At 40.6% G+C, this 126,616-nt stretch overlaps 1 protein-coding gene across 3 annotated transcripts; it reads left to right on the top strand.

The window, feature by feature from the left end:
* Positions 1-21,885: 21,885 nt before the first annotated feature.
* LOC124605417 lies at positions 21,886-125,098 on the top strand. Of its 3 annotated transcripts, none has more exons than XM_047137072.1 (8): positions 21,886-22,048; positions 48,786-48,913; positions 73,006-73,171; positions 84,018-84,235; positions 95,459-95,696; positions 119,296-119,404; positions 123,118-123,258; positions 124,869-125,098. In XM_047137072.1, the coding sequence occupies exons 2-7, from the start codon at positions 48,804-48,806 to the stop codon at positions 123,255-123,257; spliced, it is 981 nt and encodes a 326-aa protein (XP_046993028.1). In that variant the 5' UTR covers positions 21,886-22,048; positions 48,786-48,803; the 3' UTR covers position 123,258; positions 124,869-125,098. The 3 variants fall into 3 exon arrangements, with proteins under 3 accessions (XP_046993028.1, XP_046993027.1, XP_046993025.1); XM_047137071.1 differs by having other exon boundaries at positions 123,118-123,303; XM_047137069.1 differs by having other exon boundaries at positions 123,118-125,098.
* Positions 125,099-126,616: the final 1,518 nt, after the last annotated feature.

The following is a 126,616-nucleotide window of genomic DNA, read 5'->3' as shown; positions in this document are numbered from 1 at the left end:
ACTATTTCATACAGATATCCATATTGCACCCACAATTAAACATTGCAAAGTGCCCTACATATCGTCAAAAATGGAAGCATTCTTACTCAATTCACTGCTATCCGACAGAGGGCAGGGACTTGAATATGAGAGCGTGAAACTGATCTCAAAACCAGCAATACATCACGGCATACCATGTCGATGTAGTAAACATATCCTGCACCATACAAAAGTTGCCCCTTTTACATCATTCGTATAGCTATCGACCACCAGACACTCTTACATATACCACGAAGACAGACAGCACCATATATACTCCTTTATACTCCTTGCAGCACTAGATATTTTCCCGCAGCTGATCCCTAGTGCTACACTTTCAGTAGAAATGATGTCTACGGTTTGGCATCAAGTCTTTCGATTCAACCACATACCTGCATTGGATCCTATGGAGAAGTTCTTTAACGATAACAGCCACTAGTGAATCATATTTCAGGCACTCTCATATCTCTAAACGAGCCATCTTTCTCGAACCTATCTGCTACAGTAAAATTCCAACATGGGTTTAGGTAGCCCCTACACATCGTGCATCTACCCCTCAGACTCAGCGCTACCACCCCTGCAGCTTTGCGCATGTGATTGTTCCAATGGAATTCAGAACTGAGTAGAAGTCATAGAAAGCTATATCTACCACCTTCAGCAACCCGTGTAGAAACAAGTGAAGCTGAGTTACTACAACAGAACTGTGTTTTGACCATACAACAGAAACGAAGCCTGCTCCTGCGATATGAGGTATTGTTAAAGACAGTACAGTAACTGGGGGAAGTACATGGATTTTGCTACTGCATTATGGTCCTTCTCCAAACTCCCAGCATACAGGTTTAAATCGCTCGTCACATTGTACCTAAGTCATGTTATGAACAGCTTTCTGTGTGCATATTCCTGACGTTCTTATATGAATAAAGGTAAATTATAATATGTAGTTTTCTAAGGCGCTAATGCATAATGTCTGTGCCACAGATGCTTTTACTTTGTAATTGACATACTTTATAGTGATTGTAGTATGTCCAGGAAATGTATGCACAAATGTGGGCTTTGCATGGGTATGTGACAAGCAGTTATAGTAAAGTTGTGTTTTAGTAGTAATGAGTGGTTACACCATGGGACTGTGTATGCGCTGCTTGGACAGCGCTCTCTGGTGGCCGGTTGTGAACCGCTAGAATCACAGCAGGTAAGCCTGTGCAGAATAGGGCAGTGCTGATGCTGACCGTCGTTAGGCGAGCAGTGGTAGTTTCACCTGGTAACTTAAGTTTTATATTTTATGGAAAGAACGACCATGAGAGCAGTTTATTATTATTTTTTATTGTTTGTGACAATTATTTTATCAGATGGTCTGCCTCATATGCCATGATGTCCATATGGTTTTATAAATGTTACTCCATGTTTCAGGTATGTATAGTTAACTCATTTAAGCCCTCCCTCAATCGTGTTATGTTATACCTTCACAGATCTGATGATGGCACCTTGAGAGTGCCGAAAGTGGTTATCTAATAAACGGTTGAAGCGATCATGGCTTTTCAATTATATTATAATCAACATGATGTTAGCGGTGCAATAGTTAAGGGGAGGGTGTGTGTGAGTGGGTGACATGGAGCAGAACAGCAGGTTAATTGCAGAACACTAGTTTAATTTGCATAATCTTTGTGTAACACCAGAACAATAGGTTAAGGGGTGGGTGACAAAGAAGATTGCACCAGAAATGACGTTCAAAAGCATGTGAATTTCGAAACGTGTACCAGAAGATGGTGGGAGGATGTAACTAATTAATTTGGTATCAAAGGCGCTACAATAGTTTATGGAAATGGGGGTGGCATGGAAAACCACTTAACAGAACAGTAGGTAAAGTGCCCACAATGGGCCAAACATCAGGTTAAGACACCCAGAGTACAGTGCCGCACATTAGGTTATGCAACATGTTTGCTCCATGTAATTACTTCTTACAAGACCTACATGTTCCCAAACAGCAGAGAATGATGAGCAGGAGAAATCCAACCTCCACAAACTGATTTTTTTATAAATAAACAATATACCCTTGAATTTCCTGTTATGAAGTCCTTACTCTCCACCACCTGACCGCTATCTTGAATTACGTCATGAAAGGAACGGGAGCTACCTCTGGTGGCGGTACTGTGTACTAAGCCCGAACCTCATGTCGAAACACTGTTTTCCACCATTTTCCCCCACACCAAACCGCCATTTTTGATTAGGTCACAGAAGGAATGGCAGCGCCCTCTGATGGCAGTACTGTGTACTAGGTCAGTTGCACTCCAGACCTCATGGTGAACACAATAGATGGTGGTACTGCTTCAAATTGTTCAAATAAAGACTGAATGCAAAATATAGACTTATGTCCAGCACAGGCCCAGTCCTCTTCCCACCCTTTCCTAGGAAGAGGCGGCGGTTAAATGACTTAGATTAGTGGAGGTAACCCAATTGACCTATTTTCCCGCCATTTTCTTAAGTTAGTAGAGGTGGCCATGGTGTGTTGCATTGTGTGATGTAATTTGTACTTCCCACCATTTTCTCATTTTCTGGGGGAGGTAGGGGGATTGGGTTTGGTGGAGGTAGACTAATTGACCTATCTTCCCGCCAAAATCCGCCATCTTGGATGATGTCACGGCCGCCATCTCGGATGACGTCATGTGCTGTTGCCAAGTCTACAGGTTGCCATCTTTGTAGGTGTAATTGCCGTCATTTTGGATAGATCTGGCAAGAAAGGAAAGTGGGGTTATGCCTGCCTTGGTGATGCCCACCTTGTCCCAATACTTCTGCTCCATATAAGACTACAGGTTATATTATTGTCTTGTAATCTTGGTCTTAAAGGATCTCCATAGAAACTGGGACTTTAACAACTTTCCCAGAGCAAACCTTGACCTGGTTCCTTCTTGTATTTGTGCGTTAATTTCCTGGTCTATCTCGTTCCTTTCATTGAGTATAGCCTCTAGATATTTAGTCTTTTTCCCCTTCAGAGACTTTGTCCTCCAACTTCAGGGGTCTGTTATCATTTTCTTTGCTAACTACAAAGTATTTTATCTTATCCATATTCAACTTCAGGCCTGCTCTCATTGCCTGCTCCATTGACGTTCTTGTGGTCTGAACCAGGTCTTGCTCTTTCTCTGCTATTAAAACTACATCTGCATAGACCAGGGTGTTGATCCTTCTTCCCAGGTGTATTCCTGTCTCTAGGCTTGCTACCTTTGTCAGGGCTGTCTTCAGTACCAGGTTAAACAGAGGAGGGGAGAGGCAGTCTCCTTGCTGCACCCCAGTCCTCACGCGGAACTTCATTGATATGTTCCACTTATTTTCACCATACATGTTGTCTCCTGGGTGCATATCCGTGACAGTTTTCTGGGTTTCCTGGGAACTTGAGTCCTTTCGCGTATTCTCTGTCTCTTCACACAATTATGTGCTATTTGGAAGTCCACAAAACGGCGGTGAACATTTTTGCGGAATTCCCAGCTCTTTGCTAGCACTTGCCATATTGTATGTAAATGGTCTACAGTTGACTTTCCCTTTCTGAAACCTGCTTGTTGGAATACCAGTACTTTCTCAACATGTGGTGTTAGCCGCTTCAGTAACAACATGTCAAGATCTTATAAGCTGTACATAGTAGTGTGATTCCTCCATAGTTGCTACATCTCACTGGGTCTCCTTTCTTTAGTATAGGGCAGATGACAGACTCCTTCCATTCTTCTGGGAACTTTTCCTTCTTCCAAATTAAGCAGATTAAGTGATATAGTCTCGCTTGTAGAGTAATTCTTCCCTCCTTCAGTATCTCTGCAGGTATTCCATCTATTCCCGGTGCCTTCCGCCTCTAAAGCAGTTTTATGGTCTCTCTTACCTCTTCCATACTTGGTAGTTAATACTCCCCCAATTGGTACAGTATCTCAGTTTTCTCTGTATGATTCTTCTCCATTTTTGGTTGTAGCACTCATGGTGTTTACATCCACATTCAGGAGGTTTTCGAAGTAGTTTTTCCATTCCTCCATAGCTTTCATTTCATCTGTGATTATCTGTCCTTCTTGACCTCTGATCACATGAATCCTTGGATTGTATCCTTTCTTGAAGAACTTGATTGTCCTGTAAAAGTCTCTTGTATTTCCTACTGTCTGGTCTTCATCTGCCCATTTTATTTTACTATTTATGAACTCTCGCTTTTCTGTTCGAAGGACTTCTCTTGCTCCTCTTGCTGCTTCCATGTATCCCAAACTTGTTCTTTCATTGTGTTCGTTTGTCAGCCATAACAGTTTCGTTGCTTTTCTCTTGGTGACTGCATCTTTACACCTATCATTAAACCATCCTTTGCTCCTCCTCCTTTCCTCCATTGGTTTCAACACCTCATTTTGCAGCATCTTTTAAACCTGTCTTCATTTTCGACCAAATTTTTCGATTTCATCTTCGTCGTCTTCTTCTATGGAAGCAAATGTGTTTACAATTTTCAAGTGCATATCTTTCCTTAATGTGGTACTCTTTCAGTAGTCTGCATTTATTTTCTGGTCTACTTCTCTTCTCCTGCTGTTATGGCTTTCTATCCTCTCCTGTATCATTGTCACTACAAGGTAATGCTCTGATCCTATTTGTGCACTTTTTTTGAGATTTTACATTCTGGATTGCACTACTGTGTCTAGTATCCACAAGTGTGGGGTCTAATTGGTTCTGAGTCTCTTGGTCAGGTGACTTCCATGTTATCTTATGGATGTTTTTGCGAGGAAAGTAGATACTCATAATTCTCAAGTTTTTGAAGGTGCCAGATTGCCTAATATCATTCCATTGTTGTTACAGGAATCATGCAGACTGTGAAGGCCAGCGTAAGGTCTCAAAATATCTTCTCCGCCTACTTTAGCATTGGCATCACCAAGAAAAACCTTCACATCATATGATGGTTCATCTTCATACTCTGACTCTAGGTCTTCATATAAACTGTCTTTTTCACTGACATCTTTATCTTCTGTAAGTGCATGGAATGAAACCAGAGTTACGTTGTAGAATTTTCCTTTTATTCTTATCCAGCATATTCTTTCATTAACAGCTTTGAAGCGCATGATTTTCCCCTTACTCTGTTGGCTACTGCAACGCCCATTCCAAACTGATGTTTACCTTCTTTATTTCCACTGTAGAGGTAGCAAACCACTTTTCTTTATGCATTCCATCTCCAGTCCATCTCATTTCTTGCAGTGCCTCTATGTTTAGCCTATTCCTATCCAGTTCTTCATCAAGGGACTTCACCTTTCCAGATGAGAAGAGTGTTTTTATGTACCAAGCGCCACACTTTACTCTGTTTGATCCGTGATCTCCTGGCATTAACCTTGGACTTGCTGGGGTCGTTTCAATTCTTTCATACCTAATTCGAGACTATTTCTTGGTGTTTCGTAACAATCATCGTTTTTACGGTGTGACGGTTTTGGCAACATGTCCAACCCCAAATCTGGAGGACCAAGGTCCCATTTAGTTTTGATCATCGCCTTTTACCTACCTGGTATGGGGGAGACCCTACTAGTACCAAAGCCACCCCCAGCCTAGCTCTCAGGATCATTTGACCACTCAAGCCCCACCACCACAACAAGGTAATGACACCATGGGGACAGGAATTTACCCTTTAAAATATTAAGAATGTTTTTGTAAGACATAAGTTTACTCCATTAACGAGTCTTTCTTAGATATTTTTAAAAATACTTTCTTAGCCCATCTTGTCTATTATTAAAATGGTTCTGGACCAAAAATTTCTCATCTGAGTCGTTATTGTGCTCCAAGTGACCAAAACTTAACGACAACAGCCTGTTTAAATTGATCATACATTTCACAATGCTCCCTGTGTATATATCCCATTGCACAAAGAATATCTTTGGGATTGGAATTATTATATTCTTGTTGAAGTCTGATGGTATTTCACCTTTCTCATACATCTTGCTCACTAGATGGTAGAGATTTGTTAGGCCTGGCTCTCCCAACGTCATCAGTAGTTCTAATGGGATGTTTTCTACTTCAGGGGCCTTGTTTCGAGTTGGATCTTTCAGTGCTCTGTCAAACTCATCACGCAGTGTCGTATCTCCTATTTCATCTTCATCTACATTCTCTTCCATTTCTATAATATTGTCCTCAAGAACATCGCCCTTGTATAGACCCTCTATATACTCCTTCCACCTTTCTGCTTTCCCTTCTTTGTTTAGAACTGGGTTTCCATCTGAGCTCTTGATATTCATGCAAGTGGTTCTCTTTTCTCCAAAGGTCTCTTTAATTTTCCTGTAGACAGTATCTATCTTACCCCTAGTGAGATAAGCCTCTACATCCTTACATTTGTCCTCTAGCCGTACCTGCTTAGCCATTTTGCATTTCCTGTCGATCTCATTTTTGTGACGCTTGTATTCCTTTTTGCCTGCTTCATTCACTGCATTTTTATATTTTCTACTTTCATCAGTTAAATTCAATATATCTTCTGTTACCCAAGGATTACTATTAGCCCTCGTCTTTTTACCTACTTGATCCTCTGCTACCTTCACTATTTCATCTCTCATAGCTACCCATTCTTGTTTTACTGTATTTCTTTCCCCCATTCTTGTCAATCGTTCCCCAATGCTCTCCCTGAAGCTCTCTACAACCTCTGGTTCTTTCAGCTTATCCAGGTCCCATCTCCTCAAATTCCCATCTTTTTGAAGTTTCTTCAGCTTTAATCTATAGTTCATAACCAATAGATTATGGTCAGAGTCCACATCTGCCCTGTAAATGTCTTACAATTTAAAATTTGGTTCCTGAATTTCTGTCGTACTATTATATAATCTATCTGAGACCTTCCAGTCCCTCCATGCTTCTTCCATGTATACAACCTTCTTTTATGATTCTTGAACCAAGTGTTAGCTATGATTAAGTTATGCTCTATGCAAAATTCTACCAGGCAGCTTCCTCTTTCATTCCTTACTCCCATTCCATATTCACCTACTACGTTTCCTTCTCTTTCTTTTCCAGCTATCGAGTTTCAGTCACCCATGACTATTAAATTTTCGTCTCTCTCCACTATCTGAATAATTGCTTTTATCTCATCATACATTTCATCAATCTCTTCGTCATCTTTGGAGCTAGTTGGCATATAAACTTGTACTACTGTGGTAGGCATGGGCTTCGTATTTATCTTGACCACAATAATGCGTTCACTGTGCTGTTTGTAGTAGCTTACCCGCATTCCTATTTTCCTATTCATTATTAAACCTACTCCTGCATTACCCCTATTTGATTTTGTATTTATAACCCTGTATTCACCTGACCAAAAGTCTTGTTCCTCCTGCCACCGAACTTCACTAATTCCCACTATATCTAACTTTAACCTATCCATTTCCCTTTTTAAATTTTCTAACTGCCTGCCCGATTAAGTGATCTGACATTCCACGTTTTGATCCCTAGAACGCCAGTTTTCTGTCTCCTGATAAAACGTCCTCCTGAGTAGTCCCCACCCGGAAATCCGAATGGGGGACTATTTTACCTCTGGAATATTTTACCCAAGAGGACACCATCATCATTTAACCATACAGTAAAGCTGTATACCCTCGGGAAACATTACGGTTTTAGTTTCCCCTTGCTTTCAGCCATTCGCAGTACCAGCACAGCATGGCTGTTTTGGTTAGTGTTACAAGGCTATATCAGTCAATTATCCAGACTGTTGACCCTGTGACTACTGAGAAGGCTGCTGCCCGTCTTCAGGAACCACACATTTGTCTGGCCTCTCAACAGATACCCCTCCGCTGTGGTTGCACCTATGGTACAACTGTGTGTATCACTGAGGCATGCATGCCTCCCCACCAACGACAAGGTCCATGGTTCATGGGGGGGATTCTTGTGATATAAAATTTTTCCTAAGTGAAATACAAAATGAGTTCAAGATTGCTCTTGAGCCAGTATTATATTTCTTAAATATTAATATTTTATTCTTGTGATATAAAATATTAATATTTAAGAAATATAATACTGGCTCAAGAGTAATCTTGAACTCATTTTGAATTTCACGTAGGAAAACTTGAATGTCCTTCTTCTTTTTTGCAGATTTTAATTCACCAATTTCTCATTGCAGTTTTCTTTACAGAACAGACATGGATCTGCCTTACTTTCCACAAGCCCAAGATTCGCTAGAAAGTCCTTGAATCGTTGGTTCAAGCACCTTGGAGATTTAGTCCAGATAAACTTCTATGAAGCTTGGACACCCAATCAGTCCCATCGCCATCACTGTATCCATCACACTGCTCTACATATGTATATCTCTTCTTTTAAGAAGTAATTCAAGAAAGCAGGTTTTACATTGTACTGTGCCAGCTGTGATGTTCACAAGCAGCAACAATCAAAATTGCTCAAATTGTATCATATCTAAAAACAGGACTAAGCATTTCTCTGTTGACATTCTCTTCTTGTTGACTAAATCCATGAACAACTAGTCTTGCAATATAGCGGTCAATTTTACCATCAGCTTTACATTTAACTCTTTAAAACAAATGGTTTGTAATGGACATATGACCAACGATCAGGTTCCAGTGCCTAAGTAACATTTTCCTTCAATGAAGCCTTTTCTTCCTCCATTGCTCTTCTTCATTGCTCATGGTCTACAAAATTAATAGCCTTTGAATAGTTCTTAGGCTCATTTATATCAAATAGCGTCGTTTCAGTGAGATGTTCTTGTTTCTTCATTTGTTGACAGTTTTTCAACTTCCTTTCGCTAGAAGTTTCTTCTGCACGTTCTTGAAATATACTTGTATCATCTTCATATGACTCTTCGAAAGCCATCAATATCATTAGATAAATGAACAAAGATTCCTGGTTTTCCTTAAGGATTCTATTTCTTTCGCTTTTCCATCGGAATATGAACGAAACACTTTGTCTTAAACAGATGAAGTTTATTTAGTTGTGTCGTCTTTCCAGTGAATACCTCATAAGGTGGTTTGGTATTCATATGATTTTTATCAGTTCTATTTAACATATAAACAGCCGTATTTACCGCTTCAGCCCACAAAACCATAGGCAGGCACTATTTACATGTTTCGAGCAAGTTCCAGAGTAGTTCTGTTGGTATACTCAGCACATCAGTTCTGCTCTGTATTGTAATAATTTGTAATGATGAGTTGTATACCATTTAGTTTCATCAAATATTTTACTTCAATATTATTAAATTAGCATCTGGCAGCACACTGAAATATTTTTGGTAGTTGACCACAAAAAGTCTTCACAATTCACACCATTTCTGCATTATTCTCCGTAGTGTCAGACTTCTGCTTGAAAAAATATGCCATGAATGGCTGAAAAATCCCAAATAAATGAAAGAGAATATTAAGCCCTCCCTGCGATTTACACTCCAAAGAACAACACAGATCAGCATACATCATTTCTCTAGGTTGTGTGGCATGTTGCTGTTATGACTGAAAACTGATCTGATGCTGCTTCTAGTTTAAAAGTGCCTCACAACATTCTTCATCGAATTCTTCAACTTCGGCACCATATTGCTTCAAGAATTGTTGGATATGATGTCTGTTCTAATGACCCAAGCGTTTGTGCTAAGTTTGCAGAGATCCTTAGATTGCAAGATTCACCTCAGGATTATAAGGATGAATTTGTTTTGTCACTCGGATCAACATCATCTTTAAGTTGCCACTGTGTATTTCTACATCTACGTTGTTGTTGTTGTGGTCTTCAGTCCTTAGACTGGTTAGATGCAGCTCTCCATGCTACTCTATCCTGTGCAAGCTTTTTCATCTCCCAGTACCTACTGCAACCTACATCCTTCTGAATCTGCTTAGTGTATTCATCTCTTGGTCTCCCTCTACGATTTTTACCCTCCACGCTGTCCTCCAATACTAAATTTGTGATCCCTTGATGCCTCAGAACATGTCCTACCATCCGATCCCTTCTTCTGGTCAAGTTGTGCCACAAACTTCTCTTCTCCCCAATCCTATTCAATACTTCCTCATTAGTTATGTGATCTACCCATCTAATCTTCAGCATTCTTCTGTAGCACCACATTTCGAAAGCTTCTATTCTCTTCTTGTCCAAACTATTTATCGTCCATGTTTCACTTCCATACATGGCTACACTCCATACGAATACTTTCAGAAATGACTTCCTGACACTTAAATCAATACTGGATGTTAACAAATTTCTCTTGTTCAGAAACGCTTTCCTTGCCATTGCCAGTCTACATTTTATATCCTCTCTACTTCGACCATCATCAGTTATTAAGCTCCCCAAAAGCAAAACTCCTTTACTACCTTAAGTGCCTCAGTTCCTAATCTAATTTCCTCAGCATCACCCGACTTAATTAGACTACATTCCATTATCCTTGTTTTGCTTTTGTTGATGTTCATCTTATATCCTCCTTTCAAGACACTGTCCATTCCATTCAACTGCTCTTCCAAGTCCTTTGCTGTCTCTGACAGAATTACAATGTCATCGGCGAACCTCAAAGTTTTTATTTCTTCTCCATGAATTTTAATACCTACCGCTAATTTTTCTTTTGTTTCCTTTACTGCTTGCTCAATATACAGATTGAATAACATCGGGGCGAGGCTACAACCCTGTCTCACTCCCTTCCCAACCACTGCTTCCCTTTCATGTCCCTCGACTCTTATAACTGCCATCTGGTTTCTGTACAAATTGTAAATAGCCTTTCGCTCCCTGTATTTTACCCCTGCCACCTTTAGAATTTGAAAGAGAGTATTCCAGTCAACATTGTCAGAAGCTTTCTCTAAGTCTACAAATGCTAGAAACGTAGGTTTGCCTTTCCTTAATCTTTCTTCTAAGATAAGTCGTAAGGTCAGTATTGCCTCACGTGTTCCAGTATTTCTACGAAATCCAAACTGATCTTCCCCGAGGTCGGCTTCTACTAGTTTTTCCATTCGTCTGTAAAGAATTCATGTTAGTATTTTGCAGCTGTGGCTTATTAAACTGATTGTTCGGTAATTTTCACATCTGTCAACACCTCCTTTCTTTGGGATTGGAATTATTATATTCTTCTTGAAGTCTGAGGGTATTTCGCCTGTTTCATACATCTTGCTCACCAGATGGTAGAGTTTTGTCAGGACTGGCTCTCCCACGGCTGTCAGTAGTTCCAATGGAATATTGTCTACTCCGGGGGCCTTGTTTCGACTCAGGTCTTTCAGTGCTCTGTCAAACTCTTCACGCAGTATCATATCTCCTATTTCATCTTCATCTACATCCTCTTCCATTTCCATAATATTGTCCTCAAACACATCGCCCTTGTATGGACCCTCTATATACTCCTTCCACCTTTCTGCTTTCCCTTCTTTGCTTAGAACTGGGTTTCCATCTGAGCTCTTGATATTCATACAAGTCGTTCTCTTATCTCCAAAGGTCTCTTTAATTTTCCTGTAGGCCGTATCTATCTTACCCCTAGTGAGATAGGCCTCTACATCCTTACATTTGTCCTCTAGCCATCCCTGCTTAGCCATTTTGCACTTCCTGTCGATCTCATTTTTGAGACGTTTGTATTCCTTTTTGCCTGTTTCACTTACTGCATTTTTATATTTTCTCCTTTCATCAATTAAATTCAGTATTTCTTCTGTTACCCAAGGATTTCTACTAGCCCTCGTCTTTTTACCTACTTGATCCTCTGCTGCCTTCACTACTTCATCCCTCAAAGCTACCCATTCTTCTTCTACTGTATTTATTTCCCCCATTCCTGTCAATTGCTCCCTTATGCTCTCCCTGAATCTCTGTACAACCTCTGGTTCTTTTAGTTTATCCAGGTCCCATCTCCTTAAATTCCCACCTTTTTGCAGTTTCTTCAGTTTTAATCTACAGTTCATAACCAATAGATTGTGGTCAGAGTCCACATCTGCCCCTGGAAATGTCTTACAATTTAAAACCTGGTTCCTAAATCTCTGTCTTACCATTATATAATTTATCTGATACCTTTGAGTATCTCCAGGGTTCTTCCATGTATACAACGTTCTTTCATGATTCTTAAACCAAGTGTTAGTTATGATTATGTTGTTCTCTGTGCAAAATTCTACAAGGCGGCTTCCTCTTTCATTTCTGTCCCCCAATCCATATTCACCTACTATGTTTCCTTCTCTCCCTTTTCCTACACTCGAATTCCAGTCACCCATGACTATTAAATTTTCGTCTCCCTTCACAATCTGAATAATTTCTTTTATTTCATCATACATTTCTTCAATTTCTTCGTCATCTGCAGAGCTAGTTGACATATAAACTTGTACTACTGTAGTAGGTGTGGGCTTCGTATCTATCTTGGCCACAATAATGCGTTCACTATGCTGTTTGTAGTAGCTTACCCGCATTCCTATTTTCCTATTCACTATTAAACCTACTCCTGCAGTACCCCTATTTGATTTTGTGTTTATAACCCTGTAGTCACCTGACCAGAAGTCTTGTTCCTCCTGCCACCGAACTTCACTAATTCCCACTATATCTAACTTCAAGCTATCCATTTCCCTTTTTAAATTTTCTAACCTACCTGCCCGATTATGGGATCTGACATTCCACGCTCCGATCCGTAGAACGCCAGTTTTCTTTCTCCTGATAACGACATCCTCTTGAGTAGTCCCCGCCCGGAGATCCGAATGGGGGACTATTTTACCTCCGGAATATTTTACCCAAGAGGACGCCATCATCATGTAATCATACAGTAAAGCTGCATGCCCTCGGGAAAAATTACGGCTGTAGTTTCCCCTTGCTTTCAGCCGTTCGCAGTACCAGCACAGCAAGGCCGTTTTGGTTATTGTTACAAGGCCAGATCAGTCAATCATCCAGACTGTTGCCCTTGCAACTACTGAAAAGGCTGCCGCCCCTCTTCAGGAACCACACGTTTGTCTGGCCTCTCAACAGATACCCCTCCGTTGTGGTTGCACCTACGGTACGGCTGTCTGTATCGCTGAGGCACGCAAGCCTCCCCACCAACGGCAAGGTCCATGGTTCATGGGGGGGTCTACATCTACATCTACATTGATACTCCGCAAGCCACCCAACGGTGTGTGGCGGAGGGCACTTTACGTACCACTGTTATTACCTCCCTTTCCTGTTCCAGTCGCGTATGGTTCGCGGGAAGAACGAGTGTCTGAAAGCCTCCGTGCGCGCTCTAATCTCTCTAATTTTACATTCGTGATCTCCTCGGGAGGTATAAGTAGGGGGAAGCAATATATTCGATACCTCATCCAGAAACGCACCCTCTCGAAACCTGGCGAGCAAGCTACACCGCGATGCAGAGCGCCCCTCTTGCAGAGTCTGCCACTTGAGTTTATTAAACATCTCCGTAACGCTATCACGGTTACCAAATAACCCTGTGACGAAACGCGCCGCTCTTCTTTGGATCTTCTCTATCTCCTCCGTCAGACCGATCTGGTACGGATCCCACACTGATGAGCAATACTCAAGTATGGGTCGAACGAGTGTTTTGTAAGCCACCTCCTTTGTTGATGGACCACATTTTCTAAGCACTCTCCCAATGAATCTCAACCTGGTACCCGCCTTACCAACAATTAATTTTATATGATCATTCCACTTCAAATCGTTCCGCTTGCATACTCCCAGATATTTTACAGAAGTAACTGCTACCAGTGTTTGTTCCGCTATCATATAATCATACAATAAAGGATCCTTCTTTCTATATATTCGCAATACATTACATTTGTCTATGTTAAGGGTCAGTTGCCACTCCCTGCACCAAGTGCCTATCCGCCTCAGATCTTCCTGCATTTCGCTACAATTTTCTAATGCTGCAACTCCTCTGTATACTACAGCATCATCTGCGAAAAGCTGCATGGAACTTCCGACACTATCTACTAGGTCATTTATATATATTGTGAAAAGCAATGGTCCCATAACACTCCCCTGTGGCACACCAGAGGTTACTTTAACGTCTGTAGACGTCTCTCCATTGATAACCACATGCTGTGTTCTGTTTGCTAAAAACTCTTCAATCCAGCCACACAGCTGGTCTGATATTCCGTAGGCTCTTACTTTGTTTATCAGGCGACAGTGCGGAACTGTATCGAACGCCTTCCGGAAGTCAATGCTTTTACAACACTATAGCCTCGGAACTCACACATTTCTTTGGATCAATATAAGGGTTAAAGTATCTCGTGAAAGTAAATGGGAACTGATCTGTTGGCAAGAAAAAGTGCTTCTATATCTACATACATACTCCAAAAGCCATACTACAGTGTGTAGTGAAGATTTCCTGTACCACCTTTAGTCATTTCCTGTTCTGTTCTACACGAAAATACAGTGAGAGAAACACCACTGTCTATATGCCTCTGTACGAACCCAAATTTCTCTCATCTTATCTTTGTGTTCCTCATGTGAAAGGTATGTTGTTGGCAGTAAACTCGTTCTACAGTTAGTTTCAAATGTCAGTTCTGTAAATTTTATCAGTAGTTTTCCACGAGAAATCCCCAGTTGAGTTCGTGAAGCTTCTCCATAGCACTTAGGTGCTTATCGAACCTACTGGTAACAAGTATAGCATCCCACCTCCGAATTACTTCGATGTTTTTCTTTAAGCCGACCTGGTCTGGATCCCAGACACTCGAGCAATACTCAAGAATGAGCCAAAACAGCGTCCTATATGCCCTTTCCTATACTAGAGATGAACCATACTTTCCAAAAATTCTCCCAAGAAACCTAAGTCTACCATTCGACCTCCATACTTCAATCCTTACATTCTTGTTGCATTTCATATAGCTTTGCAAGGTTACACTTAGATATTTAATCAACATCACTGTATCAAGCAGCACACTACTAATGCTATATTCGAGTATTATGGGTTTGTTTCTCCTACTCATTTGCATTAACTTACATTTTTCTACATTAAGAGCTAGCTGCCATTCATCACACCAGCCAGAAATTTTGTATCCTTGTACAGTCACTCAGCGACTACATCTTCCCATACACCACAGTTTCATCAGGAAACAGCCACAGATTGCTGCTCACACTGGCAGCCAGATCATTTATGTATGCTCTAAGAAAGACAACGATGCGCCATGAAGGAATTATCTGAATGGAACGCAAAATGGTAGATGTGATATATATATATATGTATATATATATATATATATATATATATATATATTCACGGTGTTCTTATTTCAATTTCCAGGAGTATATATATATATATATATATATATATATATATATATATATATATATGTACACACTCCTGGAAATTGAAATAAGAACACCGTGAATTCATTGTCCCAGGAGGGGGAAACTATATTGACACATTCCAGGGGTCAGATACATCACATGATCACACTGACAGAGCCACAGGCACATAGACACAGGCAACAGAGCATGCACAATGTCGGCACTAGTACAGTGTATATCCACCTTTCGCAGCAATGCAGGCTGCTATTCTCCCATGGAGACGATCGTAGAGATGCTGGATGTAGTCCTGTGGAACGGCTTGCCATGCCATTTCCACCTGACGCCTCAGTTGGACCAGCGTTCGTGCTGGACGTGCAGACCGCGTGAGACGACGCTTCATCCAGTCCCAAACATGCTCAATGGGGGACAGATCCGGAGATCTTGCTGGCCAGGGTAGTTGACTTACACCTTCTAGAGCACGTTGGGTGGCACGGGATACATGCGGACGTGCATTGTCCTGTTGGAACAGCAAGTTCCCTTGCCGGTCTAGGAATGGTAGAACGATGGGTTCGATAACGGTTCGGATGTACCGTGCACTATTCAGTGTCCCATCGACGATCACCAGTGGTGTACGGCCAGTGTAGGAGATCGCTCCCCACACCATGATGCCGGGTGTTGGCCCTGTGTGCCTCGGTCGTATGCAGTCCTGATTGTGGCGCTCACCTGCACGGCGCCAAACACGCATACGACCATCATTGGCACCAAGGCAGAAGCGACTCTCATCGCTGAAGACGACATGTCTCCATTCGTCCCTCCATTCACGCCTGTCGCGACACCACTGGAGGCGGGCTGCACGATGTTGGGGCGTGAGCGGAAGACGGCCTAACGGTGTGCTGGACCGTAGCCCAGCTTCATGGAGACGGTTGCGAATGGTCCTCGCCGATACCCCAGGAGCAACAGTGTCCCTAATTTGCTGGGAAGTGGCGGTGCGGTCCCCTACGGCACTGCGTAGGATCCTACGGTCTTGGCGTGCATCCGTGCGTCGCTGCGGTCCGGTCCCAGGTCGACGGGCACGTGCACCTTCCGCCGACCACTGGCGACAACATCGATGTACTGTGGAGACCTCACGCCCCACGTGTTGAGCAATTCGGCGGTACGTCCACCCGGCCTCCCGCACGCCCACTATACGCCCTCGCTCAAAGTCCGTCAACTGCACATACGGTTCACGTCCACGCTGTCGCGGCATGCTACCAGTGTTAAAGACTGCGATGGAGCTCCGTATGCCATGGCAAACTGGCTGACACTGACGGCGGCGGTGCACAAATGCTGCGCAGCTAGCACCATTCGACGGCCAACACCGCGGCTCCTGGTGTGTCCGCTGTGCCGTGCGTGTGATCATTGCTTGTACAGCCCTCTCGCAGTGTCCGGAGCAAGTATGGTGGGTCTGACACACCGGTGTCAATGTGTTCTTTTTTCCATTTCCAGGAGTGTATATATATATATATATATATATATATATATATATATATATATATATATATATATATATATATATATATATGCACAGACAAACAGCTGATTACAGTGTCATAAAAATTGTATAATTTATTCAAGGGAAAGACTTTCAAAAATTGAGCAAGTTATTAACGCGCTACTCCACCTGTTGCCCTCATGCAAGCATTCATTCAGCTTGGTACTAACTGACACAGTTGTTGGATGTTTTTGTGAGGGATATTATGCCAAATTCTGTCGAATTGATGCCTTAGATCATCAAAATCCCGAGCTGGTTTAGGAGCCCCCCCCCATAATGTTCCAAACAATCTCAACTGGGGAGAGATCTGGCGACCATACTGGTCAAGGTAGGATTTATCAAGCACGAAGACATGCCACAGAAACTCTCGCCATTTGTGGATGAGCATTATCTTGTTGAAAGTGGCCCCTGGATGGCTTCGCATGAAGGCTACAAAACGGGGTGTAGAATATCGTCGACGCACCACTATGCTGTAAGAGTGTCGCGAATGACGTCCAAATGGGTCCTGCTATGAAAAGAAAGGACACCCCAGAGCATCACTCCTGGCTGTCGTGCCGAATGGAGGGCGACAGTCCGGTTGGTATTCCAACGATATCTGTGGCGTATACAGACACATCTTCGGCCTGGAATCTCATGGACGATTAGAATTGTCTCCAGTGATGAGTCACGTTTCGAAATGAGGATCGATGCCCATCGAATATCGTGTCCATATGCAACAATCTGTCTGAGATGACCACCTCAGCACCAAACGGCTAGAGGTTACGAGATCCATGACACAAAAATTCGGAGTATTGGAATTAAGGAACTAACAACGATACAGTTGATCAATGCCCAAAGCTAACTAAATGACGGATATGCTTGATGAGTTTTGTGTGGTAAAGGCTAATCCACAAGCAATGATCTGTGTGCACATATACCTGGGCAAATGTCTGTGCATGCAATAGGTCGCTACAAATGTAGTATTTTCATACGACTCAAGCTCCAATCTACTACCCGCCCGCCATCTGTTGGTGTAGAAAAGAAATTTCAATTGCAAGCGACTACACTCTCGTACAGTAAGCTCAAAATTTATTTAACTTATTCGGAAACAGAGGTATTTCTATTACGGTCAGTGTTCGCAATTTGTGTTGTTGAAAAAATGCAAACAAAATGTGAGATGAAAATGGTCTACACAATGGCTGCTTAAGTGAAGACGTTTTCGCAAACAAATTTAGCTCACGAGTTGCAGGGCGATCTCGACGAGTTGTCTAATTATTTGGGGATGGATTTAGAGGCGTTTAATTATTTTTTGACTTACATATGTAAAACTTGTATGAGGAGAGCAGTTTCACCACATGAGCGACTGGCGGTGACATTAAGATTTCCGCCAATAGTAGCTACAAGGATCTAGAATTTGCTACTTCAGTATAGAAACAAGCATTGAGTGGAATCATACCTTCCACACATCAAGTAATGCACTGTACCTCAATTCTGCTAAGTTACAGAAAAGATTTTCACAGTTTTACAGGCGTCTGAGACACAGAATGTTCTTAGACGATATTTACATGGCCAGTGAGCTACACTTCAGTTTGTTTCTAAGTAAGATTTCCAGTTACCTTCCTTAAGTCTACCAGCAACTTATTCACTCGACTATAAAATTCCCTTCTGTATATCTGGAATGGTTACTCTTTTTATGAACCACATATTGTATTAAGAAGTAAAAGAAATGTAATAATAATTGTATACCTGAAGGCGCTCTTCCGAGATCTTCCATTATCAGCTTAATACAACATTCTGAAAGCTATCTTCTTCAGAACTAATGGGGCCTACTTTTTTTTTGCTACACTGCCATAACTCACATTAAATTATAGCATATGACAGTACTGAGTGAATGTATGCTAGCATTCCCTCCAGCACCCGATTGAAAATATTTCCTTACTTTGCTAGCACTTCGCAGTAAGAATTGATTTTTAAATTTTTTTAATGGATAGTTTTCCTTCTTGCCATCTGGTCAACCAGTCGTAATTTCGCTGTTAAAGAGTTATAAGTAGCTGCCTAATTATCCGTATCGCTGTATTTCCTGCTTTTAATTTTTCACAAACATTTATGGCTCATAAGCATTTCGACAAATTCGGTAATGCACTCTTGAGAACGCTGACATGTATCTGGCATTTTAAAATTTACTATGCACACGTAGACGAGAAACATTTAACTGAACAAACAGCTGATTCAGACAAATTTTACCACTAGTTTTCCAGCGATCTCCTGTCCACATGCTCCAGCTTGTCTGTGCAGATGTAATTTGAACCTACAGATTTAAGTTCTACCCTGTGATGCAGTGCTATACACTGATGACGTAACACTCATCACATGTTGTATCAACCTTGAAAATGTGCAACACACCATGGCAGTCGCAGTGAAGAGATGTGCTACTTGGTTTGAGGCACATATACTACAGAAGTATGATAGTAAAACTGAAGCTATTGTATTCAATCTGAATGCTCCCAGTCATGATAACAAAACAGTAAAATTATTAGGATTTCATATAGATGAAAAGTTCCACTAGGATACCCACACAGAGAAGTTATGTGGCAAATTGGCACGTGGCATCTATCTGCTGTACAAGCTGAGGAGCAGTGTCAGTGAAGAACTTCCGTTATATGCATATTTTGCATTCTTCAGTTACCACTGAGTTATGGAATACTATTATTGAGCAATTCTGTAGGCTCAAAATTAGTGTTTAAATGGCAAAAGAAAGCCATTAGCGGTGCAAAACAGGACTTAGCACACATGAATCATGTCGAGATTATTTCAAGAAACTAAATATAATGACAGTGCCTGGCCTGCATTTTTACAACTGCCTTGTCTTCGTCAAAGAGAATCTGAGCAAATTCGACTTAAGGAGGACAGTTCATGACCGTAACATAAGAAGTGGACATACAATTAATATGCAATATGCGAATCTTGCAAAGAAGCATCTCAGTTACAAATTTCTTGGTCCTGTCTACTTCAACAAATTACCTAAAAATGCCTACACAGTGCCAGTAAATAAATTTAAAACTAGTCTTTCATGATGGACTAAAAGTAAAGTAATTTACTCTGCTCAAGAGTTCCTTGAGTATGTGACAAATGACTCACTTTCCTTATGAGAATGAACAATAAATTAACTGCAAACTATACATATACCACACTGTGCAACTATTTTATTACTGTTTCATTTACTTATTGTTAATTGTCTGTTTGATTACTTATTTGATATTCACTGAACAATGGAGTTCATCTCACTTGTAATTGATCTGTTACGAAACTTTTTGGTTTTATTGACATTTGCATAAATGTTTATTGTATCCATCTTTAATTATTGTATTGTAGATAATTATATTTGTCCAAGTTTATATCATTAATAATGTTATTGTTAGTGTGTATGCTCAAGGGTGCAATAAAACATTTGTATTTGTAAAAAAATTGTATTTGTAAGCAATTTCGCTCAAACCTCGAACTTGACTTTCAGTTTTGCGTACATCTCATATCTGCGCAAATCGTCTGTTCAGAATATCGATCTGTCTGCCTAGTTTTGATGTGTGCAGACGTTTGCTGAAACAGACTATTTCGTGTGGACGGGCTTCAAAGATACTTAGAGTGAAGCATTTCAGAACATCGACTTTTATTTGCTGGAGAAAATACATACACATAAACACATCAGAGCAGCGTGGTTTGAGGCGCCATATCACGGATTGAGCGGCCCCTCACACACATTTGAACATTTTGAAAACATCAAACAATATTTATAAGGGAATAAATACTACCTTTTTACTTAATCAATGTTTTTACATAGTAAATAACGTCATAAACAACTGTACTTTTCTCTTTCAATAGATCTGACTTTTTCACATATTTCCTGAAAATTGCTTCATCAACTTATGTTCTTACTTGTGTATAGTATACATGTCAGCTGTGTTCTGTTACTGTAATACGTGTATGATTTTTGTTCTAAGATATCTAGCCTGGCTTATGGGAGAACATTCGATGGAAAAAAATATGGAAGTTGACGTAGAGCTTTCCCCAAGTTGCCACAAAATAATAGAAAATAATTAATTACAGATTAAGATGATCTTAAAGCTCAAAACCACTATTGGAAATGAGTGAGGGCTGTGAAACCTCGACGTGACTCTGACGGCTTGTGTTACGCCCTCCTTGAAATGCAATGAAGAATGTTTTGACGACGTGTTGCGTCAGGTGCGAATTGGCCATAAGGTGATTAAGATGAACTGAAAGTTAATTGGCACCTGTTTAGTGGCACCAACAGTGTTCACCCAGACAGATCGTTGCGTGTGGACAGAAGATTTGCACCAACCTCAGGTGTGTGCAAACCTGGAAGTTGGAGGTTTGAGCGAAACCTCTCAAATCTGTGGGTTCAAACCACATCTGCGCAGACAAGTTGGAGCGTGTGGACAGGAGATCGCCGCAAATCTGGCGCGAAACAACTGTTTGCTCAGTCTAGTGTTTGTATTTGTGCGCACAGGGCATTAAAATGGCTGATACTCGTCAGTCTTCTCGGGAGTTTGTAAGTGAATTCATTGAAATATATAGAAACCACCCATGTCTGTGGAAGATTAAAGTAAAGAATATAGTGACTGAGACAAAAAGACAGCAGCATACAATGCTCTAATTGAAAAATTGCGGGTCTTATTTCACTGAACTCTTGTTTCGATATTGCAGTTGAAAATTCCAAATCCTTGTAGCTTCTTCCTGTTGCTAGGAATCTTAATGTTACCGCCAGGCGTTCATGAGGAGAAATTGCCCTTCTCTATACAAGTATTTTTTCTCATAAGCAAATAATTTCGTCAGTCGTTAGGATCGCCCTGCAACTCTCGCAGTAAATTTACGTGAGAAAACTGCTTTCGCTTTAGCAGCCACTGTCTATACCTTTTGACCACTTTCTCTGTTTCCTGCGGTTGGTCTGAATGTTTTTTGCAACACAAGTTGCGAACACAGACCACGACAGAACTTCCTCCATTTCTATATTTCAAAATAACGGAATTAAATTTTTTACGTTTACTGGGAGCGTAGTCGCTTGCCACTGATATTTCTTTTTTACACCGACAGATGGCGGGCGAATAATAGATTGGGGTTTGTGTCGTGTGAGCACATCACATTTGCAGCGATCTTTTGCATGTACAGACATCTGCGCCGCTTTCTGCGCAGACAGATCGTTGCGTGTGGACCGGGCTTAAGAAACACACAGCCATTTGCATTCGATGTATCGAATCATTTGGTGTTTGTTTATATGTGAAGCTGATGAAAGAGGTTAGAAGTGTGACCGTAGGAGAAATTAAGTAAATTGCTTTGTGCTTTGGAAGGATTGGCGTATATTTCCACCTTATGCTTTAATATTGTGTTCAAGATAGACGGGAGGTAAATAATACATTACAATTCTAGCGTATGTAGAACTAACTGCTCTCTGAACGAAAATCAAATTATACGGATGCAACAGCTACTCAACAAACTAAAGAAAAAAAAAAAGACATTACTCTTCATTTTAGATAGTTTAAGAACGTTTGCATTACGTGTTATTAGTGACCTTTTCGTGATAATTACCATTTTACAGGAATGTACTCTTGAACCCGATGTATTGAGTTATATCTTGTACGCCCCACAAAAATAGGAATAATAAACAATTTATATCGTGTGTTGCGACCCTCAAAGTACACAGGAACAGGCCGCAAGAAAATCATACTCCTTTGTTTATATTCAACACCTTTTATTTTCCGGCTGATGAATAAACAGCATCAAATCCAGAAACGTGCTACTTACAGAATAAAGTTACTTGTGCAGGGTGTTTTATTTAGGGATTGAAACACCTGAGTACTTACTAATGTGCGTTGAATTTTGGCTAGCCTAGTTTGGATCTCGAAGTTCTGTCTTACATTAATCTTGACGTCCAAAAATTGTATCACAATTTTGCACAGCAATGCTCGAAATTATTCCGTTCTTATACAATTTTTCTATGCATTAAATTTGATTTGGGACTTTGGAATCGTAATTGATATTGTATGTAACTATACATAACTAGATAAAGAAGAGCTTGTTACCTACGATTTCTGGATATAGTCTTAGTAAATATTACGGTAGAAGTAATCATGACTGTGAAGAACAGGTATTTTTGTGGATTGTTTCCTATAATTTGTCGCAAAAGCAAAGTGTCAAAACCTGACTAGAGACAAAGGCTTTGAACTGTGTAGATGATTGATTAGATTTTAGTTTCTCGGTTGGAACACTCGGCAATATGTAAGTGTCGGATTCACGTGTATGTTTTGAACCGTGGATTCGTCAAGATGGCGAACACCCCTATTCCGAGTGTGTACAATATGGCAATCATGAAGTCACTAAATAGACCGACGAACAAAGATATTTAACCATGCAAAATATTTCACTTCAGCAATAAAATGAAACTAATGGCGCACAAAGTAGAAGGTCTTGGGCGGAGACAAGTAAGACTGTCATCATTCTAAAACAGACTATACCGAAAAATAACAAACAGGAAATCCTCGAGAATGAACCGACCAAAAAAAAAAAAAAAAAAAAAAAAAAAAAATATTGAGTCAAATCTTTCTTTTGCCCTCAAAGGAAAGCAACGATACCAGGCACTTCCCTCTGCCCTTCCCCCACCCGTACCCCCCTCTCTCTCTCTCTCTCTCTCTCTCTCTCTCTCTCTCTCTCTCTCTCTCTCTCTCTCTCTCTAAAGAAAAACGGAAACACCAGTACTGAAACCCACTTAAAACATTGCTTGCTATACAAGGAGAGACATGGCTCAGTTTCATAACTTTTGCGAACGCATACGGCTTACACTTTGCAAATTCTGCGAAGTGACCATATAACTGGAGAACTCTATTTTATACACCATCTTGTCACCCGTAGCAGCAACCAACAAATGACTAGTAAACTTCGTTGTAACATACATAGATAGTACCAAACAAAACGGGTCTAGTGTAGCAGGGGATACAACCCGTCGGCTTTGGACAATGACGTCACAAGTCGCCATTTTCGTTTTTGCTGTTATGTTTCAGTTTCGTTTTTTTACTGATTGCTTAATTAAGTGGATCTGTTTATTCTATCTCGAGATTTTTTTTAAAAAAAGCCAAAAAACACTTATCAGCTACTGAAGGGAGCTACAACACTAAGATGAATCGCTTCTCGTTTGGCGACTTGTGACGTCATTGTCCAAAGCCGACGGGTTGTATCCCCTGCTACACTAGTCCCAACAAAACTCCAAAAGAATAGCTTTAAAACCCTTAATAACATGATCAACTAACAATTTCAAAACTGAATATAAATGGGTGGCCAGTAACTAATGAGACAGAAACAACATTCTGCCTAGGCAGTAAAATACAAATTCTCACAGCATCGAATAACACACAGCACTAAGTTCAATATCTCACTAACATCGGCGTAAAATAATTTAGGAACAAATACCACACACTAGAGTGTGCCACTGCTTATTCCAACATGCCCTTCACAAACATAATCCATTTCTAATATGTTGCGCCTCAGTGATGTCACACAACACAGTTAGGCCTACATCACGTGTCAGAGCAGACAGGTAGAACTGGGCCCTTCCATTCCTGAATGCTCTATGTGGAAACTGAAAAGTATTTCTCGCAAATTTTGCTGAGTTGCTTCTTGTTGTTGTATTCAATCTGAAGATTAGTTAGATGCAGCTCACCACACCATTCTTATAATGTGCAAACCATGTCATCTCTACATTCATTTGAACCTGCTTACTGTATTTTTGCCTAGGTCTCCCCATACATTCCTCTATTACAAAACTGAAAATTCGTTTATGCCTCAGGGTATGTCCTATCAACAAGTCCCTTAGAGGCAACTTGTGCTGTAAATTTCTTCTTTCCTCATTTTGGGTAAGTACTTCCTTATTAATCAGTTCAGCAATCAGATCTTCGGCATCCTACTTTAGCACCACATTTCAAAAACAACTAGGGTGAAGGCTCTAGTTTTGGTCACTATCCCATTTATGGCCACCTTGATGTCAAAGGTTAATTTTTAAGCTTCTCTGGAATACCAGCCAGTTCTAACATAGATTATTATAAACTTTGTGAAAGGCTCTATTCATTTGTCTGCATAATCATTATTTCGTCTGTTTTTGTTTGGATCAGTGTTTAAGAAGCTGGGTTTTGCAGAAGTTTTATTTAAGCAACACAAGATCTGTTTTTTTGTATTTTACATGTTTAAATAAAACATCAGAAGAAACTTAATCTGTTCAGAGGTAAGATAAGACATTATATTTTCATTTCTTTTAAGTTTTATATAGCTCAGCCTAAAAACATGTTATCGAAAGTATGTGGCCATTAACAGATCCATATTTAGCCCTGGTTCCGTGTTATGGCCATGCATGTGGCCATAAGTGGAGGCACATAAGTATCCTGTTTTGGCCACTTCTAAAAACTGATACAAAAACATCAATATTGGTGTTCTGTCCTACATTACACTAGGCTAATTTTATTTAGATAGGCTTATTAAAATATTTTTGGTATTTTTATATCTATATATACCTCATTGTTAGTATTGTCTTGGCATATCATACTAATTTACCTATGCTTGTAAGATACAAAATATGCAATAGGCACTATTCAAATATGCAACATTCTTTAACTCCATCTTCGTGCATTATTTATAGGAAAAATGAGTCAGCCAAAGAATAAGAGGTTTCAGTATTCTCCCAGCAAAGTTAAAGATGCTCTAAAGGCTGTTGATGAGGGAATGAAGGTTGCTGCTGCAAGCAAGTTGTACAAAGTTCCAAGGACAACAAGAATCTACAGGGCACTGTGGTCCACATTCTGTCCTGGGGGGGGGGGAGGGAATATTGGTGGACTGGGTTTTGGACTGTTCTAGCATGGGATTTTCAGTTACTAAAGAAAATCTCTGTGTGTCTGTGCACTTATTGAGAGTGCAGATATGGGAAGTTGTAAGGCTACATTTACTAACAATCGACCTGGAAAAAAGTGGTATTATGGATTTCTTAAGAGACGCAAGGTTCTGTCACAAAAACAAGCAGAATATGTCAATATGGCTAGACGTTTTGTTACAGAGGAGAAAATAAGAAACTGGGTTTCACGAATTATACATCACTTTAAATGATATGGATGTGTTAAATGACCCAAATAGAATTTTTAATATGGATGAAACTTCTTTTTTCTGGCTCCTAAAGGGGAATTAATCATAGGTCCTCGTGGCCGTCATGTTTATGATGAGTCATGTAACTCTGACAAAGATAACGTTACTACATTGTTTGCAGTGAATGCTGCTGGAAAATTTGCTCCTCCCTTAACACTGTTCAAATATGCAAGGATTCCAGCATCATTGGTGAAAGCTGCTCCTCCTAACTGGGGCATTGGAAAAACAGAAAATGGGTGGATGACAGGTGAAAGTTTTTTCGAGTATGTAACAAATGTATTTGATCTGTTCTTGAAAGAAGCTGAAATTCCTCGGCCTGTAGTAATATTTTTAGATGGGCACTGCTCTCATTTGACACTTCATTTGAGCAGATATTGTAGGGAAAATCAGATCATTCTAGTTGCTCTCCATCCCAATTCTACACACATCTTGCAACCATTAGATGTAGCTCTCTTTGGAACTATGAAAAAAATGTGGATGAAGATTGTTCAGAAATGGTGTTTTGAAAATAATGGCACTGAAATTTCAAAATCTGATGTACCTTCTGTTCTGTCACAAATTATCACAGGACCTAAATTGGTGCAAATATTCGTGCTGGTTTCAGGGCAACTGGTCTGTTCCCATTTAATGTGAACAATGTAGATTACAGCAAGATAGTTGTTCGTAGTATACCAGCCTCAACCACAGTTCAGACAAATGAGAAGCTTCAGAGACATTTCTCATATATAGAAAAGCAAATTGGTCTTGTCCTTCTAGATGAGTTCAGAGCAACCGAGAGAAGGAATCATGAGTGGGAAGGAAATCAAGAAGCATTATTATTTTTCAAGTTCTGGAGAAAAATAGCTGATGAGGTTGAAATGCATGGTGCTAGTGGTAACACTGATGACATTCTGACAGATAGCATAGTGCCTCCCTCTGAAGATAATCCAACAGAGAATCTTTCACAAAACACAGACAGACTTAATCCTTCATCCATTCAAAATGTTGATAATCGTGACATATCTTCAACACACAGCAGCATTTTACAAAATTCAGATATTCCTTCAACACCCACCAACAGTCTTATTCCTGCAGATATATCAACAACCCCCAATAGTATTTCACATAATTCAGGCACTCTTAACATCCAACCATAGTCCATCTTCAGTGCGTATCCAAGTGACACCACCAAAATCATTAGCAACAGTTTTTGAAAGTGTCATCACTTGGCCAGAACCCAGACAACAAGGCACAAAGAGAAAGAAAGAACACACACCCACTGTTGTGACTAGTGACAAGTGGGTGGAATATCATGAACTGAAGGAAAAAGAGAAGCAGGAGAAGGAGCAGGAAAAAAGGAAGAGAAAAGCTGTGAAGGAGTTAAAATCCAAAGAGCAGCACTTGCCATTATCTCATGTAAAAAAAGGGGAAAACAAGAAACAGACAAGAGTTAACAAGTTCTTCCATGGAAGAAGAATGGACGGACAGTGGAAGCAGTTTAGATGATTATGTAGGAGAAATACCAGAAAATGTGAAACTATCTTCGAATGAGAATTTGAAAGTAGGGGACTTTATTTTGGTAAAATTTAGTTTAACAGGAAATAGAACAAGACCTGCAATTTTTAAGTACGTATGTATAATTTTGAAAGTGCTTTCTGATTCTGAATATGAAATTCAGTGCCTAAAAGTTCTAATGTTCAGAAAACTTGTTTCGAATACACTGAAAATGATGTTTTGACTATAGCGGGTGAAGATATTATAGGGAAACTGCCACATCCAGTCTTGATGCAAGGAGGACATTCATTAAAAACAAAGTTTCCTGGTTCCATTGATACTCATGAGAAATAAACTTGTCTGGAAGTTATTTAAGTAATTACTGGGACAATACTTTACCTAATGACTTTTTTTCTGTTCATTCAGCTGCTGTTCCTTTTACCTATTTGATGTATGTTTGTTGTCTATTGTCTTATATACTTGTATAAAGCACAAATTATTTTCTGGCACATGGATTGACAGTTATTTTAGCCATAGTTTTATTATAATATGAAGTGGCCATAAGTGGGGAAACAACTGGCCATAGGTAGGGTTAGCATGGCCAAAACCGGGGAAATACGCCATTTATTTTTCAATATTTTTTTCTGCCTTTGTTATACAACTTAGAATATTTGTTTTTACATGGTTGTAATGTGTAGACTTTGAAGCAATAGATATGATTTTTTGAAGTAATTTGTATGCTTTCTTCCTATACTAAAAATGTGATGTATCTCAAATTGCCCTTAATGTGGCCATAACTGGGGCCTCGACCCTATTCCCTTTTTGTTGGAACTGCTTATTGGCCATGTTTCACTTCTGTACTGGGCCACATACCATACAGAAACCTTCAGAAAATAATTCATAACATATAAATTAATTTGCTGAGTCCATGTTTTCCTTTATTCAGAAATGCTTTTCTTGCTGCTGTCTATCTGAATTTTATATTATCTCTACTTTAACTAGTAGCAGTTATTTAGCTGTCCAAATGGCAAAGCTCTGTTGCTACTTTTAGTGTCTTATTTCCTGAACTAGTTCATCCAACATTTCCTGATTTAATTCCGCAACATCCTATTACCATTTTTTTCCCCTTTTGTTGACGTTTGTTGTCTAAAATATTTTCAAGACACTTTCCATTCCATTCAATTTACCTTTCTGAGATTAATTGAGAGAATCTTAAGGAAATGCAGATCAATTACAGAAAAAGGAACTTACAAAAGCTTTTCTGATTCTTGATTCTCGTTTGTCAGTCTGGATCCTGTACGGGGTGGAATAAAAGAAGAGATGCAATGAAGAACCATGTGTTTTGTCACTTATTAATTTTGTCAGAGGATGAGTGTTACAGAGATACTCAACAAACTCCAATGGCTGATTTGTGCATCATGGAGTGATTTTGTTAATGTTTTGAGAGTTTATGTTCCAGGAAGAGTTGGGCAACTTATTACTTCCTCCCATATCTCGCAAAATGTCCATGGCAAAGTAGAGCTCATATGGAGGTTTATTGACAGTCTTTCTGCCTACAGGCCTTTCAGGAATGAAATTAAGAATGGGGAAGAAGTGATACTATATATACTCTTCACCACAGACTGTAAAGTGTTTTGGAAGGAGATGTAGATGTGTTTTATGGGATGAGTGGAAGGCTTGAACCAGAGGCTTTGATGGTTCTTGATTAGCTAGACTGCAACTTCCTAGAATTGTCCCATAGGGATGAGAACTGTAGGATTCCCCCCCCTCCCCCCCCCCCCCCCCCTCCCCCAAATGAGTCAGATGTGCTCTACACATCAGAGGAGGCAGTTATTAAGTACCTGACCATGTGTTGGATGCAGACAAGAGGTTTTAAAGGTTACTCTCCATCTAGTTCAGATGACATTGGCAAGAGATCCAAAATTATCAGTGTAAGAGCCAAAGGAATGCCCCCTACAGGCGAAAGTATTAAAATCCCACTGATTAACTGCTAAAGCATTTGCAATAAAATGCCAGAGTTTGGAGTGCTCCTAAAGAATCAATGGAAATCACCTAATACAAGGTACAGTAAGCTGATTAAAACTCAAAATGGATAGCAGTGAGATTTTGACATAAATTTAAGTCTGTGTTGAAAGCATAAGCTAATTTGAAATGGAGGTAGTGCATTTATTGCAGTAGACACGAAACTCAAATGCATCAAGATATAACTTGAAACTGCATGTGAGAGTGTTTGTGAAAGATGCAGTATGAAGTGTAAGCATAAACTTATTTGGATCCTTCTATGAACACCAGATCGTACCTAAATGTAACTGAAAACTTTAGAGAAAACTTCATATAATGGTACCTAAATTCCACAATCCTACCATCATCACTTGTGGAGACTAATCATCTAACACTTAGTTGGGAAAATTACAATTTTGTAAGTGGTGGGCATAAAAAGATGTCCTGTTAAACTTTAATAAATGGCTTCTCTGAAAACTACCTAGAACAGATTGTTCAGAAGCCCACTCTTGATGGAAATATGTTAGATCGAGTGACAACAAAGGGAGGTGACCTCTTTGAGAACATTCACATTGAAACTGGTATCAGTGACTATAAAGCAGTTGCAGCAACAATTATTTTTTTGTGTTTTGATGCTTCTGATTAGTTTGGTGTGGCCTGCTAGGTTTGCTCTCGTGTGCCAACTCTTGGTGTGAGAGTAGCACTTATACACAATGTCCTCAGTTGTTTGTTGGATATATTCCAATCTCAGTCTTCCTCTGTTGTTTTTACCTTCTGGCACTCCCTCTATTACTATGTAAGTTGTCCATTGATGTCTTAACATATATCCTAAAATCCAGTCCCTTCTTCTTGTCAGCATTCTTTACATGTTTCTTTCTTTGCTGACTCTGCTGAGGACCACGTCATTTATTACCTTATTGGTCCATCTACGTTTCAACAACATTTTACAGCACTACATGCCAAACCCTTCAAATCTCTTCTTTTCCTGTGTTCCTGCAGCCGACAGTTCACTTTCATACCATGCTGTGCTCCAAACAAAAATTCTCAGAAATTTTGCTCCCAAATTAAGGCTGATGTTCGAGACTAATAGACATCTATGCCTGTGTTTAGTCTGCTTTCTATGCCGTCCTTGCTTTGTTTATCATGTTTTATTTTGCTTCCAAGGTAGCAAAATTCCATAACTTCATCCACTTCCTGGTCAACAATTTTGATGATAAATTTATTGCTGATCTCATTTCTGCTACTCCTAGTTAGTTCTGTCTTTCTCTGGTTTACACTCAATCCATATTCTGTATTCATCAGACTTTTCATTCCATTCAACAGGTGCTGTAATCCTTCTTCACTTTCACTGAGGATAGCAATATCTTCAGCAAATCTTATTGTTGATATCCTTTCAATCTGAATTTAAAACCTGTTTCTGTACTTTTATTTCTGTCATTACTTCTTCAGTGTAATGACTGAACAATAGTGACAACAGATTGAAGCCCTTCTTACACCTCTTTCTGTGTGAACACTTCATTCTTGATATTCCAATTTATTGTTCTCTCTTGGTTTTGTATGTATTGTATAGCTTAATATACTTTTCTGAGAAATTTGAACATTTTGCACCATTTTACTTTGTCAAATGGTTTTTATAGGTTGACAAATACTATGATGGTGCCTTCGTATTTCTTAAGTCTTGCTTCCATTATCAAGCACAGTGCCAAAGCTGCCTCCTCTGGTGCCTTTACCTTTCTGAAAGCCAAACTGATCATCGTCTAACGTATGCTCAGTTTTCTTTTTTATTCTTCTGTCAGTTATTCTTGTCAGCAGTTTTGATGCATGAGCTGTTAAGTTGATTGTACGGTACTCATCTTCCTGATGACTTCATTAGTCGATAAATGACTGTCATCTGCAAACAACCTAAGGCGACTGCTCAGATTGTCTCCCAAATTGTTTATTTAGATAAGGAACAGCAAAGAGCCTATAACTCTACCTTGGGGAATGCCAGAAATCACTTCTGTTTTACTCAATGACTTTCTGTCAGTATGAACTGTGACCTCTCTGACAGGAAATCACAAATCCAGTCACATAACTGAGACAATATTCCATAAGAACGCAATTTCATTACAAGCTGCTTGTGTGGTACTGTGTCAAAAGCCTTCCGGAAATCCAGAAATATGGAATCGATCTGAAATCACTTGTCAATAATACTGAGCACTTCATACGAGTAAAGAGCTAGCTGTGTTTCACAAGAACAATGTTTTCTAATCTGTGGTGACTGTGTGTTAATAGACTTCTCTTCGAGGTAATTTGTGATGTTTGAACACAATATATGTTCCAAAATCCTGCTGTGTATCAACATTAATGTCTGTAATTCAGTGGATTACTCCTACTACCTTTCTTGAATGTTAGAGTGACCTGTGCAACTTTCCAGTTTTTGGGTATGAATCAGTTGTCAAGTGAATGGTTGTATATGATTGTTAAGAATGGAGCTATTGTGTCAACATACTCTGAAAGGAACCTAACAGGTATACAGTCTGGACAAGAAGACTTGCGTTTGTTAAGTGATTAAAGTTGCTACACTACTCCGAGGATTTCTGTTCTATATTGCTCATGTTGGCAGCTGTTCTTGATTTGAATTCTGGAAATTTACTTCGTCTTCTTTGGTTGAGGAGTTTCAGAATGCTGTGTTTAGTAACTCTGCTTTGGCAGCACTGTCGTCAATAGTATTTCCATTGCTATTGTGCAGAGAAGAAGGCATTGATTGTGTCTTACTGCTAGGATTCTTTACATTCAACCAGAATCTCTTGGAATGTTCTACCATGTTTTGAGACAAAATTTTGTCGTCAAAACTAATATAAGCATCTCACATTGAAGTCAGCACTGAACTTTGAGCTTCTGTAAAATATTGCAAGTCTTGTTGGAGATTTTGTGTCTGTTTAAATTTGGCATGTTTTTTAATTTTTTTTCTTTTTTTTCCCCAGTGTTCTGACCCGTTTTGTGTACCAAGGTGGATCGGCTCCATCGTTTGTTAATTTATTTGGTATAAATCTCTCAGTTGCTGCTAATACTATTTCTTTGAACTGAAGCCACATCTGGTCTACACTTACATTATTAATTTGGAAGGAGTGGAGGTTGTCACTCAGGAAGGTGTCAAGTGAATATTTATATGCTTTTTTGAATAGGTATATTTTTCGTTTATGTTTGAAGGATTTGGGTGTTACAGTATTCAGTCTTGCTACGACAACCCTGTGTTCACTAACCCCTGTCCCCCTGTGGGTCTGGGGGTTACAATAGGCCCGAGGTATTCCTGCCTGTCGGAAGAGGCGAATAAAACGAGTATCATACGTTTCGGCCTTTATTTGATGGTCCGCTCTTGGGTTTGACCTCCATTTTTCCAAATATTCCCGAAGAGCGAGCCAGTTGGGGAAGGATGCCTTAATGGTGCTTTGTGTCCATCACATGCTGAGATCTCTTGCATCCTTTGTTAATGTGGATCTGCAGTTCCGCTCATTCTCCAGCTGCTGGGTGAGGTCACCATCCTGGGTGCGTTTTCCTCCATCTACTGTGCAGTATCCTTTTCTGCGCTGATGATGATAATGGACCTGTTTGCTTGGTTGCACCTGATATCCAGCACGGTAGCCACTCTGTTGTGGTGGGGGCACCATGTACCCTGTTGGTTGTAGCCCCCTGACCACACAGGGATTGCTCTGCTGATGCCTGTGCTGTTAACTCCCCACATATTCCAAGGAGTAGATGCCTGTCACAGTGGGAGATTGGGACTCCCGGCAATGGCCATTCTGCCAGGTGGCCTTTGCTGCCTGTGGGTGGCACCTGTGGGAGGGCCCCTGGTTGAAGTGGGTGGCATCAGGGTGAATGACACGCGGTGAAGTGTACCACGTCATCTCTTGCTGGTGATCACACACCAGCAGTCTCTAAGCATTACAAGTCTCAGTACAATGCAAGGAAGTATGACCCTAAATCATTCCCCTCCCTGGCTACACCATGGGAGGAACGCCAGGCTAAGGATGGCAGTGAACCTTATGTGCCCCTGTACCTCGTATCTACGAGAGCTGATGGGTACTCTTTTGTTTCAATGAAGCCTCACTTTTTTGTTGAGCATTTAGAGGACAAGTTTGGGGAGGTGGATGGCTTGTCCAAAGTGTGGTCAGGGTTAGTCTTGATAAAAATGGTATTCTCTGCCCAGTTACGGGCATTACTCGCTTGTGACAAGCTGGGGGATCTTTCCGTTAGCATCATACCACATAAAATTTTATATATGGTCCAGGGTATTATATTCCACAGGGACCTCCTTTTCCAGTCTGATGACGAGCTGCAGGCCAACTTAGAGCGCCAAGGTGTTCATTTTATCTGGCGTGTCCATAGGGGTCTGAGGGATAATCGGTACCTTGGTGGTCGCTGGAACTCACTGAGGCAATTAAAGAGTGTCGACGAGCTCTACAGCAATATAAGCGGCACACTTTCCTAGAGTACCTAATAGCCATTAAATGGTTCCGTGCCCGTGTTCACCAGCTTATCAAAAGGCGGAAACAGTAGTGTTGGGAGAGGTATGTCTCGACCATTGGGTGCCACACGTTGCCTTCCCAAGTCTGGATGAAGATCAGACGTGTTTTTTGGCATCAGACACCAACAGGTGTCCCTGGCGTTACCATCGATGGTGTGTTATCTACCGAGGCAAACACAATTGCCGAGTACTTTGCTGAGCACTATGCACGAGCCTCTGCATGGGAGAATTACTCGCCAACCTTTCGCATTCTCAAACATCGGATGGAAGGGAAAGTCCTCGTGTTCACTACAAGCTGCAGGGACCCTATAATGCCCCATTAACAGAATGGAAGCTCCTCAGTTCCCTTGCACGTTGCCACGTCACAGCTCCTGGGCCAGATCGGATCCGCAGTCAGATGCTTAAACATCTCTTGTCTGACTACAAGTGACATCTCCTCATCATCTTCAACCGGATCTGGTCCGATGACGTCTTTCCATCGCATAGTGGGAGAGCAGCATCATACCAGTGCTCAAATCTGGCAAAAACCTGCTTGATGTGGATAGCTATCAGCCCTTCAGCCTCACCAATGTTCTTTGTAAGCTGCTAGAATGTATGTTTTGTTGGTGGTTAGGTTGGGTCCTGGAGCCGCGTGGACTACTGGCTCCATGTCAGAGCGGTTTCCGCCAGTGTCACTCTACCACTGATAAACTTGTGTCCCTTGAGTCTGCCATCTGAACAGCCTCTTCCAGATGCCAACATCTTGTTGCGTCTTTTTTGATTTATGAAAAGCATATGACACCACCTGGTGACATCATATCCTTGCCACATTATACGAGTGGGGTCTCCAAGGCTCGCTCCCAATTTTTACCAAAAATTTCCTGTCGCTTTGTACTTTCTGTGTCCAAGTTGGTGCCTCCCATATTTCACCCCATATGCAGGAGAATGAGGTCCCGCAGGGCTCTGTATTGAGTGTATCTCTATATTTAGTGGCCATTAACATTCTAGCAGCTGCTGTAGGGCCATCTGTCGCACCTTTTCTGTAAGCAGACGACTTGCTGAGTGGCACCTACAGGGAGCCATCCACAATGTGCAGTCATGGGCTCTAGCCCATGGTTTCCAGTTTTTGTCCCCAAAGTCGTGCATTATGCACTTCTGTGGTGTTGTACCGTTTGTCTGGAACCAGAACTTTACCTTAATGATGATCCACTCACTGCAGTGGAGACATATCTATTCTTAGGACTGGTTTTCAATGCCCGATTGACTTGGCTTCCTCAAATTCGTCAGCTTAAGCGGAAGTGCTGGTAGCACCTCAGTGCCCTCCGCTTTCTGAGCAACACCAACTAGGGTGCAGATCGCTCTATGCTGCTGCAGCTCGACAGAGCTCTTGTTCAATCCCGTCTTGACTATGGGAGTTGTGGTTTATGGTTTGGCGGCGCCCTCAGCATTGCATTTACTTGACCCAGCACACCACTGTGGCGTTCAACTAGCGATGGGAGCTTTTAGGATGCATCCGGTGACCAGCTTCCTGGTGGAGACTGGGGTCCCTCCATTGAAGGTTAGGCATGCACTACTGCTTGCCAGTTATGTTGCACACATTTGTAGTTCTCCTGCGCATCCGAATTACCGCCTCCAGCTTCCACCCACAGCGGTTCATCTCCCGCATCAGCGACTCAGGTCAGGGCTTCCAATTGCAATTTGCATCCGATCTCTTCTATCCAAACTGGCTCCTTGCCTTTACCACCTATACTTGAGGTCCATTCACGTACACCTCCATTGTGTACACTCAGACCGCGGCTTCGCCTGGACCTGTCACATGGCCCTAATGACTCAGTTAACCCCATGGCTCTCCGCTGTCTCTTCCTGTCGATTCTTGACATGTACTGAGGCCGTGAAGTGGTTTTTCACCGATGTCTCGATGGCTGATGGTCACGTTGGCTTTGTGTGTGTACATGTAGGACATATTGAACAGCATTCCTTGCCCAATGGCTGCATTATTTTCACTGCAGAGCTGGTGGCTATGTCTCGTGCTCTTGAGCACATCCATTCATGCCCTGCGGAGTCGTTTCTTCTCTGTACTGTCTCCTTGAGTAGCCTACAAGCTATCGACCAGTGTTACCCTCATCATACTTTGGTAGCGACCATCCAGGAGTCCATTTATGCTCTGGAACAGTCTAGTTGTTCAGTGGTGTTTGTCTGGACCCCAGGTCACTTTGGAATCCCAGACAACTAACTTGCTGACAGGCTGGCCAAACAGGCTCGCAGAAACTGCTTATGGAGATCGGCTTTTCTGAATCTGACCTGCATTCTGTCTTACGCCACAAGGTTTTTTGGCTTTGGGAGACAGAATGGTATAACAGTACACACAACAAACTGTGTGTCATTAAGGAGACTACGAATGTGTGGAAGTCTTGCATGCTGGCCTCTCACAGGGAATCAGTTGTCCTCTGCCGGCTCCACATTGGCCATACATGGGTAATGCATGATTACCTCCTCCGTCGCATGGACCCACCTCAGTGTCGCCTGCGATTACAAATGAAAGGCGTCCATCTCTTGCTGGACTGCCCACTTTTAGCCACTCTGCAGCGAACTTAACTTTCCCAGCACCCTACGTCGGTGTTGGGCGACAGTGCCTCAACAGCAGCTTTAGTTTCATGTTTTATTCTTGAAGGTGGGTTTTATCATTTGATCTAAGATTTCGCACATGTCCTTTGTCCTCTGTGTCCTCCACCCTAGGGTAGAGGTTTTAATGTGTTGCAGAGTGGCTGGCTTCTCTTTTTTATTCTCGTGACCGGCCAGCCACTGTAATCTGCTTTCTTGTTTTTCTCTCTTCTAACTGTTTCTTGAGTCTCTCTGTTGTTTTCTTGTCCTGTTTTGTTCCTTTTAGTTTTTGTTACCTTTCATTCGTTCTTGTGGTTTTTCCTTTCTTTCCGTTTTGTCTTGTATGTCTCGTTTGTTTTATGGCATTGCGTTATTCGGAACAAGGGACCGATGACAAGCAGTTTGGTCCCTTCTCCCCTCTATTAAACCAACGAACCAACCAATCCCTGTATCCGTTTAGATGCTCATTATTAACGCAGGATTATTTGTTGTTAAGAGGTCAAGTGTATTTTCACAACTGTTTACTATTCGCATGGGCTCAAGAACTAACTGCTCGAAATAATTTTCAGAGAATGCATTTAGCACAATTTTGGATGATGTTTTATGTGTACCTCCCGAATTAAACATGTATTTTCGCCAACATATCGAGGGTAAATTAAAGTCACCACCTACTGTAACCATATGAGTCAGGTATGTGTTTGAAATCAAACTCAAGTTTTCATTGAATCTTTCAGCAACTGTATCATCTGAATTGGGAGGTAAGTAAAGGATCCAATTATTATTTTTTTCTGGTTGCCAACAATGACCTCTGCCCATACTAACTCACAGAACTATCTACTTCAATTTCATGACCAGATAAACTACTAGTAACAGCAACTAACACGCCACCGCCAACCATGTTTAGCATATCCTTTGGAACACCGTTAGATTCTTCGTAAAAATTTCGGCTGAACTTATCCCTGGCGTTAGCCAGTTTTCAGTGGCTGTAACAATTTGAGCATCAGTGCTTTCTATTAGCGCTTGAAGCTCTGGTACTTTCCCAACACAGCTACAACAGTTTACAACTGTTGTACTGATGGTTCCTGTATCTATGTTCTTCCTGTGTTTGGCCTGCACCCTTTGTGACTGAAGCCCTTCTTGTGTTTTCTCGAGACCCTCTAACCTAAAAAACTGCCCAGTCCCCGCCACACAGCCCCTGCCACCCGTGTAGCTGCCTCCTGCGTACTGTGGACACGTGACATATTCAACCCAACCACCCTTTGGCGCAAGTTGAGGAATCTGCAGCCTACATGGTTGCAGAACCGTCTGAGCCTCTGATTCAGACCCTCGACTCAGCTCTGTACCAGAGGTCTGCAATCGGTCCTATCGACTGTACTGCAAATGGTCAGCTCAGCTTTCATCTTGTGGGCAAGACTGGCATCTTTACCACTTCTGTTAGCTGCTCAAAACCAGAGAGAATCTTTTCTGATCCAAAGTGACACACACATTGGTACCGACGTGAGCAACCACCTGCAGTTGGTTGTACCCTGTGCTCTTCATGGCATCCAGGAGGGCCCCTTCCACATCTGGAATGAGTCCACCCGGTATACACACTGAGTGCACATTGGTTTTCTTTCCCTTCTTGGCAGCCATGTCCCTAAGGGGCCCCATAATGCTCCTGACATTGGAGCACTCAACTATCAATAATCTCACCCTCTGTGATTGTCTGGATCTTGCAGGCTGAGAGGTTTCCTCTGAAACAGGACAGGCGACAGCATCTGACTCAGCGACAGTGTCAGCCACAGACAGCACCTGGAACCTGTTTGTCAGACAATCTGGGGAGGCCTTACATGTGGCTGCCTGGGAAGTCTTTTGCTGCCTGATACGCCCTGGGGTGACCTCCCATTCAACCACAGGCGAGGGGTCAACCTCATTGTGAGCAGTAACTGGGCTGGCCACCGGTGAAGACCGATCAGAGGACTTGGACATGCTGGACGTCCGTTTGATCCTCATAGCCAGCCCACAACAGTGGTGCCCATCCACTGCAGCCTCAAGTCGTGTAACCAAAGCCATCACAGCCTGAATCTGAGAGCGATGTGTCACCAACTTGGCTCGCACCCACACACAACAATCGCAGTCCCTGTCCATACTGAAGACCGTGGAAAACTGAACTATGCAGATAAACGGACTATCGGCATGTGCTACGCAACTCTACTGTAAACCCTGATGAAAGCAAGGGAACTGTGTCTAATAAATTAGATTAATACGAAGAGATTTTAAAAATCTAACTACCAAAGCACTCAGGTGAGGTTAAATAATTTGCCCCTGATTAGGAACTTGTAATATGTCACAAAATCAGTTTACTTTCCGACACAAATGGAAATGTGAGAACTGTGGCTATTAGGTATTAAATGAACATGCAGAAACTCAAGAAACTAAACTATTAGAACACGCAGATAATATTATAAAATTGATCCTAGTTAGGAATTCATAAAAGTAACAAAATCGGTTACTTCCCTGTTGCTGCTTGTGTCTCGGCCGGCTTCTGCTGCCTGATTGACTGGCTGATCAATGCCAACAAGCGGTCACTAGCTTTCAAAACAAACAAACGACTATCAACTTGTACTACAGAAATCTACAGTAGACCCTGACGAAAATGCAGGAACCGTGTCTAATAAATTAGATTTATACGCAGAGGTTCAAAAACCTAACCACCAAAGTACTCAGCTGAAACTAAATAATTCGCCCCTGATTAGGAAGCTGTAATGTCACAGAATCATTTTACTTTCCGATGCAAACTAAAATGCGATAATTGTGGCTATTAGATCTTAAACAAACATGCCCTTGGTCAAAGTGACGAGGAAGGAGACTGTAGGTTTGGAGTCATTGGGGCAATAGGAAAAGCAGTGTTCAATAGGAGTAACACATCGATGTTAGGGATGTCACTGTAGAGGGTAGTGGTACCAATAGTGACAACCAGGGTGCCACGTGGTGAAGGAACAAGAACTGTTGTGAGTTGATGACAGAAATATGGGATGGTAGACTATGGGTAACAGGTTGATGACGTTGGTCCACAACAGTAAAGATTCTCTTAGTGGGGGATACAGTAACTGGCTACAATTGGGCATTTTGGGTAGTTGGGTTTATGGACTTTAGGAAGCCTGTAGGAGGTAGGACTGTGGGAGTGGTAGATGTGAGGAGATGTGAGGAGAGAGGTAGACATGGGGATAGGTTCTGGGATGTGTGTAATGATTTAAGGAGAGACCGGAGATCCTGTTGGATTTCTGGAATGGGTTCACTGTGGCAAGGTTTTTATGTGGACGTGTCCAACAGCTAGCAGAGTCCTTCTGTGAAGTAATCAATGCAGTTCAAAATGATAAGGCATTTATATCATTTTCTAGCCTGTTTTTTCCTGTGTAGTATTCATAAGCTCATTGGACAAAATGTTAGTTACCTCTGTAAAAGGATGCACTCATTGATTTTGAACACTGTAGCTGATGTGTAGCTGCTATTAGGTTTGAACCTGCACCACTGGTGTAAGTCATGGCAGTGAAGTGGTAAGTGTGTGCCAGTCAGTAGTATGTAACCAGTGCAGTAAAATGGATTGACTTGGGAGATGCATCAGAATGGCAGCAACAAGCTACCATGTTTAGATATGCTGATGACCACTCCATGAATGAAGTAGAAACTTCCTGACAGATTAAAACTGTGTGCCAGACCGAGACTTGCACTTGGGACCTTTGCCTTTTACGGGCAAGTGCTCTACCATCCAAGCTACCCAAGCACGACTCATGACCCGTCCTCACAGCTTTAATTCCACCAGTACCTCATCTCCTACCTACCAAACTTCTCAGAAGCTCTCCTGCGAACCTCTCCTTTCTTGGTTCGGCATACAGTTTCAATCTACCAGGAAGTTTCATATCAGCTCACACTCGACTGCAGAGTGAAAATTTCATTCTGGAAACATCCCCCAGGCTGTGGCAAAGCCATGTCTCCGAAATATCCTGTCTTCCAGGAGTGCTAGCTCTGCAAGGTTCGCAGGAGAGCTTCTGTGAAGTTCGGAAGGTAGCAGAGGAGGTGGAATTAAAGCTGTGAGGTAGCTCAGACAGTCGAGCACTTGCCGCGAAAGGCAAAGGTCCCAAGCTTGAATCTCAGTCCGGCACACAGTTTTAATCAGCCAGGAAGTTTCATATCAGCACAAACTCCGCTGCAGAGTGAAAATTTTATTCTGGAAACATGAATGAAGTTGCTTGATTTATTGGTGCATTTGCACAGACTGTCTGCAACTAACATGTCTGCAAGGAATGGTGTACCAATTGCAGCCATGTAATGTGGCGTAAGGATAGTAGTCATCAAATGATACTAACTGACAGGAACTGGAGATAAATATTACGCCTTTAATGGCAATCAGTGTCAAACCAGACAGGAATTATTATTACCAGTGAATGCAGGTCCGTTTCAACCAGTTTCTCAGTGTACATTGTAAACTACATTCAATGGACCTTTGGTGTCGGGAACATCACAAAAGGTTATTGGAACATAAAGCAGCATGTCTTCATTAGACCCGACAGCTCAGAAACTGGGCAGTAGCTGACTAGAGGCATGTAGTGTTGTCTGAGTTTGCAGTTTTGCCTCTTTTTCTCAAATGGTGTAAGGGATTGAGTCCACTGACAGCCTGATTAGATGTTTAACCCTCGGTGTGAAGTGAGTGTAACTCAAGATGAAAGTGGTTCAGTTATGTTTAAGGATTTTTTGTTGTACTGTGACATTAGGCCCATTCTGTTAAGCTACCATGAATACAAACCAGGATGTTTATTTCAACTTTCTTGAGTTGCAGGTGTTGCTCATTCTCCAACATTTTCATTATGAGTATGCTGTGGACACTCCCCACCTACCAAGATGACTACAGCCATGTTTACAGAGCTGTACATATACATTCCTAGTTTGATAAATACACAGACACCACATGACCCTCTACATCAGCCAGTCTTAATCTCACATAAGAAAATCTATTTGCGAGTGAAATGAAGCAGTCAGCATACACCCCCCCCCCCCTATAAAAAAATAAAAAAAATCTGGTTGTTCTGCTGGATCTAACCATCAATGAGTTGCATCGGCTGGATAAGGTATACCAGAAGAAACTTGTGGACTCTCTTCCATGCTGCATTTATTTCCCATTCTGCATTTAAGCCATTGTCAAAACTAGTAGCGGCATTGTGTGGTGTGAGTGCAATGCCACCAGGGCATGACTAATTTTTTTGTCAAGTGTGCCTATGATCACTGAAATCCAACCCCAGATCCAAAGCTTATAAAACCCACAGCACTGGGTCAACATGACTAATTTATACACTAATCATGTGTCAGCAGACTGTTCATATCAGTATTGCCATTTACCACTTAGTCAATTTTAGTGTAGATGGCAATACATTTAATTTAGATTGATTACAGAAATTGGCTCATAGAGATGTCTGTAACTTGGGTTGTGAGTCCATCCATTAGTGTTCTCAAGAAAGAGATCCATCTACATGTCGCATTCGGGAGGACGACGGTTCAATCCCGTCTCCGGCCATCCTGATTTAGGTTTTCCGTGATTTCCCTAAATCGCTTCAGGCAAATGCCGGAATGGTTCCTTTGAAAGGGCACGGCCGATTTCCTTCCCCATCCTTCCCTAACCCGAGCTTGCGCTCCGTCTCTAATGACCACGTTGTCGACGGGACGTTAAACACTAACCTCCTCCTCCTCCATCTACATGGTTAACTTCTTGGTAATAACATTTGTGTGTTTGAAAATCTGACTTTGGTTTTTGAAAGTAAAGGAGTATGAGAACAAAAATCCAAGATTATCAACAATTCAGACAGATACTCAGACCGAGCGAGGTGGCGCAGTGGTTAGCACACTGGACTCGCATTCGGGAGGACGACGGTTCAGTCCTGCATCCGGCCATCCTGATTTAGGTTTTCCGTGATTTCCCTAAATCGCTCCAGGCAAATGCCAGGATGGTTCCTTTGAAAGGGCACGGCCGACTTTCTTCCCCATCCTTCCCTGATCCGATGTGACCGATGACCTCGCTGTTTGGTCTCTTCCCCCAAACAACCCAACCCAACCCTCAGACAGATACTCAACTATTCATCTTCAACATCTGTGGTATATGTTTGACATTGCGTCAGTTCGGGGCCAATCTGAAAGCTATATTATTCTTGAAGCATCACCTTAACCAAGATCACCAGCAATAGTTTTTATTACTATGACCAGTTTCGATGGAGCTATGCTGTCATCATCGGATCTTGTAACATTATTAATTGTACATTCCTGTTGCAGTTGTGAAAGTCCCATAGTGGTGTCAAGCAGTTAGTGTATGCTTGAACATCAGTACAATATGTCGCATGTTGTAATAGTGTTACTTTATTTGTGACATGCTGAGGTTCTCTGCCATGTTTTATTTGACACAACATCACTAAGTGACTTTCAGTATCATAAGAAGCATATACAACTAATAGTGTTACAAGATCTGATGATAATGTAGATCTGTTTAAACTGGTCATAATAATAAAAAGAATTGCTTGGAATCTTGGCTAATTTGATTCTTCAAGAATAATATTCAACATTTGTGTTTAAACTTAAATTTGGCATGCTCAGCATGGCGTATTTTTGTGATATATTGAATGAAGTGCTCTGGAGATTTCCACATGTAATAGTTATATGAAAAAAGTGATAGTTCCATAATAGCCTTTTTTTAAAAAAATTTGATTCCACCTGGAGTCTGTAAGTGCTCAGTGACTATACTTATTTCAATTGGTGAAAGAAGGTACAGCAATCAGCTGCAACTTGTATTAGTGTAGAAAATCTAGACTTCAGTCATTGATTGTCCATCTTCAATACTAGAGGTAATATGGCAACCAATTAAAATAGAATCACACATATGTTAACAACAAAGTACAATTGTATAAATTTAAAATATAAGTAGATGGGACGTATCAGCCGATACAGTTAGCACAGTTCAGCCATTATTTGGCATAGTGCCTCTTGGATTATACATTTCAAAAGTTCAAATTGCACTGAAGCTGCTGTTTTTCATTTATCTCACAGCTCGCCTTATTGTACGTCATACATATCTATGGTGCCCTCTATACATGATCCATGTTACAGTAATGCATTGTATATATGTAGTTGATTATTTATACTATCGTAAAGGAGCTGTTTTAAAGAAATACATTTTTTATTGATATGAAATAGAAGTGGCTACAACAGTGATACTGAAGCAGTAAAAATTCTGTGCAATCAAAGTGGTGGTAATGTGAACTACTCTGTGTAGCTGGCTGTTGATATGTATGTAATTACTGTTCGTATTGTATCAAAGAAATACATCATGTGTTGGTGTATCTAGAAACAATACATGTGCATTAGTTTCTGAAAAATTTAACAACAATAGTTAAAAGAGAATTACATTGAAACCATGATTTTAGATAAACCATTATGTGCTCCTAGCTACACTTATATGAACTAGTGACCCACTTAGTTATTGTAGTTTCCATAATTATGCAGTACTGAAACAAACATAAGATGCTAACAGATCGTGATTTAAAGTACTTTATTTCCAGTTTAGTGAATAATGGAACAAAATTTAACTAAAGCTGATTACTGAGTGTGGTGATAGCTAGTTGCTGAGCAATTCATGAGCTTATATGGAGGGGATAATGTGTCCTCACATGTGAACTAAAATAATGGTGCATGTTGTTATGGTGCTAATTGATGTTAAAGATAGTAACTATTAGATGAACCACTTAAAAAACATGTAATTTGAATTACTGAAGCTCACAGAGCATGCACACTTGTAAATTGTGTTGGAGATGGATAGTTACAAATATATTTTTCATGCCGAATTTGTGCGTCTTTTGCTCTCAGCTCTTTTGGTCAGCTGCCACAGATCTTCATATGTCTTTCAAAAATGGGAAGCTCTCGTGCCAGTTGAGCAGCATCCCTCCAGGAAACGCTCGATCATGAAAAATCTTGACATCCTTCATCAAGTCCATACAGATACCCTTCTCACATCGGTATAACACCCTCATGTATGAGGACATCACAAGCACATTGTTGGTCACTTGAAATCAGATAGGTGGCAAAATTTGACCTATCAGCCACATCACTCCACTCTATAGCAATATGCTCGCCGAATCTAACTTCAAATCATCTGCCAGTCTGTCCCATGTAACATGCATCACTGTCTGGACATTCAATCTTGTATAAGCCTGATCCCTGGTTGACATTTCTTTTTTAAGCACTGTTTTTCAAAATTAAGCCTAGATTATCAGTGATTGAAACTGTCACATTTGTATTAGGCCTACATATTTTGTAAAAACTGAAGCAATTATCTCACTAATTTTCCCATAGTAGGGTAGACAAATTTATTTACACAGCTGTCATCAATATTAGAAATATTTTTCGCTTTACTTTTATTAGTTACTAGCTGGCAAATCCACCATTGCCTGGGTATTCATTTTGCAAATTCCCTATTGGAAACGAAAACAAAAAATGAACTATTTTTGTAGTGTAATATTGAAAAAATTTCATTAACTTGTATCTTTAGTAACACCTTTGATATTACGAAACTGTGCAGCTGTCCCACAACACAATTTGGTAATTGTCTCTATGGCAACTCCTCTTCATAGCTCTATAGGTGGTTATTGTTTTCACCCGCAGCTGCTTGCACTTCACAGTTGAAAGCTGTCAGGGACTTCCTAAAGTTACCTTGTCTGCAGGAGTGTCTTAGTAGTAAAGAATAAATGTATTAAAACTTCATGCATGATGTGGCAATTTTTCATGCTTCTCAGTGTTTCTAACATCATACCTTCTAATCTGTGTCTCAAAAAATGTCGTAATTGTGTAGGTATGGTCAGCAGCATGTGTGGTTATTCATGTGTAAAATGTGTTGTGAGTAGAGTTAGTAGGAAAGAACTGATAAATTTAAACGACATGTATGATGTGGCAGTTTTCACGGATGTCATTGTTTATGACACTATATCTCCTGAACTATGATGGGGAGGTGGTACTGTATTACCTCAAGCATTGAAGATGGTGACTCAGTAAGTGAAATCTAGATCTGCTAAAGTAAACACAAGTTGTAACTGATTGCTGTACCTTCTTTCACCAATTGCCCTAATCAATATTTGATAAGAATTAGAATTGGTGTTCTAAGAGGAGAGACAAAATAACCGTAAATCTTTCAAATCACTACCACATGGACAGAAAAGTAATAAAATGTCAACATCTGGTTGAAACAGAATGTATTCCATTCTAATAACTCCCCTCTTTGCAAATAATTATCAGTCCCTTATTACTTTAAATGGATATGCAGCACAGTGGTGGATTCTCATTCTATTCAATTGTAATATCATTTTACATACTCATCAGATATTAGTTTTCTGTGGGGAACTCCCAAAATATTGCTCAGTCACATAACGTGATTGTTCATTATATTGATCTATAAAACAACCATTTTCTTTCTGTTTCTTTCAGTAACTAGCAAATTAAGAGAGAACTCACTGTCATAATATTTATTCCTCTGGCTAGGTAATTGCTTTTACTAAGCAGATATACTGATATAAGCAGTTCACTAATGTTTGGGAGGTGCTTCTTCAAATTGTGATCTGGAAGCTTTTCCTTTTTCCCCTGATGAATCGCACTAGACAGGTTGGGCTGTCTCCTTCAGTAAGGTTGCCCAAATCCTTCTGCACCTGTTTCCTAATGGAATTAGTGCTCTACGTGTAGTAGCACCTATGCTATGGGGCATTAAAATGTCATACATAACTGCCTCATCATTTGTTAACAATCAGACTGAAATGGCATTGTACCAACTTGAAATTTGTAGTACAGTAAGCTGATGAAGGAAGAGTAAAGTTTAACGTACTGTCAACAATAGTGTCATTGGAGATGAGTAGAAGAGATGGAGTAAAAGCTCAACTGGATAAGGATGAGGTACAAAATTAATCAGGAACCTTCCTGCAATTAAAAAAAAGTTTAGATGATTTTACTAACTGCTTTTTTCCTAATGTTGAGTATTTTTGGTGGATTATCAAAATCTTTGTCATATGCGCGTTTTGTGTCTTAACATTCTTCCTGATGGCTGTAACATTCACATCAATATTTTCTGTCCATAAGAAATTTTTTTGCCATTAGTAATGTCATTTAGCTGATGGTGATGGTCGTAATACAATTATAGTTGCACTTCCTCTGTTATGTGTCATAACTTAACATTCACTTTCGTTTTTTCTTATCAACTTGAATGTTCTTTTCTTACCACCCTGTGAGCCTACCTCCTGTGAAGGCAATGCCACCTAAAATATATTTTTTTCTATAAACATAATTTCAGTGAATATATTATTTCAGTAATGATAGATGATGATGTAGTTTTTCTGTTTGCTGTTTTTATTTTATTTTTCAAGTATAAAACTTATATTAAAGTAGCCATCTATTTGCAAAGTTCTTGATCTCTGTAATTTCACCTTACATACAGGGTGTTACAAAAAGGTACGGCCAAACTTTCAGGAAACATTCCTCACACACAAATAAAGAAAACATGTTATGTGGACATGTGTCCGGAAACGCTTAATTTCCATGTTAGAGCTCATTATAGTTTCGTCAGTATGTACTGTACTTCCTCGATTCACCGCCATGATTTCATATGGGATACTCTACCTGTGCTGCTAGAACATGTGCCTTTACAAGTACAACACGACATGTGGTTCATGCACGATGGAGCTGCTGCACATTTCAGTCGAAGTGTTCGTACGCTTCTCAACAACAGATTTGGTGACCGATGGATTGGTAGAGGCGGACCAATTCCATGGCCTCCACGCTCTCCTGAACTCAACCCTCTTGACTTTCATTTACGGGGGCATTTGTAAGCTCTTGTCTACGCAGCCCCAGTACCAAATGTAGAGACTCTTCTTGCTCATATTGTGGATGGCTGTGACACAATACGCCGTTCTCCAGGGCTGCATCAGCGCATCAGGGATTCCATGCGACAGAGGGTGGATGCATGTATCCTCGCTAACGGAGGACATTTTGAACATTTCCTGTAACAAAGTGTTGGAAGTCACGCTGGTACGTTCTGTTGCTGTGTGTTTCCATTCAATGATTAATGTGATTTGAAGAGAAGTAATAAAATGAGCTCTAACATGGAAAGTAAGCGTTCTCGGACACATGTCCACATAACATATATTCTTTCTTTGTGTGTGAGGAATGTTTCCTGAAAGTTGGGCCGTACCTTTTTGTAACACCCTGTATATTAATAGAACCCAGTACATTGTCCTCGATGGTGAGTGTTCATCGGAGGTGAGGGTATCATCTGGAGTGCCCCAGAGAAGTGTGCTAGGTCTGCTGTTGTTTTCTATCCACATAAATGATCTTTTGGATAGGGTGGATAGCGATGTGTTGCTGTTTGCTGATGTGTGGTGTACGGGAAGGTGTTGTCGTTGAGTGACTGTAGGAGGATACAAGATGACTTGGACAGGATTTGTGATTGGTGTTAAGAATGGCAGCTAACTCTAAATATAGATAAATGTAAATTAATGGAGATGAATAGGAAAAAGAATCCTGTAATGTTTGAATACTCCATTAGTTGTGTAGTGCTTGACAGTCACGTCGATTAAATATTTGGGCGTAACATTGCAGAGCGATATGAAGTGGGACAAGCATGTAATGGCAGTTGTGGGGAAGGCGGATAGTCGTCTTCGCTTCATTGGTAGAATTTTGGGAAGATGTGGTTCATCTGTAAAGGAGACTGCTTATAAAACACTAATACGACCTATTCTTGAGTATTGCTGGAGCGTTTGGGGTCCCTATCAGGTTGGATTGAGGGAGGACATAGAAGCAATCCAGAGGCGGGCTGCTAGATTTGTTACTGGTAGGTTTGATCATCATGTGAGTGTTACGGAAATGCTTCAGGAACTCGGGTGGGAGTCTCTAGAGGAAAGGAGGCATTCTTTTCATGAATCGCTACTGAGGAAATTTAGAGAACCAGCATTTGAGGCTGACTGCAGTACAATTTTACTGCTGCCAACTTACATTTCGCGGAAAGACCACAAAGATAAGATAAGAGAGATTAGGGCTCGTACAGAGGCGTATAGGCAGTCATTTTTCCCTCGTTCTGTTTGGAAGTGGAACAGGGAGAGTGGATGCTAGTTTGTGGTACGATGTACCCTCCGCCACACACCGTATGGTGGATTGCGGAGTATGTATGTAGATGTAGAAAGGTCTGTATAATTTTCTTGAGGTGCCGTTAGTTTGAGACCATGGAGGGAGACGAGTATGGTTTTGAACAGTGCTAGAAATCAAACTTCTTCTTTTCTTACATTTTTAATTATTTTGAGTGATAGATGTACAGTACTTCTACACTTAATTACACCAGTGTTTATTATTTTCCAGGTTCAAGCCTAACAGTCAATGGGCTTTATAGATGATGAGCTTAAAGAAGTGTCAAAACTGTGTGAGCATGTCATTCAAGGGAGTAGACTTATTTCCTGTGTGCAGTCAATGGTGCGAGTTGAAATAAGGTATGTTAGTAATACCCTGTTAATTATTTTAGCTTTTTCTCTCTGACCATTTGGCTATGAGGTGTCACACTACATATTCCAGTGCACTCTTACTCTTTGTTGTATTGTGTTGCATCGCTGTTGTTCAAGAAACATTGAGTGCCTTGTTCTTATTTTGGAGGCCCAGCCAACCCGCAATGGTTTTAACAATATATGTGAATAGACAAACATTTAGATTGTATATGAAGTTCTTGAAAGAACAGATACTGTTGATGACCGTGCAGCTTTTCCCTGGAATAAATGATGACTAACTGAAACCCTCAGCTGCCGACAGGTGTTGTTGATATACCTCGATGTGGACAGCTAAAAATGTGTGCCCCGACCGATCGGGGCACACATTTTCAGTCATATATATAGTTAAAAGGCTACCCAGTCATTGACCTTTGTCTGTGCGAATGCGCACAGGTTGCCCAAACTCTTACAGGAATCGCCTAAGCGTGCGCAGTAATGAGTGGATGGGCAAATGTCTATAAGTTACTTTACATATGTAGAATTGTGGACAGTTGGGAATGTGAGTCTCACGGGAAGCGTGCATGGGATAAGTCCCTGCAGTCGCGCTATTCATCTGTGTCCTCGGTGGCTCAGATGGATAGAGCGTCTGCCATGTAAGCAGGAGATCCCGGGTTCGAGTCTCGGTTGGGGCACACACTTTCATCTGTCCCCGTTGACATATGTCAACACCTGTAAGCAGCTAAGGGTGTTCATTTCATTGTAATAACAATAAAAATAACAGTCACTTGAAAATGGGCACACTGCCAAAGCTGTGCAGTAGTGGTGATAACAAAATGAAAGGCTAATTTAATCCAGTTGATAACAACCAGTGGTTGAGATTGTAATCATTAAAAAATATATTGTCTGTTGGCCTTATTTTAACTAAAATATAAGAAGACCTTATTATAACTAAAATATAAGAATTCTGTAACATAGCACTCCACATGAGTAAGAATTAGCAAATGTAATGAATTGTGACAAGTCAGGGGCTTTGACATTATGAGGAGCAGATTAAAAAATCTGGACTATGAATACAAAACTCAAAGCAGAAACCACCAAAATTAGCAGATAATAGTTTACATAGCCTTTTTCAATACAATTAGGTTCATGAATAGCATCAACTTTTCCTATCTATGTTTGTAGTGATGATGAAAAATGGTGCATTTATGTCAGTATGAAAGGAATTGCTCAACTCTAAGAAAAGAAAAACTATCCATACAAATGTTTCTGCCTCTCCACGAGAGATAACATAATGTGTTCATTGAGATGGCAGCGGCATTGTTGGCATTGTGTATGACAAAATGCTTCTTGGAAATGCATTGGAGCTACTGAAATTCTAAGTCAGTATCTCGGATTTTTAACTACTGCACTGGGGGGGGGGGGGGGGGGGGACGACGACGACGACTATTAAGACATCGAATCAGGTGGTGCTGAAATATGATAATGTATAACTACATGCTGTTATCAAGATGGAAACAGTTATCCACTAGCTTGACTGGGAGGGAGTTCCACATGGTCCATATTTTGATGATCTTGTTCATTCAGAATTCATGTCCTCTGTCCATTTACCTTTTGACAACATATTTGTTAAAAGACTTACTTTCCAAACTAGATCTGACAGCTTCTTCAGTTGTGGTGGTGGAGGTGGTGGTGGTAGTGGTCTTCAGTCCAAAGACTGGTTTAATGTGGCTCTCCATGCTAGTCTATCCTGTGCAAGTCTCATCATCTCTGTATAACTGCTACAATCTACATCCTTTGAATCTAGTTACTGAATTCATTTTGTAATCTTCGTCTACAATTCTGCCCCCCCTCCCCCTGCTCCCCCCTTTCCTTCTATTACCAAATTGACAATGCCTTGATGTCTCACCATGTGTCCTATCAACCAGTTCCTTCTTGTCAAGTTGTCCCATAAATTTCTCTTTTCACCAATTTGATCCTGCAATAAATTTCTCTTTTCCCTAATACATGTGTATGATCACTTCCACTGGCAGTAATGCAAAGAATGGTGGAATGAGCAGTGGGTTCCTGACGCCTGTTATCGCAGAGTTCAAGTAGTGAACAGCTAACCAAAAACAAATCTGGAGTGTAGCAAATACGAATAGTCTAGGGAGCAATCCGAATCAAAAACATAATACAGGTAAGATGAAAACTCTACTTCTCAATAGCATGTACTTATGCAGCTATGAACTAGTCAGAGTAACTGACCAGTCTCGGGCCGCAGTATTTACAGGCAGTCCACTGCAGTGGACAGCTCCACAGCCCCACATGACAGGCCTGTGGCGGTGCATCGCACGGGAGCAAGCTGTGGCTGGAGCATGTAGCTTGAATATCTCTGACCTGTTCTCTGTATTGATACTTGGTCTTGACGGGGAATCCAAATCACTGTCAGATACTAAACCACTGCCCCTGCTAATTGGCAGTAGGGCCAAAAACAGCCTGGCCTGTGCTGACTTAATCGAGGAAGGGTAGAGAGAGATACCAAACCCCCCTGTCAAAGGCTCCTGCGGCAGGTCTTCAGCTCAACTGGCTGGATCAGATGCCAGTGCAGGCAGTGGAATTGACAACCAGTCAATGGGTTCTGGGGTGGAGATCTTAGATCTTGGCCAGATTGTAGCTGAGGGAGAGAGTGTGGGGGGGGGGGGGGGACGTGGACGGTACTTCTCATTACACCGGAGGTGATTTTGATGCTTCACGAAATGCTCGTGACCAACTGCAACCTCAAACATTTGCTGCCCCTTGTTGCCAACGATGATGCCTTTGGTCCACGAAGTGTTCTGGCCAAAGATATGAGCCCAGACATAGCAGCCCACGTGGTAATAGGGTTTTGTACGTGGATGGTGGACCCACTGAGTTGGGCGTAGTGGATTGAAGAGGGTGTAGGATCAGTGCCCATTTAAAATTTTGATTGGGTTATGTCCATTGGTGGGGGGTGGACTGGTAGATGGCTAGGAAGCTGGTGAGTGCATCCCTGGAGTTAGCTGTCATTATTATTTTGCATATCTGCATTTTGAAGGTCCTGACCATCCATGCGGCTTCCGAATCCTGAAACGCAGATGCTGTGAACTGAAGGGTTGTTGTAAAGGTGCTCCTCTATTGCAAATATGATGGATAGTCCATGGATGATAGCTGCTGTGGTGGTGGTAGCCATGTGTCAACAAGTAGCAATCACATTGCTCCTCAGAACCATCTGGCGAAATTGACATGCACTTTTTGCCAGGGGTCGTCAGTGCATGGCCAAGAATTGAAACACTGTGGCTGGGCTGATGAAAATAGGCAGAGTCCTGGCAGTTCCGAATGGACTGTGCTAGGGTGGCATCAACACCAGGCCAGAACACACAACACCGCGCTGTTGCCTTTATTCTATGCATTCCCCAGTGGGCAGTGTGGAGGAGCTTTAGTACATGGCAATGGAGCATGGGAGGAATGACCACCCAGTATTCAGAATTGTTTTTAGCCAACAAATGACACAGTCAGTTATTTTAAGCCTGGTCATAATGAAAAATACAGGTGCGCCATGTCAACTTGGTTCCCCTAGGCAGGTGCTCTGGACAACTGCACTACAGCAGACAACGTCCTGCTGAGTAGCAGCTCATGGCCTGTTTCTGTCTCAGAGTTGAGCACCATAATTTGGAATTCATCGAGTGTGTGTCACTGATTTGCGTCTAAGTCAAAACGCAGCCCATTGTGCGAGTCACTCTGCATCAGTGTCCTATTGCAATCAGGAAAGTGAGTTTGCATTTGAGTGCCAAGTGGTGGGCCAGCAACTAACCTAATAGGTGTAATGCCCACCATTGCAGCGGTTGTACCATCTTATTGGGGAGTTTCAAAGGGGAGGCGAATAGCGAAGTAAGGGACCTAAGGTTGGTGATCAGGTGAAACTTAGTACCTTAGAGATATATGTGAAACTTCTTGACTCCGAAAGATTGCCAATGAATCTTTCTTAGTTTGTGAATAATTCCTGTGTGCCGCATTTTAATGATTTAGGTACAAATGTAGTGGGCTGTCCATTATAATTATCCGGGCTGTTGTGCCGTGGTCGATTGATGAATTTTGTCTCAATTCCCAATGTTTCGTCTCCGACTGCGGGAGACATCTTCAAGGGGGTCCGTAGGTCGATGGGAGGTCCAACACACTCACTGGCTCGCTACTGACGGGGAATTGAGACAAAATTCATCAACCGACCACGGCATAACAGCCCGGATAATTATAATGGACATGATATTTCCGGCCGTGAAAGTCTACATTTTAGTATAATGTAGTGGGCTGTTCTGTGCCATCGGGTTGGCACCAATGCCATAACCTGATGCATCAGTGGCAAATGTTAAGGGTATACGGAACACCCTATGGTTACAATGTTAAATTGAGCTAAAAGTTAGGAACATTTTCTCATTTGTTATTTGGGCGATACTCTTGATTTTTTCACAGAACGCAGAGATATGTTCTGCTTTTATGCTGAATTATTAATTTTGAAAAAAATAATGTATAGTTTTTCAGATATTTTATTTTTTGTAAATGTTAAAAAAAGTTATACATTTTAACAAGTATTTTAAAATTTACATCCATTAATACAAACTAATTCCACATATCTTTTAATTCAGATATATTAGAAGGTCTTAAGGAACAACTACAGAAAATTTCATCTTTCTACTATAAATAGGCCCTGAGAAAATGTACCTTATACACAAAAAACTAAAGTTACGGGAAATTAGCTTCAAAGTTTTTACTTCAGTACAAGCCTGCTCCATAGCTTGTATCATCAGAATCGTCCAACAGCTTCCTCTTGATGGCTCTGCTATGCTTCTAGCCATCTTTGAATATACTTTTATTGCATTATCTGAAGACCTGAGCCGTTCCTTGTCCAAACAAAGCATAGCTGCAGCAGTTCGTAGTCCTACACAGAGCCCCAACTTCTGCAGAACTTTGCACTTTGTTATATTGCCCTGATTGAATGATGAAACAGCATCATAAATGCCAAAGTGAAGTGTGTTTATACCCACAAACACAGGTAGTCTATTCCATATCACATGGTTCACACACTCATTTGGATTTTGAGTCCGGCCATGAAGACATTTCTTTAGTAGACTAATATCTGCGAGGTCTCGGAATATTGGTTTTATTTAATCCATTATGGCAGGTGGCAGGTGATGAGGGTGATTGTATTGTTTCTTAGTTACCTTTCTCTGTTGTACTTGCACCAACTATCGTCTCCTTTTGGACATAGCCCATGTTGGGGATTCTCATTGTTTGAAGCTGTATGAAAAAACAGAGCCCAGACTGCTCTTCTCATTAATTCTGCATCTGCTGTATTCTGTCTTATTGCTAGACCATAGCACTTCCGAATATGATCTATTGCAGCATCTGTCAGTCTATTTTTCTCATCTAAAGTTTTTCCATCGCTCAATTTCTTGTCTTTCATGCTAGCCTTGAGCCGTCGAAGTCTTGATCCCATCCTTTTCTGAACATGGCCAACACACTCCAGTTTGGAAATTTTCACATCGTTACCATAGGGTCTCAGTTCCTCAATTTCTTTGAAAGCCTTTGAGTCACCATCTCCAAGATAATTTATGTATCTAACGTTGTACCATTTTACTGAGCGTTGATAAATATTTCTTACACCAGCAACTTCCATACCACCACTTGACCCATAGTAATTTGCCATACACTCCTCTTCATGTTTAGTTTTCATTTTCTCCTTGCATCTGTAATGCTTGGAAAGTATTGCCACATCAACTACCTTACCAGTATCCACACTTTTAGCTGTTACTACACCATTCAGAGATGTGTGGCCTCTCTTCTGCCAGCTTCCATCAAAAGCTATGGACAAGTCTCTGCTATTATTATTTTCAACAACTGCTTCCTCAACAGCATCTTTCATGTTTTCCTGTGCCACATCATCTACAGCAGAGCATATTGCAATCATGTGTTCGTTAAATTTTGAAGGTGGAGGAGGGAGGTTCATCGCACCACACAACATGGCACCTGCAGCCCTGCCCTTTCCTATACACCATAATACATAAACCAGTCTAATGTTTATATCGTATAGTTTACCTGTATCTGCAGTAACATGTGAGGGAATTGAAGAAAGTAACACTGTGTTTGCAATAACTGCACATCAACTCTAATTCACAAGCAAGTCCTACATGTAAGTTTGTTTTCAATGAAACACCACATTTTCCACATTGTTTGCAGCACACATTGTTCTCCAAAACGTCTGATAATAAAGAGACCTTAATTACCTCATATTTTGTAGTCCCAGCATTTAGTTTCTTGTATTCTTCTTCAATTCCAGCTAGTTTTCTTCTTGAAGCACTTTCCGCTGTAGTGGCAGCAGCATCACTCAATGTATCACTACCAGTGTTGAGGTTAGTCGCGACTGGGACATCAGATACTGATGAAGATGAATCAGACGAATTTTTAGTACACTTTACTTTCTTGCGCCAATGTACACGCTTTCTAAATACCTCCAGACTAGGTCTTGGCATGTTGAAGGAAAGAAAACTTAATGACTTCTCCACATACGACTTTCACAACAATGACATGGATGTGTTTACAAAGGAAACAATGCAAATGGTGCAGAATCTATTGTCAACTGTCTAGCAGTGTAGCCAACAGAAAAGCTAACTCTCTTGTGCTCAATTATATCTCTGGCAAGGCTGTCTATATCAGGTATATTTCGCGTCTCATATACAAGGTGCGGAACATCGTGTGTCGAAATTATTTTAAAAAATTATTTAAAATAGTTCTATTCACGTCATCCAAATATTTTATACATGGTATTAAACGGGAGAGTCTAAATTTTTCGAAAATGCATTTACCCAAAAATCAATTTTTTTCATCGAAAAACTCATTCCGTATACCCTTAAATGTTTGCCAGGTGGAATGTTACTAAACAAGAGGATTACCTAAGGAACTTATTAAGTTGCACCAAAGCTTTCTGGCACACCTCTTAACACAGGAATTTAACACCATTTTTCTGCAAATGATTAAGCAGATGGGAAATCTGGATCATATTTTTCCCAAAAAAATCTAAAGATAATATGAAAATGTAGGAACAAGCAATGAGAATCACTCCCTGCCCTTCTACCTTCTATATGCTGCCTAAAGTCCATAAACCCAATCACGCAGGATGCCCCATTGTGGCCAGTTTCTGTGCCCTCCCACCCACCACCCCCGAGAGAATCTCTGTTCTCATAGACCAACACCTTTAGCCTATTACCCACAACCTACCCTCTCTTATAAAAATACCAACCATTTTCCACCACTGACTCTCCACAGTTCCTGTTCCTTTACATCACATGGTGCCTTGCTTGTCACTATTGGTGCCACCTCCCTTGACACTAACATCCCCAATGCCCACAGCATCCCCACTATTGAACACATTTCCAAATGCCTGATGGGTTCCAACTCTACAACCTCCTTCCTGGTCACCATCATCAGCTATATCCTCACCCACAATTACTTCTCCTGTGAAGGCATTAACTACAAATAAACCTGTGGTACAGCCATGAGCACTCACAAGGCACTGTCCTATCCCAACCTATTCACAGTCTATCTAAAGGAATCCTTTCTAAACACCCAGCATCCCAAACCCCTCGCCTCATTCAGACTCAGTGATGACATCTTCTTGGTCTGGATCGAGGATGAGGACACCCTATCCACATTCCTCCACCCCCCCTCCCCCCTTTCGCTTCACCTGGTCTTACTCAGCCTAACAAGCCACCTTCCCCAATGTTGACCTCCTCCTCAAAGATTGCTATGTCAGTACCTCCATCCACATCAAACTACCAACCATCAGTAATACCTCCATTTCAACAACTGCCACCCATTCTGTACAAAGAAGTCTCTTCCATAAATCCCAGCCACACGTGTTCAATGCTTCTGCAGGGATGAGCAGCCCCTCTTGGGGCGGGAAAAAAAAAAAAAAAAAACCGATGCTCCGGCTGGAGAAGGAGCAGGAGAGGGGCTAGAGGGTAAGGACAAAGAGTAACGAAGATTGAGGCCTGGAGTGTCACGGAAACATAGGATATATTGCAGGGAGAGTTCGCACCTGTGCAATTCGGAAAAGCTGGTGTTGGTGGGAAGGATCCACAAGGCACAGGTTGTGAAGCAGCCATTGAAATGAAGAATGTTGTGTTGTTCAGCATGCTCAGCAATGGGGTGGTTCATCTGTTTCTTGGCCAGCTTGTTGGTGATCATTCATGTGGACAGACAGCTTGTTCATTGTCATGCTCACGTAGAATGCAGCACAGTATTTGTAGCTTAGCTTGTAGGTCACATGACTGGTTCACATATATTCCTGCTTTTGATGGGGTTGGTGATGCATGTGACTGGATTGTTGTAAGTGGTGGTGGGAGGATGTATGGGACAGGTCTTGCAGCTAAGTCTATTGCAGGGACAGGAGCCTTGAGGCAAGGGGTTGGGAGCATGAGTTGTGTAGGTATAGACAAGGATATCATGTGGGTTCGGTGGGCGGTGGAAAACTACAGGGGGGTGGGGGGTGGGAAGGATAGCGGGTAGGACAGTCCTCATTTCAGGGCATGAAGAGATGTAGTCAAAACCCTGGTGGAGAATGTGATTTAGTTGCTCCAGTCCTGAGTGGTACTACATCACGAGGGGAATGCTCCTCTGTGACTGGAGGGTGGGACTTCGGGAGTTGGTGGGTGACTTAAGAGACAAGGCACAAGAGATCCTTTTTTTATTTTTTATTATTTTTTGTATATATAATATTGAGAGGATAATTATGGACTGTGAAAGTCTCACTGAGACCCTCAGTTTATTTCAAGAGGGATACCATGTCCTAAGAAGTGATATCCATGTACTGCTAGGCCGTGTGGAGGAGACTTCTTAGTATGGAAAGGGTGCCAGCTGTCGATGTGGAGGTATTGCTGGTAGTTAATAGGTTTGACATGGACGGAAGTACTAATATAGCCATCTTTGAGGTGGAGGTTAACATTAAGGAATGTGGCTTGTTGGGTTGAATAGGACCAAGTGAAGCGAATGGGAGAGAAGGTGTTGAGGTTCAGGAGGAATGTAGATAAGGTGTCCTCACCCTCGGTTCAGATCAAGAAGATATCATAAATGAATCTGAACCAGGCAAGGGGTTTGGGATTCTGGGTGTTTAGGAAGGACATGAATAGGTTGGCATAGGATGGTGCTACGTGGGTGCCCATAACCATCATTGGATTTGTGTGTGTAGGTAATGCCTTAAAAAGAGAAGTAATTGTGGATGAGGATATAGTTGGTCATTATATTATGACCAGGAAGGAGGTTGTAGATTTGGAATCCACTGGGCATTGGGAAAGGCAGTATTCAATAGCAGTAAGGCTGTGGGAATTAGGGATTTTAGTGTGAGGTGAGGTGAAATCAATAGTGACGAGCATGGCACCATGTGGTAAAGGAATAGAAACTGTGGAGAATCGGTAGAGGAAATGGTTGGTATCTTTCATATAGAAGGTTAGGTTGTGGTTAGTAGGGTGAAGGTGTTGGTCTACAAGAGCGGATATTCTCTCAGTGGGGGCACAGAAACTGGTGATAATGGGGCGTCCTGGGTGGTTGGGTTGGGTTTATGGATGTTAAGAAGCATGTAGCGGACAGGAGTGCAGGGAATGGTTAGGGTGAGGAGAGAGATAAGACTCCAGGTAGAGGTTGTGGCATGGGCCTAAGGATTTGAGGAGAGACTAGAGATCTGTTGGATTTCTGGAATGGTGTCACTGTAGGTGGATGAATCTGACAACTGGCAGAGTGCTTCCACCATGTAAATCTTGTTGTTCAATACAACTGTGTTGGAACCTTTGTCAGCAGGCTGGATTATGAGATTGAGATCAGTTTTTATGAAGTGGATTGCACTTCTTTCTGTGGATGTAAGGTTAGTTTGCAAGTTGAGGGATTTGGGGAATGATGGTGAGGCTAGGTCCTAGTTTAAGACATCCTGGAAAGTTAACAGGGGGTGATTTAGAGGCAGTGGGGGTGGATGATTGTTGTGTGGAGGAGTGAACTGAGTGAGGCAGGGTTCAACATTGCTCTTTGGTTAAGTCTGATTGTTAGGGTTGATGAAGTAAGTTTTTCCATTGTAGGGATTGGGATAAGGAGAGAAGGTCTTTAACAAGTCCTGCATGATCACATTTGTGAGTGGGGCAAAAAGGGAGGCCTTTGGAAAAGACTGATATTTCTGTGCAGCTAAGAGTTTTGGAGGAAAGGTTCATGATTGTGTTACAGGTTTGTTTAAGTTCTGGATTCTATATGGTGTTGGGAGGGAGTTTCAGAGGGTGAGATAAGTGTAGTAGGCTTGTGAGACAGGGTTTGTCCGCTATGAGATGAGAGGATGTTGGGGAGAACCCCTTACCATTCCCTGCAGTCCTGCCTGCTACATGCTTCCTAAAGTCCATAAACCCTACCAATCTGGATGCCCCATTGTGTCCAGTTACTGAGCACCCACTCTCCTCTCTTGTAGACCAACACTTTCAACCTATTAGCCACTAACTGCCCTCCTAGCCGGCCGCAGTGGTCTCGCGGTTAAGGCGCTCAGTCCGGAACCGCGCGACTGCTACGGTCGCAGGTTCGAATCCTGCCTCGGGCATGGATGTGTGTGATGTCCTTAGGTTAGTTAGGTTTAAGTAGTTCTAAGTTCTAGGGGACTGATGACCACAGAAGTTAAGTCCCATAGTGCTCAGAGCCATTTGAACCATTTTGAACCTGCCCTCCTATAGAAAAGACACCAACCATTTCCTTCACCGACTCTCCACAGTTCCTGTTCCTTTACCATATGGTGCCCTGCTTGTCACTATTGATGCCTCCCTTTACACTTACATCCCTAATACCCGTGGCCTTACTGCTACTGAACACTACCTTTCCCACTGCCCAATTGATTCCAAATCTACAACCTCCTTCTTGGTCGCCATGACCAACTATATCGTCACCCACACTTACTTCTCTTTTGAAGGCTTTACCTACAAACAAATCTGGGGTACAGCTGTGGGCACCCACGTGGCACCATCCTATGCCAATCTATTCATGGTCCATCTAAAGGAATCCTTCCTAAACACCCAGAATCACAGACACCTTAACATGTTCTAATTCACTGATGACATCTTCATCATCTGGATCAAGGGTGAGGACATCTTATCCATATTCCTCCTGAACCTCAGCTCCTCAACTCCACCTTCCCCATTTGCTTCACCTGTTCGTACTCAGTCCAACAAAATACAATGTTAAACTCCACCTCAAAGATGGCTACATCAAAACTTATATCCATATCAGAACTACCAACCACCAGCATACCTCTACTTTGACAGCTGCCACCAATTCCATACCAAGAAGTCCCTTCCATACAGCCTAGCCACACATGGATGTCATATCCATAGTGATGAACAGTCCCTCTTGAAATACACTGAGGGCCTCTCTGAGGCCTTCACAGACTTTAGTTACCCACCCAGCCTTATACAAAAACAGATCTCTCATGCCTTATCTCTCCAGTCACCCCCCCCCCCCCCCCCCCCCCCACCTCTCAAAGTTCCACTGTCCATCCACAGAGGAGCATTCCCCTTGTGAAATAGTACCTCCCAGAACTGGAGCAACAGAATCACATTCTCCTCCAGGGTTTTGACTACCTCTCATCATGCCCTGAAATGAGGAATGTCCTATCCACTATCCTTCCCACCCATTTCCTCTGCCCATCGATCCTACACAATATCCTTGTCCATCCTTATACAACTCTTGCCCCCAGCCCCTTGCTTCATGGCTCGTATCCCTTAATAGATGTAAGTGCAAGACCTAGCCTGCACATCCTCTCATTACATACCAGATTACCTTTAACATTTAACAACTTTTCATTTCAACAGACTTCTGATTGTACTAAATCTTAATGTAGAGGTACAGTTATGTTTATATTGGCTAATAGAAAATAAGGCCTCACTTAATTTTAATGCAAATGGAGTAAGATTGAAAAAAGATAAGTGTACTAATCAAGTGTCTTTCAAAAGTAAGTCTGTAGAGTTTATGCAAGAACTGGAAGAAGTGAAGTATGTTAACATGGTAGCTACAGCCAATACCAATGCAATGGATAGACCACTCATAACAGAGGAAGCACTATCATAGGAGTCTTCACATAGAAGTACAAGAAGAAATACAGAAAATGGCTTACAGTGATATTACAGAATGTAGTCTAGCACATGTAGTAATTTATTTATTTATTTATTTATTTTATCCATCTTTCAGCACCTACATGCAATCGATGTCGTCAGAAGAGTTACAGCTATTTGTACATTATGTTTTACATACCAAAATATTACATAGTAAAAATATGGCAATGTTGTAAACTATTAGCTTACAACAGCCTCTACACCTAGATCCATACATAACAGTAAGCCATAATTTATCAGCATTAACATGCAATCAATGTTGTCAGAAGTATTATAGCTATTTGTACATTATGTTTCATATAGCAAAAATATTACATGGAAAAAAAAAGATAGTGTTGTACCCTATTAGCTTATAGCTAGCTGTCTCTACATCCATAACTATACATAATAGTAAGCCTTAGTTTATCAATAAATTAGATCATCTTTACAACTATTCTGAAATTCTTCTACACTGTAGAAAGTATTTTTCTTCATCCACACTTTGGTTTTAGTTTTGAAAATATCCATTGAAACCAATTGAGCCTGTACGGGTAAAGTGTTGAATAATTTTATGCCTATGTATTCATAGCTAGATTGGGTTTTCTTAAGCCTGGTTGTGGGTATATCAATCATATTTGTTTGTCGAGTATTGTGTTGATGAACCGATTTCCTTATAGTGTAGTTGTTTAAGTTTTCTTTTATGTTTAATAGGCAACAATATACGTAAAGAGATGGGACTGTGAGAATTTTTAAGTCTCTAAAATAAGGTCTACATGAGGTCTTGTTGTCTGTGATTCCGTACAAACGTCTAATTGCTTTCTTCTGCCAAGTGAAAATTTTTTTGGCTCCTGGAGAGTTACCCCATAAAAGAATGCCATATTGTAGATGGCAATGAAAGAAGGCATAGTATGACTGAAGCAATAAATCTTGTGTAACACATGTGTGTAGTTTGGCTAGTAGGTAGATAACTCGTGATAGCTTTCGACATACATAATCTGTATGTGTGTCCCAAATTAATTTTGAGTCAATGTGTATTCCTAGTAGTTTAACAGATGATAACTCCATGTTACTGTTTGATAAACTGAAGATTATCTTGACAGTCTTTTCATGGTTCATAGATAAGTCATTAGCTTTAAACCACATATTAGATATTTTGAGACACTCTTCACTTTCCTCCTTCAATATGTTTATATCCTTTCCAGAATTAGCTAATGTTGTGTCATCAGCATAGAGGATAGATTTACAGGGTAAGTTGTTCGGAAAGTCATTTACAAACAATATAAATAGTAGAGGGCCAAGCACTGAGCCCTGAGGAACACCTCGTTTTATACTTAAAGTCTGTGACTGTTGGTCATTATGCTTTACTATTTGTTTTCTATTGCTGAGGTATGATTCAATTAGTGAGAGTTCCAGGTGTTTGATTCCATAGCAACACAGTTTATCTAATAATAATTTGTGGTTAACTGAGTCGAAAGCCTTACTCAAGTCAATTAGAATGGCTTCAGCAGATAATTCTGACTCAAATGCACTTAGTACAAAAGAGATAAGGTTTTCAACTGCTTTGACTGTTGATAAGTTTGACCTGAATCCATACTGAGAATCATTTAATATATTATTGTCTGATAGGTGTATGCATATTTGCTGCATTATGCAATGTTCTATTATTTTTGAAAGAATAGGCACAAGTGAGATTGGTCTATAATTATTGATACAGGACTTGTCACCCTTTTTGTATAATGGTATGACAACTGTTTTTTTGAGACATTCTGGAAAGTGTCCACTCGAGAGCATCCAGTTTATCAGTATGCAAAGGGGGTATGTTATGAGATCTACAACTTTTTTAATTACATAGTTTGACAGGCCATACACATCTTCAGATCTAGAGTATCCTAATTTAGAGGTTGCTTTAATTATATCAGTTACTTGTACTTCTCTCCATTTACAAGCTGACACTATGTTTGTAATGTTTTGTTGAAAATTTCTGCCAGATATGGGGTGAGAAATAGGTGTATGTGTTGAATTGGAATTCTGGTTGCTATGGGTTGGAAGGCTAAGATTGGCAGAGTTGACAAAAAAGTGATTGAAATCATCAGCAGTGACGTTAGCAGCATTTGTGTTGTCTTTGTAGTTTATATCCATACCTAGCTCTGCTAGTAATCACGTATTAGTAGTGAGAAAACCGAATGGGGATGTTTGTTTGGTATTAGATGCTCCAACTTTGAATAAACACATTGAAACAGAAAAAGAGAGATCCATTATTACTGAAGAATTAATATCTAAGTTTGAACAATCAAAGTTTTTTAGTTTGAAGGACCTGACAATGAGATACTGCCAGGGTGCCCTGCACAAAGATTCTAGACTCTGTATGTCATTCTTGTTTGACGAAAAGTCTTACCAGTTGAGGTTACCTCCCTTTGGTTTAAATATATCTATAGTGATTTTCATGTGGGTCCTAGACAAAGCTTTGGGTAAAGACGTAATACAGGAACAAATACTGTAATACTGGAACTAATAATGTGGGTGGATGATCTACTGTTGGTTCCTAAAACCTGGAAGGAACATTGCTGCTTGCTTATTAAAACATTAAAAAGTTTGCAGGAGAGTGCCATGACAATAAAACTGAGTAAATCTTGTTTTGGGAGAGAAGAATTGAAGTTTTAGGGCATATTGGAGGAGTAAAAGGGGGACAGCCTTATCCAGAACAAATTCAGGCAATAAAAGATTGCCCAGCCCCAGGAAGTGTAAAATAATTACATTTATTTATGGGGTTAGCTGGCTTCTATAGGCATTTTGTAAAAGGTCGATCTATGAACGATCATTGAGTCTTGAATCTTTTGGAGCAATGGCTTCAGTGGATTTTGGATTAAAGCATAATGGAAGCAATTAACAATAATAAGCAGGTTCTGTTGCAAGCCAAAATTTTAGTTATCCTAAAATGCATCAGCCTTTTAAACTGGCAATGGACAATTAGGATATGGAATTGGGTGTAAGTTGTTTCAAAGGGCAAGGGATCCCAACAAGGTAGAGCATAATACAATAGCTTTTGCCAGTAGAAATCTTAACAAGCTCAAATAAAATTACACAGCTGCTGAAAAGGAATTATTGTCCATAGTTAGGGGTTTATTTGAAACTATTATTTGGGGTTCAGAAATCATTGGGCCTTATTGTCTTGAGTGGAGAGTAGACAACTACACAGTAGATTAATGAAACGGCTACTTCCTTTACAAGAGTTCAAAAGTAAACTATATGAAAGGATCATAAAACCTAGAGCTAGATGCACTTTCACAACTACCTGTGGGAACGAATACAGGAGCTAAAACCATAGTCCCTGGTGTTAAATCTAGAATAAAGTTTTTAGCTATAAGTTCCATGAACAAGAAGGTAAGAATATTGGTTAGAAAAATGAAAACTGGCCTGAAAACTGATGAATGTTTTGTGAAAGTAATAGAGCGGCATGCAGAAAATACCTTACCAGGAGATGGTAAGAAGAAATGCTTCTTCAAAGGGGATACCTTATTTTGGAGACGGTGTGGAAAGTCATGTCATTGGAAGTTATGTTTGTGTAATATAGTAGTAGAGAATCTAATTTGGTTCATACATAGGGGGCATGGCTATTTTTGTACACCAATATACATCCAACATATGACAAAGTTTTGTTTTTTAAAAAATTGAATTAGAGCAATGAATAGTTTATTAAGAATTTTTTATCTCTATCTCAAGGTTAAAAAGGTAATAACAAATAAATTATTTGTTGTGTCTAGTAACTTCTAAAGCATTACAAGACTTAACAGCAACATATTTTTTTGGCCCTTTGCCGAAAGGCAGAGGCAGTGTTTTTTATATTTTAGTCTTAGTAGCCTGTTGGTCAAAATATGTAAAGCTGTATCCTATCAAATTAGCAAATACTACAACTGTAATCAGTTGTAGAGATTATTTCACAAACGTGGACAAACCAAAACGCTTGCTCACCAATAAGAGACTAAATTTGTAAATAATAGTGACAAAGAGTTTTTGGAATGGGAGGGGTTGAAATATGTACTTATTTCAAAATATCACCCTCAGTTCAACTCATCAGAAAATGTTCTACGAAGGACATGATGATGATGGGCACAGATGATCCTGGAGTTCAGGTTATCCATAATGAGTTGCCTCATTTGTCAACTGGACTTTACCCAGTAGAAGCGTTGAATAAAAAATTCGTTAAGGAACCATTGTTAAAAGTTCTTTTTTTTGGGGTAACAAATAGTTATTTACAAGGAAATATGGAGAGGAATTTGAAAAACAACAAGCACAATGTTGATTGTGGGAACATAATTGAAAGCAAGTGCCCCAAATTTTAAATTGAACTACGTGGTGCTAGTAAGTTTTTCATCCCAGTTCACAATAAAAGAAAAAAAAGAGACAGTTTTTCCATTGTTATGAAGGTCAATAAAAAATATTAAGGATTCAAGACCTGAAGGCTGTTTTCTTAATCTACTCTTTTGAATGGTAAAGAAAAAGATCTGTACGATTAAGACATGATTAAAGAATATGTGTCCTAAGAAACACCTCTCACATAAATTCACACCGTGTGTTAATTTGTCAGATTAACACATGCTAAATATCGAGTTGTCTGCTATGTTTCTTCAGCTTTAGATTTCTGTGTAGGAGTCTCTTACCTTTTTCCCTATCTTCTTTAAAACTGTAATTACTTATAATTATCCTGTATTTTACGAGCAACATGATAGAATAAATAATGCATGCACAGTGAGATAATTGTATGTATTGAAAGACTTAGGGTTACATTTGTGTTTGGTAAACTACATAAATAAGCAATCATTGGCCATTAGATGGGCTCCGAAACAGAGATGAGTTGTTTCTTTTAAGTGTTACTAGCTGTTAGCTCTTTCACTTTTAACGGAGGAATAAGGGATATACCCTTAGTTTTTAAGGCTAACATCCAAATACAATTGCTGAAATATATAATAGGAAGGCGTTCAGAGTTACAGTAGTATGCAGGTAAATAATGAGTGATTATATACAGAAGAGTACAATGAATACAGCACAGAAGACAGATTAGGGATGAGGTATGAATACGGAATACAGTAAGAGTATGTTACGTGATACATGTGCAGATGGAGAAGGTAGAGCTGTAAATGATATTAACAAGATATTGTACCCTAAAAATGTGTGGTGTGTCGGGAAGAACAGGTGAACCTAGATGAGAATGTTGATCTATACCTGAGAGAAAAAGCAGGATACATAAACAAGGACATTATTGCCATGGAGATTTGAATGATTGTCTAGAGGTAATATTTCTGTGGGAAGAGGTGTGTCTTAACGGTTACTACATGAGTAGGTACTGCTAGTTCTGTTGGTAATCTCAGTGTCCACAGACAAGTTTGCTACAGATTGTAGATCCCAAGTAGGTAAAATCATCAACTACCTGGAGAGGATTGCCGTCAGTGCTGATGGATGGAAGGTTGGTGGTTCCCTGTGCCATGATCTTAGTCTTTTGGAGGCTGATGGTAAGACCAAATTTTCCACATGCATGTGATATTTGTTGATTAGATACTGCAGCTCATCCTCTGAGTTTGCTACCAGAGCTGCATCATCTGTGTGTAACAATGTGCGAATAACAATTGTATTGACTTTGGTCTTGGCCTTGAGACGGGCAATGTTGAAGAGATTTCCATCAGACCTTGCATGTGAATACACTCCCCCCTTACAGTCTTCAAAAGCAAATCTCAGCAGAAGGGAAAAGAAAATGCCAAACAGAGTAGGAGCTGCTTTACACTGCTATTTAAAGGGAGTGATTCCGATATTTTGCCATTGAAACAGACTGAATTCTGCTCACTAAATCAAATGCTTTGACGGGGTCAACAAAAGCAATATACAGTGGTCTCCGCTGCTCATGGCACTTGTCTTTCAGTTGTTGTAGAGAAAAAATGATGTCCACAGTTGATCGGCCATGTCTGAAACCACATTGAGTTCTGGGTAGATTCTAGATGCTAGGAATTGCAATCACATTAGGATGACTCTTGCATAAGCCTTCCCAACTGCACTCAACAGTTAAATGCCTATGTAATTGTTGCAATCACTTCTGTCTCCTTTCTATTTATACAAAGTAACAATCGTTGAATTTCACGTACGTAGTGGGATATAGACGTCTTCCCAGATGGTTGTGAGAAGTGAATGTAGATGCTATATAAGGACAGGCTTGTTATACGTAATAATCTCTGCAGGGATCCCATCTTCGCCTGGAGCCTTTCCATTAGCTAGGCAATCTATTACTCTGCCAAGTTCTTCCATAGTGGGCATTACATCAAGCTCTTCCATAACTGGCATTTGTTTGATGGCATCAAGTGCATCCTTCCTTACTTCATTTTCAGTTGCATACAGCTCGAGGTAGTGTTCAACCCAGCGCTCCATCTGCTTGGCTTCATCAGTAATAACTTCTCCTGTTTTTGTCTTCAGAAGAGCTGTTTTTTTCTGACAGTTGGACCAACTACTTTCTTATTACCACCGTACATAGCCTTAATGTTTCTAGAATCGGCAGCTTTCTGTGTATCTGCACATAAATTTCGCCAGTAGTTATTTGTGCATCTCCTAGATGTTTGCTGTGCTCTGTTCTTTGCTTCTCGTCAGTCATCCTGAGTTCTTCCATTTGGGTTTCTTTTATAAGCAAGCAGGGCTTTCTGTTTTGCCTCAATTACTGGTTCCATCTCCTCCAAATTTTGCTCTGACCAGTTCTTGTTTCTATTGTCTTTGATTCCATAGGCTAATACTGCCAAGATGTAGATGGCGTCAGAAAGTTGTGCCCATTTGTTATCAATATTCATTTCTGTTTGTGCATTTCTTGATAAATCACTTTCAAAACTAATGGCAAATTCTTGTTTTCGTGGTGAGCTATGAATATGATATGTGTTGATCCGTGGTTGACCTCTCTGTTTAGGGTGTGATATTTCTTATGGGTGAGTCTCAGTCTGCTCACCACCAAAGCATGGTCAGTGTTGCAGTCAGCTCTATGATAGCTTCGTGTCAGTAGGACATTTTTTAAATCTGTATGCCTAGCTATGACAAAATCAAGTTTGTGCCAGTGATGAGAGTGGGGGTATCTCCAGGTCACCTTTTGTCAATCTTTAAGTTGGAAATATGTGTTTGTGATACACAGACCATGAAACCAGTACACTTCTAACTGTCTCTGGCCATTATCATTTATTTTTCCCACTCCATGATGACCCGTACAAGTCGGCCACATGTCATTATCTGACCCAACTCTAGCATTAACCCTTTCGGTCACGAATTTTTTTTTTCCTGAATAAAAAAGTCATGGCTTTGCTATCCAGTTCCTCGAATTAGATAATGATTTTTCAGATGTATAAAATATTCTGAGTTGCCCCCCAAGGGGGGGGGATACAACGCGTCCCCAAAATTTGGACACTGTGTTCAAGTGGGTGCAGTATAAGTCGAAAAGTCAAAGTATTTTGTTTGATTTTATTTCACCAAAATACATAAATTGCACAAAGCTTACTTAATGATTATATACATAAACCATGGTTTTACACTTGTGAATAATGATAATCAAGGAAACAATTTTTTTATCCAGACATAAGTGAATATTACATTTTACACAATAAAATTTCCATTTTGTCTTTGCAGCCCAGTTTCTTGCACCTGTCAAATGATTTATTTGTTACTGACCTCTGGAAGATATCCAATGTTGTCCAAATGAACTTAAGTTTCTGGATGAACCTCCGCATTGGCCCGTTTTGAAGAACTCGGACTGTCACTGCGGGATGCCCCCTTTTCCTGGCAGTTGTTTCATCTATTTTTGTCAGTACTTTGGTCACACCTGCCCTAAAGTGAAGCAAATCAAGGGTCTTATTTTTAGGAACACCTAATTCTGGAGCATTTTTCTTGTACTCAATTGCATGTACACACGCAATATCACCTGCATGAGCAAACATGCGTCCACTTTCAGGTTGCAAAACCGGTTATAAACCATTGAAAATGGCTGTTGAAAATCATGTTCATTTTCAAAAGCAGGTAACTGCATGTTGTCTTTGGGTGCGAAGCCTGCTAAATGCCCAGTAGGTGTGGCTGTCGCCCTGCCACATCCAGATACAAAGCACGTGAGTAGATATCAGATTTACCAATCTGGACATTCAAAGCTACCTTTCTGTCTGTTACAATTTTCCTCTTGTTCAAAATTATTGCCAGGATCATCACATAGTTCGTCAGTTTCAGATGAATTAAAGATCTCTATAACTTCTTCTTCTGTAAGTGGACTTTGTCTGTCTTGGACACAGGGTATTGTGAAATCACCATAAGATGACTAAAAAGACATCAAAACAATGTCCTAAATTTCTGTGCTATTAAAACCTTTCAATGTCCTCACTTGGAGACATGTATAAAGTTATAAATATGTCACTTACCTTTTGTTCTGAAAGACACCTTTAGTTTTCACCTTCAAGAATCCACCTTCCTATTGCACAAATAACTTTTTTAACCTAAATTCAGAAGATATTACCTGGCTGATGGGAGGTACAAAGATTACTGGGAAGCGTCCATGTGACTGTGCACATTCAGTTTTGTTTTGTGTACCACAGATTGAGAGATGTCGACACTGATTTCAAATAAACACTCTGCTTATGACAATATGAGCACAACAATTACAAATGGTAAAATTTAACGAATTTTAATATATTAAGCATTTATTTAGTCTGTCCTCACATGAGGACGCCACGACCGAAAGGGTTAAAGTCACCTACAATATATAGTGACTCTGAGCCAAGTACTTAGGGTATTCTGTCACTGAGTAAATCATAAAACAGATCCTTCTATGTTGGATGATAAGATGGGAGCGTACACATTAAAGATGTTGGTAGTTCCACTTGAGCCGGCCGGAGTGGCTGAGTGGTTCTAGGTGCTTCAGTCTGGAACCGCGTGGCTGCTACGGTCGCAGGTTCGAATCCTGCCTCGGGCATGGATGTGTGTGATATCCTTAGGTTAGTTAGGTTTAAGTAGTTCTAAGTTCTAGGGGACTGATGACCTCAGATGTTAAGTCCCATAGTACTCAGAGCCATTTGAACCATTTGAACCAGTTCCACTTGAAAAGCATGCTTGTAAAGTAAGAATCTACTCTGTTCCACCAGATGGTGGCATCATGCTGTTCAGGAGGGTGTTTTTAACTGCGACTCCTACACTGTGTAGTCTTGGCTCATTTTGTGACATCCCCTGCCAGAAAAATGTGTAATTAGCTTCTCTAATAGAGCCTGTGTCTGGTAGCCACATCTCCTGTAGTCCCACAATGTCCAGATTCAAGCAATGGAGTTCCCTATCAATAACTGCAGTCTTACGAATGAAATCAACCTCTTGGGTATCGTCAATACATCTTGGACACATGGTCCTGACATTCCAGGTGGCAATACAAAATGGCAGTTTCTTTATTATTTCCTTTTCCTTACTTTATCTACCAGCTTGTTGAAGATCACTTCTAAGCTCCATACACCCTATGAAGCAGGCGGGTAGTGGTGGGATAGCACCTTAATGACTGGGGGCTGCCCAACTTGAGACGGGTGGTAGCTGTCCAGTGAGATGCAGTGATCTCTCCCACCGTCGGAAGGGGCCTCTGGCGCTCGAGTCTTACGCCAATCAGACAGAGCTCGTAGCCGGTGACTGCCTCTTCCGGTGTTGTTCCGATGTCTTTAGATGTTGCTGAAGTGTTCTCTTCAGGATGCTACATGCCTGGTTGATAAATATGAAGACACATGAGTTGCCCATGCATCACAGTCTCCCTCCCAACCTAAATGATAGTGTCCAAAGGAGAGGCATGCCAATACGTCTGGTATCATTTTGATTGCAGGAACTGCTGGGAGGGGACATATTATGCCTTCCAACCGCCTTTGTGCCCCACTCCAGATTTTCTTTCAGGGTTTTCTCCCTTAGCCTTCATCCCTCCTGAGACTAACCACAAGGCAGTGGCATGTAAGATAATTAGATGAGGAAAGGAGTGGTAACTGAGGAAAGGGTAGGGTAGGGAATATGTAGGATGTAAGACAGGTCGTTGTGAGGCACACTTCATCTCACTCCTCTGCTGAGATCTGTCTGGCTCGGTTAGACCTGCCAGTAGCTACGCTACCGTCGGCTGCCCCCGGCATAGCTCTCAGCTTCCCCTGAGCACACAAACTCTCCTGCCTGCACAGACAGTGCTACGATAAGGCGGTGCCTCCTGGAAGAGATTGAAAAGCCAGGAAACTGATAATATAATGCCCGACATTCAAAACATATGACTCTTCTGGTTCAGTGGCTGTCTCATAAATGCTGTAAGTGTGCGATGAGGACACTGGCCTCATAACAATGTATGATGTGATTCCTATAACAACTTACACAGGTCAATATCCCATTTTAGTTTTGCACGTTTAATAGAGATTCATATACTCTTCACAGGAGAAGTGTGAAATTAATTTGTTGAAAGTCTGTATTAGAGGAATTTCTATTTTTGTTTTTTATTTAGTGGTGTTGTCATGAGTATAAAATAAAGAGATACTGTAAAACTGTTTAATGATCTGTATTGATAAGAAATATTTGGTATCCAAGGATTCATCTTCATAGTAAGAGAATGATTACTTTAGTAGAGGTGTAAAGAGACTTAAAGTTAGGACAAATACATTCCTATGATTAATTGTTTATAATTCATTGTGGGTCATTCCACATGTAATAAACATGAATAAGTGTATCTACAACAAATGTGGAACATCACATGTTAAACTAAACCATGTGGTGACAATAATTAGTGGCACTACTAAATCATTGTCACTTAAATGACTGTATGTATTTTGTGTGTATTATGTTATATTGCACCCCTAACAATTAGACGAGGAGCAGCAGCTTAAAGAGAGTTCCAAAAAATGTACTTCTCATCAGAATTCACTTCTGTGCAATCTGGTACAGAATATATGTGCAAGCAGACTTAAATCCAGAAAACCAACCTGTCCAACACAGGGTGCACCTCTTGTATATGATGTGTGGGAAGAGTGGAAAGAGTTTTGACAGAAGTTTCCCCCAGCAAATTCTCACCTTATTATTGATCCTACTAAACATGTGAATGGATTTTGTTTTCCCAGGAGACTACAGCTCTGAATCAATTCTGTAGAGGGCACCAAAGGCGTGGCCTGTTTGTATGAATGGGGGTTTAAAGATGCTCCAGTGCACAACTGTGCAAGAAAACGATATATCGTGTGATTTGAAAGTGTTGACTACGGAAATTTCCTGGTGCACTCAGTGACACCAAGAACTGTGGACTAGTTAAGATACTGTGTGTGTGTGTGTGTGTGTGTGTGTTTTATATTATGTATTGGTTTATGTATAAAGTCCTTGTATAAGATTGTAAAATGACCATGTAAGCATGTGAATGAATAAAATAAAAACCATATTATCCACATTCTGTCATATCTTTATGAAATGAAGGTTATTCATGTGCATCATATCATGTATTTTGTAGCCCAGAAGAGCTGAAAATGAACCAGATAATGGGAACTCTTAAAAAAAGCTAACCTTACTATCATACATTCGATTGTGAGGTACATGAATTAAATTTTCACTAGAAGAAATATTTAGATCTAATTTTGCTTATTTTATTATGCAAGTGACTTTCACATACCATTTGTAGTTGTTTTTATATTTCATGTTGCTTTACAAAAGCCACTAAAAATTACTTAAAACAAGGATGCTTATACATAAAGAAAAGTTTAATTTCTGTGTGTCATTGAGATCTTTATTAGCCTATTGTATACCAATAATAAGCATTTTGAGTAAAACAAAACTTTTCATGAAAGTCTTAATTTGATATTCATGATTACACCTACATTACCTGTTTCTTAAGGATACTTGTACTTGATAACTGCAGAGGTAATTGTTGGAACAGTCAGTGAATTAATTCGTGTGTTTTTTTTATGTTTTAAGGCGAACACACTACAAGCAGATAACAGCTTGCATTCAATTTCCTGAAGAATATCCTGCTTTTCCTTTGCTTATTCAACTGAAAAGTAAGAATCTGTCAGAAAAGCTATTGGATCGTTTGACATCTATTTGTGAAGAAGAAGCAAAGAAATTTTTAGGGAAACCACAGGTAAATTTAGTTTTTTAAGAGTAGTTTACTTTTTTCATTACATGAGGAGTATAATTCGTAACTGTAAATATAGTAAGGAAAGTTCTGGGAGAATGTAAGTACTTTGGGAGTAAAGCAGACCACTCACCAAATAGCAGGACCATTGAGCCATTGACAGCCATACAAAAAAGTATGAAATCTGGGAGTTATCCTCACAATACAACATTCGCTCCTGTAGTCATCCCCTCCTAATCAACACCTCCACATCATCTTACTTGTGTGCCACACAAACTCACGGACTCCAGTCCTGTGTGTAGCATGTTATTTTAGTTGTGACAGTGTTAACAGCTGTGATAAACTTATTGAAAGAAATTAGTTTCTTGCTTTGGATGGTTTTATCGATTGTATTTTGTATACTATGACATCTTGGCTGTGTAGCTATTTTCAGAGAAATGTTTAACCTGTTAAGAACAGATAGTTTACATTACAGTGAGCAACAGTTTGCTTGAAAATTGCATAGTATACAAAATAAAATGAATAAAAACAATCAGTGCAGGAAACTAATTTCTTTCATGTTTAACAGTTTTTGCAATTAGATTTCAAATTTTCCTGTGATAGAAGAAATATGAATCTAGCAGCAGCAGCACCACCACCACCACCACCACCACCAGCACCAGTGCCAGCAGTAGTTGTGGTTGTATAGCTGATGATATTTAGACCCTTATGTAGAAAACTGAGATAAATGCAATCTAGTTCACACACCTGTGACTTGGTATTGTGCCACAATACACCACCATCAGTAATAGTAGTTTGTGTGTGTGTGTGAGAGAGAGAGAGAGAGAGCAAAAAAGCCTTCTGCTAAAGTAGCCAACACACACACACACACACACACACACACACACGCACACACACACACACACACACACACACACACACACACAAATTCTCACAAGCACAATTCACACACACGTAACCACTATCTGGGCACTGAGGCCAGACTGCGATCAACGGCGCACATGATGGGAGAAGCAATGTGGGTGGTGGGTGTAACGGGGAGGCTGGTGTGAGGGGCGGGGAGGTAGATAACAGAGTAGGGGGGAGAGGGCAGTAAACTGCCTCTTGTAGGAGCATGCTGGTACATAGTGGGGGACAGGGTAGGGCAGCTATTTGCAGTCAGAAGGTTTGATCCGGAGAGAAGGGGAGAAAAGACTGTGGGTGCATTGATGGAATGTAAGGCTGAGTAGTGCTGGAGTGGGAGCAGAGAAAGGGATAGGTGGTGAAGGACATGGACTAATGTTGAGGCCTGGGGAGTTATGGGAACATAGGAGGTATTGCAGGGAGAGTTCCCAACTGCACAATTGAGAAAAGTTGGTGTTGGTATTAAGCATTCAAAAGGCGCAGGCTCTGAAGCAGTCATTGAAGTCAAGAATGTTGTGTTGGGCAGCATGTTAAGCAGCTGGTTGGTCCAGTTGACTGTTGGCCACAGATGTTTGGTAGTCATCCATGTGAACAGACATCTTGTTGGTTGTCATGCCCACATAGAACACAGCACTGTGGCTGCTGTCCCCACCATGTCCCTGCACACTCCCGCAATCAGCGCTTTACTGTCCACCACCGTACCCTGCTATGTGCCCCCCCCCCCCCCCCCCTGTCGCTGCCTCCTCCTAATTCTCCCACCCAGATTATTTCTTCCAATGCGCGCAATTGCCCACAGCCCTACCCCAGTGGTCAGAAAAAGTGGTAAAATGGTCGCGTATGGTGTGTTTGTGTGTGTGTGTGAGAGAGAGAGAGAGAGAGAGAGAGAGAGAGAGAGAGAGAGAGAGAGAGAGAGCTGTGCTTACTTAATTGTGAATCTCTCTCTCTCTCTCTGTGTGTGTGTGTGTGTGTGTGTGTGTGTGTGTGTGTTGTCTACTTTAGAAGAAGGCCTTTTGCCTGAAAGCTCACATGTTTAGCAGTTTTTTTTGTTGTGCATATTTGTAACTCAACATCTCCCCTATATGATGAGTAGTAGTCTATCCTTTTCATAATACTGTCACTACAGTCTAGCTTGGTATTTTTTTAACAGATGAAGCATTGAAATTACGATGAAATGAATACCCCTAGCTGCATACAGGCATTGATATAAGTCAATGGGGACAGTTGAAAATGTGTGCCCTGACTGGGACTCGAGCCTGGGATCTCCTGCTTACATGGCAGACACTCTATCCATCTGAGCACCAAGGACACAGAGGATAGTGCGATTGCAGGGACTTATCTCTGGCATGCCTCCCGTGAGACCCACATTCTCAACTAATTGTTCCGCACTATGTTCATAGTGCCCCTGCCCATTTCATTCTTACAAGCTGCATGGTCACTGATGGTATCTGTTCTTTCGGACCTGTCCAAAAGGACAGATACCATCTTCATACATATAAACAAAGCATTTGCTAATATTGAAGGTATTTATTTGCATTTTAAAAACCATTGTTTCCTCAAATATATTAATTTTGGCTCTCTTCGTGAATGTTAGTCTAGCTTTCAGTTGAACTGACCTCCATCTCCAAAACAATTTTGCTTTAACACTGACTCATATGCATTGTGTCAGAGTGTGTATATTATCTGACTCATTCTCAGGTGGAAAACAGACTTTTCTGTTGATTTATATGACTACCCAATCAGTTTGCAAAAGCGCCAGTCATATAAAGTTCTAAAGCGCTGCTTTTTAAGTGTGCACCAACTTTATTACAAGACCCTCACAAATTCTCTACTGTGTTCCTACACAAAATAAACTTGCAAAAAGTGTACCTGGTTTGAAAGTATGAGATTATTTTTTGAATAAGGTTTTTTTTAATAATAATTAAAATACTGTAAATATCATTAAAATATATTTTTGTCAATATTGTACATATTTGTATCTACTTTGTACATAATTTCCATGGTTGAAACGTTTGTCATAACACTCAGCAAATTTTGAATTCCGAGGCCAAACAAATGTGAATCCATTAACTGCAGTTTTCACTTCTTCATCGTTATTGAACTGTTGGTCAGCAAGGAAGTCCTTTAAGTACAAAAACAAGTGAAAATCACTGGTGCAAGGTCTGTACTGTAAGGTGGATGATCCAGTCGTTGCCATCGAAAATACAGCAACATGTGGCTCGCATTGTCACGATCATTGTCGCATCGGAACACAGTAAGCGACGGTGCTTGTTTTGTGTGGCATGCTGGAATTTCTTGGACTCTACATCTGACTTACAGATAATATCTCATAGTCACTGATGATGAGTCAATTTTCTTAAACATTATAAACTTCTACAGCTCAGCACAAGGGCGCCCCTATAATAGTTTGTAGGGCGGAGCATAGATCTGGCATTATGGAGTATTATTAATGTGACTTGTAAGTAGCTATAAAAAAAAGTTTCTGTCCCGTTCCTGTTAACTGTCTTTTGTATTATTTTGTTGAAAGAAAAATTGAGGGGGAGGGGGGGGGGGGGAGGGGGGATAAGAAGCACATAAGTTTCCTTGACAAATGTATAATACAGCAAAGAAACAAAGGAAGGGGAAGGTGAATTTATACATATGTGACAGTCATTTCATTTTGTGTTCTGTATCGGCAGTAATGGTAGTTGAGACTGAATGAAGTGACCAGGTGAGGTGGCGCATTGGTTAGCACACTCAGGGTGTCTGCGACCCGGGACAACCAGGAGATATGGGAAAAACCCGGGAATTTTTTCATCTGGGAGAAAACCGGGATAAACTCGGGAATTTTTTGGAATCCCGGGAATTTTTTTTGTTTTAGCTTTCAGTTAAATTTTTGTTATTTTGACTGGTAAGAAACAATACTCTAACAAAGGATATTATGTATCTCACTACTATAGAATAATACTGCAGCAATAAAACATGAACGAGAGGGGGGAAAAAAAAAAAAAAAAACGAAAATAAAACTTAAGCTGCAAAGGAAATGTGCCGTATACAACTAAACACAGTGTTCATACAAGCGTCTGCCAACAGCAAAATGTGTTAAAGGCCTTAGGAAGACTGTTCAGTGCTTCATAACAACAAATTGCCTTCGTCTCCGATGAGAGTGACGTCACAACTGTTTACTTTTGATTTGTTTGAGCAGGGCGGTCTCATGTGCATGAGCAGTTGAGTCGTGCATGTGTAGTACCTTCTCCTGCTTCTGACTACATAAGTGTGACTGTTAGCTGTATAAGCAGCAGATGCAGCAAAATGCTACCCGGAAAAATTTTACTGGCGCATTCAAGTTGCCAGATTCACTGGGGGCAAACCGGGGTATCTACCCCGGGTGGCAATTTCAGGGGAATGGGAGGGGGCCGCCAAATTCATATTCTTGAGGAAAAAAACCGTGTTTCACAAAGCGCCTAGTATCCAGCGCACGTTGGTCTGTCGATTATTCATATGATTTTGAAACGCACCCCTGTAGGTTTTTGAATATTTTAGAACATATTCTAAGTTTATTTCTGAATCAGTCATAAGTTAAATTTTGAATGTGTGTATAGTGTATGTCATGTATCTGCCAGGGGAATCCCGTCGCATCTACAAATAAACTTTCCTGCAGACAGAAGGGGACGGGGCTATACAAGCTGAGCGGAATTAAGCCAAACGGGTAAATGACAATCGCTGTGTGTTTATGTGGTTGATTGTGTTTGTGAATGATCGGCATTGTTATAATTACCAGCGGAATCCATAGTTTCAGACTACCAGAGTGGAAATAAACGACTAACAGGAATCATAGGTAAGAAAGATTATGTATTTTCTTCTTGGTATACCCAAGAAAATTAAATGTTGATAGAAAATTTTTGACCAGACTGCTACACTAGTAAGGACCAGTTGTACTGTCCCCGGTAGCAGCTGCCTGAGTAGTGTGGAAAATGCATTGTATGAACACGTAATAACGCCTAACCGGAGAATAAATGCGAGATAACTAAACCGTTGATTGTGGCAGGGCTAGCAAAGTTAACCGGAGAATAAGTTACAGAATTAGTGATGACAAGATTGTTTGGTAGAACGAGGAAGGAGAAGAAATGGCAACATCACACAAATTATGGAAGAATAACACGATTCCAAATTTATATAAAAATTTCATACTACTACTTTTCGATCTCATGCTGGAGAAGCTGGAGCGTATGAATGAAATGTGAAACTATTTCCAAACATAAAACTTTTTGAAACTTCCTGGCAGATTAAAACTGTGTGCCCGACCGAGACTCGAACTCGGGACCTTTGCCTTTCGCGGGCGTGAGTCGTGCTTCGGTAGCTCAGTTGGTAGAGCACTTGCCTGCGAAAGGCAAAGGTCCCGAGTTCGAGTCTCGGTCGGGCACACAGTTTTAATCTGCCAGGAAGTTTCATATCAGCGCACACTCCGCTGCAGAGTGAAAATCTCATTCTCATAAAACTTTTTGCTCGTAGTAAGTCTGATAGGCATTTGATATTGGTACTTTGTGAATTATATTTTCTCATGTTATAAAAATGACCATTTGTGTCAAAACAGTCTTGTTTATTTGGTGTGTGTTACAGTAGCTGCAATATTAGACAGGCCTATTTTGTTTTATCTAGCAGACAGTGACAAAATAGACGTAATCAGATTGAGAAACCACACAAGTCTTGGGTACTGTTTGTATTAACAGATTTTTCAGTATTAGACAAAGACATTTCTTTTTCATGTAGCAAAACATTTGACGATCTTTGATGAGGTAATAGATTCTTTCCCAGAAAGGAAAGCATGCCATGTAAAGCTGTAACAAGGTTGAAGAGAAAAAATGCTAGGACTTACGGACTGAAGAAATGTGTACTGTCTTGCTTGTCTCTTCTACTGGTTTCATGTATCTTATATTTAACTTTATGTCACACAAAAAAGCAAGTTATTAGCTATAGGCAATAAAGAATGCAAATTTTCTGAAGAGTTCTTGTTCTCCCTGTTACAAATTATCCCATCCAATATTGACTGCGAGTTTTTTTTTTTTTTTTTCTCCTGATGCACAGAGCAATCTGAGTTAGAGTTGGAAAGTGGGTAATCTCCACGTGACCGGCATTTACGTTTAGTGATTTTGCTGTTTCCTCTTCATTTATTGCTGTCACGTCAAGTGAAAACAAAATGGATTTCTATGGCCAGGAGCTATCAAGTGATTTAAAATACACTGACATGAGTACAGAAGGCTAAAATATGTTATTAGTTTCAGATTTTATTTTATTTTATTTCCACCTTTCTGACAGTCAAGTGTTAATCGCCTTGCAGAACAATGAAGTTATTTTTGTCGATTTGCTAAAGAAATTTGGCTTTTATTAATCTTTTCTGATGAGGCAGTAAATTTATTTGAATTCCACACTATTGGCTAGTTTCAACTGTTCGCTGCATTTCAAAAGTGCATGTTTTCATCTTCTAGCATGTATGGCATTATGCCATAATGAAGAACCAAACGTTAGATAATACAGCACTGGTACTCCAAGAAAATTTACATCCGAATCTGCACATACGAATGTGCACTTTAATCCGAATTACGCGTTTTAGTATGTGCACGAAATTCAGATTCTCATGGAGTATCCTCTGATGTCTTGTTTCTTTCATGACATAATGTAAGATCTTTTAATGTCTTACACCTACGAACATACGCGCTTCCAGCATCCTAGTAGCTGCGCAAGCGCGGTGACGCCTGTTATCTGGCACTCTCTGGCAACTACTGAAACGAAACTATTTCTAACAGGTCATGGGAAAATATTGTGAATGGTTATTTGAAAAGCGTAAATTTACTTTTATGTAGGATGAACTGTGTGTGAGAATGTACGGGTGAATTTCTTAAATCACAGAGCGTTTGATTCTCATTTAAAAATCAAGTCTTTGAGTACAAACATTTAGAAAAATTTTGAGCCCAGAAGATCAAGACATTTATGTCTTTATTAAAAAATTTACTGGCACATTTGTGGGCTGTATCTTAAAGTGTAACATGTGCAAAAAAAGATCAACATTATATGTGAAAGCTTAGCTTCTCTTGCAGCTTATTAATCTTAGAGACCAAGATAATATGTGAAAGCTCTGCTTTTCTTGTAGTAACAGTATATATAATAATTTAAACCATTAACGTTTCTTATTTGTGTGCACGCCCTACTTAACAGTGATAACGCTATTGGCTGACTACATCACGTGTCCTATGCTCGAATATCCTGTGTCATCGGCTGGCGAGATCACGTGATATGAGCTATGACTGGCTACAAATCGCATTGCAATCTTGATTTCAATGCTTCGGAAAGTAACATGAGGCGTTTGGTAGAATTTAAATTTAGACTTTCATGATACGAAAGTATGCAGCGTACATGTTGCTGCGCATCAAAGATCTTTCCAAAACGTGTTCTTTTTTTTACTGAGTTAGGTTTTCTAAAGAGCCGAGAAGTACTACACCAGTGTATAAAACCATAACCATTCAATGGACTGATAAGTTTTACAGTTCTAAGGAAAAGTATACTGTCACTTAACACGAAAAAAGTGTATCTTCACCCGGTAGAAAGTGTAATTTTGACTGGGAAATCTAGGAATTTTTTTTCTTGTCCACGTATACACCCTGACACTAGACTTCAGGAGGACAACGGTTCAATTCCGTGTCAGGCCACTCTGATTTAGGTTTTCCGTGATTTCAGGCAAATGCTGGGATGGTTCTTTTGAAAGGCGAGACTCCTACTCTGGAGATCGGGTCTTAAATCCTTTAGTGTCCTGAGTGGTAGGCTGCATGCAACAAATTATAATTTCTCAAGTAGCATGCCAGTGATACTTTATTAATACAGCCAATAAAGAAACAAGTTCAACATAATGTACATTCTGGTTGATAGAACTGAAAAGGAACTTCCTGGATGAACATAACAAAGCCAGAGTCTGACGCAGTGTGGGTTGTAACAATGTTGTGATGTGTTTTGTAACAGTAGTCCCTTGTGATATAGGTCATGAAGGTAATGACTAAGTACAAGTTCACATGGAAGAATACCAGCTCTGGGCGCACAGAAACCAGGGAAGCACAGCATTGGAGGTGAAGAAGACTCCTAAGGGTGATGGTTGACAGATCAATGCAGATGCTGTTGCGTCTCATCCATCGATTACCACTGATATACCAAATCCAGGCAAGGCCAGCATCCAAGGAGGTGAAGGCTCTGAGGTTGACAGCTGGAAGATCGATATGGTGCAGCTAGTGTGAATTCTGATTGACGAGCTGCTAGGTGTGGCCAGTGTAGCCTGGAGTGTGAGCTTGTGTTGCATGCTTTTGGTCAAGCAGTCTTTTAAATAGGCAGCAGGTGGAAGGATATCCACACAGTTCTTGGCGATCACGTGACCCGCAGATGTGCCGTTGTCGTTGATTCATGCACTGCTTATGGATGAGATTGGTGCATTTTATGGTGGGTGTGATAGGTTGACATGTCAAGAGGATTGCTTGTATATGCTGGGGGGGGGGGGGGGGGGGGGTGTATGTTGCACAACACACATTGTATTTGCATTGCTCGGGCGCATGTACCATCTCTGGTGAGGGAGCACCTAGAGCAAGACTACCACTGGTTACAGGTGTTGTGCCAAAGGCTGGTGTATGCCCAAGTATGTGGCAAATAATTTTACTTCCCCTCTTGTTTTGCCATCTGCCTCCTAATTAATTTTTTAACTTCTGACTAATTACCATTAACATATGTGAGTATAATCTGCATTTTCATAAAAGCAAAGGTTGGCCCTTAGTCTTAAAGAATATAACACCAGATCTAATTTTGTGTATAGTTTTATGTATGTAATTGATTTTCTAATTTATTTTGACTATGCCTAGTTTGTATATTTTGTTATAGGGTGAAATCTATAATTGTTTCATAAATTAAATTCTATTGTTGATGTATAAACAAATATAAATTCTATAATAATTAGAAATGTTTGGAAGACGAATCAGTAGCAGTCTTTAAGTATTTATTTGGCTCTATTCGAAAACATGTTAACAAAAGGCAGCTCTTAATTAATTCCAAAGCAATTAACAGTTTTGTCAAAAGTATTGTTTGCATAACTGTACATGTTAACTTCATGATTTAAACAAATAATTCGGCTTAACCCCTGTAGGAGAAGCAGCTATTAAAAAGAACAAATTTTTCAATGTATTCAGTTAATTTAATTAGTTAAGTTTTAATTCTAATTTCTGTAAATTTAACTTTGAACAATGTGTAGTTTCAGTACCTATTATTGTGAGGCTATATAAGGACCCAGTTTTTGGTTTCGAGACAGTCAGTCCAAGGCCGAGTTTCAGACGAGAAACCTGTGCTTGTTAGAGCAACAACAATGCATCAACGTAACTGTGAAATAAGTGTAACACAATTAGGCCATGTGTTAAAACAATGACAGTGTCTGTTCCATATGTACACGATTATTCTGAAAGAACTGTGAATTATGTGGTTATATTTTTAACTGCTCGTAGATGTTCAACAGTAAATTATTGTAGCAGTATGTGGATGTTCGCCTGCAACCTATTAATGAGGCTTATCAAAAGTTAAACAATAGTGCAATGGCTATATAACTGTGTGTTAATTGGAGGGTTGTGAACAGTGAAAGTAAAGTACTGTGAAATGCAAATTTGCACCTACTGGCTGCATCATTTAAAGTAATCAGTGTTGTACTTCCACACACCATTTTTCAGCCAGTGTAGCAACACAGTAAGTTGACACCGAGGACAACAAACGAAGAAATAAAGGAGCCGAACTGTCACATTTAGGCTAGGAAAACCCCCTCTCCCCTGCCCACACCCTTTCCCTTCTCACAGTTCAGATACTGTCTTCCATTGATCACTAAAGACAATGATATGAGCCTGGTTGTATTACTGTAATGTCCCTACAAAAATGCAATTCATTAAGAGGGTGCGTGAAGATGATGGATTTTTGGTCATTGAAGAGGAGAAATGGTGACAGTTTTCTTTGTACGAGGAGAAGGTTGAAATCACTAGTGTTTATTTCATGAAAAAGTCACTGAAAGTCACAGAAAAGAGAGGTGTCTAACAATACTTGTGGCAATTCACAGAGCACTGAGCTATCGGGCAACATTAAAACTCATTCTTCCAAATATGAAATCTCAAACTTGCCTATTTTGCGTCCAACTGATGTTTTAATAGTGCCACTGGTGACATGTAGACTAATTTAGGCAGACGTGACAGGTTCTTTAGTTTTGAAGATAGGGCTAATATTTCACGGACTGCATGATTTCTGTGGACATATTGTTCTTATATGATGGCATTTTGGTGTATATAACTTTTTCCCCTTTGTTGAACTCAATATATTTGTTATACAAGTGATAATCTTCTCAGGTACACATCATGTCATGATAATGAGTACACTGCAATTGGGAAAAAGTGTGGTGGAAACAAATGCAAAGAATGGAGAAGAAAGCTTGTCTGTTGATAGGCTCTCTTTCATACAAAGAAAAAAAAGGCACCTCTTTATAATGTATTTTTTTGTTTGTAATTCCTTATGATCTATTTCCCAGATTCAAATTTATTTTAATATTCTATCTTCAGTTTTGTACTCTGTTCAACCTGTTCAAAGGTGATATTTGATTACTTCACAAATTCCTGCTTTACTTAAAGATACTGTTCTGACTAATGCCAAAATTAATTGATACTTGAAACAGGGACAGTGCCTAAGTACAAGTTTCATATAATAAGCAGAGAGGAAAGATAGGAAATAGAAAAAAATGATTTGTAATGGTACACTGTACTGTATGGCATCTCGCTTCTTCAACCTTTTCTGAAAAAGGAACCACTCAGAATTTCTAAAAGCAAGAGATTGAGGTGTACTTTAAATTAATGTGCTGCCAACTTTTTAAATATTCAGTATGCATATGTTGGAGATTAAATGGTTCTTGCGATATTTGCAGGTCTTACCAGTACTGAAATTAGTAAAAACTTTCCTTGATGAGAACCCACTTTCTTGCTGTTATGATGAGGTATCTTCCATAAAGAAAAGCTTGTCTGCAGCAGATGAATTAAAGCTGAAGCAAAAGACCTCATCTATCCATTTAAAATTGTGTGAGGGGAAGTACTTCTTAAAAACAAGAATAGTAATTCCGGAAAATTATCCTGAAGCTGCAGTTGTGTAAGTAAAGTGATGTGAAAAGCTTATTTTTATTATGTACTCTTTAAATATATTGTATTATACCTGAGCAAGACAGAAAAGATGTATACCTCAAGGAAATTATCTGATAGTCATCATGATTCCTGGTAACTAAGAGTAAAAATTCATCTTGAAGATGCATGTCATGTTCAAAGACATTCTGAAAAATCACTCATTTTTATTTCCACTTCTGTTGACACATTATAGTAATTATCTCCTAAACTTATAAATAGGTTTCAGAATTTTAAGAATGTAGTTTACTTTTTAGTACTTCTATTGGCTTTTCTCAAAGCTAATAAATAAAAACACACATGCTTTTCCTAAAAGTGTTTGAACCAAATCTTTGCGGATGTTAAGTCTTGTTCTCTTGTCCTACTTTGCCTAACTCTATGGTTTCTTTCAAGATAGCACCCCATGAATAGAGTGATCAGAGACTTTATTATCTCATGTGCAAATTCAAGGGACAGTGTAATTCAACTACAATAATGGGAAATTCAGAACTGAAACAAGAGTGAGGTGAGGAGATTCCATATGACCGAAACTACTGTCAGCATTAAGCTGTGCCAGTGACATTGTACAGTGCCACTACAGTATAGTCGGTCGGGTTAATGTAGCCATGCTGGTGTTCTGCCTTGTGTGTGTGCTGTTGTAATTGGGTAGGTATACATCACAAAACATTGAGAAGCAGATGTTGGCTGTTCATCATAATGCGTGCAAAATTGATGAAGATGATGATGACAATGACAATGATGATGATGGTGATGTGATGACAAAAGTGCAGTACAAGATAATATAGAGATGCAAATGAAATTATAAAAAAATCTTTTGTTACAAATTTTGATTTTGTCAACAGAAATTATAGAGAAGGTGTGATTGTGGAAGTAATATTGAAGAACAAAATATTTGTTCTGAGTCCATTTGTTAGTAAGAAGGTATGTAGGATATGAAGCCAGAAAAACTTACGAGTTACATCTGAGATTGAATGTGTTATATCAGAGAAATTATGCTGGATGACTGTATTTTAAACAAGTTCATAGTCTGTGATAACCAGAAAGAAACAAGTAAAGACAATCATGTACCACATAGTTATGAGATTGTTGGCTTCTGGACACCTAAAAATAAGTTGAATTGTAGATCAGTGTTTGGGCTTTTATTATTCTTCAGCCACTTTTGGTTTTTTCTCTGGTATGATTGAAAAGTCAGACATTAACCTGTAAATATTGTCTAGACTTTTGTGTGGCATGCCACTATGAAGTTGTGAGTGGTTACAAATAAATTGTCTGTATCAGTAGCATCCAGTATCCATTCACTGAGGATCCTATGGCACAAAAAGCAAGGATGTGTCTACTTTTTTTAACTACTTACTCAATTTGTACTACCTGCCTGTTTTACCAGCATTATTTATTCTGAATTACAGATGTGTGAAATACCTCCTTAGCACTCATTTCCCTGTGCTCATGCACTGACCTTGATCCTGGCTTGCAGTTGTTTGACTGTGCTTGCCCCCCCCCCCCCCCCCCCCTCACCACCACCACCACCAAGTTATTTTCTTCTTCTTCTTCTTATTATTATTATTATCATCATAAACTTCTTTTTCTGTGCCTTCCTTTCCCACTATTTACAACTTTTTCTGTGGCTAATATTTCCATATGGATTCATGAATCTATTTTGAATTAGAAGTTTACTATTTGACATGTGTCAGCAGATATTATTACTGTGTGATTTCACTCCCTGTTACTGTACACTGTTGCTTTGGACTCTTTATGCAGCCTGTGTCTGTTTTGAATGATAGCTTTCATACATATTTCATCTATTCTTTTTCCTTTTCTCCTGTCTCCAAACTTTTTATTTTGCTTGACAAATGAATTGCTTGAAAAGCTCTATAAGCTAGGAAATCAGTATGCTATTTTTCATTTGCTTATGTATTTTCTTGACTTAAGCTTAAATTTCTAACAGTCTTGACTGAACTGGTCATCACCAAGAAACAATTTATTTGTAACTACACATAATTTAGTAATTGATGATAAGGGCTCTCCAGATTTTTATATGTGGTAATTACTAAATTATGAGCAGTTACAAATAAATTGTTTCTCGATGATGATGATGATGATGATGACGATGACGATGACGATCAGTTTGTCAAAACTCATGTCAGCATCTCTTGGTGTTACATAACAGTGACTTCTTTAAACAAATCCAAGCAAGGGAAAATTTCCATCCATTGAACAACACTGACCAGTGTTCAGCTCTTCAGTAAGACTGTCCTCTTCATAGAAAGATGGACACTACACATATCAGACTTAAATAATAGCATGGCTCTCAGTCACTTCAGGTTTTGCAGGGTTATTGTGAGATCAGTATTGAGATTATGCATGCTGAGTACGAATTGGGTGTGAAAGTCATGCTGCCTCATTATTGATGAACTGTCATTTAAAACTACCACCTCAGTGAAATGAATGTGATGTTCTCACTGCCATGCATTTGAGGGAGGTGATGATGGCATGAACACAGTTGTGGACTGGTGTGCTCCCAGTCCTGGCCTGCTCATCCGCTTCCTACCTCCAGCTATAGTCCAATTAGATCGTACAGTTTTCCTGCTGCCTCTTGTCAATGTTCATTTTGTAGCTAAAATAATGTTCAAATTCATCTGTGGCTTTCATGTGTTGAATGTACCTGTATGTAATATGTTATAGATCAGAGTGAGTACACAGTCATGAGACACACTTCTGTCTTCTTCTTCTCCTCCTCATCATCATCATAATCATCATCCTCCCCCTTTGTGAGAAGGTAAATTGGGGAGCTGTTTATACTGAACAGTTAGACATAGCTTACTGCGAATCACATGTCAAACAAGGCAAGCTATTGTACAGTTGTAGAGCAGGCTGGAAATCTGATAGTGGGAATTTCCTGATCCTGAGATGTTAATGAATTGTCTCTGGTCACAAGGAAGTTGGCCAGTATAAGATGTATTTATCTATCACATATATCACATATAAGCTCTATTAAAGACACTTATAAACTGAGAGTGTCAGTTAGTAGAGGATGCTGGAATGAATTGGAAGAATAGTAAATAAAATATGTAGATAAAAACTTTTACAACAAAAAGTGGGATGCCAAACTAAGACACTAAAATACTATGGTCAGAGCAGAATGCTTAATTCCAATCAAAGCATCTCGATGAACTCCGAGCTAGAGAAGTTGGATATTCTGAAAAGGAAATTATGGGTGCAGTCGAGGCTGAGGATGGCAGGAAAGTTCAGAACAACAAAGAAATCTATCAGAATGCTAAGAGAATTAGGAGACAATGAGGAAAATTAGGCTGTTATATGTTGGACTATTGTACAGATAGACAAAAATAGACTTTCCAATCACATATTCGATTACCTTCAGAATGAGATGATCACCATGACATAAATTGAGGAAGCTTGGAAAGATGTTGAGAGGACCAACATCTTGGAAGACTTCATGTTAGAATGGGACATTGTTTTGAAACAGAATACAGTGCTTCGAAGGGTTTCAAGTTGAAACAAGAAGTATGAAGACTGTAAGAACACGGGCGGAAGAACAGAAGCAACAGCATAACAACCATATGAAAAAGTATTGAGAACAGAGGAAATCTCAGACAGAGGGAACAAAACAAAGCTGTAGATATCAGGCAACTTGTTTTTATCTCTCCATCTGATAGCCTTTTCTTTTCATTCACTCACACATTGTGTTTCAAAAGTTTCATCATGAAGGACAGCCCTTAGACGTGTGGAAATAGTGAAGTTATATATTAAATATCAGAAGCAGCTACTGTAGATTACTCCTGTAAAGTATACAAACAAACAGTTATGACAAGTGCTAATGTATTTACATTGATAGTCATTGAAATTACATCTAGATTATTTTATATGTATAAATTTGTATTAGGAGAAAATCAGCTCGTATGTTGCTCTGTTTTTGTGAACTATTCTGTGAAATTATGGAAAGAGGGGGGTGTCCCCCCCCCCCCCCCCCCCCCGCCTCCCCTCTCTCTCCCTCTCTCTCTCGTTTGCCTGATGTCTGTTGGCTACCTGTTAGACTTTCTTATCAGAATATAAAACTCCATTCAGAACCATAGATGGGAGGCATATGTAGGCTGTAAGGAAGTTATTTCTATTTCTAGTATTGTGGTTGTGAATTGCACAGCTCATGCTGAATCAACTCTTCTTATTAACCGTAAACAACATGATGGATCAAATGTATTGGCACATGAGTGTAAGAATCACAGTATGCCTGTTGAAACTTCTGCAAGGTGTTCAGTTATCAAAGTTTCATTATATTCTTAGACACAGCACTGGCAATTCATATATGTTTGACGTAGTTTCACCACCCCAGAGGAGTATGATGTGGGACAATATTGAGTGCAAATTATGTCAGCAATCCCACAATGAGAGAGCTATCTAATTGCAAAATAGGCATAACTGCATGTTTTAGTTAGTGTAAACCCCAAGCTGGTGCCAGCTCAGTTTATTAATCATCTGGATGCCTAGGAATTTCACACAATAAGTTATATCCAACGTGGCCCATTTATATCTACTCATGATACCTAAGAGTCATTTTTATTTGTTTGGACTGGCATAATATGAGATTTTGTAAGATCAAGAGTTGAATTATTTGCTGTGAACCATTTATGAACTGGTTCTGCTGCTCTTCTGGCTATGTGTGGTATGGATGCTTTTGGCTCATTATCAGTATACTTGTATCATCCATTCTTGAAGATTCTTATCTATTGGTAAGTCATTTATGTGGATCAAGAACAGGAATGGGCCAAGCACCAAACCTTGAAGGACAATATATTTAATGTTTTTCCCATTCCGGATTTAGTCTGTAAAAGTAAATTTACATTTGTTAATGTATATTCACTGGTGATGAGGTTAAATCTATGCATGGGAGAGGGGTGCCTCTAACAGCATAGCATTTTAATTTCCCTAGAAGGGTAAACGGAGTCACATATTTCCCTGGAGATAATACGGGTCAAAACTAGAAAAAAATCATATAAATGTTCATCTGGAAATAAATGCTTGTTGAGATATGGGACATTCTGTCCTTAATAGTCATGTGTCTGTTAACACAACAAGAGGTGCTCAGTGTAGTTACCTTTCATTTTTACACATCCTGCATGTTGTCAATGGGTGTTGATGTTTGTTGTTTACACTCATTGGAATCATTTCTGTTCTGATGTCTGCACTACCTCAAAATGATATGTATAGAGTGGCTTATGAAGGAAACAGTTGAAAGTGCCTTATCTGACAACAGTATCAGATACAGAGGACTATGTGTGGCCAAACACAACCAATAAGATGCGAGGAATGAATGTCAACAAGAAGTCAGCCTCTATCGACATCTACTTCTATGTAGATACTCTAAAATCCAATATACGGCATGTGGCGGAGAGTATCCTGTACCACTACCAGTCATTTCCTGTCCTGTTCCACTCACAAATAGAACTAGGGCAAAAGATTGTCTATACGCCTCCATATGAGCCCTGATTTCTCGTATGTTATCTTCAGGGTCCTTATGCGCAATGTATGTTGGAGGCAGTCAGCTTCAAATGTTGGTTCTCAAAATTTTCTTAGTAGTTTTCCTTGAAAATAATATCACTTCTCCTCTATGGACTCGCATTTGAATTTCTGAAGCATGTCCACAACACTTATGTGTTGTTTGAGCCTACTAGTAACAAATCTAGCAACCCTTCTCTGAATTAATTTGATGTCTTCCTTTAATCTCCTCTGGTGCATATCCCAGACACTGGAGCAGCACTCAAGAATAGGTCACACTAGCATCCTATATGTGATCTCCTTTACAGATGAACCACACTTTTCTAGTACTTTCACCAATAAACCAAAATATAGTATTTGCCTTCCCTACCACAATCCCCACATGCTCATTCCATTTCATATCACTTTGCAACATTACACCCAGATATTTAAATGATGTGACTGTGTCAAGCAGGACACTGCTAATGCTGTATTCGAACATTACCAGTTTGTTTATCCTACTCATCCGCATTAACTAATATTTTTTACACATTTAGAGCTAGCTGGCATCCATCACACCTACTAGAAATTTTGTCTGAGTCATCTTGTACCATTCTACAGTCACTCAACTTCAACACTTTACCATACACCACAACATCATCAACAAACAACTATAAATTGCTGCCCACCCTGTCAGCCAAATCATTAAAGTATGTTGAGAATAATAGTGGTCTTGACACACTGCCCGGGGGCACTCCTGACAATACCCTTGTTCTGGTGAACACTCACCGAGGACAACATTCTGGGTTCTACTACTTCAGAAGTCATTGAGCCAGTGACATATCTGTGACTCTATCTATTCCATATGCTTGTACCCTCTTTAACAGCCTGCAGTGGGGATGTGTCAAATGCTTTCCAGAAATCTAGTACATGGAAACTGCCTGTTGCCCTTCGTCTGTAGTTCACGTGTATCACATGATAAAAGGGCAGGTTGCATGATGCTGATTTGTGGACATAAGATTCTCGGTCTCAAAAAATGTATTATATTCAAACTGAGAATGTGTTCAAGGGTTCTGCAATCTATACCACTGAGTGCTGATCATTCTGGACACAAGTAAAATGGCCTGTATCTCAACAAGTGTTTGTTTCTCAGCATATATCTGTAGGGCTTTTCTTTAATTTTTAAGTACCAGTACTACTCTCCTGTAAGAACATTTGACTCTTTCTCTCTCTCTCTCTCTCTCTCTCTCTCTCTCTCTCTCTCTTTTTTAAAAGCAACTGGTGTTTCGATAGATATCAGAAATTTTTTTATATGCACACTGTACATAGAATCAATCTAAATAAATAATAATAATCTAGTTGTTTCATACAACACTGTGTCAGTGGAAAACATTGGTTTATTTCTTGTTACAGACTAAATATAAAGTAGAAATTTATGAGCTCATTCCGCAGGAGAGTCCCATATTAGTGTAGTGTGATACTGGTCTCTTGGTGTCTTTTTATTGTTATCTATTGAATGAAGGAAGATGAACAGCGGTACAAACACAGGCCATGAAAGCTATAACTTTGAAGCTCTTCTGCTAAAAGTCTTGTACATGCCTGCCTTGTCTTATCCTGTGTGCCATGCTGTGCTTTCTGTTTACTATTGTCAGACAATATGACTTATCTTTCACTGATGGAGTTCTGGTCATTCATCGTGATTTGCTCTCCCTGTTAACAAATATTCTTAAGCCGTATGTTACATTAGAATAATTTTGGAGTTTGGTATAAATTGGACATATGAAATGCCACTTTAAAAAAGATTTAGTTTTTAACAAGAAACAACTTTTTCTGTTGACAGTAGGCACTTCGTGAAACTTGATGTGCAGTATTTCTTTAGACTGAGTCCATCTACTCATGACAAAAAAATTGAATTGCAAATATCTAGCTAAACACCAAATCAATTCTCATAGGGTACCCAGGATAAGAATGTGAACAAGACTGCTGCTATTTATGTAAACCAGTTGTTTTGTACATAATTATTAATTCAAATTGCTGAGTTGTTCTTAAATTGCCACTACCACTACGACATTAACTTTTTTAATTTTTTGGGTGTCATTCTATTTTCTTATGTAATTTTTCACATTTTTGCACCACCATGGATCCTTGCTCCTTCCATCTGCATCAATACAGAAAAGTTTCCTTATCTCTAGCCAGATCCCAGTCCCACATACTGTTCCTGCCTTGTTGCTTGGCTCATGAAATCCCCCCTAACGGCCTTACCATCAAATTACCCATCTCTGGTTGCCACCCCTCCTTCCACAATGACCTCCACCTGTTCAGATTCCGTTAATCCTTAGCCCTCACCAACACAGTCCTTCCATCTGCATCAGTACAGAAAAGGTTCCTTATCCCTAGCCAGATCCCAGTCCCACATACTGTTGCTAACTTGTTGCTTGGCTCGTGAAATCCCCCCCTAATGGCCTTACCATCAAATTACCCATCTCTGGTTGCCACCCCTCCTTCCACAATGTCCTCCACCTGTTCAGATTTCGCCAGTCCTGAGCCCTCACCAACATAGTCCTGCAAAACCATATCAACCAAGCCCAATCCTCCTTGCAGTACCTTCTCTCCATCTGCAAAATTCTGCTATGTAATCCCAAATTCCTGGAACCCATGGGACACATTGAAACTCTTGCCCTGCAGGAACTTGAGCAACATGCACAATGCCCCCTAAAAAAGCTCTCCATCCTGCTCACTTCCTACTCCCGCCTCAGAGTACCACTGTCCACCACTTCTACAACAACCTCCAAACCTCCCCCACGCCCCCTCATAGCTGACAAGCCCTGTCTCGTAGACCTACTACACTTACCCCGCCCTCCAAAACTCCTCTCACCACCGCACAGAACCCAAAACCTAAACAGACCTGCAACACAGTCATGAACCTTTCCTCCAGAATCCTTAGTCCCACAGAAATATCAGTCCTTTCCAAAGGCCTCACCTTTTGCCGCACTCCCAAATTCAACCATGCAGGACTAGTTAAAGACCTTCTCTCTTTCTCCCGGTCCCTACAGTGGAAACACTTTTTCGCCACCAACCTGACCAATCACACTCAACCAAAGACTAATATTGAACCTTGCGTAACTCAGTTCACTCCTTCATCCAACTGTGATCCACCCCCACTGCCTCCAAACCACCCCCTGTTAACTTTCCAGAATTTCTTATCCTCGAACCTTGCCTCACTATCGTTCCCCAAATCCCACAACATGCATACTAACCTTACATCCGCAGAAAGAACCGCAGTCCATCATCTAAAAACTGATCCCGGTCTTATAATCCTACCTGCAGACAAAGGCTCCACCACTGTTGTTTTGAACCGCAAGGATTACGTGGCAGAAGGAATCCCTCAGCTGTCAGATACTTCCACCTACAAACCTTGCCACACTGACCCCATTCCAGCAATCCAGCAGGATCTACAGTCACTACTCAAATACTTGGGCCCATCCCAGAACCTCTCCCCAGAGTCCATCTCTCTGCTTACCCCTACCACTCCCCGCACTCCCACCTTCTACATGCTTCCTAAAGTCCATAAACCCTACCACCCAGGATTCCCCATTGTGGCCAGTTACTGTGCACCCACTGAGAGAATCTCTGCTCTCGTAGACCAACACCTTCAACCTATTACCCGGAACCTGTCCTCCTATATAAAAGATACCAACCATTTCCTCGACTGACTCTCCACAGTTCCTTTCCCCATTACCACACGGTGCCCTGCTCGTCACTATTGATGCCACCTCCCTGTACACTAACATTCCTAATGCCCACGGCCTTACTGCTATCGAACACTACCTTTCCAGACACCCTATGGATTCCAAACCAACAACCTCCTTCCTAGTCTCCGTGACCAACTATATCCTCACCCGTAATTACTTCTCCTTTGAAGGCATTACCTACAAACAAATCCTCAGTACAGCTATGGGCACCTGCATGGCAGCATCCTATGCTAACCTATTCATGGGCCATCTAGAGGAATCCTTCGTAAAAACCCAGAATCCTAAACCCCTCACCTGGTTCAGATTCACTGATGACATCTTTGCTATCTGGATTGAAGGTGAGGACACTTTATTCACATTCCTCCAGAATCTCAACAACTTCTCCCCCATTTGCTTCACCTGGTTGTACTCAACCCAACAAGCCACCTTCCTAGATGTTGACCTCCACCTCAGGGATGGCTACATCAGTACCTCCGTCCATATCAAACCTACTAACCACCAGTAATACCTCCACTTTGACAGCTGCCACCCATTCCATACCAAGAAGTCCCTTCCGTATATCCTAGCCACCCGTGGTCGTCGCATCTGCAGTGACGAGCAGTCCTTCTCTAAATATACCAAGGGTCTCACTGAAGCCTTCACTGACTGTAATTATCCCCCCATCCTTGTACAAAAACAAATCTCCCGTGCCTTATCTTTCCAGTCTCCCACCACCTCCCAAAGTCCCACAGTTCGGCCACAGAGGAGTATTCCCCTCATAACTCAGTACCATCCGGGACTGGAGCAACTGAATGACATTCTCCGCCATGGTTTCGATTACCTCTCGTCATGCCCTGAAATGAGAAATGTCCTACCCACTATCCTTCCCACCCCTCCTACCGTGGTATTCCGCCATCCACCAAACCTACAAAATATACTCGTCCATCCTTACACAACCCGTGCTCCCAATCCCTTACCTCATGGCTCATACCCCTGTAATAGACCTAGATGCAAGACTTGTCCCATACATCCTCCTACCACCACCTACTCCAGTCCGGTTACTAATATCACCTATCCCATCAAAGGCAGGTCTACCTGTGAAACCAGTCATCTGATTTACAAGCTAAGCTGCAACCACTGTGCTGCATTCGATGTAGCCATGACAACCAACAAGCTGTCTGTCTGCATGAACGGGCACCGACAAACTGTGGCCAAAAAACAAGTGGATCACCCTGTTGCTGAACACGCTGCCAAACATGATACCCCTCATCTCAATGACTGCTTCACAGCCTGTGCCATATGGATCTTTCCCACCAACACCAGCTTTTCTGAATTGCGCAGGTGGGAACTTTCCCTGCAATACATCCTACGTTCCCGTAACCCTCCTGGCCTCAACCTCCATTAGTCACTGTCCTCAGCCACACCCAGTCTTTTAATTTCTTTTTATTTCTCTCCTTTCCGCTACTTACCCCTTCCCCCCTCTGCACCTTCTCTCCTGCCCTCCATCTAAACTGCAACACTTCACTGTCCGCCACTCCCACCATACTATCACTCCCCTCCACACCCCAGCCTCCTCCTTACCCCCACCCAGTCACCACTCCCATCATGCACTGTGCTGCTGTTCGCAGTGTAGTTTCAGGTCTCTGAGACTGCAGACGTGTGTGCAAGTTGCGTTTGTGTGTGTGTGTGTGTGTGTGTGTGTGTGTGTGTGTGTGTCTACTGCTGACAAAGGGCTTAATGGCCGAAAGCTATGATTGTGTGAATCTTTTTATTGTGCCTTTTGTGACTCAGCATCTCTGCTATATGGTGAGTAGCAACTTTCCTTCTCTGGTATTGTAACTTTTTAATAATTGAAACAGTCATATATCTCTAGTTTTAATACATAGTTTTAATTTCCATAAATTGTTAGATTTAATTTGGAGAACATTATTCTTTATGAACTACTATTGATTGTAGCGTTGTATCTCTTTCAGTTTTGAAGATGTTCAAAGTAATTTTCCCCCTGTGTTACATAAATACATGGAAGGGCAAGCAAAGGAAATTGTACGTCAATGTGTGGAGCCACCTTTGCGAAAACAGTCAAAAGGTCCTCCATTCTCTCCCTCACCTTCACTTCAGAAAGCTGTCATCTTTCTTATCTCTACGGTCCATCAGCTACCAGGAGAGAAATGCCAGATATGTTGTGGGCAGTGCTTACCTCTTGAACCACAAGTAAGTAACATTAACCTATTTTTTTAAAAAAATTGATAAGGGTGGCAAGTAAGTTAACCATGCTATATGAAAGTTCTGCCTAAGAGACACAGACTCTGTGATAGTAGTACTGAAGCAAATCTGTTATACCCTCTCTGTGCACTCCACATACTGCATTACAGCTGACTCAGATCACCCCTGAGCTGACTTATATGCCAGGTTGTGGCATGAGTTCCACTGTAGGACGTGCCTGATGACCTACACTCTCTGGGTAGTGATACCACAGTGGTCGATAGTAATGTTGTGCCAGCTATTCTGTGTCAGTAGTGACCTTAGATGGTGCCACTACACCCTGCATATTATTTCGAAATATTTCTGTAGCTTATGTGTCAGTTGCATTTGATGAAACAGGAACCATATATAAACGTCTATTGTTAATTAACTGAACAAGATCACAGAGAAGAAAAATAAATCAATTGCAAAAATTGTTGACATCTTAAAATAGACATGAAAAGAGGTGGCCAATGTATCAAGTGTACTACAGCAAGTTAATTTCATAGTACAGATGCGCAATTAAAAACTCGTTTATTGTATGTGCATTGTTCTTTTTGAATAATTGTTATTCATCATTCTGTGGCAATGTACTGAAGATATCTAAATACAATTTTGAGTACAGCCTTTAGAAGAAGAAAATTGTGGAAGTTTAAATTAATTTGAATTTTCAAGTCTGAACCTTTCTAAATTCAAAGAACAATTATTACATTCTAAATATAATAAGGGAAAGACAAAACTCACCTGTAGTGACTGATGATTGGAGCGTAGAAAAGCAGAAGAGACGATACTATTCCCACTTGTTTTCAAGCTCTTGCTCTTTTTCTAATAAGAGTACACAAATTTTCACACACAACCACATAGGCATTCATCCCCAGCAAAGACAGTGAAGACTAGAAATGCTGATACATTCTGACATTTTTACTCTCAGCTCTGATCGAAACAGTAGCAAGAAAACATTGTACGCAATTGCTGTTTTGTTAAAATACAAATGAATGTTGCTGAACACATATCTATGATTAACACTGAATATTGTCAAACATTTGCACAAGTTTAAGTGTTTAGGGTATTAGGATACTTTTCTGTAAAACAGATCCTGAGTGAAATCTGTGCAGAACAGAAAGCAAAGGAGAAGCCAAAGTTTTTCTCCTGTTACTACATAGCATGGTAAAAGGATAGGAATACAGGCAGAAAGAGAAAGAATTCTAATCATAAGATAGCACTAAAAAGTGCAAATCAAATCATTTGCTGTGAAACTACATTATGGAAAAAGGTAATTATGATAAGATTCAGAAAAGGTGGTATGGAATAAAAATCCTGATACATTGAATGAAAAGACAAAGAAAGAAAGAAAAAAAGATAGAGAAGAAGTGGCAAAAGTGATAGAATGAAGGCGTGTGTAAGTGGGACCACTGAACAAGGAATAGAAAAGCTACAAGAAAATTTAGGCAGTAGTGAGGAGCCAGAAGTTTGTAAATCATTATGGTGAATTTTTCTGTTGTTACAAAATAAACTGTTAAACTGATCTACAAGCCACCAAAGTGGCATCCAATTTAAAGGCTTACAATAGTCAGGAAGTCATGTTGTTGTTGTTGTTGTTGTGGTCTTCAGTCCTGAGACTGGTTTGATGCAGCTCTCCATGCTACTCTATCCTGTGCAAGGTTCTTCATCTCCCAGTACCTACTGCAACCTACATCCTTCTGAATCTGCTTAGTGTATTCATCTCTTGGCCTCCCTCTACGATTTTTACCCTCGACGCTGCCCTCCGATACTTGATGCCTCAGAACATGTCCTACCAACCGATCCCTTCTTCTGGTCAAGTTGTGCCACAAACTTCTCTTCTCCCCAATCCTATTCAATACTTCCTCATTAGTTATGTGATCTACCCATCTAATCTTCAGCATTCTTCTGTAGCACCACATTTCGAAAGCTTCTATTCTCTTCTTGTCCAATCTATTTATCGTCCATGTTTCACTTCCATACATGGCTACACTCCATACAAGTACTTTCAGAAAAGACTTCCTGACACTTAAATCTATACTCGATGTTAACAAATTTCTCTTCTTCAGAAACGCTTTCCTTGCCATTGCCAGTCTACATTTTATATCCTCTCTACTTCAACCATCTTCAGTTATTTTGCTCCCCAAATAGCGAAACTCCTTTACTACTTTAAGTGTCTCATTTCCTAATCTAATTCCCTCAGCATCACCCGACTTAATTCTACTACATTCCATTATCCTCGTTTTGCTTTTGTTGATGTTCATCTTATATACTCCTCTCAAGACACTGTCCATTCCATTCAACTGCTCTTCCAAGTCCTTTGCTGTCTGACAGAATTACAATGTCATCGGTGAACCTCAAAGTTTTTATTTCTTCTCCATGGATTTTAATACCTACTCCGAATTGTTCTTTTGTTTCCTTTACTGCTTGCTCAATATACAGATTGAATAACATTGGGGAGAGGCTACAACCCTGTCTTACTCCCTTCCCAACCACTGCTTCCCTTTCATGCCCCTCGACTCTTAGAACTGCTATCTGGTTTCTGTATAAATTGTAAATAGCCTTTCGCTCCCTGTATTTTACCCCTGCCACCTTTAGAATTTGAAAGAGACTATTCCAGTCAACATTGTCAAAAGCTTTCTCTAAGTCTACAAATGCTAGAAACGTAGGTTTGCCTTTCCTTAATCTTTCTTCTAAGATAAGTCGTAAGGTCAGTATTGCCTCACGTGTTCCAGTATTTCTACGAAATCCAAACTGATCTTCCCCGAGGTCGGCTTCTACTAGTTTTTCCATTCGTCTGTAAAGAATTCATGTTAGTATTTTGCAGCTGTGGCTTATTAAACTGATTGTTCGGTAATTTTCACATCTGTCAACACCTCCTTTCTTTGGGATTGGAATTATTATATTCTTCTTGAAGTCTGAGGGTATTTCGCCTGTTTCATACATCTTGCTCACCAGATGGTAGAGTTTTGTCAGGACTGGCTCTCCCAAGGCTGTCAGTAGTTCCAATGGAATGTTGTCTACTCCGGGGGCCTTGTTTCGACTCAGGTCTTTCAGTGCTCTGTCAAACTCTTCACGCAGTATCGTATCTCCCATTTCATCTTCATGTACATCCTCTTCCATTTCCATAATATTGCCCTCAAGTACATCGCCCTTGTATAGATCCTCTATATACTCCTTCCACCTTTGTGCTTTCCCTTCTTTGCTTAGAACTGGGTTTCCATCTGAGCTCTTGATGTTCATACAAGTGGTTCTCTTGTCTCCAAAGGTCTCTTTAATTTTCCTGTAGGCAGTATCTATCTTACCCCTAGTGAGATAAGCCTCTACATCCTTTCATTTGTCCTCTAGCCATCCCTGATTAGCCATTTTGCACTTCCTGTCGATCTCATTTTTGAGACGTTTGTATTCCTTTTTGCCTGCTTCATTTACTGCATTTTTATATTTTCTCCTTTCATCAATTAAATTCAATATTTCTTGTGTTACCCAAGGATTTCTACTAGCCCTCGTCTTTTTACCTACTTAATCCTCTGCTGCCTTCACTACTTCATCCCTCAAAGCTACCCATTCTTCTTCTACTGTATTTCTTTCCCCCATTCCTGTCAATTGTTCCCTTATGCTCTCCCTGAAACTCTGTACAACCTCTGGTTCTTTCAGTTTATCCAGGTCCCATCTCCTTAAATTCCCACCTTTTAGCAGTTCCTTCAGTTTCTTCAGTTTTAATCTACAGTTCATAACCAATAGATTGTGGTCAGAGTCCACATCTGCCCCTGGAAATGTCTTACAATTTAAAACCTGGTTCCTAAATCTCTGTCTTACCATTATATAGTCTATCTGATACCTTTTAGTATCTCCAGGATTCTTCCATGTATACAACCTTCTTTCATGATTCTTAAACCAAGTGTTAGCTATGATTAACTTATGCTCTGTGCATAATTCTACCAGGCGGCTTCCTCTTTCATTTCTTACCCCCAATCCATATTCACCTACTACATTTCCTTCTGTCCCTTTTCCTACACTCGAATTCCAGTCACCCATGACTATTAAATTTTCATCTCCCTTCACTATCTGAATAATTTCTTTTATTTCATCATACATTTCTTCAATTTCTTCGTCATCTGCAGAGCTAGTTGGCATATAAACTTGTACTACTGTAGTAGGTGTGGGCTTCGTATCTATCTTGGCCACAATAATGCGTTCACTATGCTGTTTGTAGTAGCTTACCCGCATTCCTATTTTCCTATTCATTATTAAACCTGCTCCTGCATTACCTCTATTTGATTTTGTGTTTATAACCCTGTAGTCACCTGACCAGAAGTCTTGTTCCTCCTGCCACCGAACTTCACTAATTTCCACTGTCATACAACATTCATTTGAGTTGTGTGATTGCAGTCATGTTAAAACACATACATCATAAAATTGTTTCTGAAATGATGGACCTTGCATAATTCTAACTAGAAAATCTATATTTACAGTTTATTAAGCACTCCGTGGTGCATTTCAGTAGCTCTTGTAATCATTTTTTGTAATTATAATTTAGTTAAAATATTATTATCAATATTAGATATATTTGTTTAACACATATTTCTTTTTCATATTCCAATTTAACTGAAAACACACTTTTCAAGTGATCAAAATAGTTTTAGTGATGTGGAATCTATTTGTCTGACTTTTCTTCCAGTTTTGAATTTGTAACCATGTTGACTAACTCTAATGGAAGCTCTACAGATTTTCAATCAATATTTTGTTTCTAAAGGGCTGTCACCAGTGGCGGCCGGTGATCACGTGCTAACATATTACAGCACTTTGTAAATATCATACTTAAATTATGCCATTTCTCTTCAAATGTGAACCAGAAATCACATTAAAAATTCATCATTTCTCTTCGAATGCAAGCTGGAAATCACATTAAAAGTACACCAGTTCACTTCGAATGTGTGCTGGTAAGCAAATGAAACAAGACAGAAAATGTTTTATAGTGCTCTCTCCACAATAACTGAAAACCAATGATGAGTGCTGAAAAGTGGTCAACTGCGCTATGGTCAACTCAGAGAAGGGATGCAGCTGTCTGTTTTCGACTGTGCGTACTCTAATGTGACTTCATCCCTGCTGCTTCCTGTACGATGAGTGCTATATTGGTGGTGATAAAAAAAAGTGAGTACACGGGAAATTAGCATGAAAGTGTTTTCTGTAGATGATCTGCTAAAAAGGCCTTTTTCCAGTAAATCTTTGGAGCAGAAAGTGAGAGTTAGTGTGTTTGGTGGATCCACTCAAAATTTAAATCTTAACAACAGGAGGATGTGAGACAGGGCTCACTGATTTGGCTCAAAGTATGCAACTAGAAGCAGGTAGATGCCCTTTTCTAATTCCTTGAATATTTTTCCTGAGTAGGCCATAGGAAAGGGTAAAATATTTTCTTAAAGATATACGCATAGAGTGTGAGGGATATTTGAGCAGCATTTTACTTCAGTTCATATACATAATATTAGTATATTCACTATAGTTATGATTACTACCCTTGTATGTCAAAAGGCTATTAGTGGGGAAGGAAAAAAAAGAGGTCAAGTTATAGGACATTTAGTACGGAAGTGTTTGAAAAGAGTTCAGGTTGAGTGAAAGATGTAGGACATATTAATGTGTTAATAATAATAAAAAAAAAGCAGAGATCATAAACATGTAAACAAAGTACTTGATCTTAGTACATTAGGTTAAGCTAATGTTGCAGCAATATTAAGTCGTGCCAGCATGATGCTGTAGTGGAACACAATCTGTTTATTTTTGTAATATTGTAGCACATTGGTAAAATTTTGCACAAATCACCACTGGCTGTCAGTGTAGATTTGGTTAAAACTGAGTCACAAGCTTTCTCACAATCTATAAATCCCAAAGTGGTAATTTATACTCATTGCTCCATTCTGTGGTTTCATTCATAATTTGAGAGTGGTCCATTTTGCTATGTCAAATTCTAAAGCCACCTTGTTCTTTTGCCTGATTCCCCCCCCCCCCCCCCCCTCTCTCTCTCTCTCTCTGTTGTTGGTAGTGATTTTAGTTAATATCTTATACATTATGAAGAGGAGAATTGTGGATCTACAGGTTTTTTGTAGCCTTTCTTGTGAAGGAGAATAATTACAGTATTGTTTTGTGTGAATTGTCTAAACAATTTCATAAATTCCCTTTATTTTGCTTGCAGCTTTAATCATTTCTACTGAAACACTGTCCTAAGCAGGGATCTACCCTTTCTTCACACCTCATATGACTTCATATGCATCATCTGTTCTTTTATTATTATTATTGTTATTATTATTTTCTTTTTTTTCTGTTCGTTCCTTTGCAAAATTTTCATTGTGTCATCTCTCACCCTCTCACCTTATTGAAGAAATGTACAAATATTTCAGCATAAATGTACCACATTCCCTTTAGTCTTCACTTGGAAATATTGCTTTTTGTAATAGCTGATTTGTTCCATTTGAGATTTTCTTTTCTCCCTGCAGTACCTTTTTCCTGTTTATATTATAGTCAATCTTGTGGGTGGTGTGGGGCAGCTGCATTGTCAGAAGGCTGATTCGCTAGGGCATGAGGCTGGATGGTAGGCTAGTGGGGCCAAGGAAGAAGCGGTTGTCAAATTAAACACTTTATTTTTAACTTGTTGGTTCTGGAGCATATGCATATTGTGTAACACTTCATTCTCCAAGCTTACAATGTGTGTGGTATGCCACTTCACCACTGACTTATTATCCTTGGCCAGCTCTTTCACTACCTCCATTATTCTGTTCAGTTCTCTTATGTACCCAGAGCCTGCTACTCCAAACAAAATCCTTCCCCCAGTGTCTATCCAACCTTTCTTCTGCTGTAGTAATGAACGTGGCATCACCTCCACAAATTGCTGCATCTGCCCTTGCAACTGCTCATATGTCCTGTATAATTTCTTGTACTCCCCTGAAACTTCCCCAGGTACTCCCTTGTTCTTGGCTACCCATCATGAACCATAAAACACGTTCTCCAGTCTCCTTATTTCATTCCAGAACTCTCATGCATTAAACACTAAAGTCAGTATCTATTTCTGACTAGTAATCATCACATCCTCTTATCTGGCAAACAGAACTCCTCAGTCCATATGTTGGCTCGACAGTATCCGCACTCTGCCCCAAGGACACCTAAAGAACCCTTAGTCTGACACACAATTCATACTTTCACCCTTAAAATACTACTTCCGGTACCCTGCAAACAATATCATAAATAACCATCTATAAACAAAATAAAATACATCTGCTACTTCTGTGACTTCAGTGCATATGACACTTCTTGCATGGTTTATTTACACTTTCCTGTGTACTTCTCCAATTCATCCTTTTTGCTTTTCTTCTGGTTCCACTGTAACTATCCCTGGGGTTGACTCCAAAATGCCTCTGAACAGTTGTAGATGTCCAACATTCATTGTTGTCGACTTCGACAGCTGCAGGATAACATTGAGTGAATATGTGGCTTCTATTACCTGACAAGGACCTTGGAACCTTATCACAAATGTCCTCTTGTCTTTTTGTGTGTAAAGGCTAGGCATCACCTCCCACTGCCCCACTCTGTACTGCAGTGGAATATAGCATTTCTGCCCTGTATCTGCACTGAGCCAAGAAGGCATGGTTTCAAATGATTCAAGCTATGAAATGAAATGATGTAACAATTTTATGAATAACTCTTCTGTATTTTTCTTCTCTGGTGTAACCATTATAATGTTAGATGAACAGATCTCTTATTAATTCTTAAATCAGGACACCACCTACAAACAGAGTCTTAGAACAGAACAGACTTGACTATTAGAACAGAATGACATTTGCGTTAAACTTTCTTCAACTGTTTCCAGGTAGTGTAATTTTATCAGCAGCATCCATTTCTCCATGCCTTCCGTGACACCTCCAAGCCATGATGCCAAATTATAACTAAGCCCACCATAGCAGGTGGAGATGCTCAATCCTCCTTGTGCCTTGATGATTTTCTGTGCTCACACTTCTTTCACCCCATCTGTACGTGCATCAGACCACAGTGTGCAGTTCTCCATTTAAGTACTATATAAACAATGTTTTTACACAAATATCTTTTGTTGGCTTAAGAGGAAGAATCTCTCACTGTTCTCGCAAACTCATGGACTGACTCCACATCATTTTGCCTTAATCATATCAGATGCTGATGGAATTTTTCTCCCAACCCTGTACTGGTGTGGAGCTTCGAATTATACATACACACTACAAATGAAAGACATGTGTCCCAATCTTTGTGGTGAGAGTTCACATAGTAACTCAGCATCCTCCTGGTCATCCGATGCACCATTTCCCTCTTCAAAAAAATCAACTGAAGGTGAGGTGGACTAGTTATCAATTTCTTCAAATGTAACAAATGATGAAATTTGTTCATCAAGTCTGACATTAAGTTCGTATCCTGCTCTGTAATCATCGATTCTGGTACTCCAGAATCTGCCTATTGACCAGTGCCTGTTCAATTGTAATTACTTGCTTGTTCGGCGTAGGTATCATCTCAACAAACTATGAGAAATGACAACTCATCATCAGCAAAACAACAATTCCCTGCCGGGATCTGGTTAAACGGTACTACCACATCCACCACATCATCTCAAATGGTTTTGAAGCTTCTGGCAGTCTCTGTAACGGTACTTGCTTACAACTCGCATCTGCATGCTGTGCAAAATTCCTCAAATACTGATCCACATCTCCTTTTCTTCCTTTCCGCTAGTATTTCTCCATTACCCTTCAGCTCGTTGCTCTGCATCTTTCATGACTGAGCAGCACATGATCATGTGTTTCCTTTAGAACATCTTCTTTCATCTTTGCCAGGGCCATTGCTTTTGGCTGTAACTCTGTTGCTTTGCACAACAGACCGTCATATATGCTGAACTGTAGGTGGATCCTGTATTATTTGCAGCAAATGTTAGCATTCTGTGCCACTTGCTGTTCAGCAGGGCTGTGACCCAGTACTTGCACTCCGTAGTCAAGCTCATTGAGTCTTAACACCTATCTCATTAGTCTGCTGGATGAGCCCTTCAACCCTAATAACCTTTTCAAAGTATCATGATGGGTCACTACTTGAAAGTTCTTCCCATAAAGGTAACATTGAAAATATGACACTCCATGCATGAGGATAAGCATTTCTCTCTCTGTGGTTGAATAGTTTTCTTGGTTCTGTTAAGTTGTCTTGTGCAGAAGCCATGGGGTGTTCCTCGCAGTTGATCGCTTGACTCAGAACACTGCCGAGAGCATGATAAGATGCCTCACAGGACAATATAAACTCCCACTGGAAATCTGGGAACATCAACACTTGACTTGTCATAAAAGCTCTCTTCAGGGCTTCAAACACCCACTGACATTCCTCTGTTCACACATATTTTGCACCCTTTTCCAATAGTTGCATGAATGGTTGTGCTATGTTAACGAAACCCCTTATGGACTTCCTACAATAAATTGAGGATCCCAAGAACAACTTTCATTCTTTATTCACCTTCGGCGCTAAAAAATCTCGCACTTCCTGTACCAGCCTTGGATCTGTACTCGCCCCATCTTTGCTAATCACATGCCCTATGTAACTTACTTTCTCCAACACAAAAGCCACTTCTCCATACTCATAATCAGATGTGCAGCCCACAACCTATTAAATACTTCTCTTAAATATTGTCTGTGTTATTCCATGTTCCTTGAGAACACCAATATATTGCCCAGGTAAACTAGACACTGGCAAGGCTTCAACCCCTTCAACACTCCAACCAACAAATGCTGAAACATCACAGGAGCATCCTTCAGCCCAAACGGCATCCTTTGATACTGATAATGGCCCCAGGATAACGAAAAAACGGTCTTTGGTTGGTCCTCTGGAACCACCTCCAACTGTTGGTATCCCCTTCTTAAACTATGGTAGAAAAATACACGCCCTGCCCCTAGTTTTCGATGGTGTCTGTGCCCTACGTATGGGGTATGCATCTTACTATAAGAGGCAGTTAAATGAAAACCAAACACCCACCACAACAGGACATTGGAGTGGGTCCATTCAAAAGTAATCACCACATGTGTTAAAGATATTCATCCCACTAGAAGATGGCATGATCAAGCCCTGCTTTCCAGAACGCAGTGGCCACTGACAAATCCCAAAGTGCATGTTTTCTTGAACTTCCTTGTTCGACTGAGACTGATGTCCACGCATGTCTTTCCTCAGGTCACCTAAAATGTGAAAGGTCACCTAAAATGTGAAAATCAAATGGTGAAAGATCCAGGCTGCACAGAGTATGTTGCAATGTTTCCCAACCAAATTGCTGTTGCATAGCCTTCGTCTGATTTGCAGTGTGGGGACAGGTGTTACCTTATGACAGGATGCTTCCTCTGCTCATAGAGTTCCTCAAACATGGAACTACAATCAGTGTGTGGCCCTGTGAATACACTTTGCACAAACTGCACTGCACCATAAAGCCAAAATGCCCGGAAATGCTGTCAGACAAAATCATCCTGTTGCACGATAACAGCCGCCCCCTCACTGCCAGTTGGATGGAAGGCTACACTTTAGCAATTTGTTTGGGAAGCATTACAAAACCCTCTGTACATACTGAACATTTCACTTTGTGATTTTCACATCTTTGGTGACCTCAAGGAGGACAGGCATGGACGTCAGTTTCAGGCGGACAAGAAAGTACAAGAGTGGGTGCAGTTCTGGATCCGTCAGCGGCTGTCGGCATTCTGCAAAACAGAAATTGATCATCTCAGCTCCCAGAGGGGTAAATGTCTTAACATGTGTGGTGACTACTTTTGAATGGAACCATTCCATGGTCCCATTGTGGCTGGTGTTCAGTTTTCATTTGACTGACTCATATGAGGATGATTGTAATCGCTGCAAAATCTGTATTTCTTGTTAATAAACTTTCTCAGCACAATCACAATTCCTACTTCCCATGGTCCGTCACGCTCTTCTATTAAGCCACTGGCCGACTGCTGGTTAATAAGTTCCTCCAGAATGGGTTGCAAATACCAATGATTTGTGATATAACGGTACTTCATTCCCTTTTGAAATTCTGTATTACGTAACAGTTGTCACGGGCGACGAAAAAACAAATCTTCAAATTACACCAATAGCAGATCCATCCATGTTTGCTCTAATGCCTTTGGATACTCCACATCCTTATGTGATGCAGTCTTAGCAGCATCCTGTAGCTGTTTATAGCTTACATCTGATGTGCAACAATCCTCCTCCTCTGGAATGTCCCATCTCACTATCAACTTCCTCTTGGTCAACTTTACTTCTTCAGTGCTAAAATTGCCAACATTGACGGGTACTACCCTCCCACTGTTATTCTTCCATATGCATATGATATTCCTTTTAATCAAACAACTTGCTGAATCTAATACATCGTCTTCTTCCAGCAGTTCCATTCAATCTGTATAGTGAGCAAGCAAGAAAGGAAACAAAAGAAAAATTTGGAGTAGGAATTAAAATCCATGGAGAAGAAATAAGAACTTTGAGGTTTGCCAAAGACATTGTAATTCTGTCAGAGACAGCAAAGGACCTGGAAGAGCAGTTGAATAGAATGGTCAGTGTCTTGAAAGGAGGATATAAGATGAACATCAACAAAAGCAAAATGAGGATAATGGAATGTAGCCGAATTACATCAGGTGGTGCTGAGGGAATTAGATTATGAAATGACACACTTAAAGTAGTATATGAGTTTTGCTATTTGGGGAGCAAAATAACTGATGATGGTCGAAGTAGAGAGGATATAAAATGTAGACTGGCAATGGCAAGGAAAGCATTTCTGAAGAAGAGAAATTTGTTAACATTGAGTATAGATTTAAGTGTCAGGAAGTCTTTTATGAAAGTATTTGTATGGAATGTAGCCATGTATGGAAGTGAAACATGCGCGATAACTAGTTTAGACTAGAAGAGAATAGAAGCTTTCGAAATGTGGTGCTACAGAAGAATGTTGAAGATTAGATGGGTAGAGAATGTTGAAGATTAGATGGGTAGATTGTGTAACTAAAGGGGAGATACTGAATATTATTGGGGAGAAGAGGAATTTGTGACACAACTTGACTAGAAGAAGTGATTAGTTGGTAGGACATGGTCTGAGGCATCAAGGGCTCATCAGTTTTGTATTGGAGGGAAGCGTGGAGGATAAAAATTGTAGAGGGAGACCAAGGCATGAATACACTTAACAGATTCAGAAAGATGTAAGTTGCAGTAGTTATTCGGAGATGAAGAAGCTTGCACAGGATAGAGTAGCAAGGAGAGCTGCATCAAACCAGTCTCAACGACGACAACAACAACAACAACAACAGCAACATTGACTGGTAAGTTTGGCTCCACACTCACCCAAAACGACTTCCCACTGCCACTTGGCTCACAATGAAGCAAATTAAGCCTTAATGTATTTGTACACTGTTTAATTGAATTGCCCACTACAATGGAGACAGATCTAAATTGGTTGAGGGATTTCTGTGGCAAGAAAGTCTTCCCACTAAGTTCCACTACATGTTGCCAAAGATAAATTATGGCGTGATTTTGATGCAAGAAGTCCAATCCTATCATCATGCTGTAGTTCTCACTTACATGGGGCACTACTTCCATGCACTGCCTAGATCCGTTTGCCTCCAACGAAAAATATATTTCCATTGGTCTCAGTGACCTTATGTTGTTGTCCGTCACCCTATGCAATTTGTAGTGTGGTGGATTCCATCGCTTCCGACGCACTAGGTCCCTACTGGCTACTGACATATGCATCCCTGTGTATGATAACTTTTACTTCCTTCTCTTCACTACACCCATTATTGCACATTCAGCCTGTGCATACATAATTGTTGCTTGCGTTTAACGGCTGCTTGCTTCTTCTGTGTCCACCCCTACTACCTTTCCTATAATGCTGTCAACGAGACGTATCACAGCTATTCCACTGAGGCTGGAGGCACTGCTTCTGCAGATGTCCTGTTCACCCTCAATTGTAACACATCATATTTGCAGAGAATACGCCATGCCTGTCCCTCGCACCCATTGACATATCAGTTTCCTCATTGCATGACAATGCTCGGCTTAAAGCCCAGAGAGCTCGTCCATGGAAAACTGACTAGCTGCAGCCATGCAGCGGCCTAATGTTGAGGCACCAGGCTACGACGAGATCTATTTTTGAGCACAAGACCCTGTGGATGCAAGTAGGTCCGCACCAACTGTGCCTTCTTGGAGCAATTATGCTGCCGCCTGTTGGCAAGGTGTGCAGATTCAGATTCAGATTCAGATTCTTTATTAGTCATTCAGCATTGTTACATGCAATAGACTCAGAATGTCATGGTTATGTTCATCATTGTAGTCTGTGGGTCATTGGGCACATGCCACATGTGGCACAATGCTATTATGCTGTAGGTCTATGAGCCCCATCATAGCATTCCCACATTAGAAAAGAGATGGTGACACATCTTGGTGTCTCAGAAGGTGGTAGTGCCACTGCTGGTGTCCTGGGGAAGCTGAGAACCCAGGGGGCCATTGTCAACATCAATGGAAGTGGACGCATGGCCTGCCGGAAGGCTGTGATGCCAGGTCCTGTGGCCAGCAAGCCCTGCAAGTGAGACAGCTAGAGGTCATAGTCATCACTCCTGGGCATTGATAACTGTGTGAATGCTGGTGGGGGGTATGGGAAGGTGGTGGGCTGGATGACAGATACTGCCAACCATGGAGTTTTTCAGCCAGGCTGTATCCATCCTGTGGAGAGGAGCAATGGGAGGCAAGAAGTAAACTGAGCTGCTTCGAGATCGTGCAACTTCGCCAGTTCAATCTTAAAAGTGTGGGTGAACATCCTTGCTAGTCATTGAAAATGGGGTGGAACAGTGCTTTACATACCAAAACTATGCCATTTCCCGCACAAAAACTGCAAAATTCTGCTGACATGAACTGAGGGCTGTTATCCATCAGAGTTGTTTCTGGAAGCCCTCCAGTTGAGAAGATGCAAGATAAATCCTGGATGGTCTTTGTTGATGACATTGGGTGCATTCATGAAACTTATGGAAAACTGCTGCTGCATCTTATGAGCAATGACTAGTAACCCAGAAAGGCCCTGCGAAATTAGGATAAGTACGAGACCACAAGGATGTTACGTCAGGCCAAGGAAAATACTGAGAGGTTGGTGCTGCCTGCCTGCTTTGGTGTGTCATGCACACTGTAACCATGTGGTCTATATCAGTGCCCTCCAGATGACATGTTGGCAGGCTATCTGTTTGGTGAGGACCGTATCCTAATGACCTTCCTGAAGTACTGGCCAGACGCAGTGTTGGAGTGCTTGCAGATTGAGCACTCTGGCATGTCGTTTATCTGCTTGGAACCAGAGAATGCCTTTGAGAGCAGACAGTTCACGTTGCAGGTAGCAATAGGCCCCAGCGTCCAGATGTTCAAGGGTTTTGGATTTGCTAGCCAAACATTCTTCACAAATTGCATGACTTCGTGGAGGACTGAGTCCTCTGGCAACTGTCAGGTGATGACTGTAGTATCCATGGGTAAGCTGGCCACCACTGCCTCATCATGGAGGACTGGGTCCTTTGGCAACTGTCAAGCAATGACTGCAGTATCCATGGGTAAGCTGGCCACCACTGCCTCAGGCTCTGTGTCAGCATGAAAGCTGACTTCAGCAGCCCCATCAATCTTGGGGTCTTGTCCCACTGGTTGACGTTATAAGATATCCATGTTGACATGTTGCACCGTGCACTGATAAGGGATGTCGTAGTGAAACCCGGACAGGGACAATGACCATCTCTGCAGGCATCGGGTGCTCCTAGTCGAAATATTAGAATGAATGTTGAACAGTGGTAATAAGGCTAATGATCCATTAACAGGGTAAATCACTGTCCATAACATAATCAAGAATTTCTTCAAGGCAAAAATGGTAGCTAAGCCTTTCTTTTTTATTTGTCTGTAATTTCACTGTGCCTTCATTAATATCCTGGAAACAAACACAACTGGGACTTCAGCTCTGTTGACTTTGTGAGAAAGAATGGCTCCCAAGCTGTAGTCGGATGCATCTGTGATCACTATCAGGGGCTTGGACAGGCCATATGCCATGAGGCACATTGAGCTGAGTAGAGCCTGTGTAATGTCTCGAAAAGACTTATGCAGATGAAAGACCATTGCCTCTCAACATTCTTGTGAAGAAGCTGATGTAGTGGTTTGGCTGTAGCTGCTGCCTGAGAGGAACAGATTTTCTGTAATGATTCAGTTGACCTAACATGGATTTGAGTTGTTTGGCGTCTCTGAGGGCCCCGGCCGGTAGGTTTTGTACAGCATTGACATGATGCAGGGTGATGCGTATGACTTACGCACTGAAAGCATGTCCCAGATAATCTATTTGCAGCATGAAGAAACAGACTTTTTCCATATTGCACTTCCAATTAGCCCACTGGAGAACACTGAACAAGTAGTCCAAATTGATTACTAGATCCTGTTCATTTTTGCCAGTGACAAAGATATATTCCAAATAATTTACTGTCCCCGGAATATCCCGTGTGAGGTGTTCCAAACAGCAATAGAATATGGCTGGTGTTGTGGCAGTGCCTAAGAGCATGTTGTTATACTGAAAAAGACAAGGACCAGATGGAGTGTTGATCATCAGGATGCTTTTGGAGGCTTTGTCCAAGAGGAGCTGCACATAAGCATTAGAAAAAGGTTGTAGTGTAGGGGAGCCCAGATGGCAATGCAGCTTCAATCGACAGAAGTGGTGGAAGATCCAGTATTAATTTGAAAAACAACTAGAATGGCTTGATTGCCACTTCCAGTGTTAATAACCTATTGAAGATAGAAGGGAGGCCTGAACATGGAGAACATCTGGACCATAGATCCAGTCAATGTTGCCCAAATCACAATCCCTGGAGTCCACAATCAACATCCTATCTTTATGGATGACCAGCATACTTCAGTGTTGTGTCCTTTCTTCCCACAGTCTGTCCACTCTGTCCTATGAAAGTAGCACTGCTGCTGCTGACATATTACAAAACACTTACTGCATGAAGGTAATTTCTGCATGTGCTGTCCACCCGGGAAGGGATCTGGAGAGTTTGGTGGGTGGCAGACACTTGCAGTGAGTCCTGCAGAGCTACTGAGTACCAGATGGACTGTTTAAATGCCTGGATGAGGGGAAGACATGTAGCTAAAGATGGGTCATTGAGCTTTAAGAGGTCATTGTGGAGTCCTTTATCTGTAGAGTGGACCAGGATAATTTCCCTAACCACGTAAGACTGTTTGCACTGAGGATTAGAACATTGGAAACTGCAGTCCCTAGAAAGACCTCATAAGTGGGCTGTCCACTCCCAGTACAACTGCTGTTTTGTTAGAGGCAGCTGTCCGCCCCGATAACTGAGCGGTCAGTGTGACGGATTGCCGTCCTGCGGGCCCGGGTTCAATTCCAGGCTGGGCCGGGGAATTTTCTCCACTCAGGGACTGGGTGTTGTGTTGTCTTCATCATCATTTCATCCCCATCCACCACGCAGATTGCCCAATGTGGCGTCGAATGTATAAGACCTGCACCACAGCGGCCGGACCTGCCCTGCAAGGGGCCTTCCGGCCAATGACGCCAAATGCTCATTTCAATTTTCCATTTCCAGTGGGAGCTAAAAAACTTGGAACAGGTAGCTGCCACATGCTCTTGGATATCAAAGTATTCCAACAAACAGGAGTTTAAGCATTCATGAAGCAAAGCATGAGGTTCGACCTCATGATTGAGCTGTTCCAAGAAGCAATAGATTTCAAATGCAGAGAAACTAAAGCTCAGGTAGACAATGAAGAGGGAGTTTATTGAACAAACATAAACCTTCAGTTATCCTCCTTTGGAGCATAATTACCCAACAATAAGTCTGTGTCTGTGAAGTTAGTGAAATGCTTAAGTCCGGTGGTCGGTCATCCAGGGAAAACTGAATCACAATTAGTTGAGTCAAAGTATGATTAATGAGCAACTGAGTGTCTTTAATTACAAGACATAATGTCATACCAAAATATCAAAGACCCCGGGGACAACCGTGGGTGGTTCCACGAAGTGTTGAAGGCAAAGATTCCAGGCAAGTAGACTGGCATCAGATTACAGGTCACAGAATCAGTGGTTGGTGTAAAGCTAAGAGAGCTCACTGTGGAGGCCTGAATAGCCATAGCCATGTGCCAGCCTAAATAGTGTTGAGGCACCAGGGTATGGTGAGACATATTTTCAAGCATGTCGTCCTGTGGAAGCAAGTAGGTCCGCGCTAACTGCACCTTCTTGGAGCGATGCTGCTTCCGCCTGTCAGTGAGGTGTGTGCTCAGAACTGCAGTGTCAGTCTTCACCATTGTAGCACTTCAACTTTTGGCATAGACCACCTGTAGTCCAGCACTGTTAATGCTGGAGGGCTCTGGTCCCCAACAGAGCAGTCATAGTCTACACTTCCGACTTCTTGCCTGATGAGCCTGTTTGTTTCTAACATTGAATCTGTTTTTACTCCTCATCTTACAAATCTGTGATCATTTGTAATTTGAAAGTGATTCAGGACTGTTACAAGCTTTACAGTTCCTTTATGTACTATACATAAATGCCATAAGAGATTGAGCAAGTGGTTAGATAATAAAGATAATTCTCATTTGTTGTTCCATCTCAGTTGCACATTTTTAATTATATTACATGGTTCGATCACTGTGAATCATCTTCAAATCTAAGTAGTTACATCAGCAATCTGTCTTGTCTGCTCAGAACCACATAGACTTGTTTAGCAGTCTTTTTGTTGTGCATGCCTATGACTCAACATCTCCACTATATAGTGAATAGCAATCAATCCTTTTCATAATATTGTCTTTCTGTAACTGTTCATAGAGATCTTCTACCTCTTCATCAGAATGTGAGTGTGTTGTAGTGATTTGTGTGTTGTAATGATTTATATGTAAGAAGGCAGCAGCCTGATGTGCGCTTGACTTGGAGAGAGATGGAGAATACTTTGCAGTGTTGCAAGTTTGTTCTCTATTTGTGTCCTTTGACTCACTCTCCAGCCATTGCCTATCGTGGTAGCTGACAACACCAGGATAATCGCTACATCAGAGCAATGTTTCTGCTTCTGTGTCTCCCTAGTAGAATTTATATACTCAGGAAAACTATTGTTTTCATTTCTTAATGTAATATTTTTTGTGATTGTTTAATGCTACCCATAATGAACACTGTAGTGGCTAAGTGACCTCACCACACCTAAACTGATGTGAAAATAAATGCTAAATGTTCCATATGCACACCAGAGTGTGTCCTATAGACAGATGTGGCAGAACAACACTCTTCTCTGGAGCATCATGTGGTGCACTTCTACTTGCACTGTGCGTCATCCAACCAGCCACCTTCTTTTGTGCACACCACTGTGGTGTGTTGATATGAATGATTTTCATGGAGTACCTTTTCTTTATTTTTGAAACCAGTCTTTCTGTTCTGTCTAAGAATCCTTCAGTATCTACTAACATATGTTAAGCTCCAACAGTTCTGTAATTAATCATCACTAAATAAAAAGTATTTGAAGCCTTTCCATTTTGATTGTCATTGTTGGTATCTACTTAGCCAAATGTCATGTAGCGGAGGTGACTGTGTGTGCCCCCTTGCCTGAACTCTATGCTTGAGTACCCTCTGTCCACTACTCTCAATATTCTTTCAGTTGGTCCAGAGTATCAACTTTCAGAAGCTCGCACTTGTCGGTAGGGGCTGTGGCAACCTCACCCATTGTACTTGGATGTTACATGTGAAGAACGCAAAACATTGGTGGAACTATGCTCACAAGACTTTCGGCCTAGACATGAGTGCTTATGAATCTCAGAGTTTCGAATCAGCACAACCAGATAAACTCAAGTGGGAATTTAGGAAAAAATTTAGTACTTTTTGTACGGATTCTCCCCAGGACAAACTGTGTGTTAGTTGTGGTTTGTGAAGATTTGCTCCCTAGGTCAACAGAAATTCATTGTATGGAAAATTCAGCATGTAATAATGACTGTATTACAAAAAGGGATAGATTGCTACTCACCATGTAGAGGAGATGTTGTTTCACAGAAAGGTACAACAAAAAGGACCGCTATACATTCAAGCTTTCAACCAAAAGCCCTTCCTCTAAAGTAGAAAATGTACACACAGGTGATCTAAATGATTAATGGAAAATCTCATATAAAGATGTGAAACAAATACTAACAAAGAGATAGAGGGGCTGGCCAGTACTTACAGAATTTAGGCATGGGGCTAAAGGTTAAGCCTTTTGATTGAACAGATGTCTCTGGAGGAGAGAGGGATCTGGATGAGAGGTTTAGGACTGAATTGGGACTGGTGATATGTGGCATTTGACTGTGGTTATAGTTGAGATTTGGTCTGTATGGGGTATGTGCTGGGCTGGGGAGATTGAGTAGGGTGGCTAGGCTAGGTTTGTTGGCTATGAGGGGGGTTTGCTGAAGGTTCTGTTGTGGTTGGTGTTTGTGAGGGATAGGGAGAGGGACCCCACTTCTTAGGTGTTGCACTAGCACTGTGGATAGTTTTTTCAGGTGGTGTGTGGCATGGAACTCAAGTTTGCAGCTAGCTTCTAGGATGATGTCCCTGAGTGTGTTCTCCAAGCAAGGGTTTGAGAGGTGGAGGACTTTGAAGAGAGATAGGAGCTGTTGGGAGTGGTGGTTACATGAAGTAGTGTAGAGATTCAGGACAAGTTGGGTAAGGGCTAAGGATTGAAGGTTCTGGAAGTCCAGGAGAGACTGGTGGAAGGAGGAATTGCACCCGGAGATGGGAACTTTTAAGGCAAGCCCTTTAGGGGTAATTCCAAAGGTTAAGCAGGACCGGAGGAATAGTATGTGGAATTGCAGTTTGGCTATGGTGAATGCGTGTTTCCGGAATGAATGTAAATAATGTGGTATAGGATTAGGGTACATAGTGGGTAACTGGTGGGTAGGGAAATTAAATAACTAAAGTTGAAATAGTAATCATAAGAAGGAATAAAACGCAGAGGGAAGGACGAGAAAGAAAGAAATTAATTGTGTTGGTAATGTTCAATACCAAAGGAAGACCACTAAATAAGAAAAATACGGAAAAAGTTGACCAGACCAAGCAAGTATGTCCAGATCAGGGGAAAAGAACACACGTTGCTCAAAAACAGAGATAGCGAGTGGCGAAAAAAAGATCGCGCGTGCCGCAAAAAAGATCGCGCGTGCCTTAGCCCTTACCCAACTTGTCCTGAATCTCTACACTACTTCATGTAAACAACACTCCCACAGTGCTAGTGCAACACCTAAGAAGTGGGGTCCCTCTCCCTATCCCTCACACACACCAACCGCAACAGAACCTTCAACAAACCCCCCTCATAGCCAACAAACCTAGCCTAGCCACCCTACTCAATCTCCCCATCCCAGCACATACCCCACACAGACCAAATCTCAACTATAACCACAGTCAAATGCCACATATCACCAGTCCCAATTCAGTCCTAAACCTCTCATCCAGATCCCTCTCTCCTCCAGATACATGTGTTCTATCAAAAGGCTTAACCTTTAGCCCCACGCCTAAATTCAACCACACTGCCCTGGTTAAAGATCTCCTCTCATTCACCCGGAACCTCAACTGGAAATATCACTTCACTACCCAAACACAGCCCCCAAATACTAGACCCAGTGTTGAACCCTGTCTAGAACAGTTCCGACTGCCTTCTCAAAGGGATCCTCCTCCCCTCCCCCAAAACCATCCCTTGCAGACATTTCAGGAATTCCTCACATCCAGTGTTGCCTCCCAGTCCTTCTTGAAGAACATCCCGACAACCCCCAACATCACCCCAGCTGAATCCCGTGCCATTAAGGAGTTGAAAATAGACCGCTCTATTGTCATCCTCCCGGCGGATAAAGGCTCCACAACTGTAGTACTTGACCGTGTGGAGTATGTGGCAGAAGGACTGCGTCAACTCTCCGACACCTCAACCTACAAAGCTGTTACCCAGGATCCCATTCCCTCCATCCAGACTGAGCTGAAAAAAATCCTAAAAATCCAAGGTCCCTCACAAGGCCTCACAACGGCTTCCATAGACTTACTCACTCCACCTGAGCCACGCACCCCTACCTTATACCTATTACCCAAAATCCACAAAGAGAACCATCCTGGCCGTCCCATTGTAGCAGGCTTCAAAGCCCCAACCGAACGTATCTCAGCTCTGGTAGACCAGCACCTCCAACCTATCACCCGTAGACTCCCATCCTACATCAAAGACACAAACCACTTCCTAGAACGCCTCAAATCCATTCCCACCCCTCTCCCACCTGAAACCTTTCTTGTCACCATAGATGCTACATCCCTTTACACAAACATCCCACATACCCCTGGTCTCTCTGCCCTTGAGCACTACCTCTCCCAACGCCCACCCGAAGATCATCCAAAAACCTCGTTCCTTATCACACTTACCAACTTCATCCTCACCCATAATTACTTCACTTTTGAAGGCCAGACCTACAAACAAATCAGGGGAACGGCCATGGGAACCAGGATGGCTTTGTCCTATGCCAACCTCTTCATGGGCCGCGTGGAGGAGGCTTTCCTGAAGACCCAACAGCTGCTTCCCCTGGCCTGGTATAGGTTTATAGATGACATCTTTGTGGTCTGGACTCATGGTGAAGAAGCACTCCTTAATTTCCTCCATAACCTCAACTCCTTTTCGAATCTGAATTTCACCTGGTCCTTCTCCAAAACCCAAGCCACCTTCCTGGATGTTGACCTTCATCTTGTTGAAGCTCACATCCACACCTCTGTCCATATCAAACCCACAAACAAACAACAGTACCTTCACTTTGACAGCTGCCGTCCTTTCCACATCAAACGCTCCCTTCCCTACAGCCTAGGTATTCGAGGCAAACGTATCTGCTCCAGTGACGAATCCCTCAACAATTACACCAATAACCTTACCAGTGCTTTCCTCTCCCGCAACTATCCTGCAGACCTTGTCCACAAACAGATTTCCCGAGCAATACATTCCTCCCCGTCCAACAACAATGTTCCTACCCCCAGACCACACAGAAGCATCCCCCTTGTCACCCAATATTATCCTGTCCTCGAAAACATCAACAAATTACTCCGTCAGGGATATGACTTTCTCAAGTCAACCCCTGAAATGAGATCATCCCTTGACAAAATTCTCCCCACACCACCCAGAGTTGCCTTTCGTCGCCCCCCTAACCTCCGTAACATCCTTGTTAAACCCTACAATATTCCCAGACTACCTTCTCTACCCAGCGGTTCCTACCCCTGTAACCGACCTCGCTACAAAACCTGCCCCATGCATCCACCCACAACCACCTACTCCAGCCCCGCTACTGGTAAAACATACACAATTCAAGGCAGGGCCACGTTTGAAACTACACATGTCATTTATCAACTGACATGCCTGCACTGCACAGCCTTTTACATCGGCATGACAACAGCTAAACTGGCTGAGCGCATGAACGGACACAGACGAACTGTCCGCCTGGGAGGTGCCCAATACCCAGTAGCGGAGCATGCCCTCCAGCATAATTCTAGGGACCTAGGAACCTGCTACACTGTATGTGCCATTTGGCTTCTCCCACCCAACACCAGTCCCTCTGAACTGCGGAGATGGGAACTTGCACTCCAACACTTCCTTTCATCCCGCCATCCCCCTGGACTGAACCTACGTTAAACAACCTCACTCCCATTTACTCTTCAGTCTTATCCTCTTTCCCTTTCCTCTTTAGCCATTCACGCATCTTTTCATCCTACATAGTTGTGTTTATCTTTATACTATATACCTCTTTACTTCTGTATGCATCCTCTTTGGTTTGAAGCTGGCACAGTACTTACAGTAGAATATCTTTCGCTTCCCTCTGACAACCATGCCTCCATCCCTGCTACCCTCCCTATTTTCCTTTCCCTGTTGCTTCATAACCTGGGTTGTGAGTAACTGAATCTCCTTTCCCTTCTTCCCTTTCTTTCCCCTCTCTCCTCCCCGATGAAGGAACATTTGTTCTGAAAACTAGGAACGTAAATTTTCGGTTCTGCTTTATGTGCAACTATCGGCTGTACTGAGCTGAAGTAAGTACTGGCCAGCCCCTCTATCTCTTTGTTAGAAAATGTACACACATTCACACAAGCAAAATGCACACACATATAGCCACTGTCTTTGGCTGCTGAGGTCTTAATGGCCAGAGACAGTGTTCATGTGTGGTGTGTGATTTGTACTTCATTGAATGTGTGTGTGTTTTCTACTTTAGAATAAGGCCTTCTGGCTGAAAGCTCAAATGTATAGCAGTCTTTCTGTTGTGCCTGTTTTAAATTAATTGTATTGTATTATCAGTCCACAGTGCCCTTATTGGTTTGTATTGCCGAAACCAGTATTGTTATTCCTTCATTTTATGGCAAAATTTACAAAAAGAAAGAATGAAAATTTTTGGTACAAATGATATATTAGTTACAATTGTTCTACCTCTTATCTGGGCCTGTCACATTACTTTTTCAGGAATTTTTAACTTCTCCCTGGTGTATTATCAGTGAGTCGTATACCAACAAAATACTAGTAGTCTTTGAAGCTGCATTTTGTTACAGGAAGTCGAGGTCGATGAAATGGCAGATAAACATGTTGAACGTGTTTACTGTGGACACTTGCTGCATTTGCAGTGCCTGGTTTCCTACATGAAAACTCCTCCATTTGAAGGTAGGTTTTGCTATTGCTTTATGTACCACGTTCTTAGTAGCAAAGATTGAGTTACTTTAATGTGGGTGTAAATTAAATTTTCCTAGATACATAAGAACTTCATTCAGTTTCCTGTCTGATATAATAACAGCAGGCTTTTGTCTGTAGGAAAGGAAATACCCAGTCATTTCCTGATATGTTCTGTTGCTAAATTTTCATGATTTCTCATTATCGCCTATTTTTATATTGTTAACTGATTTTTTAATATAACACAGAATGTATTTTTGAAATGAAAAGTGCTGTACATACATTGTAGGACGACTTCCTACCCACATACATTGGTACCAGGAGTGGGGAATAGTAGCCCTTGCCAAAATGATCAACCTGACAGCTGCTAAACTGAGTACAGTAATATATTGTAGATGAATCACTAAAGGAGAAATTAGGTTGTAATTGAATAACGAAACATTATAAAATTGCAAACTTATAATTTTTTACAAAGTTGTAAGTGCTCTTTGCCCTACTTACAGTGAGTGTGAAAGTAGTTATGGTATAAGCAACAGATTATTACTTGTACATGAAACAAACTTGAAACATGAAACAAAATGCTAACTGAACATTACTGTTGACAAGTGTTTATTGATGGTCCCTTCTCCATCATTTAACACAGTTATACAATCCTCTCAAGTCTGCATTGCACTGCTTCGATACCATTCACTCATGCAGCAGCACTAGCACATCGTTGGTGTCCCTCAGTGGCTGCCAATCCCCATCTTGTCATTAACTTATGTAACCTTTAGTATGTCCTTTAAATTAACAATATGCCATTCTGCCTTACTTCCACCACAGCAGTCATTATTTATTTATATTATTTATGAATGTTATTCGCAAATTATATAATTTTGTTATTTCTGTTTGTAGACAAAACTTCTAGATTGGCAAAACAAGCAGAGAATCTATTCTTGTTTTGTCAAATAAAATCTGTTATAACTTCAAGTTGAACAAATGTATTTCAAGGAAGACGCAATACATGAAAGTCACAGATCAAGTAAACAGAGTAAGACGTGTGTACACTTTAACAGTCAAATTATAACTGAGTCCAAGTCTAGCGGCTGCTGGCTGGCTGGCCGCTGTTGCTGCATGGCTGGCAGACAGCGCTGCATGTAGAGGACGCACGTAACTGCGAGGCGGCTCTTTGAAAGATCGGCGAGTCACAACGAAATCATTCCTGTATTTTCACTTGAAAAGTCGAAGGATTATTCCAAAAATGGTTCTATTCCCTAATCTGGAAACAGTGAGTTAGCAATGAATCTCAAGAAATGTCACAATGTTGACAATACCATAATGGAATTATTATCCTCAGTTTTTAAAAAAAATTATATCCCTTGTTGTAATAAAGTAATATATTCAAATTAGTTAAATACTACGTACACAGAAGAGCAATTTCAAATTTCTTTTTTCGACTTCACACAAGATTTCATTCATACATTTCATCCAGACATCTATATTTATTATCATAAATACTATAGAAATTTTTTATTCGTAGATGTATCATATAGGTGAAGAGTAGGCAGCAGCCCAAATATCAAAAACAGCACAGACTTCTGGACCCCATGCTTGCCAAATACATGTTTACAAAAGAACTGTGAACCCCCCTGAAGTCTTTTTCTCAACTGTATTAACAGACACACACAATCATATGGCTTACCCTACACCTCTAATGGATTGCTGTAGTACACAAATCAAAAAAAGTTTCGCATCACCCCGGTTCCCAGAACTCCTGAAGATGGACGTTGACTGTGGATATTGTATCATAGACACAGTCCCTTTGACTGTTCAGAGATGTCACTAAACCCGCCCAAAGATGTAAACAACCATGAATGAATAGCACCTATGAGATGGAGAAGGTCCGACAGTAGATCAGTTTCAGTCATTCCACCAGGAAGGAGGTATATGGCTCATGTTATCTGTAGTTCAACCATGCCTAGATGGTCAGTATCGCGATTCGATTGCATCTGCGTTGTTACTTTGTGCCAGGAAGGGTTTTCAACAAGGGAAGTGCGCAGGCGTCTCGGAGTGAACCAAAGCGATGTTGTTTGGACATGCAAGAGATACAGAGAGACAGGAACTGTAGATGACATGCCTTGCCCAGGACACCCTAGGGCTACTACTGCAGTGGATCACCGCTACCTAAGGATTATGGCTCGGAGGAACCCGAACAGCAATGCCACGATGTTGAATAATGCTTTTTGTGCAGCCACAGGATGTCGTATTATGACTCAAACTATTTGCAGTAGGCTCCATGATGCGCAACTTTACTCCCGACGTCCATGGCGAGGTCCATCTTTGCAACCACAACACCATGCAGTGCGGTACAGATGGGCCCAACAATGTGCCGAATGGACCACTCAGGATTGGCATCACGTTCTCTTCACTGATGACTGTCGTATAAGCCTTCAACCAGACAATCGTCGGAGACGTGTTTGGAGGCAACGGTGCCTTCCATGACCACCAGCGGCATATGTTGGCCCCACATAATTCCACCCCAAAACATCAGGGAACCTCCACCTTGCTTCACTCGCTGAACACTTTGTCTAAGGCATTTCCCTGGGGAAAATAGGATAAATATTGAGGAAACACCGAATAGGAACTGTCTTTTGCCCACCCAATAAAACACAAGCATTATTGGTAAGTGTCAAAGATGATCTCGGTTTGCAGAAGGCTGGCATATTCCAGATTCTGTGTCAGTTTGGGAAGACTTATATTGGACAGACAGTGCGCACCAATGAAGATCGTTGCCGAGAACATCAAAGGCACACTTGACTTAGGTACCCCAACAAGTCAGTGGTCGCAGAGCACTGTTTGTCCGAAAATGGACTACCAACATACCAGGGTCTTGGCACAGACATCTAAGTACTGGGACAGTGTCATTAGAGAGGCTATCGAAATTCATACCAGGGACAGACTCAGCAACCAAGATTATGGCTATAACCTCAGCAAGGCATGGGAATGATCATTGCGTCTAATTAAAAAGATGCTCAGCAAAGAAAATGAATGGGCAACCAGGGCGGAATAGGTAATTACACCGTCACCACAGATGCCGACGCCAGCGTCTCAGCGGCTGCTGACACGCGGCTGCAGGCGCGGACTGCAGAGAGAACGCCTTGCAGGGCACACTGCACACTGCCCTCAGGAGCTCAGTTTGTCAGCACACCTGATGATGGCAACATGTCTGATCGCCGAAATATTGTGCACATTTGACACTATGGACCGGCAGTACACCCGTGGACTGTTCGAGCAAATGGCCATCATGTTGTATGATTTCCCACCTTTTTGTCTTGTAATTGCTTTGTACTCTCATGAATTACCTTACTTTTTGAAATAGCTTCCTTACCAGTATTTTCAGGTCATCCAGATCTTCAGCGATTAATGCTACATCATCTGCAAAAGACAGTACATTCATTTTTATTCCTATATTAATCCCCTCCTCTGCTTCACTTGTTGCATCCAGTGCTTCCCGCATTATTACGTTGAGCAAGAGTGATGGTGATGATCCATCGTCTTGTCCGACTCCTATTTTTATGTCAAAAACCTTGGAATATTCTCCATCCATTTCCACTATCTTTTTTGCACCTTCTAGTAATGTGATGGTTGTAAATTTTTTTAGGGAGGTTTTATATCTGTAATTTACAGTTTTTTTTGCATTTTACCAAAGGGTATGATTTGCTTTGCAGGGGGCAAAAAATGTCCAGCTTGCAAACAAAGAATTTACCATGACAAGTGGCGCCTGAGTGACAAACTGGTAGAGGATCGTTGGGCTCATCAGCAAGCAAGAGAAAGGGAGTTGCAGGAAGTTGCAGAGTTCCTTGAATAATGTATGTTTCCTTGTGGAGCTCTGAGACTGAAACAACAAAAAATCAGTGAGGAACATATGTCTTAGTTTACTAAATTAGTGATTTATTGTTTTTGTTTGCTGGGAGAAACTTAATTGTGAAGTAATTATCTGGATGTTATGTGGTAATTTGCATGATGCAAATATTGGCTGTCTTTGAATATCATGTAGAAGAAAATAACATCCACCCAGGGTATCCCATTATTACATTAACTAATATCCTCTATAATAATATATTATCACTTGAATTGTGTTAGTAGACATGTCTGCTGGTTTGCATCAAGACAATTTGCAATTGTGTCCTGTACCACAGAGTTTATATTTATGGTAAGCAATGTGCAGTAAATCAAGTCATATTAATATATTTTTGATGTATGTCTTACATTTATCTGAGACGGTGCTTGAAATCACAGCATTAGCAGATTATTTTGTGTCAAGCAAATTGAATGTAACAAAAATACTATAAGTGTTTTGCGCAATTGTTTGTGATCAGTGTTCAGACTCGCATGCAAGTTACTTTATGAGCTGAGTATTGATTATGAGTTTTACTTTCAACATTGTGATAATTTAAAAAGTGCAACTGCTGGCAAGAAATGTAATGATTGTAAACAGAGTACTCCCTGTTCAAGAAAGTACAAATTGAAGTTTCTAAAACTTGTGTTGGAAGGGAGTTGAAAATATGAAAGAATTCATTGTAGGAGAGATTTATGTAGAACATATGATTCATATAGTAAATGATAGGTCATAAATGTACTGTTACTGTACATTTTGTGCATTCTGAGAGCTATTTGTAATAGCTATATAAGATTTTGTAATCAGATTTCATTGGCTCATTAAAGTTGTGTTCTTCTATCTAAGAACACATAAGACTACACTCTTTACTTCAATGAAGCCTTACTATCAAACGCTGGAAATACAGAAAAAATCCAATTTACTGACACTGGTCCCCAATGAAGAAAGGAGACTGAAAAGTTGTTGACATTTACAGAAAGTATATCCTCTTTCTGGCACCTGTCATAATTCCTATAGTGCTTTTGTATTTCAACTTTTTTCCTTATTTTTAACTCTTTTGGGTATTAATAATACCTATCACTGCACTGTTTCTAGTTTGTCACTGCAATTGTTTTACTACACAGAGTAGTACATATGCTTTCACAGCAATGCATTGAAGGATATATTTCCAAGTTGACTGCAGAGGTGTTTTGTTTGTTATGAAATTGATATTCACGAGAAAAAGATATGTTTTAATTTGTTTCTGTTACTATAATATAAATATATAAATATGTAGTTATGTGCACAAAGTGAGCAAATCAGACTTCACTTTGGGAGATATCTGCAGCAAAGTTGTAAAATTATAATGTTGTAGCTATACTTCTGAAATGTTTTTTATATCAATATTTTATGTTGGTACTCATGAAATATGTATTTTGGCATATAAAAGTATGAAAAAGGTTATTCCTTGGTTGTCATTAGTCAAAGATTGTTAAAATGTCCATTATTTCGTCCACACTGTACTAACATAACTAAGATTATGATGTAAGCACGTGTATTGAAAAACATCAATATTGAGAATGCCACTTATTTTTATTTCAGAAATTAATCTCATTAAGCTGTCCATCACAGAACACTTGAAAATGATCCTATCTAAAAGCAGGACTGCACTTGAAACAACCAACCTTACTGCTGTGTAAATCATTAAGTAATTCAAGATGTACATGACTGATGTAAATTACGCTTCCGATTACTGTGTTGTTTTGATATCAACATTTTTAACCTGTATACATCATTATGTATTTCAAAATAAATTTCTGTCTTACTAATAACTGCACAGATTATCGTTATTTTAATAGTTTAGCAGGTGAACTGATTCTCAGTTGTGTCTTAAAAATTAGAATGTGACAATGTTACTGATTTCCTTGTTGTACCAAAAACTGTGGGGGAATAGTCTGGCCTATGCATATGTCAAAATAAGGGGCTTAGGGGTTTGCAGTAGGCACATAGAAACACTAAACTGTTGAACTGAATGCTGTGACCATGACAGCTGACTTTTATAAGAGCAAGTAAATTAATAACTACTTTTGTTTGGTGGAGGTTTCATTTTTTTTGCTGTCACTGAATGTACACTAGAATCGTGGCCTTTTTGAACATTCTTCCAGTAGTCAAACAGAAGAACAGAGAAAATGTGTAGTTGTGGGTATAAAATCAATCAGTTAAGATCTGTACTGGATAAATAGAAGAGGCTGGAAGAGGCACAAATGAAATACATTTGCACTGTTTTGTTGTTGTCGTCGTCGTCGTCATTATCATCATCATCCATTCTGACCCATGCATACTTCAGTAGTATGTCGGACATAATAAAAGTAAAAATTGTGAAAAACTGTGTTTTATAAATCAGTTATTACACACACACACACACACACACACACACACACACAATGTGTTCTAGACTGAGACATGTGAATATTACAGGTGCTGCGTGTGTTGTGGCTATGGACACGTTTATTTTGCCATAGTTCCCTGGTTTTGTTTAAAAGATATCCATCTCCAAAGAGGATAGATTTATATATGTAAAGATTTTGCAGGCTCATTATTTCCAGCTAAATGAAGTGAGGTCTACATATTTGAAGTTTCTTAAGTTGCAAATAGCTCTGACAGCTTTTTTCTGTATGCTGAAGACTTTTTTTGCCCAAAGATGTAGCCCATACTGAAGTAATGAACTGAAGTATCGCATAATTTATCGGACTCATTGCTGACCCGGTTGCACGTTACTTCCACATAAAGAGTGTAAAAAGCTTTTGGAAGCTTTGTTTCGACAGCTTTCACATGACAATCCCATTTTAAATTTCTTGTAAACATATTCAGTAACTGATTTCAGTAATGTGTTGTTAAGACAAGGCACTTTATGAAATTCTCATAAAAGTCAGCAAAGTCAGGATTCATGAAAATAATTTTCCTCTTTTTTTTGTGGATGAACTGGGCTCACATAACAATTTCAATTCCTCTTCTTTCTTTGTTGTTTCCTATCTTTTCCTTTCTCCTATGTATGTTGTCACTGATTTCTTATTCATTATGCCTTGAAAGACTTCTGAATTTAGTTAATTTATTCTCAGAAATGTTTCTCTATTCCTGTGATTTGTTTCTTTCTAGTTGTTTTCGTCTTTCTGTAATTCATGCTATTGTTGCTTCATTTTTTCAGAGCTACAGTGATATTTATGTTAGTAGCCTGTTCTCTAGTGATGGAAATAACTGAATGAAGACAATCAATTCAGTCAGTTGTAGTAAAACAGTTAACTAATTCAGTTGTAATTTTACATACCAGTTGAGTTATGCATTAATTCTTT

This window comes from Schistocerca americana, chromosome 3, assembly GCF_021461395.2.
Source record: "Schistocerca americana isolate TAMUIC-IGC-003095 chromosome 3, iqSchAmer2.1, whole genome shotgun sequence".
NCBI lineage: Eukaryota > Metazoa > Arthropoda > Insecta > Orthoptera > Acrididae > Schistocerca > Schistocerca americana.
The sequence above is the reverse complement of the archived record's forward strand: the minus strand, read 5'-3'. Positions and strand labels throughout refer to the sequence as shown.

What these genes read in the sequence shown, in the direction of transcription:
- LOC124605417 (XM_047137072.1), top strand. Translation starts at nt 48,804, where the DNA reads ATGGGCTTTATAGATGATGAGCTTAAAGAAGTGTCAAAACTGTGTGAG. An exon ending in AATTTTTAGGGAAACCACAG is followed by an intron (nt 73,172 to 84,017) that starts GTAAATTTAGTT and finishes CGATATTTGCAG; the next exon opens with GTCTTACCAGTACTGAAATT. An exon ending in TATCCTGAAGCTGCAGTTGT is followed by an intron (nt 84,236 to 95,458) that starts GTAAGTAAAGTG and finishes TATCTCTTTCAG; the next exon opens with TTTTGAAGATGTTCAAAGTA.